The sequence below is a fragment of the Cyprinus carpio genome, chromosome B11 (assembly GCF_018340385.1).
Source record: "Cyprinus carpio isolate SPL01 chromosome B11, ASM1834038v1, whole genome shotgun sequence".
NCBI classification, from domain to species: domain Eukaryota; kingdom Metazoa; phylum Chordata; class Actinopteri; order Cypriniformes; family Cyprinidae; genus Cyprinus; species Cyprinus carpio.
In genome coordinates this window covers 23,195,350-23,314,937 of record NC_056607.1, presented here as the reverse complement: position 1 = coordinate 23,314,937, position 119,588 = coordinate 23,195,350, and the positions used below count along the sequence as shown (strand labels likewise).

Here is a 119,588-nt window from a genome sequence, read left to right as displayed (position 1 = left end):
GGCTGAGCTGGATGCTGCATTGAAAGAGTGAGCCGTAACAATTGAAGGTAACTTCTGTTCAGTTGAAGCTCAATTTGTGTGATTTGTCTCCACATAACAGGATACAGATCGGCTTTTACTTTTTCTACATCCATTGTTGGTTATACACTTATTGTGAATGTTGTTTCTAGTGTTTGTGGCTGAGGTTTACTCATATCAGAGGAGAAAGTGCCACACCACCAGCACGATTTCACAGATGTTGCATGACCTTCTATAAATGGTTGATATTGCAGGTGAGTGCAAATTCATGAACACTTAACTACCTCCATCACGGTCTTCACTCTATATAAAATAAAGTTGGCCTGCTGGTTGAAACATTTTATTTTTATTTTTTGTGTACATGATGTCAAACCTGAAACGAGCACTGCAGGCTCTCCCAGTGTAAATGTGGTGAGGAGAACTGTTCTTCGGGACATTAAATGTACGTATTAACTTAATAGATTAATAGATTCTGAATTAGGAGTGAGGGTGAAACTATGAGAGTCAGAACTCGGAAGGGGAATTCGCCCCGGGTTCCTTTGAGGGTTTCCTATTGGGGTTTGTTCAATTTATGACTCAAATGAAAGCATGTGGTTAAACATAACTGGACGATTATTCTAAGAATTTTTTTACAATTTAAACGGCACACACTCACAGCCTAAACCTTCTTATTAAAAACATACGTTTTAAAAAAAATAAAATAACTTTGCTTCAAAATTTGTATTATGGGTATGGATGATGTTATGTTTTTATCCGAGGGAAAATCCATTTAACATCTAATGCACATTCCACATTTCTAATCAACAGCTGCAAGTCATTTGCCTTACCTCTGAGATGCGAGCACTCAAATCTGCTCAGCTGAGTTCAGACTTCTTGAGGCTCGAAAGAATATTTCAGTTCCCGAATAATATGTTACTCGTAAATAAATTACTCAGAGACTTACTTTGCTTATTAGTAGACAATAACTCATAAGTAATAAAAAATGAAAAACAGCGAGTAAGTCTTCACCATCGGCAGTGCGGCCCGACACAAAGCGCTCCTTGGCCTTTTATAGCCTTGCATAAAATTTGCATCTTCCTTATTTGGTAGTCTCCTATATTCATATACAGACAGAGGCATGACGTTTATCACAATTAATACAGAGTGTGTCAAAAGTACAAATAGAAGAAATTCTAAGGGGTATTAGTTAAAGCAGGCAACTTCTCATAAACCCATATCCATAACACCTCTAAAGCGTAGTTATAATTATACATAGTCTCAACCACAAAAGTCAAACTTGTATACACAAGTTTATGTGAGATGCATGGCCTTCCTCTCCAAAATCTAAAAAAACCAATGCCACATTGCAACTTAAACCTCAAAAAAATATACTTATAGAAATGGAAAACAGAAGGTTTGATCAAAACATACACTCTAAACCTTCTATCATTTTTTAGAGCTGGAGCTTGAAGTTTTAATGGAATCGAAGTCACTGTTAATGCTTGCAGCTCAAGGTAATCCGTATTATATTCAGCCATTCTCTTATCAGTTTCATTTTCTCTTATTCAAAGTTTTCTGTTTTTGCATCAGCTTTTTATTTACATTTCTTAACTTGAAATTTCATATTCTGGTATTCCAGGTTCTTTCTTTGTCGGGGACGCCTCTTCCACTTTCGCTTGCTTTTGGACTTTTCGGATTTCTTCCAATTGCAGTCACGTTAATGATGAGATCACCAAGTCAATATGTATTTTATTTGCGTCACAGTCTCTGTTCCCTATAGAAATTGGTCCAGTAGGGAATTGATCAGAAAATGGCTCTTCCATATGATTAACCGGATTTTCCTACACTGTGTATAATTTATGTTGTGCAACAAAACAGTTAAAGTATCGTCAAGTTATATTTTACCACAGGCTTATTTTAATTGAAAAACCCCCATTATAAAACCCTACAGGAAAATCTAGAAGGAAAAACCACGGCGAATTACTCTTCTGAGTTCTCATGTTATTGTTCCCCCACTCTATTAGCAGTAAATAGAAAATGTCTACTTTTAGTCTCTCTGAAGTTAAAGTTTTAACCCCTCTGTGCTTATTCCAGGAGGAACTGGGCGAGCCAGACATCACTGACACAAACACCTCTCCTGCTGATTTTTGTTATTCATGGACAACGAAACCACTACAAGTCCTGCAAGAAATGCAGTTGTGATGAGAGTGACCTTCCAGTGTTGAAATTCAGAAAATACATAGTTCATGCGGTCTAGAATAAAAAATCCTCATTTTATAGCCACAGTGTGTGTGTGTGTGTGGTGTGTGTGTGTGTGTTTTATACTTAAGTGTATTTTTTGAGTTAATATTTGTATTTAATAAAGCACCCACTGCCATCAAAATAATTGGCAAATGAAAAAAAATTACGAATGATAAACAATAATTTTAAGTACACTGCACTTAAATATTAAGCAAAAACAAAAAATTTAAGCTTCAAACAAATAATCATTAATTAAAATTTTTTAGATAAAAACAGTGTCCACAAAAAAAAAATATACTCAAAACACACCGTTTTACACACTCTCTCACAAAAAAAAATGCAAAAAAAATGTCACAATAGTGTAGTGAACAAGAAAATATGGAATACTGCATATGCCGAAGGGGGAAAGAAGATATAGATGGAAACAAAATAAGAGGGACAATTAAAAATACATTTGAAAAGAAACTGAAGCCATTGATATTGCCTTCAGGATTTAGGTGGAGCCAGTCAAGAGCTTCATACAAACATACAATGATGACTTCTATAAGGACATCTCAAAACAAACCTACATAAAGAATTGTGAGCAATGTTTAGAGGTTTTAAGTTGGTATCAGAATTGTTTTGCTTAATATCTGCATAGTTAATAATAGAGATTAGAGATTTAAAAAAAGATATTAATATTTTCTTTACTTGAATTGAAAAGCAATTAATTGAACCATAAAGAGAACTCAGACACCCATATGATTTTTTATTAACAGGGTTCCCACGGGTCCTTGAAAGTTGTGAATCTGAACAAAAATGTTCAAGGCCCTGGAAAGTTTTTGAAAATAAGCATACATTGACACAGCACACTAAAATTCCCCAACACTTTGTGGCCTGTGCATACTAGCTTGAAAAAAAAAAATATTATTCTATCTGGTCCGCTAATGTGTTATTTCCCAACACTTAGGCCTGTGCATACTAGCTTGCTTTGATTTACATTAGTTACACGAATTTACGCATTTCATTAAGTTTCCCACGTGGGGTACTTGTGTTTTGTTAGTTTCCATGATGTTAGAGTGACCATATTTCCTCTTTTTCCCGGACATGTCCTCTTTTTGGATCTAAAAAATTTATGTCAATGATGTGTGAGTTTTTGTTTTAGAGCGCCTTTTAAAGCTTTTTAGCTGTGTTTATGATCAATATGCATAACAATAAAATATGCGTAACTGTAAAAAAAAATTATTTTAGGTATGGAAATGACATATTTTTCACACTACTTTAAACCACCACCACCAAACCACACCCCAGCCCAGCCCACACCCACTGTCCTCTTTTTGGGAAAACTAAAATGTGGTCACCTTATATGACGTTCATGCATGCACAAAACTACTACAGTGGTACCTCAACGTTTCACCGACACACCGTGAAATTAATGTTGAATTACTTTGCTTGTTAATATAATATAAACCCATGAGGCAAGAAAAACTTAAGAGCATATTCATATATCTTAAAAACTTCTGGTTACATGAGCCTAAACTCTTTACAATAAAATCCATGCAAAAGTTAATATCAGATACTTTTAGAATACAGTATAGGATGTACTGAATATTCTTCAGTTTTATGCAAATCAGAAAAAACAACAAATAGAATATCAGATCTCTGTCATGGCCAAAAAATAAATGCAAATAAATAAATAAATAAATAAATAAATAAATAAAAGAAACTTTTTTGCATAGTTGTATTTTGAGACATGAAAACTGTAAACAATGTATCTTACAAGATAACACAATGTAACCTCGCTCTCACTTGAAATGTGTTCCCACATCAAGTCCCTAGAATTTGAGGGTATTTGACCTGGAATGTCCTTGAAAGGTCCTTGAATTTGAAGTTAATCAAGGTGTGGGAACCCTGTATTAATAGAATCAATGTGATGCTTAAAGGACAATTCAGGATCGAGTCAAAGACCAAGATATTTAAAAAGGTCAACTTTAGATAGGAGCGACCTAGTTGCTCAGCCTCAGATGTCATGACCACGGACCGTTGGCTAATAAACATCTGATGCATATGGGACACAAAAGTGGAAGCACTTTAGGAGTGTCGAAGTCGTCATCGGATTGGTTTAATTCTACAGGATTTCCGCAAGATGTGTGTGTCGCGTTCTTTAATGTTCCGCCTGGAAACAATGATGCTGTGATGCCAAACCCCCTCACCTAAAGAAGAAAAAAGCCATCATGTTTACATTATGTCTATCATGTAACTGTGACAACGAGCGACAATCAGGATCAACTAAACGCTGGGATTTCAAAAGTATGTGAAATATTTACAGTTTGCGGCATTGAATCTTTAAAATATGTCTGAGAGTTTTACGTACCTGTCTGTTATTGTGGTGACATTTCCACGCTTCGAAAATTGGTTGTATGGAAGCAGATTAGTCTCAAATATAATTTGAGCTTACCATTCAACCAAGCTTACCATTCAACCAATCATATCATAAGCCACTGAGAGTGGAGCACGATTCTGCGCACCTTTTGCGCAATATGGATTAATTAGAACGGAAATTAAGCCTTTACATCAGTAATCCCATAGACAGTAAAAGAAATGCGACACAGCGACCCAACTGGAACTCAGTTGAGACAAGTGAAAGCCCATTTTTAGCGATTTTTAGCACTTTCCGTTTCTGACGCGCAGACTCAAACAAAGGAAGCTTCTGCCATTATTGTGACTTCATCTGAACATGTGCAAACTCTACTCTCCTTGAATGCACTCTCAGTGGCTTATGATATGATTGTGTGAATGGTAAGCTCGCATCTGATTGGCTAAAGAGTACGACAGACCCACGTGGGAAGAGAGCTCTGCCAGGAAAGTCTCAAAAACACAACACACACAAATCCGAGTGGATTCGTAGTAAATGACGATTTGTACATTCAGACACTCGTACATTTTAAACATTCTAAGGGTTTTGTGCACAGTTGTATATCTACGTATTGTGTTTTGCATTTGTGAAATGTATTTTATGAATATATAATTTTATTTTGCGCATGTGAATTGTTTTTTGTGAATATATTTTTTTTTTCACGCACGTGAATTTTTTTTGTGTACACGTGAATTAGGTTTCATGCATGTGAAATTGTCTACGCATGTGTGAATCGTGTTTTTTGCGTGAATTATATTTGAGACTAATCTGCTTAAATAGGTTGTTTGAGGGGCTGTCGCGCTGTTTTGTGTTTATTTTATTATTAAAGTTTTATTTGAATGTTCCCCGGTTCCCGCCTCTTTCTTCCCGACTTACAAACAATGTTACAATTACATTAATAAATAAATAGAAAAGCAAAGGGCCAAGTCTTGATCCTTGGGGAACACCCTTATTAACAACCAGATAAACCAAATTCGAACCTTGAAATGAAACATATTGTCGTCTGTTATGAAGATAAGAATTAAACCAAAAAGAGAGTTTTGATCGAAGCCTATAGAGTGTAACTTATGAAGAAGAAGGTAATAGTCCACCATAACAAATGCATTAGAGAGATCAATAAAGATTGCACCAGTAGGTTGACATTTATCAAAAGAAATAAACATATCATTAGTGAATTTCATTAAAGCCGTGGTGGTGGAGAAATTGGGTCTAAAACCAGACTGAAATAAAGATGAAATATTAAACTGATTAATATAATTTGATATTTGATTGAAAATTTGTTTTCTCAAAAAACCTTTGCTACAGTACAAATAATAGAATTTGGATGGTAGTTATTCAAATCAGATGTGTCACCACTTTTAAAAAGTGGAATAATCCTGAGCACATTTCCATATGGAAGGTACTGAACAAGTAAACAAAAGACAAATAAAATAGATCAGTCAGAGGATAAACTGAAAAATATGAACATGGCATTTTTGAATTTACAAAAATGAAACATGTATGTACAACACAATTTATGTTTCGGTTGTGAAAATGCTTTAATCAAGTAGATTTCACTTGTTCATACTGAGAGTTGTATGTTACAGTACACATTTCTCTCAAAGTGACATGACATACAGCCAAGTATGGTGACCCATACTCAGAACACACACCCAGAGCAGTGGGCAGCCATTTATGCTGCAGCTCAAGGGATTTGGTGCCTTGCTCAAGGGCACCTCAGTCATGGTATTGCCGGCCCGAGACTCAAACCCACAACCTTAGGGTTAGGAGTCAAACTCTCTAACCATTAGGCCACGACTTCCCCGACAAGTCAATTGAAAGTGATTGAATCTAAAACTGAAATCAAGCTAATTGAGTTTTGACACAACCGGGGCACTCCGGAGCAGATGGTGGCGGTATTGCATCGTTAAGAGGGATGACAAACTAGCGTAAAAGGAGAAATTGAATCAAGCGCCAAAAATTTTGAAGATTCAGCAGCTTAGCCAGCAGTCGCCTCATCTCAGATGACAACGATTTAATGCAAAGTCCATCAAATTGTTTTATATTTGTTTTCAAATAGGCGATATTTCCTCTAGATAACAGTTTTCGTAGTGTATAAAAATTACAATGGTCAATTACCAACACTTTAACACTCTGCTAGTTTATCATTAATCGTCAACAACCGGTGGCCAGTCTGTAACATTAGGCCTTTTTAAAACAAAGTAACGTATTTTTCAAAAAAGTAAATGTTGTGTTGATATTCTACAGTTTGTCTGTACATTGAAACTTTGCCGACAGTGTGAATTGCCCTTCCACATGGGACGTGCCAGTCACGAGTATCTAACGTTAGCTCATTTTTTTTAGCTAATTTCTAATGAGATATACAGGTGCATCTCAATAAATTAGAATGTCGTGGAAAAGTTCATTTATTTCAGTAATTCAACTCAAATTGTGAAATTCGTGTATTAAATAAATGCAGTGCACACAGACTGAAGTAGTTTAAGTCTCTAGTTCTTTTAATTGTGATGATTTTGGCTCACATTTGACAAAAACCCACCAATTCACGATCTCAGAAAATTAGAATATGGTGACATGCCAATCAGCTAATAAACTCAAAACACCTGCAAAGGTTTCCTGAGCCTTCAAAATGGTTTCTCAGTTTGGTTCACTAGGCTTCACAATCATGGGAACGACTGCTGATCTGACAGTTGTCCAGAAGACAATTATTGACACCCTTCACAAGGAGGGTAAGCCACAAACATTCATTCATTGCCAGAGAAGCTGGCTGTTCACAGAGTGCTGTATCCAAGCATGTTAACAGAAAGTGTAGTGCAAGGGAAAAAGTGTGGAATAAAAGATGCACAACCAACCGAGAGAACCGCAGCCTTATGAGGATTGTCAAGCAAAATCGATTCAAGAATTTGAGTGAACTTCACAAGGAATGGACTGAGGCTGGGGTCAAGGCATACAGATGTGTCAAGGAATTTGGCTACAGTTGTCATATTCCTCTTGTTAAGCCACTCCTGAACCACAGAAAACGTCAGAGGCATCTTACCTGGGCTAAGGGGAAGAAGAACTGGACTGTTGCCCAGTGGTTCAAAGTCCCCTTTTCAGATGAGAGCAAGTTTTGTATTTCATTTGGAAACCAAGGTCCTAGAGTCTGGAGGAAGGGTGGAGAAGCTCATAGCCCAAATTTCTTGAAGTCCAGAGTTAAGTTTTCCACAGTCTGGGATGATTTGGGGTGCAATGTAATCTGCTGGTGTTGATCCATTGCGTTTTTTGAAAACCAAAGTCACTGCACCCGTTTACCAAGAAATTTTGGAGCACTTCATGCTTCCTTCTGCTAACCAGTTTTTTGAAGATGCCAATTTCATTTTCCAGCAGGATTTGGCACCTGCCCACACTGCCAAAAGCACCAAAAGCTGGTTAAATGAGCATGGTGTTGGTGTGCTTGACTGGCCAGCAAACTCACCAGACCTGAACCCCATTGAATCTATGGAGTATTGTCAAGAGGAAAATGAAAAACAAGAGACCAAACAATGCAGCTGAGCTGAAGGCCACGGTCAAAGTAACCTGGGCTTCCATACCACCTCAGCAGTGCCACAAACTGATCACCTCCATGCCACGCCGAATTAAGGCAGTAAATAAAGCAAAAGGTGCCCCTACCAAGTATTGAGTACATGTACACTAAATGAACATACTTTCCAGAAGGCCAACAATTCACTAAAAATGTTTTTTTTTTTTTTTTATTGGTCTTATTAAGTATTCTAATTTGTTGAGATAGTGAATTGGTCGGTTTTTGTTAAATGTGAGCCAAAATTCATCATAGAGACCGGTGTGCCCGTCTTTCACAATCTCTTCACGGATGAAATATTTATAATATATGTGAAAATAAATATAATATTAAATACTTAATTTACAATATACTCTTTCTGTTAGTGGCAGTCACGTCGGTTTCAACTTTTTATTGAACCGATTATTAACAACCAGTCAGACTCGAATGCTCAAAACGCTGCTGCTACGAGAGAAAGCTGCAGCCGCAAGCCGCTTCCACCGTCTGTAACTTCCAGGGTGGGTAATTAATGACAGAATTTTAATTTCCCTTTAAGATGCATGGTTAACCATCACAGTGAACTGTTACAAGGTATTGCTCTATTTTACTTTTCCACTTTGTGCCATGTTTTGATTACTTAAAAGTGTTTTCTTTTTCTTCAGAATGCACTGTTTGTTCTAACAGTTTACTTTTTTGTATATGCGCTTTTAAGTCTACTGTAATAGTTCATATTTTTACAAATGTCTTGTTGTTCTTCATCCAATTTGACAATACATTATGTATTTTTGTTTGAAAATGCTATTGATGCATTAAACAGTTTTTTTTCTGTTCTCAATCCTCCATTTGTAATTTTGTAAAGTTAACATTTCAATACAAAAAATAAAATAAATAAGTACCAACTCTTGCTTTTTGCTTTTATTGTCAATGCCAGATGTAGGACAATCTACCGTTTCATAACTGCATTAAAAAAAGTTATGACCAGTCTTGAAGAAAAAAAATAGATGACTAACTTTTTAAGACTAGTCTAAACAGTTTATGCAGCCGGCCACAGGAGTCATGTATGACTTTCATTCTGGTCCTCCATTTTTCACAGCAACACACCAACTCTTACGCGCAGTTTATTCATTGTTTATCTGTTAATTATTACAATTTTTAATTATGTAAAATAAAAATACAATTATAAATGTAGCCTATAAAATGTTAAATATTATAAAATGTATTAAACTATACATAAAATCATTTTTTATATTTTATATTCAGTTTTGCTGTATTGTATTAATGATGGCGTGTTTGTAATTTAAATCTGTTTCCTTTTACCTCTAAGCAATGAAATAAGGAATGTAAAAAAGTAAATATTTTTTCTTGAACAATCCTATATAAGAGGCCTGCAATTCCTCTCTTTACTAGCAGATGTCAGTGTGAGATAACTCTCAGTTAAAGTGAGATTAAGATCAAATGATGAAAGAAGATCAAATTAGTCTCTCACCTCTCAACTCTTTAAGTATACTTCTTTGTATACTTCAATTTCTGTGTGAATGTTATTGTCATTTTAGACATACCTTTTTTCTGTGGAAAACATTTCCTGTCCCTAGCCTTTACAGAAATATTAGACTTGAAAAACACTTTAGGATTACAATTTCTTTATATTTTCAAATGAAACATGTTATTTGAACAATTACAACTTCTTGAGCCATCACTTAATAACTCACAAATATCAGCTTATTAAAATAACCAGGTTTCCCCGTTTACATGCACAACAGTAACCTGACAATGCAAGTAAGCTGCGTTTACATGACTTTGTTAATAAATCAGATTAATTCCCTTTAGTGACGTCAAAATGTAATCATTTGCTTATCTGACTGTGAGTATTCCTTGTTTGTCAGTTGTGATGAGCTTAAATGCACTTAAATCTGCACAAGTGTGTGTTCCTGTCACATATAACACATGCGCTCTTTAATAAGCCGACAGAAAGAGGGTTATTGCATTCCCTTTCAAACTTTCACTTCACGTTGTGTATGGGGTAAACTCCTGTTTGCTCTGTTACTGAAGCCTGATTTGTTCACGTTTGTGTAGCTGCACAAACCAATGGTGCTTTAGCCCACCAGAAAAGGGTTTTATAGGTCAGCTGTTATGTGTACCTGTGTGACATTTATCTTATGAGTCTGTAGGTGGCGTTGTGGAGGAATTCTTACTACACGAGAATCATGTGACGTCATCGGGGATTCCAGATAAAAGGCTCCAAGACGGCAATGGCTTTCTCTCTCTCTGATGCTCCACCTTCCATTGTTCTCGCATGCGTCCCTCTCATCGCCTCTTTGAGGCTGTTTTGTTTGTTTTATGTTATGCTTTGGTTTAATGTGTAAATTTGTGTTTTGATATGTGTTATATTTCTTACTTATCAGTAATGGGTAGTGTATAAGTTCACGTTTTGTTTATTAAGTAAGAACTGAGCGAGGGAAGCAGGTGTCCAGAAGACTCACCTGTTTTAATTTTTATTTCGGGAGTCAGGTAAGAACTTTATTCCGAGAACAGGTGTAGTTAGGAGTCTGTTTTCTTAGCTTCCCCTACCAGTGAGCTGATTATTATTTTCTTTATCATCCATTAGATTGTGTTCATAAATATTATTTGTGAATTGTTGCCCATTATTTTCTGAATGTTTGAATTCTGTAAATTAAATAAAGGCGTTTTGAAATTCACATCAGGGGTTGTGATTCTTTTAATATGTTCGGCCTGTGTCCTTTTATTTAATTGTTTGAATTAAGAAGCCTTATAATGGTTATGGGCCGTAACACGGCTCACAGCACCATTTCATCAGAATCTTCTCGTTCAGCGATGAGGATCATCTCTTCGCTGACTCTGCAAGAAGCTGAAGTAAAAAGATTGAAAGAAGCTCAACCCCCTACGAAACCCGCCGCCTTCGAAGAACCCCAGCAGAGAACAAGTTTCCCCTGCAGCCATCCGGTGCTTTCTAAAAGAGCAAATTAGAATAAAATTTCCAGTGCGCGTTGTTGCAAATGTTATGCCACGAGTGCGGCACAACAAGTGTGTCGCCTACCTGGGCAGCACCCACGCAGAGGCTGCACTCGCTGAAGGCTCATGTTCTCATCGCAAGAAGTCAGTACTTCCGGCTCCGCCCTCCAATTGTCTTTCTCCCCTAAGAGAAAAAAACAGCGGAGCAGTGGCTCTCTCTCAATGGGTGTTAGCGGTGTCACTGCGGCCCAGCGCCCACATGCCCCACTTTCTCCACTCCGCCATATCGTGCCTCACATGACATGGTTAACACCCCTCCTCTGCAGTGAGTGGCTTAGTTTCCTTTGGCGCTTCCGAGGAAGAGATTGCCATTGACGACCTGATGTCCTTGACGACGTCAGGTGCTGAAGGATGGTGGGCTTCCTTGATTCTCCAGTCTCGCTGAAGGGCCTCTTTTGCCCCGCAGAAGCCATCCTGACCCATCAGAAAGGAAGAGAAAAGGGTCAGTTCAGGCCTCGGTTAGAACTCCCTCAAAAACAGCTCACTTTCACCCTCCATCCCTCCAAACACCACTGAGCGATGGAGTTTTGTTTCCCACGGGTCATGCCCTGCCGCTGCAGTAGGTACCCGAATATTTTATCACTGTGATAGTGGACCCAAATACACAAAAGAGCGAATTTCCTATTCCCACATTTACACACGTGGATATCAGTTCCCTGCCCCCTCGAGGCGAACTTTCATTCGCAAAATTAGATCCATTTTCATCCCAGTTCAAGGCTTGGGCAGCCATACTTATGCGCCAGCCAAGATGTTAACTATCAAACACATCCTTGTGCACATTTACTCCGAGGACTGGTTCTTATCAGTGGACCTGAAAGATGCTTACTTTCACATCCACATAGCCCCCCCATCACAGGACATTCTTGAGATTCGTGTTCGAGGGAGTAGCCTACCAATAAACAGTCCCACCATTTAGACTGTCTATGGCCCTCGCACTTTTACGAAGTTCATAGATGTGGGTCTTTCCCCTCTGAGGCTACTCAACTACCTCAACGACTGGCTGATCCTGGCCAAATCAGAATGGGAATTAGTCGCTCACAGAGTGCTGTTACTCAGCCACTTTGTGCGCCTCTGGTTGAACATCAACTTTCTGAAGAGTCATTTGTCACCCAGACAGCGAGTGGTCTTTCTGGGGATGATTTTGGACTCTGCCTAGATGCGGGTTTGGGGCACGCTGGAATGGTCATTGACTATTCAGCGACTGGCAGCATCCCTAAAACTAGGAACGTCTGTTCCCCTTAAGGTTTTTCAGAGGCTGCTCAGCCTCAGGATGGCCGCCTCCTCTGCGATTCCCTTGGACCTGCTGTGCCCCCTGGACAACTTCACGCCTGTTTCAATCAGACGTACGGTTGGGACTGACCTCCAAGAGGAAGGTGGTTACGACAGAAGCTTCCAACTCAGGTTGAGGAGCTATGTTAGAGGGCAAGCCGGTGTCCGGTTCCTAGTCAGCCCCGGATTGGTGCTTGCATATAAACTGTCTAGAGCTCCTAGCAGTTTTTCTGGCCATGAAAACCTTCCTGCCAGCCTTACACAGGCACCATGTCCTGGTCCATTTGGACAACATGACATTGGTAGACTACATCAATCACCAAGGGGGTTTGAGGTCTCACTACCTTTACAGGTTGGCTCGATGCCTCCTTTTCTGGGCACAGAACAACTTCCTTTCTCTAAAAGCGGTTCACATGCCAGGCAGTCTGAACCATGGTGCAGACATGCTGTCCAGAGGCAATGTGGCTCCAGGAGAATGGACCCTACATCCTCATATGGTTCAAGAAACCTGGTCTGTCTTTGGGAAGGCAGAGGTAGACCTCTTCACCTCAAATGACAGCTCTCATTGCCCAAATTATTTCTCAATACAGCAAGTTTTCAGTTCTCTTGGTGACCCCACTCTGGAGGAACCAGACTCTGTTCAGAGCCCAGCTAATTACCCTTCTGGCGCTCCCTGCTGCAGATGGTGAGCAGGGTCCTAATGTTCTCTGTCCCATCAGGGCCCAGAATATATCTTGAAGGCTCCAGCCTGTTCAGACAGTCGGAGCAGCTTTTTCGTTTGCTTTGGAGGCCGCTCTAAGGGGCTTCTGGTTACAAAGCAAAGACTATCCCTTCAGGATAATTGATGCTATAGCCTTGGCTTATGCCTCAGAGGGTTTGCAATGCCCCATAGGTGTGAGGGCCCACTCCACTAAAGGAATGGCCCCCCCGGGCTTGGTCCAGTGAAATCTCTATTGGTGAGATATGTGCAGCTGCCGGCTGGTCATCGCCATCCACATTTGCCAGATTTTACAGTCTAGATGTCCCTGCTCTCCAGGCATGGATTTTGTTGGCTTAAACTGCAACTATATATCTCAGAACTATATATCAGAATCTCTTGGACTGCAATTTGCAACTAGACGGATGTACTTTTACTTCCTCTACAGTCAAAAATCTATATATTATTAATATATTAATCTATTATATTAGACAGCAGCTTGTAGTTTGAAAATCATATTTCCCATGTTACAAAAACAACATTCTTCCATTTTAGAAACATTGCCAAGCTACGAAATGTTATCTGTTTCTGATGCAAAAAAACTAGTTTATGCATTCAAGACCTCTAGACTGGACTATTGTAATGCACTCAGTCTTAAACCGAGAGACACTTTCTCTGTTTAAATCTAGATTAAAGACACATCTCTTTGGCCAAGCATTCAAATAATGCATCTCACAATCTTGTACTGCAGTTATATCTGATCAAATACACATTGTTATTCCTTAGCTTGGGTTGAACAAATCATTTTTGCTTGGTTGGAACAGCAGCTACGCTAATTATGTCTCTATTTGTTTCTCTGTTTTTGCAACTAAGATTTACACAAGCTTCAGTCTGGATCCAGAACACATGAGAAGAGATGATGCCAACCCCTCAGAGGACCTCAGATGATGCCAAACCTGAAACAACATACAGAACTACCAAATTTTGCTATAAGTTCAATTGCAACATATAATAATTGCTGTTATTAGTGTTCATTGTCTGTTTGATAACGTCTTTAATTGATTTTTCCATGCATTTCTGCCATGTACATTAACTGACAGTCACCACTGATAAGCTACTACTAAATATATTGTAGAAACTTAATTTTCTGTAAAGTTTCTTTGGAGCGATTTGTATCATGAAAAGCACTATACAAATAAACTTGAATTGAATTGAATTATTTCTCCCTATGGTGGAAATAGCTATGTCCAAAGTCCTTAGCTACGCTCAGTACTCAGTTGGCTTATGTTCTCTAGGGGCCCTTAACATAAGTACTCCAGAACTCGGCTCGCAGAGCGGCTTAGTCTGCTTCTGCTCATAGCATGGCATGATTGAATTCTTTCCTTATAAATATAAACAATAAACACAATAAATAAATAAAATTTATGAATGTTGCAGTGCTAATTGAAATATCATTTATTACTATAAAGTATATTTTTTACCTTATTCTGTGCAGAAAATTTAAATAATTGTTTGTAGTATATAAAACAATCATAAAAATGCCACTGGGGAAAAAAAAAACATATAGATCAAAAATAATTGATTAATGTCCAGCAGTGATAAGAAAAGTAAGAGATAAGAAAATAATAAATTAAAAATAATAATAAAATACATACATAAAATTATTGTATTTGACATTTCTGTCGCTTCTGAAATGATGGCTACACCCCTGGTGTGACTAAATGTTAGCCTATACACAATACTTTTAAAGCTCTCATTTAAAATCTTGGCTTACATAAATTTCTACATACTGTACATGTATGCCATGTCATGCCATAGCATCATTAAAATGGCATCTAACAATGGACAAAAGTGTTTGGTTTGTTTTTTTTTCCGCCCCCCGTAACCTATGGTTCTCTAACCATAAAGGCTGCTGTGTAATTTGCCCCCAACTAAGCATTTAAATAATGCTGTGAATGCACTTAAAGAATGCTGAATCGAATCGTTAATCGAATCGAATCGAATCGAATTATTGATATAATTGAATAATTGTGAATCTTTCTGAATTTGCAAATATCTTTCTTGAATCGATTCGAAAACATATGAATCGTGAATCGAATCAATTCGCTGTCTACCCAAAGATTCACAGACCTAGTTATTATTACACTTTAAAATAATTTCTTTATGTTGTTATTACACGGATAGCCTAGATATCTAACTCCGTGCTGCGTGTTTATGTTCACATCACTTTTGTATAAAGACATCTACATTGGCAAAAGTCAATTACACAAATTTTAAATCATATATATTACGAAATAACTGCTTAACTACATACTGGTAGTGCAACCATTTTTTCTCTGGTTCTGCATGAGGTGCAGCGGTCAAGCCGTAGCTCTCAGAAAATGTGTTAACACCCATATTAAATAATGGCGATATCTACAGATTTCAGTTAAACTAGCAAGCTATTTTTATTGTTAACATTTTATTAAATTTGTATATTTAAATGTTAGTGAAAAGAATAAAAATAAACAACTTTTAGATATCAATCCTTATACAGTATGTGATGGACATTGGTTATGATCATTTATTTGCTTGTACTTTTGAATGAATCTTGAGTAAAACAACTTCATATTTAATGATGCATATGCAAAACGCTTGAACCTGAAGCGGTGAGACCTGTTTAAAAGAATACAGAAGTCATTGCAATTATCCCCTATTTAATTCCCCCAAACGGAGATCCTAGAACAATAAGTTTGACGCCAAAAAGTGAGAGTTTTTCCGCCAATAGTTCTAGGAACTATGAAAAGGTTCCTCCAGTGTGAAAGCCCCTATAGATGACCAGAACAATTAATGTTTTTAGTGCAGTGCTGTATTTTAATGTGTAATTTACCAAAAAAAAAAAAAAAAAAAAAAGGATTAAGTGAAAAGCAGTAAATCAAACCGACTGCTAATCAAACAGATCAGTCTGCCAGCATTAAATACAAAAAGAAATAAAACATAAGCGTACATTAGATCATTCCCTTCAGAGGGTCTGGAAAATATTTTTCATTTCTTCCACAAAATCATTGATTTGAGTTGACGGTATCATTGACAGTATAAGTAGATGCATTTGAAGCAGAATAAAACATCTGTTCAACGATGTTGTTCAAAGAACTGTAAAACGAATGATAATGACCACTGTTATGACTGTGAGGCCGATACCGAGAGCCACATTGTTCAGGATAAATGCAATTCTGGAGTGGCTCATCGCTAACTCTCGCTGTCCAGACAAGTTAGCATCTCGAGTCTGTGAAAAAAACAAATGTCAAGCATTTTAAAGTGATTTTGAAAAGACCCTGGAGAAAAACAAAACCTCCTATCCAGAAGCTGGTTTAATAGATTTCATTCCATGCAATTGTAGCCCAATAGCTTAATAGTTGCATATGAGTTGAGATGGATCTCAAAATCATTCAGTCATTGTTGGAAAGGGTTCAAACACTAAAAAAAATGCTGTAAAACCACAGAATTTGTGGGACATGAAGGATTTTTCTGAAGAACAACAGGCAAGGGACACAAAAAAAACCTTCACAAAACAAAAAAAAAACACAGCTGTGGGTCATTCATGTAACAACAGAGTATTAAGAATCAAGTGTATGTACACTTTTGAAAGGGGTCATTTTTATAAATTCAACTATTTTCTCTTGTGGACTATATGTACACATAAATCTTTTATGTGAAAATAACACATTTTGTATGATCCCCCTTTTTAGGTAAAATAATTAATATTTTGCAGATTCTGCAAGGTGTAAACTTTTAACCACAATTTTATATAAATATATGTGTGTGTGTGTGTGTGTGTGTGTGTGTATATATATATATATATATATATATATATATATATATATATATATACACACACAGTACAGACCAAAAGTTTGGAAACATTACAATATTTAATGTTTTTGAAAGAAGTCTCTTCTGCTCATCAAGCCTGCATTTATTTGATCAAAAAATACAGAAAAAACAGTAATATTGTGAAATATTATTACAACTTAAAATAATAGTTTTCTATTTGAATATACTTTAAAAAAAATAATTTATTCCTGTGATGCAAAGCTGAATTTTCAGCATCATTACTCCAGCCTTCAGTGTCACATGTAACATCCAGTCTATCACATGATCATTTAGAAATCATTCTAATAGTCTGATTTATTATGAGTGTTGGAAACAGTTCTGCTGTCTAATATATTTGATGAATAAAAGGTTAAAAAGAACGTCTCAGGTTACGAATGTAACCATGGTTCCCTGAGTAGGGAACGAGACACTGCGTCCTCTAGGGGTCGCTATGGGGGAACACCTCGTCGTGACCCGTGTCTGAAGCATACAAATGAAAAAACACCAACGAGTTGGCCGGCGACAGCCTCTGATGTCACTACCGGTGCGACTATAAAACAGGCACCGGGAAACACGTCATTCACTTCTTCGTCTGAAGCTTGCGTCCGAAGCATGGCAGGGAGCTAGAGGACGCAGTGTCTCGTTCCCTACTCAGGGAACCATGGTTACATTCGTAACCTGAGACGTTCCCTTTCAAGGGAACTTCGAACTGCGTCCTCTAGGGGTCGCTATGGGGAACAGTATACCCACGCCGCCATGCTGAGGGGAGTGCAGGCCAGAATCATGGCGAACACTAAGTACCAACTCTACCATTTCAATGGGAGTTGCCCCCGGGACGTTTAGACGGCTGTCTGTGACAATACCCCTAACGGCCAAAGGCCTAAGCTACATACCCCACTTAATTGTTAGGGCCTCGGCCCGGTGGTAGAGCTAAAGGCTTGGAATCAGGAAAGATTCCTTTAAAGGGATACAGCTAGGAACCTAGCATTTAATACTAAGTCTAGCCTGTCACACAGGGGCTACAGCTTGCTTCCACAAAAGCTTGCTGAAGGAGCTGTCTCAACAGTTCTCCAGTAGCAACACCCTGTTTAGATAGGTATCCGAGGATACAAGGGTTGGAGTGGCGCCCAAGATGAACGGGGCTTTTACCAGCTCAAGAAAGGGCACGAAGCAACCGCGCGAAGCCCTCACCATATAGGATTTTATAAAGAACGCAGAGTACTAGCGTGCGAACTTACCACAGTGTGGATTTCAGAAAGTGTGCAAAAACTTCACGTGCACACTTACCATATCATGGATTTTCAAATACTGTTCTAAGGAAGGGCTCTAGTGGCACTCTGATAGAGCAGCTCATAGATGGAATGGTGCATCTAAAAAAAGTATGTTTGAGAGTCATCAACTCGATCTGTGGAAATAATGCTGGAGTGCTCTGGGAAAAACAGTGAACTCAGTCTCACATGAGAGGAGAACTCCTGAATCCAGAGTAGCACGCTCATAGGCGACCCTTCTTGGAAAAGGGGAGCGCTGCTAAACTACCACGAGAATCGCTTAGCGTGTGTACCTAAAGGTTCCTAAGCATCGCAGAGGCGCTGAACCGCACGGGAGAGGCAAGCTCGAATTTTATAAACCTCTAGCGAGGGGAGCATCACCTGAGGCAGCATATACAAGAAGACTTCTGTAACTGCCACCTTCACTTCCCGCTGGATGCGACAGCACCTAAGCGGCCAGGAGACCCCTCAGGGTGACCTGGCCGGACATCCATGAAATTCCCTGCAGTGCTGAGCCAGGCCTGATGATCAAGGAGGCTCCCGCAGAAACCTGTGATCTCAGCCGCCTAATACCGGAACATGAAGCCGGATGGCTGGTGCTGACGAGTGTTTAGTAAACACTGTAACTGAGCACTGCAAAGGAAACTCACAGAGTTTATTAGTAAGACACATAACCACCAGCAATATACACATAAGTATATACAGAAAGGGTTATTTTTATACTCCCACCCTCCTGCACTGGAGCCCCGCTCAAGGGGCGCCTCCTTTTAGTCCGGACCATCAGTAAGGTGGTTGCTATGAACATAGAACCAGCCAAAAACATTATAGGTCCAGCATAGGAGACTGTTATGCGTTAGAGGTTTCCACCTAACCACGATCAGGTGGAGAGCTGGTGGTTACAGGGGAATTAGGAAGGGGAGGATAAAAGCCGAAGTTAAAAATCCCTAAAGGGAACGAGTAGATACCTCAGTATCACTCTGACTCAGACGAGAACGCTGCCTCGTCTGGATCACATCCCTTAGGTTCTGCTTACCCCCTTGTGACCCACAATTCCTCTTACCCCTGCCCGCAGGTGGGGGAGGAGCGTGAGTCGCGACACTAGCCTTCTGTGCCCGTCTTTGATCCTCAGATCGAGACAGGCCAGGACCCCTATGTTGTTCGGGCTCAGACCTGGACCTTCGTGGAACGAAGGATCTGAAAGCAGCGGAGTGCGCCTTCGTCTCCCCGAACTTCTCGATCACCGTCTCAACGGAAATACCGAAAAGTTCAGAAGGCGAAACCTGAGCATCGAGAAGAAAGCCTTTTCTTTCTTCCCGATGTCTGCCAGGTTCATCCACAGATGTCTCTCCGCCACCACCATGGCCGCCATAGTCCTCCGCTTGGCAGAGGTGGCCTGCTTGGTAGCCCGGAGAGAGGCCTGTGGTGCGGCGCAGCTCGGCTACCTGATCACGAAAAAGGCCTTCGCCTCTATCCAGGTCTCTCAGCAGATCAGTCTGATATGCTTGAAGCATTTATTTTGTAATAAAGCCACAGCCTGATCTGCTGCTGCATATGCCTTGCCATTTAAGCAAGATGCATTGCTTGAAGGGGCTTAGATGGCAAGGAGAGAGATTAAGAGAGGATGTCTCCCCCACAGAATGAAAGCTCTTTCTGCAGGGGGCATCCTCTCATAGCCGTTTTCGCGCATCGCCTCGATGTCGGCAAATTTTATTTTTTTTACTCTTATGCTGAAACCGATGGATGCGAGAAGAAAACGGCCTCTTTCATTTCCTTTCGATCTCTGTATGGAGATCAGGCAGAAATGGAAGGCTCACCTGAGCTGGAGGGCTATGGTCGGAAAGATAACGCTCATCAAGGCGCGATCCATAAACTCCAACAGCTTTACATACGCAGGGCAGGAGAATTGAGAAGGCTCAGCCTCAGCTTCTTCACCATCCTCAAATATCTCCTGCTTTTCCTGGGTAAAAACCCAGCAGAACACTTACTTCAGTATCAGAAAGTGTTAAAGATATAACATCATCTTCCCGAGGCTCTCTCTCGTTCGCCGCCATTTTGAGCGCGAAAGGGAAAGTCCCTCTTTAAACCATTCAGACAGATCCACCTGAAATTCTCACGAGCTCATTCTCCTCCGTGCCTCAGCAGTGGCGGGTCCTGAACCGCGGGAAGCAGATGGCTGCCTTTTTTTTTTTCGGAAAGAGAGACGAATGAGAGCGGAGCTTTTTCCTTGAAAAAATGCTCGCAATGCACGCAGATTGCCTCCTCAAAGACATCGCGTGCGTGCTCTTTACCCAAACAAATCACGTAAAGATCGTGTGTGTCATCAGGTGTCAAATAACGCCGACACGGATGCATACATTGTCTAAACGCTTGCTAGTAGTCGCCATGATAGACAGAGAAAGAGCGCTCTTACCGGTTCTTTCAGATGCACGCTTCAAACAAAACAGTCAGTGAAGACGAAGAAGATAATGATGTGTTTCCCGGTGCCTGTTTTATAGTCGCACCGGTAGTGACGTCAGAGGCTGTCGCCGGCCAACTCGTTGGTGTTTTTTCATTTGTATGCTTCAGACACGGGTCACGACGAGGTGTTCCCCCATAGCGACCCCTAGAGGACGCAGTTCGAAGTTCCCTTGAAAGGGAACTGCATTTATTCAAAATAAAAAAAATTCTAATAATATATATTCTAATAATATATTTTCTTTACTATCACTTTTTATCAATTTAACACATCCTTGCTGAATAAAAGTATTGATTTTATTTAAAAAAAAGAAAGAAAAAAAATTACTGACCCCAAATTAATGACCAGTAGTGTATATTGTTATCACAAAATATTTATATTTTAAAAACATAGCTTCATTTTTTTTTTTTTTTTTTTTTACTTTTTATTCATCAAAGTATCCTAAAAAAGTATTACATGTTCTGAAAAAAATATTAAGCAGCAGAACTGTTTCCAACTTTGATAATGAATCATCATATTAGAATGATTTCTAAAGGATCATGTGATAATGATCCTAAAAATTCAGCTTTGCATCACAGAAATAAATGATAATTTAAAGTATAATAAATTTAAAAACAATTATTTTAAATTGTAATAATACATCACAATATTACATTTTTTTCTGTATTTTTGATCAAATAAATGCAGGCTTGATGAGCAGAAGAAACTTCTTTCAAAAACATTAAAAATAGTAATGTTTCCAAACTTTTGACCTGTACTGTATAATAAAAGACAGTACAGTATATATATATATATATATATAGCGGGTGAAATAAGTATTGAACACGTCACCATTTTTCTCAGTAAATATATTTCTAAAGGTGCTGTTGATGTGAAATATTTACCAGATGTCAATAACAACCCCAGTAATACATACATAGAAAGAAAACAAAACAAATAGAAATTAAGAAGTTAAGTAATGTGTAATAAAATGGAATGACACAAGGCAAAAGTATTGAACTAATGAAATTTAATACAACATACAAAAGCCTTTGTTGGTAATGACAGCTTCAAGACGCCTCCTGTATGGAGAAACTAGTCACATGCATTGCTCAGGTTTGATTTTGGCCCATTCATCCACAGTCTTCAAATCTTGAAGGTTCTGTGGGCCTCTTCTATGAACTCTGATCTGTAGTTCTTATTTTCTATTGGATTCAAGTCAGGTGACTGGCTGGCCATTCTAGCAGCTTTATTTTCTTTTTCTGAATCCAATTGAGAGTTTTCTTGGCTGTGTTTGGGATCATTGTCTTGCTGAAATGTCCACCCGTGTATCATCTTCTTCATCCTGGTACTGTACAGTAGGTGTTGGGACTAAACCAGCTAATATTAATTTCCACTGACAAGGGGCAATATTGCTTTCTAATTACTGATAGATTTCTGCTTGTGTCTTGGGTTTCCATGCCTTTTTTGCACCTCCCTTTCTTCATGTGTTCAATACTTTTTCACTGGGTCATTCCATTTTATTACACACGACAATTTCTGAACTTATTTGTTTTGTTTTCTTTGCATATACTGACATCTGGTGAAAATTTCAAGTCAACAGCTCCTTTAGAAATATATTTACTCAGAAAAATGATGATGTGCTCAATACTTATTTTACCCGCTGTATATATATATATATAGTCAGAAAAGAAACTTAATGAAAATATAAAATTGCATCAGGGTTTTAGACCAAATGCATGTTGCCAATTCAATAAATCTCGTAATTATTTCATGCAACAGTGGACAGTTGAATTGCTTGATTTATGGGATTGTTTGAATGAGATACACAGATATGAAGCAGAAAAAGTCCTACCAGAATGAAGACTTACGTTGCATGAGAAGATGGTAGCAACGATGCCCAGAGGTAAACAGCAGCACAGCATGGTAAAGATGGAGTAGCCCAAGTAATCTGGTACTGCAGCAACCACTGGCATTGGACTCATGACCACAGCAGGCTGAACCACCGATACTGCGGGCTGAACAAACGTTACAGCGGGCTGAACCACCGATACAGCAGGCTGAACGGAGACCCCAGTCACTGCTACTGCTGGTGTTGGTATTTGTATGTTCATTTCTTCTTGTTCTACTGTAAGTGTACTAAATGATCTTGATGGTTTTCTTTTTCATTTTGTGCTCAACTGAGATGCTCCTCGCTGGACACTGGTTCCTCTGCAGTGAGTCTTGTGCTTGTATGAATTTTGTCTTCTGATGGAGATGTATAGATGCAGGAATCTAATGGGAAGTGGTTTTGTAATTTTGTTTATGGTTTTTAAGTATAAGGATGTCACGCAGCCTGTCTGTTTTTACATTTGCATGAGCTTCTACTAGGGTTACAATCGAGCAGAAAATTTCCTGGAAACTTTCCATGGGAACTTCGTCTGGGGAATTTTGCATTTGAATATGAATTTTATTAAAGGGACAACCCCTTGAGATGCTCCTTATCTCATTTGGATGAAAATCCAAATATGCAAACACCCTAATAGATAAATAAATAATAAATATAAGTAATTTATTAAAATATAATAGAAAAATAATAGAAATAATAATAAAGTTGATATAACCTAAAGGCAATTCTAAACCTAAATGAAAAAACAAAAGCAAGTTATTTTCAAGTGAGATAATAACTTTATCTTGAAGAGACAAATAATGTAATTGATCTAAAATAAAGAAGGGAGATTGTTCCAGTCAAAAGGAGCTTTATATTGAAATGATCTATAGCCGACTTCAGTGAAGATTCTAGGAACAAGAAAATATGAATATGGATAAGGGGGAAAGAAGATATAGATGGAACCAAAAACTGTTTTAAATAAGAGGGACAATTAAAATAAATGCATTTGAAAAGAAACTGAAGCCATTGATATTTCCTTAGTTCAGAGTTCAGAGAATCTTTATTGTCTATCAGCAATGATTGAAATTTTTCTTCAGTTAAAAGGCTCTCACACAATACAACATAACAATACAATCCACAATACACAGTTCATTTTAAAACAAACATCTTAGAATTAAAAAACAACCCACACACAATCACTTAACCTTGTTTAAAATAGTTACTGCATTGCGCACAAAAGAATTCCTGTAAGCCTTCTTCCTAGCCAAAGGAGTTCTAAACCGGCAACCTGATGGAAGTAGCTGAAAAACATCATAAAGAGGATGTGTACAGTCTGTAATAACAGAAGTTGCTTTCCTCTTAACTGCCACATAATAAAGATTTGAAAGCTGAAGCTGCGAGACCCCAGTAATCTTTGATGCCTGCTTAATAATTCTTTATAATTTTTCCTTATTTCCAGCTGAAAGTAGACTATACCAAGAAACAATATTAAATGTCATGACTGATTCCACAAGTGACCGATACACTGTAGTCATGATATCCCGTTTAACATTAAATCTTTTCAGCTGTCTCAGAAGAAATAAACGCTGAGTAGCTTTCTTACAGACGCCATTCCATGTTGTGCAAAGGACAGTTGGCTATCAATCACAGTGCCCAAATACGTAAAGGATTCAACCTGTTCCACTTCCTGCCCCCCTGACCTAAGTGGTTCATAAAGTGAAGAATACATTTTGAGTGGACGAACCCCCCCACAACACAACCCTTTGGTCTTGTTTATGTTCAGTTTTAGGGAACTGTCATGGAACCAACCAACCATGGATTCAACAAATTGCCTGTATATGACCAGGGACTGTCATCTGCGTATTTCAAGAGTGGCATACCCTTAATTCCACACATGATTTCATTTGTGTATATAGAAAATAAAATGGGTGATAAGACACAACCTTCTGGAACTCCCGTATTTATAATAATACTACTAGATTTGTGGTCATACATTATAACATATTGGGGTCTATTCGTTAAAAAATCCTTAATCCATTGCACAAGAGTCAGATTAACTTGCAATTTTTGAAGGCGGTCCAACAATAAATTAATATTAACTGTGTTAAAAGCAGATATAAAATCCATAAATAAAATCCTAACAAGCGAGTTGGGAGCATCCAAATGTCTAGTAACAGTATCTAAAAGAGTTAGACAGGCATCTTAAACTCCCCGTTTCGACTGGTAGGCAAACTGACAGAGGTGGGTAGAGTACCCAAAAACTGTACTCAAGTAAAAGTAAAAGTACTTATAGAAATATTTACTCAAGTAAAAGTAATGTGACACACAGCAGCCACAACAGCATATTGGCAAATTATTATTAAGCATTATTATTATTATTATTTTTTATTTTTTCATTTTTATTAGAAACATTCCCAGACGCATGAACTATATCATGAAATATCTCGATTCTCACCTTCATAGATTATGTTTGATAATATGCGATGGTCAAAGTAGCCTAATAATGCAATCTATTAACTATGCATAAAAACCTGTCTGTTTACTTAAGTAACAGATATGGGTGTCATGCCATAACATATTTTTAATACGACTGACTTTATATTAAATGTGAATTTAACATTGAAAGTTAATGTGATATAAAAACGGCTACTAATCTTTCATTGTACAGAAAGAGAGCAAATAACATTTGCATTATCAAAGAACATTTTCACTGCCAGTCTAGAGTTCAATCTCTCTCAAAAACTCCCATTAAAATCACTGAAACTGTTAACACTGTGAAATCAATCTTATTTACAGATTCGTACAGACATCTGCACTTTGTTGTTTCTGACGAGAGTATTCTCCAGAAAGAGGTATTCAGTCAGCGAGCGAGTGAAGGAAGCACCAGCATTTTAGAAATTACTCATCGGAACACCTCTGATTGGCCACTGCATTCATAAACTCAACAGAATCTTGTGTGATTGGTTATAATGCGCAGCGCTGTAAAAACGCGTCTGTGTCTGGCTCAGCGCCAGCCAGCGAACGCAGATCTGAATTTAGCAGCTGATGATAGACTCGCTGAACCTTCTCACGCCGGTGTGATTGTATCAAAATTAGAAAATATTAATCGGCTATTTTTTGTCTTTTGGAAGCTGCATTCAACTTAGCTCCCCTCTGTTATAAGTTACACGTACAACAAACTAATGTCATAGTGGTATCGTGTATTGTAATCGAATGCAGCCTATAAGTTATACCTGTTGAACCGTAGACAGCACACGCGGTGTTCACCTAATAAAGATCTCCATCGCAAGCAAACAATAGCCTTTGCAGATTTGCTTTCAATTCAATGCAGAACCAAAGCCACCTCTTCAACTCCCTTGATATTCTAAAACTTTCTGTTACAACTCTGAGTGAACCGCTTCAGACGCTCAGCGCATGAATCATTCAAACTGATTCATGAACCAATTCACTGGTTTGCCAACTGGTTTGAGCAAGCCTTTGAACAGAATTGACTAAAAAGAATGAATCATTCGCGAATGGGCATCGCTTATTGCCAAGAGAGAAGTAGACAGCGTGTTTGGAATAAACTGAAGCATTTATAACATTTATTGCATTAAGATAAAGTAAGGAGAGGAGCGTCGCCCACAGTAACGAAGTAAAAAAATTACTTAAGTAAGAGTAAAAGTACCCATCTTTAAATATACTCCAAAAGTATTAGTTACCCAAAAATTTACTCAAGTAAATGTAACGAAGTAAATGTAACTCGTTACTACCCACCTCTGCAAACCGGAATGGTCTTTGTTTGAATCTTATGTGATTTCAATCGCTGTCTGTATTTTGGCAACAGTAATATTACATTATGATCTGAGATGCCAAAGGAAGGAAGGGATTTAGAAACGTATGCACCAGGTATATTACCAAAACACAAATCCAGCATTCTGTTCAAGTGTGTTGCAACTGTAACATATTGTTCTAGCTGTGGAAGAAATGATCCGACATCACAGCTATTAAAATCTCCAAGCAAAAAGATAGGCTGATCAGCTGCTCTGGACACAGCGTTGTCAACACAGTCTCACTCCCTACTCGTCAAATGTCTGACGCATGGTCAAGGGACCCTGGCGTCACTTTTTAACGCACTGGGTATACCTTTGGCGTCATTTTTCAACGTGCAGGGTAGTCCGATAGACTTCTATAGAACTCAACAGTGTTGAAATTTGACGTCTTGGGTCAGCACACCGCAACCCGTTGTCTGCCTTGTATGGGTGGAGACTACAATAAATAAAAATAAAAAGGAATAGGCTACAAAAAAGGATCTATGCCAGGGCGAGCAAATGGCGGCCCCCAGATCATTTTTATCTGGCCCTCCAACTGGTTTTTGATGTTTAAAAACCCTCTCAATCTGATATCAAAGTGCCCTCTGCGCAAAGGTTTAGCGCGTTCATCAGCGGTGAGTTTAACAACACTCAACTGCAGGTAAAACGGCATTCAGAGGTGAGTTTGACCAAAGCAACGCTCAACTGCAGGTAAAAGCATTAAAATGTGAGTTTAACAACGCTCCAAGGCGCGTGCAAGTAAGCAGTTTAAGCGTTTTATTACAACCCATTCTCACTCCTAAAGCGCCAAAAACTGACGCCTCTAGCGTCACTATGAAGACGCCAAAGGCGCCCCTCGGGCGTCGCTATATCGACGCACTAGGACCTACATTGCTTTAAGTGGGAAACTTTTGGCGTCAGTACTCAGACGCGAAGGGCATGAGATGTTTATCGCTATGAAATCACGTTCAAGAAGTCTCATTCAGCGCACATCGCGATATTTGCAATCAGTTTACATGTGCCACAGGTTGGGTGAGTAGTCGTAAATACGCTGATTTAATGCCTGTTATAAAATGTATTCCGTCTTCTTTATTAATCAGAATAGCGCTGTATGTTTCCTCGCTGTATTATATCGGTCATCCGAGGCTGTCTTTGAGTTTCATTGCGTTTAACTAAATGAAGACAGCTGCTAACTAGAGTGATTAAACTCTATCTGTCACGTGACGTGCCATAGACCTTCGATCCGTTTTATATTCATATCAGGTTCAAAGATGTAAGTTGTATTTGTAGTAAAATCATGGTAACCACGACACGTACAATAGTAACAAATGAAATTTGAAGTTAAAACCCAGGAACGGGACATTTACCATGTTTTTACCACAGTAACTGTAGTTTTACTATGGTATAGTAATAGCACAATAATCACCAAACTAACTATGGTTGTACAACTGTAATGGTAGTGTTTTGATGTGCTTTTAATATGACAGATATCACAGTAATCACATTTAATGCACCATGTTTTAATACCTTTTTATGTAAATAAAAAAAAGTAAATAAATAAAGGACACATATTTTTTCCCATCTTGCAGTTCATTCATATCAGTTTATATCTTAAATATTTATATTTAAAATTCTGTCCCCCCCCCCCCCTTTTTTATTCTTTTTATTTATTTTTTTTTAGCTGAAAAGACATGAAGGAAGCAGTCAGCCCAGTCGTGTTTGTGGAGAGGTATTCCTTCAGAAATGGAGAAGATAGAAAGCTGCGGGAGGCAGACATTTGCAGCAGTAATTCTGTGTTAGTTTTACCTTTTTATCAAACTGCTGTTATAATTTGCACAGCATTTGTTGTTTCTTAAACTTTTGCACTGTCCAAATACCCACACTTGCCATCTTTGCACTTGACCACTTGATTACTTATCTGACATATTTCCTGTATTTGGCCCAAGTGTTCGAGTGAGCATGAAGACCACAAGTGTGTGTCGAACTTTTCATGACCTGATGGCAGTGTTTCCCAATCCTGGTCCTGGAGAACCCCAACACTGCATGGTTTTGGTGTCTCTCTTGTCTGACACACACTTTTGAGGTCTTGGAGTCTTCACTGATGAGCTGATGAGTTGAATCAGGTGTGTTTGAAGAGGGAGACATCTCAAATGTGCAGTGTTGGGGTTCTCCAGGACCAGGATTGGGAACCACTGCCTTATGGGACACATTTAAGTGTTTACAGAGATTTTTTTTATTTATTTTTTTTAGTTTCAACTTTGCATTTTAAAATAAACTTCTAAATGTCTTTTCAATAGTTCCTATTAAAGATGACAATTTAATTTGTGGTGCTTCTAATTAAGTGATAAAAAAGCAATTGCAAATGATGTACAAAATAAATATACTTTTCTGTGCACCAAGAAACCGTGCAACACTTTGTTTTACTACCAAATTATTTTCAATATCTAATTATTTTTAATTATTAATATTTCACATACATTGGAAAGGTTTCCGTGACCAGATCAATTACACTACTGATAACAGTCCTTTCAGCATGTAATCATTTTTAAAATAATTCGTATGAATATAGCTTGCTATTACTGACTTGCTTTTAATAATAGATGCATTTAACATTTAATTATACAGCATCTTTACAGAGGCTGCTTTTATGGTCTAAAAGAAAAAGTTGCATGTAATGTAATAATATTTCCTTCCTTTCTGTCTTACAGGATTGTTTGCAGATAACGCTGTACTCCATCATGCACAAGGACTCACCTCTTTAACTCTTTATCCCCCACACACACAGAAATGGTCCCTGGATCAGTGTTTAGACTTTGCAGTGGTTTGATTTTTGCAGAAAATGCAACTTTGTTTTAATTATAAGCTTATAATGAATACATTTTGACCTTCCAGCAGCCCATATACTGTATACAGAACCAGTGATGAAAACAATAGTTGAAAATAGTATTTTCGTATTGATAAAGCATTGTGTTCTCTTTTTCAAGCTTCATACAGTAAACTTTACTTCTGGTGCTTTTATCATAAAAAAGCATCAGTTCTCACCAGGAGTTTTAGTAAAGGACATATTCATGCACAGCCATCCCCTAGTTCCAGTCATGAAGCGAATGATGTTATTGTCAGATTTATATTTCTGCATTTTTATGTAGCAGGTGTTTGTTTTCCTGAACACTTTATTTTTCTTCCATTGTTCGGACAATCAATGTTTATTTGATGCTGTGCTGATAGAGTTTTATAGATAATATTGCACACTTGACATGCATGTCTTCATGGTGTTATTTTCTGAGTTTGAAACAGTGTGTTGTATCACTTTTTGGTCAATTTAACTTTTAAGAAAATTGATTTTTCCAGTGTTCTCTGAAAGACTGTATCTGTATATACTGTATTTACTGTTTTGTTTTTTAATAAAAGTATTTGCATAATGAAAATAGTTAACGTTTACAACATAACTGCCTTTTTATTCTTCATAGTGGCAAAAACGAGCTTGGTGACAGAGGATGCAGTGCAGTAATTTGGGCATTTTGTCTTTGAATTAGTTTTTTCTTTCTGTTGTTTTTATTGCTAGAGTTCAAATGTTAGAGCATGGCAAATCACAGAAACACAAAAGTGAATAATTTTATAACTTTAAAACACAACGTAACATACAATGTAAATGTTAGAAGCTCATCATTTGATTAGTTAATGCACTTGTCTTTGGACAAAAAAAAAAAATGATATTTAACGAGAGGAATCGGTTAGATGGGATCCAACTGCGACTGCTGGGCATGTGCACATCAATATTGGCCAATTTTTGTCAAGCTGAACAACAATAATTAGAGCATTTGCATTATTGTTGGAGGAAGGTGTAGACGTTAATAAAACACAAATCTAATAGGTAGCAAATTTGATTGATTGTTAACCAATCTATCCCTTCAGCCGAAAAACGGAAGACATTTGTTATAAATGACCATAAATGGTTAAGGAAGTGTGACGCCGCTGTTCAGCTTTGATATCATTGGCTGTGAATTTCTCTTGTCACCGCACGACTGTCTGTGGTTTGGACTATCTTTTAACCCATATTAAACAGCGCATCATGTTACAAAAGTATGTTTTGCTGCTATTATCACATTAGTAATAGATCAAGTCAACAATTAAGGGTTGCTATGTTGAGAAAAATTACCTCTTTAGCGAGATCCTAACCCTAACCCTAAGCATAACTTCAATGAACTACAAAGAAAAGCGCCAAGTTTTCCCTTTCCATAGATAGAACGACAGAGGCTTGTGGGTAATGTAGTTTAAAAACTTATTATTAACGAAATGAAATAAATAAATAATTTTTTCATGGAAAACTGGATATCTAAATATTTTCATTGTGTAAACCTCTATGATATAATTGAAAGACAGAGTGAAATTTGGTATTTTACAGTGAGCAATATTTAAAACGCCTTTATGACCCCTTTCCATTTATTTCTGCAAACTGTGCCCAACATTATTTTATCAGCATAGCATAAATAGTAATCCTGCCTATTTTCTCTTTGATTCGTTAATTGGACTCTGATTTACAGCCATTTGAAATGTACAGTTTTTGGCTCTTCCGGGGGGTGCTACTGGGCCCCTGGGGGTAGAAGGACAGTAAAACCTACATATATGTATTCTCTTCATCATGGACAACAAACTGAGCTGAGTCACATTTATATCTGACAGTTTTCATAGTCCACCCTTTTCTATTCTTACATCATGGCTAGTATAGCTTTTGACAGGACATTGTGAGGCCATCTGATGAAACATGGAAAAATTAGAAAGAAATTATTTAATAATAAAAATAATAGATTTTTTTTTTATTTTTGAAGTAAACGGCAATAAATATAATGGATGAACCTGCAACAACTTGCCGTTATCTATTCCCCGCTGTTAAGCAGTAATCAAGGACAATTTATACACATTGTGATACTTCACTATTACATAAGGACAAATTCATGCAGTACTAAGAATACTATATATATATATATATATAAACTAATTAGCAAAAACCAGTGTAAAAAATGTCGTCCTCACCCCCTTATCTTGCTCCTCAGGTGCTGGACATCAGTAATGTGAATGCTCTTGGTTTTAATGCAGTACAAGGTCCACGTTGATTATTCCTGCTACATTCTCAGTTATCCCTCAAGTGTTTGTAACAATAAAGCAAATGGCACCATCTTTTAATGCAAAATAATTCATCTTGTAACTCCCTTTATTTCACCAAAAAATGGCATATTTGTTACTAAATATATACAATAATAACTTTCTGGTGTATTGTTGTTCCAGATGTCATTAATCTGATCAAAAATGTTTATGTCTTAAGTAAAAAAATAATTCCGGTAATTAATAACGTAGTTTTTTCCAAGTATAAAAATAAACACATATGAGACCACCTAGTAAAATTATGTATTTACCAAGAATTTTCAATACACAATATTCATCATATTAATTTTATTGAAGCATAGACTATAAAGTTGATAAAGTAGCATCAAGACAAATAAGATTCAAGGAAAATAATAATGGATCATCAAAAATTCATTAATATCATAAATTAATCAGTTCACACAGATGAGTAATGAAATGTCCTTAAAAGTCACACAATCCCATCCAGGCAACTGTGATACAGATCATGTGATACATATAAGACATGTGATACTGTTTCAGAAAATAATGATTCCTTATCATCACATCTAAACTGGTTTCATTTCCCCATCATGATCTTCTTCTCTCGTGTCTGTAAACAGTTTGTGGTTGATATCCAGCACTGATCTGGTGTAGCTTTTTCTCAGCCAGAGGATCTCTCATTCCTAACATCCCATTTTCAGACAGTTCCCAGACCTGGTCAAAGTAAAACAAAAAACACAAACAATTCAGATGAAGTTGTTTAATGGACAGTCAGACAGTTTAATGTTCTGTGTGATTTTAGCAGGGTGAGAACAACTATGACCCTTGAAGTACTGGACACATACCATTCTTCAAGCTGTTTTTAAGACCTTTTGAGAAGCTTTTTCTTTGAAGACAATTTACCACATCCTCTTCTTTCATTCCTTTCAAGACCATCACTTGGTCCAAACCCCCTCATTTGGCTGATGAAATCATCTGTACAAAGTAAAAATTGTTAAAATACTGCAATAAACAATTTCATTATTCAAGAATTAAGAAAAAGTTACAGAGGCAAAGGACTTGCTCTTGAGACACCCCTTAGCATGTGACTGAAGTTTTTGCCTCTAGAATTCATCTTTTGTTGCAGTAAATGTGTCTTTTTCCTCTGAATCTTTCTCCAAAGTTCATGACTTCTCTCACAAATGTGCTTTAGTCTGTGCAGTGTAAGGCCTGGCTTCAAACCAATCAACTATCAATCCACAATTTATAACACAACATTTACAAAACAATGAAATAATGTAAACCACTTTTATAAAACTTGTATGCTTTTATTTAAGAAAAACAGGTGGTGTTTTTTTTAAAAACTTAAGATTAAAAATGTTCCAGTCACACTTTGCTAACGTGCTATAATTGTAATAGTTGTATCAAAAAAAAAAAAAAAAAAAAAAAACCTATTAGAAAGAATAATCAAGGCTGACATGAACAGTCATGTGAGAGATCATCATAAGGTGCTGTAACACATAACACAGCATTGCTTCAATACACACATACCAGTGGACAGCTTTCTGTCTTCGTTTGGGCAAAAGATGGCCGTCTTCATTCCTCATCCTGAACAAATAATTTCCTTGATCTTCTCTTCTGTAAAACAAGATAATCTCTACTTACTCTGTGTGCAATTAATATTGCTCATTAAACATATCATTAAATTCATTTAAAATAAGATTCAGACTAGAGCATTTGATGAGTAAATGTTGATTCAAAAATATTCGAAACAAATGTACCTGGAAAGGGCTGATCATGGCAAGATTCGCTGAGAGCAAGGTTTGTGAGGGTTGGCTCTTAAAAGATCTGTTGAGCTCGATGTTGTAGACCTGAAAAAGAAGAACAGCATTATCTGCAAGCAATCCTGTAAGACAGAAAGGAAGGAAATATTATTACATTACATGCAACTTATATACATTACAGTGGGGGGGGTTTTAGACCATGAAAGCAGCCTCTGCAAAGATGCTGTATAATTAAATGTTAAATGCATCCATTATTAAAAGCAAGTTCATATGAATTCTTTTAAAAATTATTACATGCTTTCAGGACTGTTATCAGTAGTGTAATTGATCTGGTTCTGACAAATTAATCAATCAAAGATTTGATATATCACGTGACACATCAAACTAGCATTTCCACTTGTGGAAACATAAATGACGAGGTGCAGAGAGATATCATGTATAGTTGGAACATGAACTGATGGGGCTTATTTGAAGTACCGGTAAATTTATTAAGAAGCCAATGGACAATAAAAACTTTCTGACTGTTTGGGGCATTTGAGCTGCTTTCCAAGAAGAGCGCAACTGATTTAGCAATATTGTGATAGTGTCAGATGAGATTGTCCTGGGGCTTGTACAATATCATACAAGTGTTAAACTGAATTACTGAATTATTAAGACTTTGATGTGTGACTATGTTTAGAGTTCTTACTAATGGGGCATTTTTAATACTTTTACCCTGTCCAAATACCCACACTTGCGGTCTTGGCCACTTGAGAGCGTGTGTACGTGACAGTGTGTGCACAAGTCTTAATAATGCCAAAGCGCAGTGCACTTAACCCACACTATCTCCAATACTGCTCCGAAACGCTATACCAGGCTTAGTGTATCCCATCATGCTTTGGAATAAATTGTGAGACTTTTTGCAGAGATCTCACGAGGGGTCACGGAAACCTTTCCAATGTATGTGAAATATTAATAATAAAAATAATTAGATATTGAAAATAATTTGGTAGTAAAACAAAGTGTTGCACAGTTTCTTGGTGCACAGAAAAGTATATTTATTTTGTACATCATTTGCAATTGCTTTTTTATCACTTAATTAGAAGCACCACAAATTAAATTGTCATCTTTAATAGGAACTATTGAAAAGACATTTAGAAGTTTATTTTAAAATGCAAAGTTGAAACTAAAAAAATAAATAAAAAAAATCTCTGTAAACACTTAAATGTGTCCCATAAGGCAGTGGTTCCCAATCCTGGTCCTGGAGAACCCCAACACTGCACATTTGAGATGTCTCCCTCTTCAAACACACCTGATTCAACTCATCAGCTCATCAGTGAAGACTCCAAGACCTCAAAAGTGTGTGTCAGACAAGAGAGACACCAAAACCATGCAGTGTTGGGGTTCTCCAGGACCAGGATAGGGAAACACTGCCATCAGGTCATGAAAAGTTCGACACACACTTGTGGTCTTCATGCTCACTCGAACACTTGGGCCAAATACAGCAAATATGTCAGATAAGTAATCAAGTGGTCAAGTGCAAAGATGGCAAGTGTGGGTATTTGGACAGTGCAAAAGTTTAAGAAACAACAAATGCTGTGCAAATTATAACAGCAGTTTGATAAAAAGGTAAAACTAACACAGACTTACTGCTGCAAATGTCTGCCTCCGCAGCTTTCTATCTTCTCCATTTTCTGAAGGAATACCTCTCCACAAACACGACTGGGCTGACTGCTTCCTTCATGTCTTTTCAGCTAAAAAAAAATAAATAAAAAGAATAAAAAAAGGGGGGGAGGGGACAGAATTTTAAATATAAATATTTAAGATATAAACTGATATGAATGAACTGCAAGATGGGAAAAAATATGTGTCCTTTATTTATTTACTTTTTTTTATTTACATAAAAAGGTATTAAAACATGGTGCAGTAAATGTGATTACTGTGATATCTGTCATATAAAAGCACATCAAAACACTACCATTACAGTTGTACAACCATAGTTAGTTTGGTGATTATTGTGCTATTACTATACCATAGTAAAACTACAGTTACTGTGGTAAAAACATGGTAAATGTCCCGTTCCTGGGTTTTAACTTCAAATTTCATTTGTTACTATTGTACGTGTCGTGGTTACCATGATTTTACTACAAATACAACTTACATCTTTGAACCTGATATGAATATAAAACGGATCGAAGGTCTATGGCACGTCACGTGACAGATAGAGTTTAATCACTCTAGTTAGCAGCTGTCTTCATTTAGTTAAACGCAATGAAACTCAAAGACAGCCTCGGATGACCGATATAATACAGCGAGGAAACATACAGCGCTATTCTGATTAATAAAGAAGACGGAATACAATTTTATAACAGGCATTAAATCAGCGTATTTACGACTACTCACCCAACCTGTGGCACATGTAAACTGATGGCAAATATCGCGATGTGCGCTGAATGAGACTTCTTGAACGTGATTTCATAGCGATAAACATCTCATGCCCTTCGCGTCTGAGTACTGACGCCAAAAGTTTCCCACTAAAAGCAATGTAGGTCCTAGTGCGTCGATATAGCGACGCCGAGGGGCGCCTTTGGCGTCTTCATAGTGACGCTAGAGGCGTCAGTTTTTGGCGCTTTAGGAGTGAGAATGGGTTGTAATAAAACGCTTAAACTGCTTACTTGCACGCGCCTTGGAGCGTTGTTAAACTCACATTTTAATGCTTTTACCTGCAGTTGAGCGTTGCTTTGGTCAAACTCACCTCTGAATGCCGTTTTACCTGCAGTTGAGTGTTGTTAAACTCACCGCTGATGAACGCGCTAAACCTTTGCGCAGAGGGCACTTTGATATCAGATTGAGAGGGTTTTTAAACATCAAAAAACCAGTTGGAGGGCCAGATAAAAATGATCTGGGGGCCGCCATTTGCTCGCCCTGGCATAGATCCTTTTTTGTAGCCTATTCCTTTTTATTTTTATTTATTGTAGTCTCCACCCATACAAGGCAGACAACGGGTTGCGGTGTGCTGACCCAAGACGTCAAATTTCAACACTGTTGAGTTCTATAGAAGTCTATCGGACTACCCTGCACGTTGAAAAATGACGCCAAAGGTATACCCAGTGCGTTAAAAAGTGACGCCAGGGTCCCTTGACCATGCGTCAGACATTTGACGAGTAGGGAGTGAGACTGTGTTGGTAACATGGACCATCTCTATGTTATAGTCTATATATTTTTCTTTTTCAGTCTATGTATAGGTAAACATTTATATATAGTATATTTATATTCAAAATCTGTCAGTAGGTTAGTTGTGTATAGGTACAGTGTTTATGTGTAGCGTTTGTATTTTTTAGTTTATGTATAGGTAAACATTTATATATAGTATATTTAAAGTCAAAATCAGTCAGTAGGTTAGTTGTGTATAGATTTATACTGTTTTACTTCATTGTTGTATGTCTGTATTTTTGTCTGTGAGTCACAACATTTCGTTCCACTGTATGTCCACACATGTAGCAAAATAACAATAAAGCTCAACTTGACTTTAATTGATTGGTGCCATGACCCAGATGGGAGTGAGGTTTAGGTGGGTGAGTGTAACGGAGGCCAGTGAGTAGGTGCTGTGCAGGTAAAACCTCACTCGTCTGATCTCAAGGGACATGGCAATGGCTGCAGTCATTTATCCTCCTTGTTAGTGTGTCCGCCTCCCATGCCGGAGACCAGGGTTCGAGGCCCACTCTGAACAAGAATAAGGTGTGGCGATGAGGACCTGGTAGAGAGGGGTTACATAAATAAAGAATTGTGAGCAATGTTTAGAGGTTTCAAGTTGTTATCAGAAGTATTTTGATAAATAATATCCATGTAGTCAATAATAGGAAGAATTAATTGTGAGATTAATCTTTTCCTTGCTTGAAATGAAAAGCAATGACCTTGATGACAAAGAGAACTCAGACACCCATATGATTTTTTTAATAATAGAATCAATTTGATGCTTAAAGGACAATTCAGGATCGAGCCAAAGATCCTTGTTGAACACCCTTATTGACAACCAGATAGTCTGAATTTGAGCCTTGAAATGAAACATCGTCTGTTATGAAGATAAGAATTAAACCAAAAAGAGAGTTTTGATCGAAGCCTATAGAGTGTAACTTATCAAGAAGAAGGTAATGGTCCACCATAACAAATGCTTTGGAGAGATCAATAAAGATTGCACCAGTAGGTTGACATTTATCAAAAGAAATAAACACATCATTAGTAATTTTCATTAAGGCCGTAGTGGTGGAGAAATTGGGTCTAAAATCAGACTGAAAAGGAGACAAAAAAATAAACTGATTAATATAATTTGATATTTGATTGAAAATTAATTTCTCAAAAACCTTTGCTACAGAACAAATAATAGAAATTGGACGGTAGTTATTCAAATCAGACAGGTCACCACCCTTAAAAAGAGGAATAATCTTAGCACATTTCCATATGGAAAGTATTAAACTAATAGACAAAAACAAGTCAAGTCAAGTCAAGTCAAGTCTGCTTTATTGTCAGTTCTTCCACATGTACAGTTCATACATACAGAGAATTGAAATTGCGTTACTCTCAGACCCATGGTGCAATCAGATAACACTAACAGTAGAGCCTAAAAATCTAGATCAAATATAAAATATAAAATACAACTATACAATACAACTATACAATACACTGTACAATAAGGGCATGTAAAAAATAAATAAATAAATAAATAAATAAAAATAAAGTTAAATAAAGCAGCGCAAGGCACATGGCAGATAGAGTGCAAACCAGTGAAGTGAACAAACAGTGCAGATAAAAAGATTGCAGTGCAAAAAAAGTCTTTAGAGTATTTCATCACAGATGGATTTATCTGTCATTTGGCAGAAGCTCATGTGAGCGTGGACAGGTGGTGTAACATGTTCATCTATAAAAACTATATAAAAAACAACAAAAGGTCAAAGAATATATGACCCGTGGCATTTGTGACATTCATCTGATACAGCATTTCATCCACATGATTTTATATATATATATATATATATATATATATATATATATATATATATATATATATATATATATATATATATACAGCATACCTTATCTAATGAACATGCAGCTCAATAATTGTCTGTTTTTTATATTCAATTATAAAAATATATATATTTTATATTTTAATTATACTGTGTAATTAATTATGTAGTTTATTAGTATTAAAATAAATAATTTTTACTAGAACAATTAGCAGCCTGCAATTCCTCTCTTCAGTAGCAGATGTCAGTATGAGAACACATTTCTGTTAAACATGAGATTAGTTTGAGAATGATCAGATGATTTCTTGTCTTGCCTTTCAACTCTCAAAAACCACGAACTTGAAAATAAAATTGTCTGTTAATTAATGAAGATCCTACAGTATTTCAGGTCGGAGACACATATTCACGTATTTTACTTTGTATGATAAATTTAATCCCTGTGTCAATGTTAATGAAACAACAACGTTTTAGGATATATTTTTATTTATTTTATTTTATTTATTTATTTATTTATTTGTGGCTGTCAGGCTCCTGAAAAGATATTAAAGAGATATTAAAGAACGGAAATTTCGTGTTTTGATGCAAAATAATTTGTTTACTAAGTCCGAATCACACTCTGTCGTTGAAACTACCATTTATAAAAAAATATATATTTTATATTTTAATTATACTGTGCAATTAATTATGAAGTTTATTATTATTAAAAGAAATAATTTTACTGGAACAATTAGCAGCCTGCAATTCCTCTCTTCAGTGGCAGATGTCAGTATGAGAACACATTTCTGTTAAACATGAGATTAGTTCACGTACAGCGCTTTTTACAGCAAAAAGCGCTGCACGTGAATTAATTTTAATTGAATAACAAATTATATTAAAAATTGATTGATTGTTAGATATAATATTAAAAAATAAAACTATTTAGGGCTTTTAATTCCAATTGCCCTGTCTCTTCAGCGAACCATCAGGACTTTTACGCTGAAAGGTATCCACGCGGGCCCCCATTTTTAAAACAGTTCCTCACCCCCCGCCGCTTCACAGCTGAATATATTAAGCCTCCAAATAAGCGGTATTTATATTCGTGGGGCGTCCTCGGTCCGTGCGCGCTTTCTCCTAAAGAAAACAAGCACGGCCCGCACCTGTGTCAAAAGAGCAGTTTCCGACCAATTAAAGCCCAGACAACAAGTGCGTGTGTTTTTATTCCGATGAGGATATTATTAAATGGGGTTCTAGAGCTCATTTCTGCCGCGGTGGATTTGGAAGCGGATTTATTCTATTTGGGATCTTGTCATTTAGAGCAAAGGAATACAGCAGAGACAGCAAATCCCATCGGATTGACAGGTAACACACGTCTTTATTTCTGTTCCGTTCATCTGTGAATATCTGGCGCAGTGCTGTTGTAATTCACTCGCGCGACGCGCTACGCGCTACATTGTATCCGCGGTTTGTTACAGTGTTTGTCTTTATTATCGGAGCAGTTCAACAAAGCGGCTCTCAGCGCATCTTTATCGTGTAACGCACATTCCCACCAGCCTGTGCTCCTGCCGAGGACAATTTCTCTTTTGTTTAATCGCGTTCCTCTTTCTGAGAATAATATATTTAGTTCGGTGTTCATCGAATCTTTCAGTTTGAATCGTTCAGAAACGCCCAGTCACACAATGTTAACAAGTGCGTGTATTCATAGCTTTATCATGCATTTTCAATCTTCTAAAAGCATTTAAAACCACTCTGTATATTCAGATAGTGTGGGTTATTTCAGTTTAATTCAACTTAATTTATTGGCGTGATTATTTAACCTAACATAGCCTATCTGCACGCACACAAGTGCTCAAACTTTAATTGTTTCTTTAATAGTTATTAAGTGAAAGCTAAATAAAAATTTGAAACCAATAGAATAAATGAATATAAGTTTTTACATGTATTATTTTGTTGAATAATTTCTTTAACTGCATTTATAAACTTTGTAAATATTAATTCAAAAGTATATTATAACATTGTCATTATATTTGTCAGTTTTGACATTTTTATTTTTTTTAGGTTTGACATTTTTGTTTGTATGCTAAATTGCACTCCAGTTCTTCTGTGCTTTGTTTCATAATGCAAGGCTATATTTATATCCTGGGAAACAAATTAATACATTTCTGTATGTTTTTATAAAATGTATTAGTTTGGTACATTTTAACTTCATTTTTAAACAAGCTTTATTAAATATAAATGCAAAAACAAAATGCAAAAATATTATAAAACAAATATGCCTTTATATTGGAAATAAAATAATCACTTTTAAAAATTAGCATTTTTATTTGTAGATATTTAATTGCACTCTTAGTCTTCCATGGTTTGCTACTATATTATTTTAGACAATGTTTCAGTCTCTTTTTTTTATTCATGGATGAATACGGTCAGTTCTAGAGGTTTTATTCATTTAGTTATTATTATTATTATTATTAATATTATTATTATTGAAGAAGTTGATGGAATTGGTGGCCAGTAGTGATTTCTACATTGATTTCTCTTATATCTCTAGAGTTTTGAGTGTAATGAGCTCATCAGGTGGACACATAGGGATCATTTTTCAAATTTGGATCTCCCTTACTGGGTTTCCTTATTATCAAGGATTTTTAAGTGATTTGAACACAAGCTTGATCGAGCAATAATGTTAAAATTTAGCAGGTTTTATGTTACTGTCATTAGTTTGAAAGCATAAGCCACACATGTGTCTGGACCGTTTCTTTATGTTACTGCTGTGATGATGATGATGTAATGAGAGTGCTGTCAATCAAAAGAGCATGTAAATTAGCCAGACTGTTAGTTTGTGCATCTTTAACTCATGAAGAGAAAAAAGTGCCTTGTGCTTAATATTTGGTCTCCGGTTTGACCTGAGGTGTGTAAACGTGTAGAACATGCTGGTTTCCATTCACAGCCGACTGTAAATCAGGTTTGGATAATATGATTACAGGCTTTAATACTGTCTGCTCTCTCTGTCTCAGGCGTTGGTTTGAAAACAGGTTATGAAAGTGTCATGTTCGATCATCTTCAGCAACTGTCTGAACGCAGACTGTGAAAAGAACCCATTTTTTAAAAAGATTTCCTGATAAGTCTTCTGAGAAACATGTTTATGTTCTGCTAGTGGTGTCAAACTGAATTGCAATCTGTTTTGTTTAAGCGATCCGACTAAACATGACCTGCCAAAATTGACTAAACCAATGGTGTTTTTGCAATTTTGTGCTGCTAGTGTTGCACAAATTGCATAATAATAACTTATTCCTGGAAACCCAACAGTTTGACTGTCCCATGGGCTCAGTTTGAGTATCAGACCTCTGACCCACAACTTATTTAATGACTAACTTTATTTATTTATCAATCATTGTATAAAGGATATAATGTTTATATTATATATATACATATATATATATATTTTTTATAAATGTTTATTTAAAGAACAGTACTTGTATTTATATAAATTATTGTTATATTATATTAGATTTGTAAACAAATTCAAAATATTAACATAATTTTTGGTGCTTAAAATATAAAGTTATAAATTATAAACCGTAATTATAAGTAACTGAAATATATGTATTTTGAAATATTTAAAAGGAAATGCTCTCACATTTTTCCTCACAATGTTAATAGCCAATTTATTTAAAATGTTATTTTTATATAAAGAATAAAATATACATTTAATTTATATAAATATTTTATATTTTTATATATAATATTTAATATGAATTATGTACAGCATATTTTCTGTTTTCTCACTTTTTTTCCTCACACTGTATTATGTGTGTATATATATATATATATATATATATATATATATATATATATATATATTATTTATAAAATATCTTTTAAAATCCCTTTTTGGAGTAATATTTTGTTTCTCCTGCTGTTTAGAGTCAATTTAATGCCTGACTGCGTTTCACTGGTGGCCAGAAGTAAAGTTTGAATTGAATGTTGTGATCTGTGGCTAGAGGTTCAGTCTGAAGCAGCTAATGAGGAACTGGAGGAACATTTCTAGAGGAGAGACACGTGCTTCAGCGTCAGTGTGAGTGGATCGTCTCTCAGCAGCTGCTCATAATGACAGATGACCCTGTGCTGGAAAAACCCTGTGGGCCCATTTGCATTATTATTAACTTCAGCACAGGAAACCCTCCTGAGCTTCATCCTGCAGATTTGTGTTCACATGCTTCTCACAGATTTAGCCAAAGTCATATCAACTGATACAATTAGTGTTCTGTTAAATCAACATCCATGTCCTCTAAAGAATTTAATGACAATATTACTGTAAAATTTAAATTAATGAATGATTTAGTTTGAAGGTTGTTGCCAAGGTTGCATTTAATTTCAGGCTTTGCTAAATATAAATACATTAACTAAATTTTTGTAACTTAAAAAAAAAAACATAAAAAATGTCAAAATATTATATATATATATATATATGTGTGTGTGTGTGTGTGTGTGTGTGTGCGTGCGTGCGTGCATGTACGACAAACCAAAAATATGAAAATAAAAAACTAGTTCAAAATATTAATTAGAACCATAGCCAACTATTATAGTTTTAACTATAAAAACGACAGCATGCCTTCAGAAGTTTATCTGTAGGTGTCATCATACTAGATTGTTCTGAGGGGTTTTTAGTACATTCATATGTGGTTGCTAGGGTATTCTCTGTGGTTACCAGGGCATTGCTACTGGGTCAAGTTAAAGGAGTGCATCCCTGAGTCTCTAATTTTCTAGATCTGGCTCAGGATCCTCTAAAAGTTGGCCCACAAATCACTTGAGACTTGAACAGTTTGATTTGAGACTTTGTGCATCCAAAGCTGCTCCCAAGGACAAACCCCTAATGAAATCACAAATACAATCACAGTTCAGAAACGTCACGTTTTGCCAGCAGAGGGTCTGTCCGTGTGAGATAAGCGTGTGTGGTCACATGACGGCCCATGTGTCTGTCTACAGCCAGCCAGCGGCGATCCTCACTGCTGCGTCATGCTGCATGCATGTTGTTTACCGCCAGCCGTTCTCAACTGGTGTGTCATGACCCAAAAAATGTATTTCTATTGTGATGGAGAGACGAAGGCCTATTGCAAATAACAAAAAGGATAATATAAATGGAATATGCAAATATGCTGAGCAAAACAAAGCCACATGCACAAGTGACCCATTGATTTGTGTTTTGGCTTCTGATGTTGTTTTTATTAGTGAATTTTCAATGTCATTTTATGTTTGCATATTGTTAGGCCCGTTGTTTGTTTCAGATAAAAATGTTGTCAGTTCTAATGCTGTGTGGAGTTGGATATACACTAGTATTTTCACCAGCTAAAAATGGTTTTAACTTAAGTCAGTTATTTCTATCCTTTGCTGTAGTGTGTCAGTAGGAAAACATTCATTTTGTCATTAATCGTCGTTGACGTTGCCACAGTTCTTCTGGCTTTAGTCTGTCTCAGTTTGTTCTGTTTCTTCATGTCATTCCAGACAGACTGATGATGATCAGATCACATCTCTTTGTGGAGCAAACAAACATCTCACTGCATTATAACAATTAATGGCAGAATGAATGTTTAGAAATGTAAACTGATATTTCTTTCTGACACACTACAGCAAAAGATAGAAATAACTGACTTAAAAACGTTTCTTACCTGCTGAAAATACTAGTCTTCTAATAATTTTGGCCACCACTGTATTTTATAGTTATTGGATCCAGTTAGTTTGACATTTAGATTGCATTTAGACTTCCCTGTAGTTCAGACAGTTCAGAATGGCTATCAACACCATGGGTTTGATTCCCAGGAAATGCATGAACTGAGTAAATGTAAACACTGAAGTCACTTTGGATAACAGTGTCTGCTAAAAGCATAAATGTTAATGTCATTAATGGCTTTCATTAAGCTCAAATAGTAGATTTGGTACAAGCAATACCAAGATCATGGGGTCGATTCCCAGGCAAAAACTGACTAAATGTAAATGTGTACAATAAATTTAATGTAAGTTGCGTTAAAAGCTTGTAGCTCAAACAGTAGTGTTCCTGTGGCTCAGTGGTAGAGCATTGCATTAGCAGCGCATTCCCAGGGGAGCACATGTTAGGTAAAAAAAACATATAGCCTGAATGCGCTGTAAGTTGCTTTGGATAAAAGCACCTGCTAAATGCATAAATGTAAATGTAAAGCAAATTATAGCAATGCCAAGGTCATGGGTTCAATTCTCAAGGAATGCATGAATTGATTAAATGTAAACACTGATTGAATGCAACATAAGACGCTTTGGATAAAAGCACCTGCTAAATGCATAAATGTAAATGTAATTGGAGCTTACAGCAGGTTTGGCGCTAGGTTATGGGTTTGATTCCCAGGGAATGTAACTAGTGGTGGTTGAGGAGAGACCCCCTCATGATTGTAAAGCACTTTGGGTGTACTATATAAATGCCTCATTCATTCAACTGATCAGCTGTATGCATTGAATACAGTGTATGTTGCTTTGAATAAAACTGTCTACTAAAAGCATAAATCTAGATGTCATTGGGCTTTCCTGTAACTTAAACAGTAGATCTTGTGCTAGGAAGACCAAGGTCATGGGGTTTTTTTCCCAGGGAAACAAGAACTGATAAAATGTACCTTGAATGCAATAAATCACTTTGGATAAAAGCATCTGCTAAAAAGTGTACATTCAATCAGTTAATTTATTCCCTGGGAATCCAACCTGTGACCTTGATGTTGTTAAATGCATGCTTTTCTGTTTGAGCTCCTGGAACATCGAGATCTAATCATCTAATTACAGTTTGTTAATATAATAACAGTGATTTTTCTGGAGTCTTGAGCACATTTGAGCAATTTGAGCAATTAGGTGATTCCTCCTCTGGGAGACATTTGGTTCTTTGCCTAAAACATTCTTAAGTTAATAGAAAAGCAAACCTATTAATAGTGTTTTTTCTTTCTTTTTTTTTTTACTCAAACTTAATATTTTTAAATGTAATTTGCATCAGTGCAGCAAGTTTTGCATGACAAGTTCTGCATGCATTTACTTTAGAAAATGTAAAAATGTAGTTCTGGGCTATTTTAATTACTATTTAATTACTTTTAGTTTTGTCGTTCATTTTCACATAATGTGAAAGTTATGACACATCAACTAGCGCTTCTGGTTTTTTGCTAAGATTTGTAAAGTTACAGTGTTTTTTAGAATGGAAGTAAATTTATTGGTTTTTGTGTTTGGATTAATGCATTTGGCACATGCTTTTATCCAATGAAACTTAAAGGGATAGTTCACCTTCAGTTGCTGATCCCCATTGACTTCCATAGTATGGGGAAAAAGCACTATTTAACTCAAGGTGAACTATCCCTTTGAATTGCTTTCACAATATGCATTTTATCACTTCATGCATTCTCTAGAATCGAACCCATGACCTTGACGTTGCTAAATGTATGCTCATATAAATGAGTTACTCCACTAATTGTCTCATTACAGTATGCTAATGTAGAAGAGGTGATCTTCTGGTGTCTCGTGCACGTTATGCAATTTGGTGCTTTCTCCTCTGAGAGCCCTTTGGTTGTTTGCCTAAAACATTCTTGAGTAAATAGAATAAAATCAAACCTGTAATTAGTAGTGTTTGTTAAATCAACCACATTGCTCAAAGTTAGTTTGAATCGTGATTGGCAAGTTTTGCATTATTGCATGCATTCATTTTAATATAAAAATCCAGTTCTTGTTTTTGTCTTGGCCATTTTAATCACTCTTTATTTTAGGCTTAGTGCATTTTATCGCTTCATGCATTTCATGGAGATTGAACCTATGATCTTGATATTGCAAAATGCACGCACTTCTATAATATAAGCTACAAGATCTAATCATCTCATTACTTTGTTTGCATAATAATAGAGGTGACTTTTGCGCACTTCAATTTGAGCAATTTGGTGCTTCCTCTAAACTGTTCTTGAGCTAATAGAAAAAACCTGTAATTAGTGTTAGTTAAATCAACCCCGTTGCTCAAAGTTAGTAGTTTGAACTGTAATTTGCATCTGTGCAAGTTTTGCATGACAAACACTGCATGCATTCCCTTAAGAAAATGTGAAAATCTAGTTGCTGTTTTTGGCTGGGCTATTTTAATCACTCATTTCCATTTTCACATGATGAGAGAGTTATGAAACATCGACTTGCGCTCTGGGAAGTTTGATAAGATAAGTGACGTGACATTTAAAATTGCATTATTTAATTCTTCTAGTCCTGTCGCAGAGATGCGTTTAATCAAAGTAAACTCAAATCTTATTGCATAACTACTTTTCATTAAAACACGAAGCTAATTAAAAGTGTCAGTCAATTTTAAATTATGAAGTATTTTTTTTAAGTCTGAATCACTTTTGAACACATCTGCGTGATTGTTTATTAAATATTTATTAAATATTTGGCTTTTAATAAGAGTGTTGTGCTCTCACGCTCAATTTGGCATGTATTTTTTTTCATGCATTTATATTTATTTAGCAGATGCTTTTATCCAAGGGACAAGGTCCCTGAGAACTGAACCCATGACGCTGATGTTTCCAGCGTCATGCTAGACTTCAAAAGCTTCTCCTGACTTTGTGACAGAAATATAGCGATCAGCAGATCAGGATGAGGAATTGCATCTCAAGCCTCCAGAGGAAAATCCTCTCGCTCCAGACGTCTGCTGAGGTCATGGCCATCACCAAGACAGATATTTAACTTGATGTCTGTCCGCACCCCTCTGATAAACAACCAGCAGCGAGCAGCTTCAAGATATTGATAATCCAATAAAAGCAGATGCTATCAAATGGTTTGGCAGGTCGTGGGGAAAGTGTTTCCTGTTTGCAGAAGGAAGACGTGCCATTTAATGCACAAGAGTAAGCCCTTAATGAAATGCTTAAAGTTTTAATTTGATTGCTTCAATGCATCAGCACAAGAGCCAGGAGACGTTTTAGATTTCATATGGGGCATGTGATGCTGTGTAGATAACTTGATTGAACGTGTTTTTAATAAGCGCAGTGGTGCAGGACATTACTAAACAGATCAAATTATCTCAACAGAGAGCAGTATAACAGTCAGGTTTCAGAAGTAGAATCCTATTCGTTGTTTTTCATAGAGAAATTTATTTTTAGCAACAATGTATCCGCTCTAAAAATGTTTATGTGCATTTGGGATGCATCTATCTTGTATTGAGAAGTGCGTATCAACAATAGCGAAGCTTAAAGTTTTTTTTTTTTATCAAAATAAGTTATGAATACACAAACGTTAGAACTGTATTTTTACAGTTGTAAAGTAAAATAATTATTTATTTTATTTTATTCATTTTTTTTTACTGTGAAATATTACAGTATTACTATTATTTTCTATTTATTTCAATTTTTTTTTTACAAATATTTGTATTATTAAATATCAGTATCATTTTATTTAGTAGTCATAATAGTTTTTTGTAATGTTTACTTTTAATAATGATAATAATAATAATAAATATAATTTTGAACAAAATGTGCAGCCCAACAAACAAACACAGCAAACCTGGATTTTTTTACATTTTCATTTTAAATTACAATCTTTCACAAGTAGTCAACTCTCTTTTTTGTATTCATTTATTCTTGTTTTGTCTCACTCTACGACTGTGAAATACTGTTTTCTGGCGTTTGTCTTATAACCCAAAACATGCCAACATTATTCACTGAGAGCAAAATCATGATTAAGGCCTCTTTATGTATATACAGTGGTGCTTATTCTTATACTCAGAAGTCGCTCTCTGGTGACTTCTGCTGATTTTCGCTTGAAGAATGTGATTGTCACTCAAATGTGATTGAACACAACTATGTTAAACCATATTTGGCTGCTATGTGAATGTCTCTCATCATTTAGTTGTCTTATTTTGGTAATTTTATCAGACTTTGGCCCAAATGTATCCAGTCATCCAGAGTCTTATCAAATCACGGCACAATGATGTTCAATCCGTTGTGATGATTCGGTCTCATTGGCTTACAATGAACTGAAAGCACATAATCTGAGTTTGATGAAGCCACTGCACTGATGGCTCTTTAATGATCTCAGTGGTCTCTGGACTGATTCTCAAACGCAGATTGTAGACTGTAGAAACCACTGCCACTAATGGCTCTTTATGATCTAGGCTTATGATGCTTTTGAGAAACACTGTCCTGGTTTCCCTTTCTCCTCTGCTTCTCCTTCTCTGGAAATCCCTTCCTCTCTTTCTGACTGAGGACAGATTCAGCTCACACTAAATGCTCTTTTGTCCAGTTGTCCTCAGAGAGAGTTTTCCTCTGAATTAGCAAATGCTGGTGAAGAGCTTATGAACAGGAAACACGTGGATGTTAATGAAGTTATTTTTCCTCGCTCCTCTGTTGGAGTTTAACATGGTTAATGTAATTGTGCTTTATTCTGGGCTGTTAAAACTCACACAAAAACACAATGATTTTCTGAAAGCTGTGGTGAAACATTTTCTTCTTTTCTTCTCTTTGTTCTTATTCTCCTTTTCTTCTGCTCTTCCTCACTGAGCTTTCTTTCTTTCTCCCTCCTTGTTCTTCATCTTCTTTTTCTCGTTCTTTTCCTTCTCATTGTTCTTCTTTTTCTTGTTTTTCTTATTTGTTCCTCCTGTTTTCTAAATGTTGTTGTCCTCCTCCTTTTTCTCATTGATCTTCTCCTCGTCTCGTCTTTCTTATTGTAACTCCTCTCATTCTTCTTTCTTCTGCCTCTTTGCATTGTTCTAATTCTTGATGTTCTTGCTCTTCTCGTCATTCTCTTCCTCCTCCTTGTTCTACCCGTTTTTCTTCCTCTTGTTGTTGTTGTTCTTCTCAACGTTTTTCTCCTTCTCCCTTTTCTCATTGTCCTTCTCCTTGATGTTCTTGTTCATTTTTGTTGTTCTTCTCCTCCTTCATCTTTTTTCCCCTTCTTCTTTTCATGGTTTTCTCCTTTAATTGTTCTTTTGTTGTCGTTGTCTTGATCTTCTCTTCCTTCTCTCCCTTTGTTCTGTTGTAATTGTGTTTTTCATGGACGGTTAGAACAGATTGAATCTGAGATCATATGACGGACTACAAACTCTTTGTTAGTGTTTCACGACTCTGATTGAACTTCACAGAGGATGTTGAGACCAGTATTAATAATATAGGGCATGAAACGCAATTAAAATAATGCAATCTTCAAATGTGCTGGACTGGAAAACACAATTACATCATTAACCTGTTCCTCCGCTTGATAACTTGACTTTTTGTTCCCTCCCTCTCTTTTGTGTGTCAACAAGATGCAGGAAAATTCAATGCTTTATTGATTTTTAAGTCAGTTCTAATTACTTGGTGCATTATACATGCACATTGTGTTTTTGTCCCTTTTTCAGTGGTAAAAATACCAAATTGAGATCTGGATTGTTATGAGACGGTTAGAGATCTCTCTCTTTTTTCTAATTCCAAACTCCTCTCTCTTTCCCCTATTCCTCTTTTTGGCACAAAATTGGGAGAAAATAGAAACATCCTTTTTCTTTTTATAACTGTAAGTAGGTTAGTGTGTTCAACGTAAATAAATAAACATAAAAAGAGTATGAATAAAAAAGTGCAGCCAAGCTTGGGCTATATATTCTTAAGGGAACGCTTCACACCAACGCTGCCTTTATATTTAATGCCGAGCTCTTGGCTGTTTTTCAACACACTGGATTCAGATTAATCACATCTCGGCCAAACACATCCAGAAAGTCCAGCTGAACTCTGGATGAGACCGGGATCGCGGATCAGACTCCTCAGACCATGCTGGCTGTCAAAAACCATCATCTTGACAGGTTATTGTTAACAGGATAAAGATGGATATCGGGATTCCCTATGAAGACCTGATCTGGTTTAACCTGATTCAACAACTGGCCTGTTTCTGGAGGTTTTTTTTTTCCCAAAGGCTTTTCAGAGAAGTCATCATTTACTCTCACTCTTGTCTTTCCACTGAACATAAATGAGAATTTTGAAGACTTGCTTGAAACGCTTCAGTCCCAGTTCATTGTAAGTGCATGAAACACCTTCAGATTACTTCCTTTTGTGCTCTGAGGGAGAAGGAAAGCCAGTGTGAGTATTTATTTTAGAGAAAACTCACTGTTATTTTTAATCAAGTTTTCAAAGCTTTGAACCAAACTGATCAGCTCAGGGATGAATCATAACGTTACAACATCTGATTTCTTAGCAGAAAGATTGAACAAGGTGAAGATGATCGAGTCGGACGAGTAAATCTAGCCTCTGCCTACAAAACACAAAACAGCCCTTCTCCTGTTTCCATGGTAACAGGGACATCTCCCATTGGCTGATCTTGGCTTTACAGTTTTAAACAAACCATTAAAAAATTAAATGCTGGAACCAGATTTTTTTATTTATTTTTTTTGGAACCAGATTAAAAAAAAAAATAAATTAAATAAATAAATAAAAATAAATAAATATGTATTTTTTTTTTGTTTGTTTGTTTATTTGAACAGAACTGACTAGTTTTTAAGATATTAAAAAATATTATATTATGTGTTATATAACATTTTTAGTATATAATATTTGTAATAACTTTTTTATATATTTTATTATTTAAAAAAAAAATTATTTGTTTTATTTTTTATGTATTTTTAATTTAATTTAATTTAAATTTATGTTCAGAACTGAAAGTTTTTTACATTTGGCTTTGTTAGCTTTTATAATACAAAAGCTATAAATAGACAACATCTCTTTATATTAAGACAGAAGATTGATATCTTGATATTAGGGATTTAATGATTAACCGTGAGCCGGCTGAAAATCGATTCAAATATGTGACGATTCAAATCATGATGCTAGATGCTAAACAGAAATCACGATGTATTTAGGGCTAGGAGTTTATATGAATGAGGGGAACTTACTGTCTTTAGAAAAGTTTAGATGGTATTTATTCTTTTCATCTTGCCTCTGTATAATGCATATTAAAGTTCATAAGTGCAGCACTGCTTTGTTAACAGCGGAAACCGAGGAAATGCTTTAAGCTCCACCTGCTGGCAGAGATTGAATCTGCATCTCGTTCGGCTTGTGTGCTGTTTCTGTTTCATGCAGATATTTTTATTTATAGTTCCACAAAACTATTCTGTTTTTGCGTCAAATTTAGAAATTATACAATCTAATTTAGATTAAAAACTGCTCGTTGCATGTATGCAGCATCTTTGTTTGGATCATGCTTCTAATTTTTAATGGAAAGAGCACAGACAAAGCCTTATTTTGTTTATATGAAGAGATTTCTTTTTATTTGTGTTACTTATTTATTTGATTTGGGTTTTGAATGACTCACTGAATCATTTGGAGATGTTCTTGAATTACCAGCTGACTCACTCACTGATCATCATCATTTTCAGTCCTATCTGACTCGACCTGAGAATGGTTGATGAGTTGTACCTGCACAACCGGTCAGTAATTAACTCTCTCAAGTCTTATGTAATCATGTGTAGTTAAAGATACGCATTTAAGTACCTCAGAGCATCTGTCTTGAGGAGTTTATTTGTAATCAACCCCTAAATAACCATTTTCATCTTGAATAATCTTTTTATTTCTAGAATCTCTTTGAGCTATATTGCATATGGAATATGAATCGTGATATTCAGAATTTGTGATGCTTTTGAATGAATCAAAATGATTGCACTGCCATCTGGATTGAGAACCGCATTAGTTTCACTCACACAGTTTTGCTCTGTTTGTTTTCCTTTGATGAATGGAGAATATTAATGACCATGTCTTGCTGTAAAGATGATGAGCCGCGAGTCTGTTGAACATTTTTGTTTTCCCGGAAGTTCAGGATGTTATTGGACCAGCCTGACGGGCTGCTTTGACTTTCTGTCAGGATGTTCTCTTGCATCTTTAGATTACCTGAGCAATGTCTGACCTCAACAGGTTGTCTGTTTCTTCAATATACAGTAGCTGTGCCAAAACTCCATTATTAGGTGTCTGTGCTGTGCTTTGCCTCAAATTTGGTTCAGTATCTCTGTGTCTGTGATTATTTTGATTGCATTTTTACAAGCTGCATGTTTGTTCTGAATTCATGAGTAATGCTGCTTCAGGATGGAGACAGAAGAGTTGTGCAAGTGCTGTTCCACAATCGTCAGTCTACATAGCTTCCTACTAAGGGGACGTTCACACAGGCTTTCTGTCTGTCAGATTTAAAAAATAAAATTTCACAAACCAAAAATTTCAGTAGTTGATACCAACACTATAGACTAAAGTTTCCACAAGCACTTCATCGTACATTAAAAATATTAGATTTTATTTTTTATTTTTTTAAATGTTCTATTTTCTGTATTTCCTTCTGCTTTGGCTGTGTACTAAGTTTATGCTGTAATATACTGTATATACTAAGCCTAATTATATTGTTATCTCCTATTGAACTCATTTATGTAAAAAGTTAAATGTAAATGATAACATGTAGTCTTCAAGTAAACATGGTGGTTTTCTTTTATTCTTGTCAGTATTGTTTTTCAGTATTAAGTGGCAGGTTCGTTAGGCACATTTCTTATTGCAAAATAAAAACAACTGCTTGCATTTAATATCTTACTAAGATGGATATTTTGACCAAGAACATGTGACTCTGCACAAGTGATTTACAATTAGATGCAAATTTACATATGAGCATTTAACAGCAGTCTATTTTTTTTTCAGACAGTCAGTGGATTTAGTTCATTTATAGTATTTGGCACTACAGAAATTGTAGAAATACGTATATTTTTGCATTTAATTTTATTTTATGTTTTACTTGCTATTAATTTTCATATGTAATTGTTTCATTTATGTTTTTATTAGTGTATTTTATTATTTTTATTTATATATTTTCTTTGTTTTTTTTAAATTTTGTATTAATGTTCATATTATATATATATATATTATATATTTATGTAATTTATTAAAAAAGCTAATACATTTGATGCATTTAGATTTATCTGCTAAAATGGATAAATGTAAAATTTTGTTGAAATAACAGCACACACACACACACACACACACATAGTATAAGTAAAAAAAGTATAATATAATATAGTAAGTTTGTTTTTCATGGTTATATGTACATGATACAGCAATACAAGCACTGCAGTAAAGTGTGTCTGTGATGCTGTCTATGTAGGCAGCACATTAGGTGTTTGGAAAGGCTCCTGTGGCTGAAGGAGAGTTGGGGCCAGTGTAGCAGAACAATCTACCGCAGTGCTGCTGCAGCCAAATCTCACCTTCTCATCCTCTCTCTCTCTCTCTCTCTCTCTCTCTCTCTCTCATCTCTCTCTCTCTCTCTCTCTCTCTCTCTCTCTCTCTCTCTCTCTCTCTCTCTCTCTCTCTCTCTCTGTGTCTGTGTCTGTGCTAAGCCTGAGTCTCACTGAGTCTCAGCTGGCGGATCGAGCCCATTAGCCGCTCGTGTGCAGTGTTTGGACAGTGCCAGGGGTTGGATCATGTCTCTTCAGCGCTGATCCAGTCATCCTCAGCCGTTACTGGCACCAACACTGTGATGTAACACAATCTGTTTCACATACAGAAGGGTCACAGCACTGAGGCCAAGGATTTAGGATTAGTGCTCATGCATTATCAGTGTTTCTCCTCCAGACTGAAGGAACACAGTTTAAATACTCTTTCCATTGAATGTGCAACCCTTTGGCTCCATATGCTAGATATAATCCCACTTTTACCACTTTGCAGCAGAAATAGATAACCCAAACTGTTTATGTGGTACCAAACCCCAAAATGAGAATTTTGAATTTATCCACTCTTTATATAAAAGTACAGTCTTTTGGTCTTAAAAGTAAAGCTCTCTCATCTGGTGCAGATTGAATCCAATAGAATCGATCTATGAAAATGATTAATCAATTTATCATCAAGTATTACGGTACATGAGCAGTACTCATGCAAAACTATAAAATTTTATCATTTATCAGTCTTATATTTTGAATTAAGTCTTATGCCTTGTGGGAGACAATGCAGAATTACATTTATTAGGTTGAATTATTTTTAGAAACACATTTGTGCCTTTTTCAGTTTCACATTTGAAATAATCATTTCATTTTTTAAGGATGTGGATTTTTCTTCCTCTTCCATTGTATATTATATATTTTATAGTATTATGTTGTGTGCTGTATTTGATTGTTGTATTTAAATATATTATGTATTTATTTAAATGTATTATTATTATTTAATAGTATAGTATGTTGTATTTTAATTTATTTAAATAATTATTAATTTGATTATTCTACTTTATATTATGTATTTTACAGTATTATTAATTATTATTACTCACAAAATGCATTTTAATAATAATAATGATAATAATCATAATAATATTATTAATGTTTATTGTTGTTGTTATTAGATATTCTAAAAGTCACATCTTGACCCAAATTGAAGTCATCATTTACTGCAAATCTTCCTTTTTCCTCTGATTTACTGCTATAAATCTGCATAGACACTGGTCAGTCACGTTTTAATTTGTGATTGCAGCAACTGGTAGAACTGTGGCTGTATCGTCTGATACTGCAACTAGATAGTTACTATAGGTAAAACATTCATCCATCTCAGCAACATTGCATTAAATCTACCTGCCTGTGTTCAAACCTACAACCTCAAGCCACTAACAGTTAGATATCCGTTTTTCTTTCAGTCAGAAAACTCCCACACAGACATCTGTCACCGGTGTGGCACAAACACTCAACTCCCCTGTGCTCGACTGAAATCAGTTTTTAGATGTAGCTGAAATGATCCTTCCTGTTTTTAGTGCCGTGGATCTGTGTGGGCTGTTTAGATATACCCATGGTTCCTGCCGAGGTGTTGGCGGCAGTGGGCCGCAGAGGGAATGGCTGTTGCTGTGGAGCGTTTGAGAGCAGGTGAGCTCTGGGACGAGTGGGCTGATTCAGACGGAGGAGAGGAGTTGGACGCTCATCAAAAGAGTGTCTAGTGTTCCATTGCGTCAGAACAATCTGTATTATATAATCACACTCAGTATGAGGGCGAGGAGACTATCAGATGATGCCGACTGCTTTCATATCTGCTTTTTGTCTTAGTGTTGATGAGAGAGTGATTATTGTCCATTTGAATACTCTAAATGTTGAGGGAGATGTTGAAGAAAAGCCAGAGACTGTGCATTTGTACAGCTTTACTGCTGTAATAATAATACTAAATTAAATAATTATATTTTATAATTATTTTTATTATTAGTGGTCAAATGATATGGCTTTTTTGATGGGTGATACCGATACCTTAAAGAGGAGAGTGACTGATTGCACATATGTAAATATGTGATAAATATGATGAGATGCAGTAGATGTAAAAAATATATGTAATTAAAGTAACATGAGTACCAATTGCTGCAATGAAATTTAGATGTATTTTACATATTTACTGACATTTATCAGCCGATACTGATAATTCAAAAATGTCAAATATTGGCCGTGGCTATATATTTACTAAATTAGAAATCAAAATTAATCAATATGAAAAAATTTAACTGAGCTTGGTAAAAAAAAAATTGCTAGTATTTTTCACAAAGAAATAATTAAAATTAATAATAGTTTGCATAGCTTGAAATCAAGGATTTAAAGATTATGCCCACATCTACGCTCAGGTGCACTGTCAAAATAAAAGTCTCTTCCTGTCGCTGTCAAAAAGTTCTATCCAACACATATCGGCGATAACGATAATTTATTGTAAAATATTGGCCCATATATTAGCCTTGGCAGTATATTGGTTACCCAGTAATTACCATTATTATTTAATAATAAATATGTAAATTTTCCTATTTTTTTTTAAAATGTTAAATAGTTAAAACATGAATAGTTTGCATAGTCAAAATTAAGGATTTTAAGGTTAGGCTTGCATGTGCACTCAGGAATTGCCGTTCTTAGCACGGTCAAAATGAAAAACATTATTGACACTTATCGGCCAATACCGATAATTAAAAATTTTTAAAATATCGGCAGATGTATGGCAATATATTGGCCAACCAATAAGTATTATTATTGTTTAATTATAAATATTATTTTCTTTAAAAAATAGTCTTGTCTTATTGCTGTCAAAATAAAAGCTGTTTTTGACGCTTATTGACCAATACCAATAATAAAAAAAAAAAATAATAAAAAAAAATGGCCGATACGCCTATATGGTAATATATTGATTAACCAATAATTACTATTGTTATTGAAGTATAAATATACAATTTTCTTTTCTTTAATATACAATTTATTAATTTAAAAATGACAAATATCAGCCAATATACGGTAATATATCAGTCAACCAATAATTACTATTAGTATTTAAGTATAAATTTACCATTTTTTTTTTCTTTAAAAAAAAAAAACCTTGGATCTAGAATGTTATATTTTTGTGTAGTTTGAATGAGTATAAATAATCTTATCTGTTTCATCTTCTCCTCAGGTTCTTCATCAGGATGTTGCAGTGATTGAGGTGAAACATCTGGTCATGATGATGTGGCGTTTTGGGAACCCGACCTGTATGAGTCAGGCCAACTGTTACAGCAATGCTTCCAAAGACTACTGCTACTCAGCCCGGATCCGCAGTACCGTGCTGCAGGGCCTGCCCTTCGGAGGGGTTCCCACTGTCCTCGCGCTGGACTTTATGTGCTTCCTGGTAAGTGTCCTGTATGGAAAAATTTATGTCTTTGAGCTCTGCCTGTAGAAGAAGGCAAGAATAGTTTGTTATTAGCTGTAAAATACCCCGAAACAGCAAAATGATTATTAAAATGTACAGCTACGTTATACATCTAGTGGTGAGAATTGGCATTTCATGATGATCTGGCAAAGAGATAACAAACTCAGCCTTTTCCTGTCTACATGCAGTCAATTTAATCCATCTATTAATCATGCCGTTTTTTTTTTTAATCATTTAGACAGATCTAAATTTACACTGTAGTATTGTGCTATACTAATGGAACATAATTTCAGAATGTTGACCTTGGCACCAGTGGATTGACCTGGTTATCTGGTCAGAGTTATATTTACATGATCTCTTCATATGGAAAAATCAAGCAACCTTGCATTTTGAATGTAGACAGGCAGACACAGCTGAAGCGAATGGCTGTCAGAGCTACATAACAACAGTTGTTTTACCTACTAACTCAGCACTTTGGCTGCCCTCTTGACCTACATTTCTCACTGATGTCTTTAGTTGCGAGCTGCACATTAGTGTAAATGGCACACGAGTTCTTCATCTCATCTCTGCTCTGTTCTTCATCAATATAAACCTGATTAAAAGCCCCAAACCGCAGCAGCAGAAAAATAAAGCCTTGATTTGTCCACAAATTTATTAATTGCATTTTTATTTTCTTCAATCTGGTAACTGTTGTCATCATCAGGGTCTAAATGGATGACCACAACTGGGTAGAACAGAATTATTGTTGTCAAGTGCTGAACTTCCTTGATCAAAACAGCAGATTTGATTTTCTAGTTATAGTGCCCCCTATGGACGGAATTGGATGAAAGTTGGTGTGTTCCCTTAAATTGTCCTGATGTTCTTATGTACCAGATGTCATTAAGTTTGAGCATTGTGTTCAGAAGAAATATTCATTAGTAGAAGTAGGTCATGGCCAAACATTTAATTGGCTTGTGTTTGTGTGCTGAATGAATTAATAAATAAAAATGCCCTAAATTATGTTCTTTCAAGAGTGTTTTTTCACTTAAGAAGTATTACTTTTTTACATTATTGGATAGACAATTTCATGTCACAGTAAAGCTGGGCGATCTTCCCGATATTATCGATTTATTCAATTTTTTTTTTTTGCCACGATTTTATTTTTTAGAAATCGAGGAATCGAAGAAATATGACCAAATGTTAGAATTAGACACTTTGACAATATGCCGGTGATAACAGCCGCATGTCGGCGCACGTGATTAACCACTTACGTGTGACACGCTCTGTGAAGGACCATAAATATAGGCGTCATTCACACAGCCCTTTTGTTTTGACAAAGATGCGACGCGGGCAGAGGAATAGGAAAAACATGCAAGTAGATGGGAGTGAATTTCTTTTCACTTGAGCGCAGTGTTTTTAGAATGGCATTTCATACATGTGACACTGCAAGAGAGGCGAGCGCAAATCAAACACATCCATGTTTACACAAAAACAATGGAAAAGCAGCGCAATCGAATAAAAACCTGTAAAGAACTACTGCTGTTTGTATGACATTTCATGTTTGCATCATGGTGACAGGCTGAAAGCTGCTGTTGTTTTTAAAGAACATTTATAGTTAATAAGTCTACTGGTGTTATACCTTCGGTCATTTTGAATTTGAATTACCTTGACTTTTGAGATTTTCTAAAATAATTTTACTCTTTTTATTTCTGAACACATAATATGTTTAAGTCAAGTTTGTACAATATGTAGTTGTAGTTTTTGGATCTTTTCTGCAAAGATATTTAACAAGTGATTTGTTTAACATTTACATCATGTTGACAACTTCATGTGTGGTGCACTTGGAATAGAATTAGAGCGTTAATAAAGAAAAGGTAACTTGAATCATGTTGTAGTTACATTTTCAAGTTGGCTAGTTAAAAATCATTAAAAAAAAAAAAATAGAGAATCGGTCAAACATTCTGGAAAAATTGAGATTTAAATTTTTTTGCAAAATCGGCCAGCCCTATGTCACAGTAATGATTTATTGTATGATATGCTTGTAAACAGTTGGCCTTGAGCACATTTCTTTTAACTGAATTTGTGTATTAGCTTGACTTCTCTCTTTATCACATGGCTGATTTGTCTCTGTATCTCCATCTCTCAGGTTCTTCTTTTTGTCTTCTCCATCTTGCGGAAAGTGGCATGGGATTACGGCCGTCTGGCCCTGGTGACCGACGCTGACAGGTAAGAACACGTTGCTGTCAAACCTGACTGATTAATGGGTGTCATTTGGATGTCAAATTGAATGAATTTTCATTGGTGTGCAATCTATAGTTCTTATTTATATTCTTTGTACAAGGTGTGTATGGTGTTTTACTCGGAAAAATGCCAAGCAAAATAATTTTTTATCCTGCCGTTTTTTGAATCCCATGTACACAGTCTGAAAAATGACAGGTGTGGAGAAAATCCCAAGAATCCCTGTTACACACTGTGAACTGAAATGACCAGCATCTGTGGACATCATCTCATCCAATCAATGAAGTCCTCTCACAGAGTACCACCTATGGTGGCCAGAAATGGCCAATAATGGCCACGAACCTGATGTTTGAGTAGAATCAATGAGATTAACCATCACTTTCTGCTAACCACAGGTCTTAAGAACACATCTGTGGAAACAGAAAGACCAACACCTCTGGTTACTGATGAAAAGGTCTTTCTGTATCTCATGGGATGAAATTTAGGTCTGTTTTTTGAGAAATGATAGTCTTACAAAAAAGTAACATCCTTGGTTTTCAGACCCATGCCCACTGCTCTATTTATACCAAATAAAGACAAACACAGCTCAACAACAACTCAAATTATAGCCAAATTTTGCCGTCTTGCGGGTCTAAATACAGTAAATGGCGCAAGTTCAGAAAATGACCACAGTTTGGTAATCAATAAAAATTGTTGTCCGAGAACTGAACTGAGCTTAATCAAAGTTGCAGATTCATAAGGATTTCAACACGAGTTGTAGCGCCCCCTATGGACGGAATTGGATGAAAATTGGTGCGTGTCCTCAAATTGTCCTGATGTTCATATTTACCAAGTTTCATTAAGTTTGAGCATTGCTTTCAGAATGTACGTCTTTTAGTAGAAACAGGCCATGGCCAAACATTTAATTGACTCCTGTGTGCCGAATGAATTAATGAATCACGATCCTCTAAATGATGTTCTTTCAGGAGTGTCTCTTGATGACGCTAGTAGTTTTGGATCGTTATAAATCAGGTTCTGCCTCATATAGATAGTCTTCGTTCATCTGTACACCCCTCGTGTGCTTTCGCCCAGTCTCACAGCTTGAATATCCAGGTGCAACTAAACACACCCAATAAACCTTCATGATCCGCTGACATTTCTTTAGCAGGGAAGGAAGTGAATTAAAAACCACTCACACAAGCCCTCTGCTTCATGAGACAGTGCTTTTCATTATCACTGAGCATATTTGCTGTTTCTGCTGTTGTTGGTGCACATCATCACTGTGTTTCTATTTTCACTCTGCTCTTCCTCCTCTTGCTTTTCTTTGTTTAGTGTTTTTTCCCTTCCCTCACTGGTGCGGAATAGAGCCAGAAATGTTCCCACATATCATTTCCATTGGATCGATCATGTATTATTTGCTGCTTATTAAGGTTGCTGGAAATAGACAGAGCCGCTGGCGTTGTCTTTTTTTTTTTTTTTTAACTTCGTTACATAAGTGCCACATAGGCTACATCATTTTAAAGACTGAGCTTGTAAGAGCTGCAGTTTAATCTGGTAATCACTACCCAGTGACCTACCCTGGTACTATCTTGATTTTTTCGGGTATTATTGAGGGGTACCATTTGCATATTTGTGATTCTGAAGGCTTTGAAGGCTGTTGTATAAATTGATTTCTTGTTAAAAGTCTGTTTGATGCTTTGCTTCTTCCTGTAGTAGAGTGGAAACATGAAATAGAGCTTTGATGAGCTTCCTACTGGGTTTGTAGGGCAATTTTGCTTCTCCAACTCCCTTCTTGCTGTCTTCCGCTGTGTACATTAATCCATCCTCTCACTCAATTTCACAATTGAAAAATTCCTTTGACTTTTGTATATCGATGTGGTTTGTAGATTACAGTGTTTCTGGACCACTGCATGCTGCTGACTGAACAGCATCCGTCTGTAATTACAGCGACACACTCCAAAGGAAAGACCCTTCAATTCGCTGATTCTGTGTTTCCTATGTGGACTGTACATTTAACACGAGACTGCAGTTTACGCTCTTGTGACTGTACAGTTCATAATGAACAGATTTACATGCCAGTGCTGAAGTGAAAGCACTGCTGTAATGTGGTGTAATTGAGCTGCTTTAAGCAGCTGTTGGCATTAAATGAGTATCCTGGACTCATTGAAACATCACAGAAATGTATGTGCATTGCAGCTTTTGACTGTGCACACTAGGATGGAGTCATCATTATATTTTGGGATTTTCCTGTACTGCACCTAATGTTATTTTACATTTTATTTTGTTTTTCTTTAATATATTTTAATTTAGTTATATATGTGTATATAATTGTTTTCTTTATTTATTTATTTTTTTAATCCTTTTTTATTCATTTTTTATCTTTATATATTATTTTAATTTTTATATTTCATTTTGTATATTTTATATTTACTTTTTTATTACTTTTTATTTTTTATAGATTTTATATATTTTTCTATTTTTATATTTATTCCTTTGCAATAAAATATTGTAATTGCACATGTTGTCGTCTTTAAAGTACATTGGGAGATACTGATATGTTCTCAGATATATCATGTATCTCAACTTCTCACCTAACGCCACTCTATTTCCACAGCTGAAGCTCTGACAGCTGTAGTCTTCAGAGATTTATTGATCTGAATGAATTCAAGCTTATTTTTCCTTCCTCTTTTTTTTTTCTTTCATTCCCAAGCAGAAGAGAAGATTCAGCGGTCTGGAGGAGCGGGAGTAGTATGTTCAGTTATTGTTCCTCTGCTTTATTCTGCTCAATGAAGAACTAACCTCTCACTTCTTCTGATAAACTAGTGTGTGTGTGTGTAATTATGGGGGTTCCTCACCTTTGACCTTTTTCTAACACACAAGATGTTGCTTTAAAGATCTGTGTGTGATTTCTCACTGCTCACCACTTATTAATATTCCTCTGCTGTGTGTGTGTAATGTTTGACTCATGTGTGTAAATTTGGCTTTCCAAAGGGGCTCTAACACACGAGTGTCAATAACCGCCTGCCCTTCATGTCTCTTTTTGTGACGTTTGTTATTTGGCTACAGTAGGAGGAAGGAACGGAGTAACTATGAGCCTGTACGCAGGTAAAAGAGCTTTAGCGTGTCTTTCTGACCCGTTGTGACCCCAAAAGGATCCAGAGAGACCCCTGAGTATTGTGAGTCTTCCTGCCCTTGTGAATGTGTATCTTCTCATGTAGAATGATTTGGTGATCATAGTTGGATATGATCTTCACAACGGAGCCACTGAGGTTATTTTAGCTGTACATGACGGTGTCCTTGTTCTCCCAGAGTTGCCCTAATGGTCTGAAACAGCAAATTAGTCAGTTTCAAATGGATTTAAAGGAATATCTCACCCCCCAAAAATTAATTTCTGTTAGAACTGTATTCACCCTCATGTCACAAAAGGTGAATAGTCAACCAGCAAATGAGATATCAGGCTGTTTATCTGTTTTCTTTTTGTTTTTCTTAGTGTGCATATAAGAATTTATGTAAGTAAAAAGGAAATGTAAGAAATACTATATAATATAATATTATACAGTAATTTCGATATTTTATTTCATTTTTATATTTTTGATTTATTTTGTAATGCATTTATGCGGTTTAAGGTTAAAAAACACATTATTTTCTACATAATGTATATTATTGTTTCTCTTCTATGCCCCGCCTTTCTGAAACACGTTGATTATTACAAAGGTCAGCGCTCTGAAAAGCGAGGTGTGCTCTGATTGGCCAGCTATCCAGTACGTTTTGATTGGCCGAATGCCTCAAGTGTGTGACGGAAATGTTACACCGCTTAACATACTATGCTGTCTCCCAGGCCAGCAGCACGAGACTCAGTCCAGCTGCTCCACTCGTGCACATCCCATCATCGGTTCTCTTTTAGCAGTTCAGTCAATGTACTGTTAGGAGTAACTGAATAACTCGGGATATTGGTTTATTTCGCATTACAGGGAGTGTAAGGCACGTTTATAAACCGAATAACTTAAGTTATTTGTGGATTGTGGAAATGACAAACAACAAGCTCTACTCTACACTGCTCAAAACCCGCATTTGAATCATCATTGACAAATTATTTAAATATAAAAAAAACGTACTTACAGGCTGTGAGTCAGAAGCGCCAGACTGTCCTTGCAAAGTTTAAACTGCCCAACTTTATAGAAACAGCCGTTGTGCCACAGACGCATTGCAGGCTACTGGTTCAGGAAACAGTCCTCATCCTCCATAAAATGTGCAGCACATATCTGAATATTTGGGTTGGACTGTTCTGGAATAGTGTGTAAATACAACTTAACCACTGATTTCTAGCCATGTCCTCTTTTGAAAGAACAAACAAAGTAGTTCAGCTTTCACAACGAAACACACAGTGACTCCACGACATGGCGGCGGCGGCAACAGAGGGAATAAAAGTTACGCCTTCTTTCTTTGTGTGAACATTTGGGCGTTGTTATGCAAATCTTTCCACATCGTGGTGTAGAGATGTGGGGCATGTTAGAACGAGCCGTTTTAGGTGGTGGTGGTTGACTGTTAACTTTTATAAAGAATATCTCTTTGGATTTGAGACTTTAGTCTTTGCAACTTTACAGATCTTCTTTATACACTAAGAGCTTGTAACACTCCAAAGAGAAAGGAGAATTAAAATCGCATCATATGACACCTTTAAATTTTATTTTGCTTTAATTGTATTTTTTTATTTGTATTCATGTTATTTTATTTGCACATTGCATCTTTTATTCTTTTACTGCCCAAAAAGGACCAAAAAAACCCACAAAAACAACAACTATAAAGCATCATTGAAGTAGTCCAGACAGAATATTAAAGTAGTCCAGTGACTACTGCGCTGTCCCTATAAATGCAGTATAAATCACAAGCTGTATAGAATTTAATTCGCTTTAGCTCTAAACCAGCAGAGTCTGTTCATGGCATCAGCAGAGTTTTTTGCCGCACAAACACTGCTGTCTTATTGATTTGATTTGATTGACAGGTGATGTGTTGACGAATGAAAACAAGTATAGAAACCGAGCTTGGACTCAGTTCAGTGTGTTACTCAAGTGCTGAGGTCAGGAAACGCTCTACTCAGGGATTTTTACTCATTTGTTAAATGTTCATTCTGACCCAGTTACCTTTTGAACCGCTGTTCTTATCACTGCATTTGAGATGCAGCAGTGCACGTGTTTCAGAGAGGACGATTCTGTTAGTCTAATGAGTCTGTCAGTCATCCAGACCTGCAGCAGAGGAACCACGGTAATAATGCGTTTGACAGGATCATTTTTCAAACTGTGTCAGTGCTGTTCTGGAATTGGTTTTCACAAAGAAAAAGAGGATCCGGCCCTTTAAACCTGCTGTTTTTCAAGTAGGAACTAGTAATGTCCGAGATAATGTCCTCAACAAGTACAGTTTTTAAAACAGCTCAGTATGAAACTTTCATTATTGCTAGTGGGGAATGCTTTAAAACGCATAAATAAATGACTTTAGGTGCCAAAATGTTCATACATGAGTAATCCGGTTGATAAGCTTATCTATATAAAAAATTATATAAAAAAAAACTATAATAGTTTAATCTGAATCTTTAATTGCTGTTTAAAGCAAGTGCTGTTTATTTTTAAGTGCATAAATAAGTTGCTAAAATGTATTAGTAAAAAGTAATAAATTTTATTTTTGTCTTATAATAATTAGACAGTAAAAAAAAAAATGTATATATCAGCCTAACTGTATCAGACTTTATTTTATTTTTATTTCATTTTTTATTTTGAAGCACATAAATGACTTTGGATTTAAATGTTTACTATGTTTGTAGCCTCTAAACACTCAAAACTGAGTCTTAGGAGCATGAGCATCTTCCTGTCAGGGTGTGTTGATCTGTGTTTGTGCTGCGGTGTGTTTTGGGAGATTAGGCTTCATCTCAACTGTGGATTAATATCTTTTAGCATACGAAGGGAAACGTGCATTACAGATGTATCTACTGTTCCTCAAGCCCGTAAATACTTAATATCCCATCTACCCTGAGATGAGACTGACCTATATTTGCCTGAGTGGACCTGAACGTTTAGGCTTTCTGACTGTCTGGCTCCGCTCAGCCTTCAGAATAACCAAAGACATCCACTTGAACTCTTCAGAAGACTTGAGCCAGTGTTTCTGACTTTATTCTTTCTCTTTTCCTTCTGCTTTCTGTCTCTTGTTTGTGTTTGTGTACAGTGTGGCTACAGCTCTTCATTCTGAAACTCCAGACCGATATGAACGTCTCACCTCCGTCTCCAGCTCGGTGGATTTCGAACAGCGAGATAATGTGAGACACCTGTCAATCACTCCTTTGGCCCCGCCCCCTCCTCCCATCTGCATCCACACATCCATAAATTAATACATTTATTCAGCAAGGATGCACTAAATTGATCAAAAGTGACAGTAAAGACATTTATAATGCTACAAAAGATTTTTCATTTCAAATAAATGGTGTTCTTTTGAACTTTCTACTCTTTAACCCTGAAAACCCTGAACCCTGAAAAAATAAAATGTATCACGGTTTCCACTAAAATACTGGGCAGCACAACTGTTTAACATTGATAATAATCAGAAATGTTTCTTGAGCAGCAAATCAGCACATTAGAATGATTTCTGAAGATCATGTGACACTGAAGACTGGAGTAATGATGCTGAAAATTCAGCTTTGATCACAGAAATAAATTACATTTTACCATATATTCAAATAGAAAACAGCTATTTTAAATTGTAATTATATTTCACAATAATTATAATTGTACAATAATTATATTGTAATTATATTTTTGACCAAATGAATGCAGCACTGAAGAGCAGAAGAATTTTTTTTTTTTTTTTTTTTTTTTTTTTTTTTTTTAGTAAATGTATCTAAAAAAAAAGCCAAGTTAAAGGGATGTTACAGTAATTCATTTCGTGAAACAATTTATTTTCAATACTAGTTGGCGATTTGACTTTGACTTTGGATCAAACTCAATGTCTTTATTACCCATTTCCCAAAGCGTGTCTCCCAGCCCCTCTTGCTCCACATGGACTCTATTGATTTTTCCATGCAACACTGACCTCACATCAGTGTTATATATGTTCAGAAAGAACCGAAGGCCTTTATAGAGGGTGAGAACTTCCTCCCTCCATCATTTCATTTTAAATCACAGTCATGATGAACCAGCGTTTCTGCGCTCATTTTGGACCACGTCCTTGAAAGTCCCCAGAAGCCTTCAGGAGAGAAACTGACTCAACAAAACCTCCAAATAAACTCCCTCAAACTGAAACCTCAGGATCCCTTGAAGTGATTTAGAGTAGTGGTTGACTAAAATAGATTTTTTTTTTAATGGTCAACATAAAGCTGATGTATATGATATCACAATATTTAATTTATAGAATGTGAAAAAAAACGACAACAACAACAAAAAAACATAATTACTGAAATAAAATTTATATTTATTTACATAATATTTATATATTCACATAATAATTTGAAACTAAATAAATGTCCAAATTATTTGAATGATTAAAAAAAAAAAACAGAAGTGCCCAAATTTTTTAATACGAAGAGCCCAAAATTACACTTGATTGAGACGTGCAGGCTAAACGTAAATGTTGCATCCTATATAATCCAACTATAATGCTGTATATTAAAATGTATTAAATTAAAAATAATAGTTGTTTTTACTTTTATAATACTTATTGCTTTTAATTGTTCATTAAAATAATATATTGACACATCGGTCATACAGCAATGTTGATATTGACACAGAAAAACTGACTGGCCAATAGCTGAAAAAAATGGCAAATATTGGCCATGGCAATATTGACACATTGGCCAAACCCCCCGTATCAAAAACGTACAGAACCATGGCACCACTGTGTCATATCGAACCGAACCGTGAATTTTGTGAACCATTACACCCCTATACAAGGCCGATATATCAGGGTAATCGGTTACGTCGCAATGTTGGAAATATTTCTATTTCGTTCGGTTTGTAATACGTACCGAACCGAAAGCTTCGTACCGATCAGTTCAGTACGAATATGTGTATCGTTACACCCCTACTTGTTAATATCAACACATCGGCAAAATAGAAAAAACTGATTGTCCAATACCGATAGTTGAAAAATGCCATACAGTATATTGGCCTTGGTAATGTCAACACATCTGCCAAACACACAAATTGATTGGCTAGTAGTTTAAAAACTGTCAAATATCGGCCGATATATCAGACATGGCAATATCGACACATCGGCCAAACACAAAAACTGTCCAGTGTTGATAATTGGAAAATGTCAAATATTAGATGATTTATTGTCTTTGGGAACACATTGGGCACAGAAAAAAATAGATTGTCCGATACCAATAGTTGAAAAGTGCCAAATATTGGTCAATATATCGGTCTTGGCAATATATCGGTGAACCACTAATTTAGAGGGGAATGTGTGATTTAGCTTCACTCACAGACGACATCAAAAACCTGTATAGGATGAGATTTTAGCAGGAAAATTTAACAGGTGACATCACCCATCAAAATCAGCCCTTGGGATGTCATCTTAAGCCTGTTTTCCAGCCTCTTAAGAGATCAGTACAGGACTTCAGCATCCCCTGTCTGTCTTCACCTGTGTTCACCTCTAATCCTGCCGGAGAAATCAGCCGGCATCCCCACATACTCTCACAGAGAGCCTTTTATAGGCCTGGCCGGACATGTCGAAGCCATAAAACCCCAAAGAAGTATTAATATATGCAGTAATTAGTCTGTGTGTGTGTGTCTGCACTCATCACACATTCATAGTTTGATGTGCTTTCATTGCAGGGCTTCTGTTCCTGGTTGACGGCCATATTTAGAATAAAGTAAGTGGTTCTTGGGCTTTAATGTGAGGTTGTTAATATCAATAGCACAGCACAACAGAACACACAGTGCTATACCTGTACTGCATGTTCTGTACAAAAGTGTTTCTCGAATGGATTTTGTCATCTGAGCCCCTTTAACGTAAAAGTGCCCCTAAAATTTTAAGTTATGATTTTAATAATTTCATGTTCACCATTCTTTCAGTCACGTGTCATAGAGGTAAATGGAATATTTCATTTTTTTAACAAGGTTTTTTTTTTTATTGTTTTCATTTAATTGTACATGTATATGATTTAATTAGTTTTTATAAAGTTTTTAGATTTTTATTTTTAATTGTATATTTTTAATGGTTTTATTATTTTTGTAGTGTTTTATTTTAAATGTGTTTATCTTTGTACAATTGTATGTTATTTTTTAAACTTGTATATTTTTGATTTCATTAATTAAATGATTTCATTTTTTTGTTTTAAAATTTATTTTATTTGTACTTTTTATGATTTTATGCATTTTTACTAGTGCTCTCAAATGATTAATTGTGATTAATCACATCCAAAATAAGTTTTTGTTTACATAATATAAAAACCTAACACTAGGTTCTTTGTGTGTGTGTGTGTGTGTGTGTGTGTGTATATTATTTATTTATTAGGGGTGCACAATATTATCGGAATCGGCCGATGATGGCTTTAAATTTAAATATCGGCAGCACGATATGAAAAATTATTGCTCAGGGCGTGCTAGCAATTAGATCACATCAGCATTGTGGCTCATTCTTGAAGCAAAGTTTTGCCTGAATGGTGATTCGATTCACTGTTTTGGATTGCTGCATTTAAACGTTGACACGTTTGGTGTATTAAAGAGTAAACCGTAATAACATGTGCAGCAGCGACAGGGTCCTAATGCCCCTTCGGTAAGGAGTTTTAATTCCATAGGGGGCGCTGTTGGACTAATTCTATTAAATGAAAGCAGAATACACAAATAATATTTAGACGGTTTCTGATTAAATAAAGCAGTAATTGATGCCATAAAATCATGAGTATGTTTTGATTTAAAGGTCAGAAGTCAAAATCTCACAAACAACACATAAATTAAATAATTTTATATATACTGATTTATTAATGAATGTATAATATGTTAGAGTTTTTAAACAAATTATAAGCTTTAAAAGAATTTCATTTTACCTACTCTTTTGCTTTAGACCATCTTCAAATGTTAAATCTTAAAATAAAATGTTAAGGTTACCACTGCATCTTTCTGAGAAAAAAAATGCAGTGATTAATATATAGTTTATTTATGGTTATTTTCAAATCTTCAAAGTACTGTCATTATAAAAGAATTTTGTTATTGTTTATTTAATTCTAACAAATGGGTTCTTGTTAAAAAATAACAAAAATTCCAAATAATTTTATATCGGCATCGGCTATTGGCCAAAATGAGTTAAAAATTATCAGTATATCGGATAGCAGCAAAAATCTGTGCTTCTATTTTCCTTATTTGTAAGCCGCTTTGGATAAAAGCGTCTGCTAAATAACTAAATGTCAATGTAAATGTAGTCTGCATGCTGCCATCCATACTATGTACTTACAATTCGGTACCTAAAACTATTATTCCATTCTTTATTTCCATTCGACTGTAGTCCATACTCTGTAATCAAGCATTCTCTCTCTATATGTTCTCTCAATCATGAAGTATGAGGGGTGGCTAATGCAAGTCTCATTCCCCGCAGGGACGAGGAGATCCGGGAGAAGTGTGGAGAAGATGCCGTTCATTACCTGTCGTTCCAGCGGCACATCATCGGTCTGCTGGTTGTGGTGGGCGTGCTGTCGGTGGGCATCGTTCTGCCAGTCAACTTCTCAGGCAACCTACTGGGTGAGTCCTGCACCAGAGAGGTCAGGGGATAGCTCTGTGATTGTAGGTCCATTAGAGGTGGTGAAAAAAGTGATAGAATGTATTATATTCACTTAAAGTAGATATTTCACTTGAAAGTAGTGATGCATGATATATCAATGACCAATGTATTCGATGCTGATTATTCATCTTGGCTTGTTTTAATCAGTATTGTCTGTTGTAGGAAAATATGCCATTTCTGTTCTTTTTGTAAGGATTAATTAATCCTGTAAAGTAGGGATGCACCAATAGGATTTTTTATTTTTTTGGCCGATAACGATACCGATATTGGTCAGTTGCATAAAGCAGGGCTTAAAAACAAGAGGAAAAAAAGATTGGTTCACCCCTAGCAGAATCGGTTTGATCTTTTCTGTTCCTGCGTTCCTCTGTGAAATCAGTTTGAGTAGAAAACATACCAGTTAATAATGTTATTTTTTTTCTATGCCAATAATATTAATAATAAAGTACAGCATTTAATTTACTCAAAGTTGTTTTTATTTTTAGCGTTTTAAAATGATTTTAATAATTATAAGTATATTATTTAAAAAAATATTTTTTTTCAATTTTAAAAAGCATCTGTATATGTGGGCTGTTTACATGTTCACACATTGAATCATGAGTTATTGTATCGGCCACAAAGAGCTGGTGATTATTGCTGATGTTCATCGGCCGAAGATAAAGTCAGAAGATATACGACTCCCATTATCGTCCGGTTATGTTTTTCTGAGCACAGAACTCTCCATCATTAAACGCTCTCGCGTGGCATGCTGTAGATTATCATCAGAGTGGGTTAATCCACGGCGCTCCGCTCCAGTAATGAGATTGAACTTCTATCTGCTCGCTGGGTAATTGGATGCCTGTTGCAAGGAAAAAGGACACAGAGAGCGGCCCAAAGACACAAAAACTAATTGGAAGAGGTCAAACATATGAAGACACTTTGCACAAGTCCTTAGAGACAGGAACAATGTGGACAGAGTCCCAGAGGACAGAGAGTTCGGTCAGAAACAGGCTTGATGCAAATGTTTGGGCAGGAAGAGCTCGTCTGAGCAGCATGTAAAGAGACATATTATAGTTTGTTGTTTTATTAGCCATTTAGGCATGCAAAGTAAAAATAGAAATTGTCCGCTTCTCAGATGCAACACATTGTATCAAAAGATGAAATTTTAGATCTATAGTTCTTATGTATGTTTGAGACCTTAGAAGGTACGGGCCAGTGTTACAATCATTGATGTACTATTATTGTAATATTTTGAATTAGTTTCTATTTTCTGTTTTCATTTGAATTTTAAAATAATTGTATTTATCTTTTTTATAATCTGTATAGTTTTTATAATTTAGTTATAGTTTATTTAGTACTATCGGTTAATTTAGTTTAGTTTCTATTTTAGTTTAATTTTCTTACTGTCCCCATATCTCCTCGTTTGCTTTATTTAATAATGTAATTTAAAAAATATTACTTAATATTATGCACACTTTTTTTTTGTTTCATGTGTCCAATTCTTTTATTTGATTCTATTGATTTGCATCTCTTAATCATTTCAGTTTTTTTTTTTTTTTTTACATTTTGTCTTATTTTAATTAATTAATTACTTTATTGGATTTTCTATTTTAATTTTTCATTTTATATTTTAAGTTTGTATAATTTCTTTAGTTGTTTTTATGCAATTATGTCTTTAATTATTAATTTATTTATTTTCAGTTTTTTTTTTATTTAACAATTTATTTAAAAAATGTCTTTCTTTTGCATTCTGTGACTGTGTTCAGCGCAGAGAAGGACAGTGACATTTGTTAGCTTTCAAAAGCACAAATGAAGTTGTTGTTTTAATTTTTTTTTCCTCAGAAAATAACGCATACAACATCTTTACACACAAAAAAATCCAAAACTAAAACTCTGTGAGACACATTATACACATCACAAAAATATCACACCCCCACGCACTCAAACTAAATAAATATCACATGATGCATTGTGAGTATTCTGGGTAAAGTGGACATGTTTCTTTCTCTCTGTTATTTAGAAATAACCTTTTATGGCTGCACACATCATTTGCCTTCATGTACCTGCTCCTCACCGTCTACAGCATGAGACGCCACACGTCCAAGATGCACTACAAAGAAGATGATCTGGTATGTGAACTGCATCCATTTAAAGGAACAGTTCCTTTTTAACCCTCATAATGCATTTGGGTCCGCTTTGACCTGGAAGAGTTGCATTAAAAAAAATTCAAAAAAAAGGGAGCAAAACTTTGCAAATGCTTTAAAACCCTCAGAATACACAATCATTTGTATTTTTTAGATGTCATTCAATTATTATTTAAGAGATTATAACCATTTAAAAAAATAGTGTTACATGTTGCATGTTTGGGTCATTTAGGACCTGGGTACCATTAGGTGTCAGAAATACTTTTTGTAATCTATGAAGTTATATTAGTCAGAAACCTTTGGTAAAATAATTGATATTTTTCCCCGTATATCACACACTTTTGGGACTGAATTGTGTTAAATAAACATGTATGCCTGTTGATTAACCATTGCAGCATGAAAAATGGAAATCCTTTTTTCTTTTTTTCATCTGAAAGTGAAAGTTTGTGCAAGTAAAAATGTAATTTATTTTGTTTGAAACTTTTTTTTTTTTTCATGATTCATGTACAATTTGAAATTTCAAAGTATTTCTCAAAATTGTAATTAATAAAAGCATTCAAAACTTTATAATGTTTTCACATGCACTCAATTATTAAGAAGTTGCTAATCAGATACAGTTAGGTTTTACATGACAAATATTATGACTGTTTTATGAAATAACGACTCTTCGGGTCCAAACGGACTCTTAATGTTGAATTAGTATGCAGATTTTAAATGCATTATGTGGGTTAAATGGAGAAAGTGCAGCATGGATATTTTGCTAAACATCTGTGTATGGGTTATACTGGTTTGCAATGTGATTAAATGATTTTTGGCTGAGGGTTTTCTTTATTTTGTACACAGTAATAACAAAAAAAAAATCCATCTGGAGGAGTCTTGTGACGTGTGCAGCTCATCGCAGCTGCAGCGACGCATGCTGTAACGCTGATGAAATATTCATGAAGTCCGTCTATAGCGCTGACCTATATTTCAGAGCCGAGCGTTTAACCTCGATCCGCACTGCAACGTCCTCCAGCGTCTGTGCATGTGTAAATAACCCAAATATCATGTTTTCCCTTCTCTCCAAAGGTCAAACGCACTTTATTTATCAACGGCATCTCCAAATATGCAGAAGAAAGCCATATAAAGCAGCACTTTGAGTAAGACGACTCTTTTTCTCCTCTTTATGCTTCACACACAATTTTTCCCTTTACATTTACATCCTAAATGGGTCACTGTAAATCATGTAAAATATTAAAATCACGTGTTGTTTTTTGCGTTAGCGGGCGTCAGGGATGTCTACGTTCTCTCTGGAGCTCTGCTTCTGCAAGCATCTGCCGTAATTGTCTGAATGAGTGTTTTAAATTCGAGTCATGCGGCCGATCAGCCGAGCCTGCGCTTGCCAAAAATGAGTGTGATGAGGCGCTGGGGAGGAGCTATGAATAGACTCGAGTGTCTAATGTCATTTTACCTGAGACTGAAAAGTGCTGAAATCAGAGGAAAACATCAGAGGCTGGTGTTCACTGTAATAATGAACAGCGGAAGTGTATAGAGACTTTCAGATGTTTAGCTGAAGGTACAGTACTGTTCAAATGTTTGAAAGAAGTCTCTTCTGCTCACCAAGGCTGCATTTTTTTGATCAAAAAATACAGTCAAAAATATTTTTTACAAAATATTTGGAAATATTTTTAGAATTTAAGACAACTTATCTATTTTAATATCTGTGTGAATATCTGTTGAAATGTAATTTATTCCTGTAATCAAAGCTGTATTTTCAGCATCATTACTCCGGTCTTCAGTGTCACATGATCTTCAGAAATCATTCTAATATGATGATTTGCTGCTCAAGAAACATTTCTGATTATTATCAATGTTAAAATCATTTTTTTGTGTGTGGAAAAATACAATATTTTTGTGGAAGCAGAGATACAGGATTTTTTCAGGATCCTTTGATGAATAGAAAGATCAAACGAACAACATTTATTTGAAATCTTTTGTAACATTATAATGCATCCATGATCAATAAAAGTATTAATTTCTAATTAAAAATGTATTAAATGTTCCTTGGAATATTTGATTTCGATTGGATTCTGATTATAATTATTTTATTGTCAATTAATCAATTAAGATCAATTATTTTACATTTATTTTATAATGTTACTTTTAAATTGTATTTTAAAGAGGAATTTGCTAGTAACGTTCATTTATTCAGTAACAATCATGCAAACATGAAAATTGTACACATTGTTTACATAAAGCAAATAAATAAAACCAATAAATGTTGATTATATTGTACTTCAGTTGATATTTAAACATCAAATAAGTCAGTTTTTATTATTTATATTCATAGTGATTATTCTTTTTTTTTTACACAATTTTTTACATGAAAGCAACCAATAAATGTTAACTATATTATACCTCAGTAGATATTTAAACATTAGTTAAAAAATTAAAAAAAAATAATAAAATGGTGGTACATTTTTATTTTCCAGGATTCGTTAATGAAAAAAGAAGTTTAAAAGAAAAGCATTTATTTGAAATAGAAATCTTTTGTGGCATTATAAATGTCTTTACTGACACTTTTGATCAATTTAACGCATCCTTGCCGAATAAAAGTATTAATTTCTAAAGCAAAACTTACTGACTGCAAACTTTTGAACAGTGTTTATACATGATAAACTTCAGTCATAGCAAATGACTTGAGATGTAGTTCTTGCATTTCCAAAATAAAAATTCACACAGTTCTCTTTTAACACAAGTAACACTGTTAACTGTTTGTCTGATATCATAATGATATCTGAAATATCTTAAAGTTGGTGTGAGATTTGATTTCTTCATTTGTGTCTCACAGACAGGTGTACGAGAACTGTGTCGTTCTGGAAGCGCGTGTTTGTTACAATGTGGCCAAACTGATGTCCCTCAACGCCGAGAGGTAAAATTCTAGTTTTTAATGAATCTCTCAGGATAGGAAGCTCTTTCTCTTTTAGGTTCAGAAATGAGTCTATCCACTGATCTGACCTCGTATTGATCTGTTAAACGGGCTGAGGTTTCCTCTGAGCTTGTGTGTGTGTGTGTGTGTGTGTGTGTGTCCTGCAGGAAGAAGACTGAACGCAGTAAGAAGTTTTTCACAGATCTGATGGCTAAGGAGCACATTCCTGCTATGATCAACCCCAAACCCTGCGGTCACCTGTGCTGCTGCGCCATTACAGGCTGTGAAGAGGTATGAACACATTACCCACAATGCCTCTGTGCTGTCAATGCACAGTGGAAAGCGTTATTTCTGGAGGAAAAACTCATCACTGACCAATAAAAGAAAACGTTCTCCTTTTGGCTTCTGAATATGTTTGCCACCTACAGTATCATTACTACTTATTACATTAATATTCAGATAAGTAAACAACTTTGTGAACTGAGTAGTTTAATATTTATTGTAATAAACAATTTTAAATATTATAGGATAAATACATTATTTAATTTTTAAATATCAATATAGTCAATGCGTTCATATAAACGAATATGAATAATTGAATAAAAATGAATTAATAAATTGACTTAAATTTGACTTAAACAATTGACTTAAAATTGTTTATTATACCTAGATAATTAATTAAATAGTTAACATCATACTGTTAAAAATAATGCTAAGTAAAAACATAAAAAATTAGGACTAATAAAAAAACATTAATTAAAAATTAAATATGTACTGAGAAATAATAACAGAGGTATAATATAGTCAACATTTATTTGTTGCTTTCATGTAAACCATTAAAAAAAAGACTTAAAATAAATTGACTTAATTGAAATGGTTTATGTTATACCTCAGTAGGTATTTAAATGTTAATTAAATAGACATTTATTGGTTGCTTTCATGTAAACAGCTGTATAAAATATAAATAAATCACTTAATAAAATGACACATTTATAATTATTTAATGTTTAGATATCTACTGAAGCATATTACAGTCATTATTTAGTGGTTGCTTTTAATTAAACAAGTGTCTAAAAATATGAATACTTCATAATTGACTTAAAATATATTATACCGCAGTAAATATTGAAACATTTAATAAATATTCAACATTTAATGGTTGCTATTTAAAATGTAATCAATATCTACTGAGGTATAATATCATCAATATTTATTGGTGGCTTTCATGTAAACATTTTTTTTTTTTTCATGATTGGATAACTAATTCTTTAATAAATAAAAGTAACAACTCAAAATTCTCATTTAAATAAATATATTATTTTGTTACATTAATAATAAGTCAGAACATATTCGGATAAAATAAAATAATAAGAATAAGTAAAAAAAAAAAAAACAAGAATCACAAAAAAATCAAAATCAATAATTCCAAAAAACTATTTAATAATTCTTAATATAACATAAAATGAAAATTCATTTTAATCAATAATAGCATTTTTTTAATATAAATCCAAACTAAAATAATTTAATCAATAATAGCCTTTTTTTTTTTTTTTTTTTTTTTAAGCCACACTAGTTCTCTCGGTTTGATGAACTCCTATAGCGTGTCCTTGAATAAAAGCATGTGTGGCTTGTCTGAGAGTCATTCAGAGGAACTGAAAGCTCTTCTGGGAGGATGTAATAAATAGATGTTTCCTGGAGGCTGGTGTCTGCTGATGTTGGGTGATGTTCTGGGATGCAGTCGAGCTGTAAGTCTGTGTGGTGTTGCAGGAGGAGGCCGTGAGTTATTACACCAAACTGGAGGCCAAACTGAAAGAGGAGTACAGGAAGGAGAAGGAGAAAGTCAACACCAAACCTCTGGGCATGGCGTTCGTCACCTTCCAGAACGAGGCCATGACGGCAATGTGAGCATGACACATGAGCTTTACAAAACAAACCGCTCTAGCTACAGATATTGTGTAAAATGTTGTAAAATATATCTAAAAATAACAAGTATTTTTACTAAATGAAGTACTTTAACACTTTACAAAAAAAAAAAAAAGTTTAAAAATGAAAAAAAAATACTACAAAAAACTTCAATAAAAACAAAAAAAAAAAATTAAATACATAAAGAATCCAATCAGAATCAAGTATTCCAAAGAGATGTTTATTTATTGACACGCTAGATTTTTAAATGAAATTATTTTATTATTTCAGTCAGTAATGGATGAAATGACAGTAAAATATTGTGTAAAATATTGTGTAAAAAAAAATATTTTTATAATATTTTAATAATACTTAATATTTGTATTAATATTTTTTAATTGTTTATTTAAAAAATAAAACTGATCATTTCAGTCAGAGGTTTAAAAATGGATTAAAAAGGTTCAATGAAATTAAGAATAAAGCTTAAAAATAATATTTTACATACATGCATGTGTGTGTGTGTGTGTGTGTGTGTGTGTGTGTGTGTGTGTGTGTGTGTGTGTGTGTGTGTGTGTGTGTGAAGTTATTAAAATAATGAAAAAATCCCTTTCATGGCCCCTTTAAATGTAATATTAAAATAATTAGATTTAGAATCCAGTCAAAATCAATTATTTCAAAAAGCCATTTAATAAGTCAATTTAAGTATATTCTGTCAATTTATTAATTAATTTATTACATTTATTTATGTATGTGTGTATATGTGTGTGTATATATATATATATATATATAATATGTGTATATGTATGTGTGTATTTGTGTGTATATATATATATATATATAATAATATGCTACTTCTTTTAGGTATTAAATGAATGTGCCTTGGTTAAAATTTCTGATGCGTTTAAATGTATTGATGTTCTGGTTTTGAATCTGTTGCTGATGCGGTGTGTGTGTGTGTGTGTGTGTGCAGCATCCTGAAGGACTTTAACGCGTGTCAGTGTCAGGGCTGTAAGTGTCGTCAGGAGCCGCGCTCCTCTCAGTTCAGTGACAGTCTTCATGTCTATGACTGGAATGTCAGCTACGCGCCGGACCCCCAGAACGTGCGCTGGTGAGGAATACACTCCTTCATTCTCTCATTCCTTCTCTTTTGCTCATATGTTTTCTGCATGCATGGAAGATGAGCCATTACAACCAGAGCCCACGGTGAAGAACCAGTGCCTGTGAAATCCATTTGATATTTTTTTATGCTTTTTTATGCAAAGCACTTTATTTGACCTTCTGTTTCTTGAGCTCTTTTTTTAATGGGTCTGCAAATAAATATTGATTCATAATGTGTACTGAAGAGCACTATGAAATCAGCGATGCAGAAAACATAGACAAAATCACAGAATCCAGTCATGAAGATTTTTGAGTATAATGCGTAATTTCATAAAAATTTATTGATAAACTTTTAATGGTTTGTGCTTTTATTATAACCACCATACAATACATTTATATTAAATCATAAATCCAGAAAAATTAGAAGACAACAGAAGAATTTCTGAAAAGATAAAATTTCATTAGGCACTATTATTGTAAAATTAAAATTAGTTAGTTATTCTATTGTTAACGTTTTATTAATTAAACTAGTCAGACATGCTGTTTATTAGTAAAATTGAATTTTAAAAAAAAAAAAAAAAAACAGAATTTGTGAAAAATAAATAATTCAGTTTTTAGTTTTGGAATTCATTGCACCCTAAACTTTTAATTTTTATTCAACTTAAATTGTTGTTAATTCAATCATAAAAATAGGATTTATGGTACAATGCAAAATTTCATAACGATTAATTCATTAATTAAATTGTTAATGTTTTACGCATTCATTTGAAAACTGGCATTTTTGCTATGAAATTTGTATTAAATTGTAAATCACAGATTTTCTGAAAAGATGAAATATTTCATAGAGCCCTATTATTGTAAAATATATTCAATTATAAGAAGTTTTATTAATTAAATTGACCAGGTAAGCTGTTTATTGTTAAAATTTAATAAAACCATTATTAAATCAGAAAAAGAAAAAAAAAAAAAAAACATAAAAAAACACAAAATTTGTGAAAAATAAAACAGAGTTTGAGGGAAAAACTGACTTCATACAGCCCTAAAAATTCAATAATTACAAAAAAAAAAAAAAAAAATTAAAAAAGGAATCCAGAAAAATCATAAAAAAATTCTTAATCTGATTTCATAGCCTCTAATACTGTTTCACATACAGCACTAATGTAAACACACAGCATACAGTGAGCAGTGCACTGTTAATGGATTCCCAGCAGCCTCTGCTTCTCTTTATCTGCCAGCCGTTTCTTTGATGACTTCATTATGTGCAGGAATCACCCATGAGCAGTCGATAGCTTAACAAGAGCTGAGTGTGTGTGTGTGTGTGTGTGTTTGTGTGTGTGTGTGTGTGTGTGTGTGTGTGTGTGTTTGTGTGTGTGTGTGTGTGTGTGTGTGTGTGTGTCTGTGTGTGTGTGTTTCTTGATCACAGGGAGAATCTGTCTCTGGGAGGAGTTTCCTGGTGGCTTCGCTGCTTCATCATTAACTGCATCCTCTTCCTCCTCCTCTTCTTCCTCACCACTCCGGCCATCATCATCTCCACTATGGACAAGTTCAACGTCACCAAGCCTGTGGAGTATCTGAACGTAAGAGTGCCACAAACTCCTTGGCCTTGTCTAGCGTCAAGTCCATTTTCTTCAGTGAAAGTGAAAATGGTGCCAAAGAAGTGGTTCAGAACATTTTTGATGTTCATATAGACCGAGCAATGACAGTACAAAAAAAACTGCTCCACAAATTAGATTTCATCTCTCATATTGTGAAAGACAAGAACATGGCGTTGTCATATTTCAAAATAATACAAAAAAAGATAGAAAATACGTTTTTATTAGCAAACAGTCATTTTTGCATTGTAACATATTGATTTGCATTATTTCCATGACAGTCTTTTCTCTACAATAATAATCATCATAATAAATAATAAATTAAATTAATAAGAACAATAACATTTTATTTAATATTATTTTAAAGTACGTTTATTTTATTATTAATAATAATTATATATAATGACAATAAGTTGTGTTATAATAATGATGATAATGAATAAGAAGAAAAATAACAAATTTAATAAATTGTACATTTAAGAATGTATTATATAAATAATAATAATAATAATATTAGTCATTTTATATATATATATAGATATATATATATATATATATATATTAGTTAAATTACTATAATAACTGAGTAATTATAAATCAAAATTAGTATTTTTTTATTCATTTATTTATTTTTGATACTCTACTTAAGGTTTAAACTGCAAGAAATCTCAATGGTCCTGTAAACAGGTTTTATTTATTTTTGCAAGAATATTTTTGTATTATTTGCTTAGGATTTTGGGGTGAACTATGACCTGGACGTCAAGTTCTTCAAGAAATTCACCCAAACAGTCTCCATTTTTTATTATTATTATTATTATTTTGCTGATGTACTGAGACCGAGGAGTGATGAAAGTGTAAACACATGCTGATGTGTCTGTGTTTGTCTGTGCGTCTAGAACCCGATCATCACTCAGTTTTTCCCCACACTGCTCCTGTGGGCCTTCTCCGCCCTGCTGCCCACCATCGTCTACTACTCCGCCTTCTTCGAAGCCCACTGGACCAGGTACAATCCCACAATCCCACACGACAAACCAGATTTGTGACCCTGCAGCACAAGAGCAGTCTTAAGCAGCACATGTATATTTGTAGCAATAGACAACAATACACTGTATGGGTCAAAATTATACATTTCTCTTTTATGCCAAAAATCATTAGGATATTAAGTAAAGATCATGTTCCATGAAGATATTTTGTAAATTTTATTGGGTCACGAATCATCTCAAAATACATTTTGCATAAAGAAAATAAAACATTTTTTTTAGGAAATGTTTTAGGACCATTAAATTGTCTTTGCATTGTGACGTTATTTTCATGAATATTACACCCATTTTAGCCAAAATACACTTTACCCTATTTTATTCAAACATTCATCTATTTATTCATTCAGTCATTCTTTTTTTAATTGCATTTCATTCATTCATTCATTCATATATTAATTGTATTTTATTTTATTTTTGGTTTTTTGTTTTGTTTTGTTTAAAAGAGAGACTGACAAATATTACCATAATGTAGAAATACTTTACAATTTAAATGTCTTTATTTAATAGTGTTTTTATTAATTCATTCATTTATATATTTATTAATTAATCTCATTTTAATTTTATCTAATCATTTATTCATTTATATATATAAGTAATAATAAATAAACAATAATTTTTTAAATATTATTTATTTGTTTGTTTATTTAATTTTTGCATTGCAGTAATGATGTAAAATGTGCTCATTTGTCATGAAAATGTCACGATGGTTAATAAATCTTAATGGTCCTTAAAATTTTGTCAATTTCCTACCATAAATATATCAAAACTTAATTTTTGATTAGTAATATGCATTGCTAAGAACTTCATTTGAACAACATTAAAGGTGATTTTCTCAGTATTTTGATTTTTATTGCACCCTCAGATTCCAGATTTTCCAATAGTTGTATCTCAGACAAATATTGTCCTCCTAACAAACCACACATCAACAGAAACCATGTATAAATCTCAATTTAAAAAAACTGACCCTTATGACTGGTTTTGTGGTCGAGGGTCACACATCAGGTGTTTTATCCGTGTGTTCTCAGGTCGGGTGAGAACAGGACCACCATGCACAAGTGCTACACTTTCCTGATCTTCATGGTTCTCTTGCTGCCGTCTCTGGGTCTCAGCAGGTACGTTTGTGATGAGGGCGAGAGACTCTGTGGATGTGGGAGCTTTATTTGAATCTGTAATTGCATATTTAATGCATTATTTATATCTGTCCTGGGACTCGTCTGAGTATCTGCCTGAAGCTCTGATGATCTGCTCAGTATTTGTGTGCATGATTTTACTATAATTAGTTTTTCAGTATATTAAACATTACTCGTTTTCTAGGCTTGTTGAAATCACAAAATCCGAGTGTTAAGCTTCAGATGACAGTTTCATAACACTAAATGTTCTTCTCTGTGCTAGTTTGGACGTTTTCTTCCGCTGGCTGTTTGACAAAAAATTCCTGGCCGAAGCCACCGTCAGATTTGAGTAAGTTTATTTCATTTCATTCTTTATTCTATTTTATTTTGAAATGCTTGACCTTTATAGTCCGTTGTATAATTCTATTAATTTAAATATTTAGATTTATGGATTGAACTTCTGAATATTTAATTTTATTATTTTTTAAAAACTGAAACTTTGCCAATTGTAGCATTTCATTTAAATATTATTAAAACAGAACTTTTGAATCTTTTTAATTGTTTATTTTATTTTAATATTTATATATCACTTAACTGAAATTCTGAATGTTTACAATTTTATTTTTGATTTGATTTGATTCTTTTGAATTGCTTAATTTTTTTTGACAATTGCAGCATTTTTATTTAAACACTCATATATTAATGAACTAAACCTCAATATTTTAATTATTTTATTTTAATTTTTTAAACGCTTAACAGACGTTCTTGCCGCTTCACACGTGCTTCATGCTTTCTTGTAGCATTTTTTTATTTTAATATTCCTATATTAATTAAATGAAATTTCTGAATGTTCACAGACCTGCTTTTAGTTTGTGTAGTTTTGATTTAGTGCATGTATTGAGGTGCTGAGTAACTGATTTCATCTGTAATCTCAGGTGTGTCTTCCTCCCTGATAACGGAGCGTTTTTTGTGAATTACGTCATCGCGTCGGCGTTCATCGGAAACGCCATGGATCTGCTGCGGATTCCAGGTCTGCTCATGTACATGATCCGGCTGTGTTTGGCTCGCTCGGCCGCGGAGAGACGCAACGTCAAACGGGTACGAAGAGACCTTTTAAACCATTCACATGATCTTGGTCCTTAATTTCACTCTGATATCATCAATGCTCAGGTGAATCCAGCAAAACTAGACAGGAACACACTGGGTCACGCATCATCTCAGAATACATTTTGCATAAAGAAAATAAATCATTTTTAGGAAATGTTTTAGGGCCATTAAATTGTTTTTGCATTGTGACGTTATTTTCTTGAATATTACACCCATTTTAGCCAAAATACACTTTACCTTACTTTATTCAAACATTCATTCAATTGTATTTTATATATGGATTTATTTATTCAGTCATTCATTTTTTTAATTGCATTGTATTCATTCATTCATATATTAATTAATTTATTCAATTAATTGTATTTTATCCAACCATTCATTCATTTTATTTTGTTTTGTTTTGTTTAAACCAGCATCAAAGGCAGACCAACAAATATTACCATGTATAAATACTTTACAATTTAAATATCTTTAAGTGTTTTTATGCATTCATTCATTCACTCATATAATTAAATATAATTTTATCTTATCATTTATTAAATTATATATTTAATTAATTGTGTGTATTTATTTTAACCAGCATTAATTAGAGACAGACCAACAAATATTACCATGATGTAGAATCAATTATTAAATTACTTTATTTATTCGATTGTTTTAAATATTATTTATTTATGTATTTATTTATTTTTTCATTGCAGTAATGATGTAAAATGTGCTCATTTGTCATGAAAATGTCACGATGGTTAAAAAATGTTAATTATTTTTTAGTATTATAAAGTATTTAAAATATTAATTAATTTTAATAAATGAAAATTTATGCAAATTAATTTCCTTTAAGCATAAAAAAAATAAAAATACATTTTATATATATATATATATATATATATATATATATATATATATATATATATATATATATATATATATTTTTTTATTTCAAAATTTATTCTTTATTCCTTTTATTTTTTTGCTTTTGATGGAGGGATGTATATTTTGTTTTTGACAAGATTTTTGAGATTCATCCACCCACAGTGAGTTATTTTTACCTGCTGTTCACCTGGATGTGATGCGTTTAGTTGTGTAACGTGTGTGTGTGTGTGTGTGTGTGTGTGTGTGTGTGTGCAGCATCAAGCCTATGAGTTTCAGTTTGGAGCCGCCTACGCCTGGATGATGTGCGTTTTCACCGTCGTTATGACGTACAGCATCACCTGCCCAATCATCGTCCCCTTCGGTGAGTCAGGCCACACCCACATCAGCCCATTCACGAAACCACAGAGCGACAGCCAATCAGAGAGAGGGAGACAGACGAACAACAGGGATGAAAGGGAGAGGATACAGGGAGAAATGCTGTGAATGACACCACCAAAAGAGTGTGTGTGTGTGTGTGTGTGTGTGTGTGTGTGTGTGTGTGTAGAGCGCCTCCTGCTGGCTGCATGGTTGCATGCATCTTCAACAATGGAAAACGCAAGCTGCGCCAGCAGAACCACCTGCCTATGCTGTGTGTGTGTGTGTGTGTGATATAATATAGATCCTCTGCCTGTGTATTCTCTGCAAAAGCACACAAACAGAGAAGACTTGCTGCATTTGAGCAGTGATCTCTTTGTTTTCTGTCGCTGAGCTTTTGTATGCTCACATTATTTCTAGAAGTCTCTCAGAAACACACACACACACACACACACACAAGTGTTCGTCGAGCTGGCGGTGTGTGACTCATCGCTGTTCTGCGGAGGAAACTTTATTTACGTCTCTCAGCCCACACTGTAAACGCAGACAGACACAGCGCTTCACATCTGACACGCACGTCTGCACACATGTTGATCTCACATGTTGCTCTGAAATGAGAACACACTACAGGCTGATGTTTTGTCACTTGAAAGATGCTAAGACAGACCTCATGAGATTACGATATTGATTTTGTGGCCTTTGGTTCATATTTGTTACTCTGACCTCATCTATACACCAGTGCGCTACTACAAGCTGGTGAAATATACCTTTAGTATATTTTAGGTCCATTTTCCAAATTTTAATATCACTTCTTGTTTGCTGGTGTGTAGGTCTGTATGATTTTTTTGGAAAAATCTAATTATGATCAAGGTTATTATCATTTAATAAACATTAAAAAAAAAAAGTTACTTAAACATTAACTGAAATAAGATACTTTTAAAATCATTTTTTTATTTTAGCTAATTACCGAGGCAACATTTCTAATTTTTGATGTACTAAAATAACTAATTTAATATAGAATAATGCTATGATATATAATAAATATGCAGACATATTATTTAAAAAAACTAATAAGAATTACAAAAACACACAACTAAAACTTTAAAACTTTACTGGACCTTATAATCTATACAATCTAACCTATAATCATATTTTTTATCAGAAAAAATGGCAATCAGTATTATTTTAGCAATCAAAAATCGAAATTATTATTTTTATTATATATCTTAAAACCCTAAACCTACAATCATATATAATAATAATAAATCTCAATAAATCAAAACAATAATAATAATTATTATTCTTATTGAATCAAAATTTTAAACATAAGAAATGTTACATAATATTTTTTAATATAGTTACAAATATATAAAATTGTGTGTGTGCGTGTATTTAAAATTATATATATATATAACAGTGTGTGTGTGTGTGTGTGTGTGTGTGTGTGTGTGTGTTTATGTGTGTGTATATATATATATATATAATATAATTTTTTTTTACAGTGTAGATTTGTGCTACTAATATTTTTTGGTCGTCTTAATTTCTTCCAATTTCAAATGTTAAACCATCAAGCTTTTATTTTGGCTCAAAGCTGCAGGGGGTCTTAAAACTTCTTTTTTGACAACAGTTGGTTTGTAAGCGCTTTTTATTAAAAGTTTAGGAGAATGGTTTGAAATGGATGTTATAGGAGACACAAACTCAGAGTGAGTTCATATGGAGCAGAACTAAGACACTGGATGGAAATGTAATATAATTGAATATAATCTGTCACCTGCAGGACTGATGTACATGCTCCTGAAGCACCTGGTGGACCGCTACAACATGTATTACGCTTACCTGCCCTCCAAACTCGACAAGAAGATCCACTCTGGAGCCGTCAATCAGGTGGTGGCTGCGCCGATCCTGTGCCTCTTCTGGCTGCTGTTCTTCTCCACCATGAGGACAGGTGCGTTCACTCAGAGTGACCCTGCAGCACAGAAGCAGTCATAAGCAGCACAGCTATATTTGGAGCAATAGCCAACAATACACTGTATGGTTCAAAATGATCCATTTCTCTTTTATGCCAAAAATCATTAGGATATTAAGTATAGATCATGTTCCATGAAGATATTTAATAAATTTCCTAGCATAAATATATCTAAACTTGATTTTTGATTAGTAATATGCATTGCTAAGAACTTCATTTTTCATTTTAAAGGTGATTTTTTTTAATATTTAGATTCAGATTCCAGATTTTCAAATTGCATCTCGGCCAAATATTTTCCTGTCCTAACAAACCATACATCAATGGAAAGCTTATTTCTATAAATCTCAATTTTAAAAACTTTACCTTTATGACTGGGTTTGTGGTCCAGGGTCACAAATATCCTTCTTTTAAAGTAAGACACTACAGTGAATAGGATAAAAATAGAGTACCATCCAAATGCGGCTCACTTCCTCTGGTTTCTCAGGGTTTTTGACCCCGACGTCCATGTTTACCTTCGTGGTGCTCATCATCACCATCGTGGTCTGCCTGTCGCACGTGTGCTTCGGTCACTTCAAGTACCTCAGCGCGCACAACTACAAGGTACGGGTTGCGGTTCTGCAGGTATGAGCGCAGGGTACAGTCCACCGGGCGGCACGGGTAGCTCAGGTCGACTGTCACCTGCCCCGGGGCAGAAACACTCACCAGCGCCTCTGTCTCGTTACAGATCGACACCAAGGACACGGAGATCGACGGAGTGGAGAACGGACGTCCTGCTAGATCCTCACCCTCCAACAAATCTCAGGTACTTTCCTAATGTGAAGTTAGTCGAGATTCTTCAAACGAAAACGCTCAGAATTTAGTCATTTTTCACCCTCTCTGTGATCATTAGAGTTAAACAGGCTGGTTTTCTTTTATACTAGTTAACTAATTATAATTTTATTCTTTTTTACTTTCTATTTTAACATCATCAAGATCTCCAAAACTGTATTTTGTATATTTTCATGAAAATTAAGCACATTTACCCCCTCTCTCCTCCAGTTCTCAGTACTTATTAATAATAATACATTTAAACGATCTTTAATTTACATTGTTTTTAATTTGTATATTGTAAGTACTATTGATATATGGGTAGTATTTTTTGTATAAAATAAAATTGATTTGAATAATAAGTGATTTTAACAATATAGTAATTTATTTAAAAAAAAACAATATAATTCTATTGTTGTTTAAAATTAAAAATATATATAATTTATAATTAAATGTGTTGTTTTTATAGTACAAGTGAAAGTTTACATAGTAGTAATTGTTGAACATAATTAAATTACTGATTTTAAGACATGTATTGTTGTTGTTGTTGTTATTCATTTTGCTAAATTCTAAAGACCTAATTAATAATAATAATAATATTTAAGCTACATTTTAATTGATCGTATTTTTAATACTATAAACTGAAACATAATAGTAGTATTTGTTGTACAGAATCAAATTGCTGATTTAAATAATAAAAACATTATGTATGTATTGTTGCTATTATTATTATAAATAATTATAATGATTATAACAATATTTAAATTACATTTAAATTTATATTGTTTTTAAAATACAAGTGATACATTATGGTAGTATTTGTTATACAGAATTAAATTGCTGATTTTAATAATACAAAAAAAAGTGTTATAAATAAATTATAATTATTGTCTTTATTATTATTGTTATTAATGTGTTATTTGTGCATAACACTAATGAAAATTTGGGTGAAAATGTGCTTTATTGTAACTGAAATATTGGCACAATGCAAATGATCTTAATGGTCCTAAAAAAGGCTTGAATATATGCAAAATATAATTTTATTTTCAATATTTTTTATCATTATTTCATATTTATTCTTATTCTTGTTGATGTTGGGGGTGAAATATGATCTCTGTGAGACTGAAATCAAATCAAACGGTCAAAGACCATCCTGTTTTCCATTTCACACATATTTTAAACAGATGGATGTTTTTATATGACCTGTGATTGACTCTTGTGCGTCTGTTTTGAGCAGCAGATGTACATCGCCCAGGTCCTGCAGGACCCAAACTCTGACGAGACCGGAGCAGGCAGCGGAGAGTCCTCGCAGGACGAGGAGATGATCAACGGCGGGAACAGCCTAAACGAAGCCGACTTCCAGTCCGGAGAGGACAGTCTCATCGCCAACGAGGTCCACCAGTAACCACAGCCGAGAGAACCACAAAGACCCGATCGCAAGGCCTTCATCCGCACATGTCTGTTTGTCTCCGTCGAACGCTGTGACATCAGCACCTTAGAAACCCACGTCTGCCAAAACACTCAGACTGTACATACGCTTACAAACCATTTCGCACATGTGCATGAACACACTCGTTTGGAAGCTCAAAGACTTCCCGGATTGCCCTTTTCGAAAAAATTCCAAGTTTGGATTAAAAAAAAAAACGCCTCAGGAAATGGAATAACGGATGGGAAAATGTCCTGTTTTCGTCGCGCTCTTTCTCCCTTGGTTCGCCTTAACATCGATAGTATTCCTAGTCGCCGGCTTTATTTGCTAGCTTTTTCTTGTTCGTTGCCTAAGCGATTGGATCTGGCATTCCAAAGGAAACGTGCAATAGTGAGAGCGTGTCATCAGAATTCGGCTTTAGACTGCGTTCACTGTACAGAACACTAACAGACTACGGCGATGGCATTCTTGAGTTCCTCGCGCTCCGATTTGAACTTCTCCCCGATGTACAGTATTTCCAGAGACGCGCTGTGTGTTAGTGTTGTCACTGAATGACCCATAATCTTACGTTTTTGTTTTGTTTTGGTATTTTTAACGCTATTTTTGCCTTTAACGGATGTGTTTGTATGCCTGCAACGGAGTACTGACGTTCCCGTCTTTGTAGCGCAGTAGAAACCGCTCGCAGCTCATAACGTGACCTTACGGACTAGATGCAAAACAGCGATGGATAAGATTCATAGTTAACCAAATACGTTTGATCGGGAACCTGCAAATTGAGATCTTAGTTTAGAAACGGAATCCCTGTAGTTTGGATCGTGTAAACGAGGACGGGCTCTTGTTTGGTGCCTGCTTTTGTACAAATTGTTTTGGGAGAAATCTGGCATCGCAAATGCATTTAATTACAAACGACTGACTGAGTTTATTTTTTTACTTTTTTTTTTTCTAGTTGTATAGTTAAACCTGTTGAGATTGATTTAATCCAAATACTAATATTAAGAGAAATGTAGCCGTCACATGAAGCATCTGACCGTCGATACGCAGCAGCAACAAACGACGTCGCTTCAGTTTTAGTGAGCTACTTGAGAAATAAGAACGGCTTGTAGCGAAAAACCACCAGTGAAGACTCATCGCTAGAGATCTGATCCGGTTGCGATGAACCCCAAGCTGAGATAAACCTTAATTCTGATTCATAAAAGAAAATGATCAAGTGACGAATTATCATGCTTAGGGTTTTGTTACAACAGGTCTCCATTATGTCTGTCTTAAAGAAACAGTTCACCCAAAAATGAAAATTTGCTTACCAAGTCCTCACCCTCAGGCCATCCAAGATTAGAATGAGTTTGTTTCTTCATCAGATTTGGAAAAATATGTCATTGCATCAGTGTCTCAGCAATGGATGCTCTGCAGTGAATGGGTGCCGTCAGAATGAGAGTCCAAACATCTGATAAAAACATCACAATAATCCACAAGTAATACACAAAAATACATTCCATCAAAAAAAACCTGGAGAAGACAAACGCTGCTTGTTCGTAAGAAACAAATCCAATATTAAGACTTTTTTAACAAACATATGACTTTATACTGTGAAGGACAACAGGAGATGGACTTTTTCATTGGAGGAAGTGCTATTATGGATCATAGACTTGTATTTGAGTTTAAAACGTCTTAATGCTGGATGTGTTTCAGCTTTTGTCTTCTCCAGATGTTAACTGATGGACTGGAGTGCTGTGGATTACTTGTGATGTTTTTATCAGCTGTTTAGACTCTCATTCTGACGGCACCCATTCACTGCAGAGCATCCATTGCTGAAACACTGATGCAGTGCTACATTTCTACAAACCTGATGAACAAACAAACTCATCTTGGATAGCCTGAGTACATTTTCAGTCAATCGGGTGAACTATTCCTTGAATCCATCAAGAACTGATGGAAATCCCAGTCTGAAAGGTTTCTACTGGAGCCAATCATGTTTTAGAGTGGCATATTGTCAATATAAAACAGGAACCAGTTTGTTTTCTTACATGCGTGTCAACAACATGAACAGATCTGTATGACAGTAATGTCATTTTGCAGTACATTACAGACCTCGGTCGGGTGAAGGAACGTATAAATATGCCTAATTCATTCAACACACGCAGAACAAATGAGTGTTAATCATTTCAATCTAATAACGATCAGTTTAGAGATCCCCTGCTGGTGTTTCGAGGATTCATTTGTTCTTGAGTGAAATTAAACACAACATCTACCCCGACTAAAGTCTGGAATTATTATTATTATGACAGTGTTTCATGTTTTCATACCTGCTGCTGCACACGATTCCTCAAGATTGATGTGCCAGATAGTTTTCTTTTATTTATCAGGCTAAAATCACATTTTCCAGTTAGTTTATTGTGAGCCAAAAGGTTCGACCGACACTCCTGAAAGTGTTTCATCATGTCTGAAAATGATCTTGATGGCAGATCTAGTCTGATGTCTGTTTACTGTGAGTTTTTCACTGATGGTTTGTATTTTTGTTTTGGTTTCTGTTACTGTATCCTCAAAGTTTTTGTGAAAAAGCTGGTGATGAAGATGAATCTTAAGGAGGATCCGTTACTGGTTTACATCATGAACACGCAATACACTGGATTCAGCAAATAACTGGTACTAAAATGGCACAAAGTGACTTGAGAATTGAAATAGAAAAGCCTCAGGTGTTCTTTTATTTTCCAAACGATAAAAATGTTTACATCTGTGTGTTTCCTTGTTCGTCATCTGTCATTTTTACTTGTTTTCCTTCGGGATTCCACATTTCTCTTCGATGAAGACACAGATGGTAACCTATGAAAGCTGTAGCTGTGTGCGTAGTTTGGTTTTTGAGGAAGAAGCTACACGCTGGAGATACTGACGTATATTTGTGTCTTGGAGATCGTCGATGACGAGCGGTGTGTGTGAATATTCTGTGAAGAACGTGAGCACAAGATACTGAAAAGCACGCTTTGTATATTCAAAGGAAGGTAATTTCTTCGCTTCTGGTTCTGTCCTGTTTTTAGGGCTCCCTCGCCGGCTTCTTATTGAGTTAATGAAGTGAAGTCTCTTCAGCATTTGGCAGTGAAGTAAAGAGCGGTGCGGGTATTTTTGTATAATTGTGTGTACAAGAAACCGTTTGGAGATGCAAATGTTCAACCTGTCGAAGTATTTGATACCAGTCATGTATTAAAGATGTGTCAAAGCTCGCTGTAACAATGCTGTCACTCACTGGATTTTTAATAAATCATGACTTTTTGTTTTGTTTTATAAGCTAACCGTTTAAGTTATGAAGTGCACAATGTCTTTTAGAATGGAAACACTGGAGATGAAATTTTGCGCAGAAGACTACAAGCTGTGCGTTATGCAAGAATGAATCGCAGTTTGTTTGTACAAAAGTTGTGATGCCAATGTACAGTATATCTGAAAGGGGCCGAACTTTAACAAAATGTGTACTAAACCTGTTTCTGTTCCTCTAGTCTGCTCACATGCGGCTGCTTCACTTTAGGAGACGTAGACGGACTGCTCTAGAACCTGTGTGAGATTTGTTTTGACTCTTTTTCTGTCTGAAGGTCGTCCTTATGGTGAAGCATTTGTCATCTTCAGTTTCTTGATCAATAAAAGTTGGTATTCATTCTGTGCACTTGAGCTGTTGTTGCTTTCGGTCACAACGGGGGCGCTGCAGCCTCACAAAAAACAACTAAAGCAACTTAGACGTGACACTTTCTGTATACTTTGTGTGTGTCTGTCTGTACTTGCAGTACTAGTGTAAACAATTATCTCACCATGCTTTCCCCAGTAATTTTAATTATTAATCCTAGCACATTAAGATAGATTGGTCTGTATTACACGTTTTCAGAAATGTTGTTTAAATATGCAAAATATATTCAACATTATTGAATTCAACAAGTTATAGCAAAAGTTTGGAGTGAGATTAGGGGAGGACCCATTCAAATATTTGCAGCATCTATTCTCTGTTTTCGCTAGCAGTTCAATTTTATCTATTGTTCATAATAGACCTGAACAAATCGAAATGATAACTGGTAAATCTGATTAAAAAAAAAAATCATCCAAATAAAATAAACAGGTTTATGTATTTCAAAAATACAAGTGTATCTAAAAAAGAAATTTAGCCACAAACACACACACAGCTTGACATACATCTGCAGGGCAAGTTCTGCAATCCTACTGTATGTGTACAGTATGTACTGTACATTGAGCACTGCTCTTCAGTTGGCTCGTTTGCAGCCAAATTTCTTTTTATTTTTGATACTTTTTAAAAATAAATATCTAATAAAAGTCACCACCTGAATTTAACTAAGCAAATATTTAAGATCCTCCCATTGGATAATTACTGCATGATGATTATGTTATGTGCCCAAAGAATGAGGTCAGCTGACTACCTGAATATACCGAATGGGTTATTCCATCAATTCATTTTTTCTTCCCTGATGGCACGGGCATATTCCAAGATGACAATGCCAGGATTCATCGGGCTCAAATTGTGAAAGAGTGGTTCAGTGAGCATGCAACATCATTTTCACACATGGATTGGCCACCACAGAGTCCAGAGTCAGACCTTTACCTCGATGAGAATCTTTGGGATGTGCTGGAGAAGACTTTGCGCAGCAGTCTGACTCTTCATCAATACAAGATCCTGGCGAAAAATTAATGCAACTCTGGACGGGAATAAATGTTGTGACATTGCAGAAGCTTATCAAAGTAATGTCACAGCGAATGCGTGCCATAATCAAAGCTAAAGGCAGTCTAACACAATATTAGAGTGTGTGACTTTTTTTTTTTTTAGACGGGCAGTGTATAATTAAATATGTGTTAATGGTCCATTTGAGAGATAGGTGGCGGTATTGCACTTATAAGTCTGCGATCCGCCGTAAAGCAAGAAGAAGAAGATGTGAACTGCTCAGGACAGTTCAGATATTGTGGTGAAAATCAGAGGTAAAAAACGATATAAATACTTTTCAGTTTCTTGCACAGACCAATCGTTTTGTGTCTTTACACATCAATGTATCATCACGAGCCGCAGGGTTTAATTTGGTTTTGTTTGTGTATGTTTTACGATTCTCAAAGACGTGATTCCCATCCACTTCCATTATAAGACTGATGGACTGCAACGGCTTGAGTTAAAAAATCTTTGTGTTCTACTGAAGAAACAAAGTCACCTACATCTTGGATGCCCTGGGGGTAAGCAGATAAACATCAAATTTTCATATTTTGGTGAACTATCCCTTTAACACTGGATGAAGGTTAAAAATTGTTAAAATTTAGAATTAATGTAACTTTGTTCCTCGTTTTACCTTAAAAAAAAAAAAAAAATCAGGTTTGGTAAAACAAACTTTTTTTTCGAAACCTTTGTGAATCATTTGTTTCGGGGTTCGGAGCGCATATCAAACTCCCAGAGTCACATAATTTCAGTAAACTAATTAAACTAAACTAAAATAATTCAAATAAAATATCTAGACATGAAATATTTATGTAATTTTATCTGTGCTGAAAGTAAAATGAGTGTTACCATGGCTTTATTTGAAAAATATGATTCCCAATGCAAACAAACTTCCCAGAATACTGAGTGCCCTGTTGGTTACAGTGTTTACTTCCTTTTTAATTATATTTTTTTAAAATATTTATTTATTTCTGAAAAATACTTTGTCATCTAAAGTATAAGTATGTTTATTTTACAAATTATTTTTTTAATCCATTGTCAAATTATTTCAAAGTTCTTAAAAAAAAAAAAAAAAAAAAAAAAAAAAAAAAAAAATTGCTATATTGGCTATCGGCCATCCTGCTTTCCAAGATATCGGCATCGGTTGTCAAAAAACCAATATCGGTAGACCACTAATGGAAACGTGTGTTATTGTGTTTTTAGCTTAATTCACTATATTTAAAATAGTTTGAGCACTGCAGTTCAGTTCAATAAGAAATCAATTAAAAGCATCCAGTCATCTCATACCATTGAAGTGAATGTGAAATTTACCAGTATATAGCCTGTTGTAATAAATATTTGAGAAGTTATTGTATCTGATTTTACTTTACATAAGTATGATCTTCCAATTTTTATGATACCATTCATGTCAGATATTCAGGAGTCTGATCAATGACTTGAATGGTTTTTACTGCAGACATCTGCAGTTTAATTCTCAGGTCAACAGGAAATTTATATACATATAATGCAATTTTATGTTCAATTAATGATGGTCAGTTCAATTAATATTTACCTGTTCCAGATATTTTTTTCTATAGTCTCTCTGAAGAACAGTTTGTCGGATTTTACCACATTGTCAATAGGCGTATGAAGCCGTCAGTGACACCGTCGGTAGATCCACAGAGAGGCTGACGACAAAATCTACAGACAAAAACACCATTTCCCTGTAACTACACTCTCAGAAAAAAAGGTACAAAAGTTGTCACCGGGGCAGTACCTTTGTACCTAAAGAGTCCATATTGGTACCTTAAAGGTACATATTAGTACCTAAAGTGAACATATTAGTACCTAAGAGGTACAAAAGTGTACCTTTTGAAAAGGTACCGCCCCAGTGACAGCTTTTGTACCTTTTTTTCTGAGAGTGTACAGAAGCTTGTCGAAGTCTTCAGTCCAGTGAATGAGAAGATCACTATTACCCGGAGAAAATGAACGTGATCATCTGTGTATGAAACCTGCTTCAGCTCAGCATCTCTCCTCTTCAGCTCATTGATCTCATGATCCAGGCGCTCCAAAAGTCCTTCAGATCGACTCACTGCAGCTCTTTCCTGATCTCTGATCAGCTGTTTCACTTCTCAGTGAAGTGAATGAGTTCAGTAAAGATCCTCTCACTGTCCTCCACTGCTGTCGTTGCAGAGCGCTGAAAGACAGTCAGCTCATTCACTCATGGACTTCTCACTGACTGATAGGAGGAGAGTCTTAAAGTAACAGTTTACCAACTGTCTTTATTTATTCAGCATAATTTGTCTTTCACTCACCATTTGTCTTTTATTTCTTCTGGAACACAAAGATGTTTGGTTGAACGTCCAAGCTGTTTTTCCATACAATGAAAGTGTTTTTTTTTTTTTTTTTTGTCAAGCTCCAAATACCATAAAATGGACTATATGGCAATAAATTCCAGGTTTTCTAAAGCCACAATAGTTTTGTGTGGAAAAACTACCTAGGGATCCCTTTATGCTCCTTGAAGAATGGATTTCAAACAACACTAAAGTAAAGAAATCACAGCAGGATTTTCCATCCTTTTCCAGCTCTCTGCAGTTGCTCCTTCTCACCTTTTAAGACTCCACCACCTCTCTCAGCTCCTAAAGATCTTTCTCTCTCTTCTGGACTCTCTGATGAATTTTCTTCTTGGTCTGTTCCAGATGTGCCAGTGTGAAACACAAACACTGATGAAACTGACAAAAGATGAGATGCACAAGGCTCTTCGATGTTAATGGAAGTTGATGTCCTAACAAGCCTAACTCTATTGTGTTTGTTTTATATATCTTATTGGTTAATTTATGCACAAAACTGTTTGGATATCAACTGTTTCAGAGACTCCAAACTTAGCGAGATGCTCTCAAGCACTGTAATAGGCTAAATTACGTTTATGCTTGTAATTCAGGGTCATAATTTGTTGATTAACTTAGACTGTAATATTCATATGTATATTTGCATTTTCTGTAAAACCTATTTTCCCAACATTTTTGTGTAATGTCCAATTTGAATGAGTTGTTTGTGACATGGTGTGTTCCTTTTAATGGGCATTTCTATCCGAAGATGAGGAGACTGGCCATAAGGAGATGGACACGAACATGCTCTATTGTAATGTAAAAAAAAAAAAAAAGAAAAAAAAAAGTTTTTTTGAAGGATCTTTACACTTAATAACAGTTCTACTTAGAACCATAATGTCCCTTTGTGTTAAGAGTTTAGAGCTTTTTTCCCCACTTTTTTTATTTATTTTTTTGTTACAGATAAAAAAAAAAATCAAAGCCTACAAATAGTTTATTTTCTGAAGCTAAACCATCCAGTTCCACAGATTGTCAACAGGCTTTTGTTATTTCTTTTGTTTGTTTACTGCACTTAAGTGGTGAACTGTCCTGCAGTAGTTTCGATTTGAGCCATTCGCATGCTGTAGCCTTTTGGTGTGCTAATTGGCCAGTCGTCTACAGCTGTATTCAATCAAGAGTCAATAAGCTGCGTATTTATTTTGTTTCTATTCGAAAAAAGGCATTCAGCCCTCCTGTTCAGCTTCCCTGTGTGAAACCCAAGTAAAGACCTGCAAGTCTATCTGCACTACTTCCACTGAGCAAGGACACTGACGAGGCAGAGTTTTTTTCTTTTTTGCTCCTTTCTGCTCACAGTTTCTTTACACCCTCTCTTTCCCACATTTATCATGTCTCTCCAATACATTCCTGTGTATGTTTGTGCCAGTAAAAACACACACCTCAGTTTTACAATTATTATTATGTAGCTGTCATGACAACATCAAGATTAACTGTAAAAGTTGTTGTTTTGTGTTCATCATAACACATCATACAGATACATTGTTGGTCAGTACGGCAATACATTTCCAGCATTTTATCGTGCTGAGACCAGATCATCTCCTGAAGTCGTCCAGTGGCGTCCATCAGATTGTGTTTTTTACTTCTGAAGAGATTCTCGTGCTGTTCAAGATGATTTTGACAGTAAGAACTCTGACACTCCAGACACGATTTAACAGCTTTCTGTTTAATTCCAGTGCAGGAGTCGCACTGAACATCTCCAGATTCAGTGTGATGAACTGCAGGACCAGCAGCTCGGAGTCTTGTCTTGGTCAGTTTCTCCACCATTTCAGCAATCACCACATTTTTACCTAAAACAGGTCTTGGACTGAAGGTCTGTTTACACAAAGGACATTTGTAGATTCCTCTTGATCCCAGACATCTGAGATGCAGCTAATACAGTAACTGTCCACAGGGAATCGTCACTGGAACATTCAGCAGATCCAGACACACTGGACAGCAGAACTGATCCTCAGCACATGAGATACTGGCTTCTGCCATTTCACTGTATGAACACAGACAGAAAGACAGTACGCACTGCAACTTGACAGTCAAGTTCCTTTTTCTATACTGGATAGTTGCTTCCTGATATCTTCTTGATGACATGCTTGTAAAACAGGGTTTTCTGTGGGGAGTGACTTACTCTAACTTGTTTGTTTCAGGGGTTGTTTCAATGACTAAATTTTTTTTTTAGATGACTGAATGATTCCAGTTTGGTTGCCTGAAATATTAAAATACTCTGAAATCACCATGATCATCTCTTAGTAGAATGCACCCTAACTGATTTCCATACTTTTGCCAACTACCTTGTGGCACAATACAAATCACTACAATATCATAACTGGATCATGTTTGAAACTTCATTGAAATGTAAACTTTTCCCATAGAAAACCATTAAAAAGAAAATGCTTAAAGTGCAATTTAGTGCATTGCATGTATATCCTAGACTCATCTGTATGGAAGGATATTCTCACAATTTTCAAAAGTCCTTACACAGAAAACCTGTCAATCAGTGTCAGGGGCGGTACTATACTATAGGGCATGTTTGTATTTAGAAGTGACACCACGCACAGATGATTGTGCCGAATGCCTTACACAATGGAGGTAATCAGTAAATATACCACTAAAGGGAGCTGTCAATCCAATAGATATTTAATGGATTAAATATTTGTGGTTTACAGCAGTTCAAAATGGATGTTTCCCCTTCAGGTCTACGTGCCAGTCACATGAATGACCGATTTTTTTTTATACTATTATCATTATTATTATTGATTATGGCTTAAACTTTTCTAACACAAACAAGCACCATGTGGAGAGATGATTAGCTGTCAAGTTAAATCAAACAAATTAATTTTTACTAGTTTTGTCAGAAAATTACCATACAATCGTAAATTTGAATGGAATAAATATACAAACAAAAAAAAATGTAACAATCAATAAATTAAAATCAAAATACAGACAAAAACCTAAGACAAACCAAGCTTACAAACAGATGGGCAAATCTGTGCAAACAACGAATAATGTAAACATTTTTAACTGTCAAACATTTTACTTTAGTAAATTGTGATTATTCAAAATTAACAGTTTATGTAAATCATAGGGTTGGTAGGTGTTGGAATAGTTTGGGCACCCTCAGCTCAAATAAGTAAGGGGAGGGAGGTGTGTGGTTGTTTGGACTCCATCAGCTCAAGTAGGTTTATGGGGTGGGGGTTTGGAATTCCACCCCTCGAACGGGCTTGCGGAGGTGGATGCCGGGGGTTGGGACTTCTACCCGGCGAACGGGCTTGCGGAGGTGGTGGCCGGGGGTTTGGACTTCCACCCGGCGAACGGGCTTGCGGAGGTGGAGGCCGGGGGTTTTAAATTACACCCCTCGAACGGGCTTGCGGAGGTGGAGGCTGGGGGTTAGGAATTCCACCCCGCGAACGGGCTTGCGGAGGTGAAGGCCGGGGGTTTTAAATTACACCCCTCGAACGGGCTTGCGGAGGTGGAGGCCGGGGGTTTTAAATTACACCCCTCGAACGGGCTTGCGGAGGTGGAGGCCGGGGGTTTTAAATTACACCCCTCGAACGGGCTTGCGGAGGTGAAGGCCGGGGGTTTTAAATTACACCCCTCGAACGGGCTTGCGGAGGTGGAGGCCGGGGGTTTTAAATTACACCCCTCAGGTGGGCTTGCGGAGGTGGAGGCCGGGGGTTTTAAATTACACCCCTCGAACGGGCTTGCGGAGGTGGAGGCCGGGGGGTTTTAAATTACACCCCTCGAACGGGCTTGCGGAGGTGGAGGCCGGGGGTTTTAAATTACACCCCTCGAACGGGCTTGCGGAGGTGAAGGCCGGGGGTTTTAAAATTACACCCCTCGAACGGGCTTGCGGAGGTGAAGGCCGGGGGTTTGGAATTCCACCCCTTGAACGGGCTTGCGGAGGTGGAGGCCGGGGGTTTGGAATTCCACCCCTTGAACGGGCTTGCGGAGGTGGAGGCCGGGGGGTTTTCCCTCAGCCCCGTGAACGGGCTTGCGGAGGTGGAGGCTGGGGGGTTGGTATTCCACCCCGTGAACGGGCTTGCGGAGGTGGAGGCTGGGGGGTGGTATTCCACCTCGTGAACGGGCTTGCGGAGGTGGAGGCTGGGGGGTTGGAACTCGGCCCCGTGAACGGGCTTGCGGAGGTGGAGGCCGGGGGGTTGGAACTCAGCCCCGTGAACGGGCTTGCGGAGGTGGAGGCTGGGGGGGTTGGAATTCCACCTCGTGAACGGGCTTGCGGAGGTGGAGGCTGGGGGGTTGGAACTCGGCCCCGTGAACGGGCTTGCGGAGGTGGAGGCTGGGGGGTTGGTATTCCACCTCGTGAACGGGCTTGCGGAGGTGGAGGCTGGGGGGTTGGAACTCAGCCCCGTGAACGGGCTTGCGGAGGTGGAGGCTGGGGGGTTGGTATTCCACCTCGTGAACGGGCTTGCGGAGGTGGAGGCCGGGGGGTTGGAACTCAGCCCCGTGAACGGGCTTGCGGAGGTGGAGGCTGGGGGGTTGGTATTCCACCTCGTGAAACGGGCTTGCGGAGGTGGAGGCCGGGGGGTTGGAACTCAGCCCCGTGAACGGGCTTGCGGAGGTGGAGGCTGGGGGGTTGGAATTCCACCCCGTGAACGGGCTTGCGGAGGTGGAGGCCGGGGGGTTGGAACTTTGCCCCGTGAACGGGCTTGCGGAGGTGGAGGCTGGGGGGTTGGTATTCCACCCCGTGAACGGGCTTGCGGAGGTGGAGGCCAGGGGGTTGGAACTTTGCCCCGTGAACGGGCTTGCGGAGGTGGAGGCTGGGGGGTTGGTATTCCACCTCGTGAACGGGCTTGCGGAGGTGGAGGCGGGGGGGTTGGAACTCAGCCCCGTGAACGGGCTTGCGGAGGTGGAGGCTGGGGGGTTGGAATTCCACCCCGTGAACGGGCTTGCGGAGGTGGAGGCCAGGGGGTTGGAACTTTGCCCCGTGAACGGGCTTGCGGAGGTGGAGGCTGGGGGGTTGGTATTCCACCTCGTGAACGGGCTTGCGGAGGTGGAGGCTGGGGGGTTGGTATTCCACCTCGTGAACGGGCTTGCGGAGGTGGAGGCTGGGGGGTTGGTATTCCACCTCGTGAATGGGGTTGCGGAGGTGGAGCCCGGGGGTTTGGTCTCCTTGGCTGTGAAATCCATTGGATGAGAATCTGTTGGAGATAAACACATAATTATTCATGACAGGTTATGGTGTTTCACCTCATATGAATGAACCATTTACAGTTACTTGTTCATGATAAAATAACATTACAAGCATCAAATATGATTTATGTAAAATTAAGGGTGTAACAGTTCACAAAATTCACATTTCTGTTCGATACGGGGCTAATTGGTTATGTCGCAATGTTGGAAATATTTCTGTTCAAGGCGAGCCAATGGATATCACACACATGTATCGTTACACCCCTATGTAAAATGTAAATTCATTGTAGACCTTAAAAGACTGTTTTTAAAAACATATTAATTGAGGAGTAGGCTAAATATCTTTTGTTATCCGTGCACCGCATCAGTTATGCGGTAATTATTGCGGGGCAAATTAATTGTAATTTTAATTAAATAATAAAAGTAACTTCATAATAATAATAGGCTTAATAAAAATAAGAATGTTACAGGCCTACATTAATTGGAAATGCAAAATCCTCTTAATATTGCCAATAATTGATGTTTTTGACAATATCTCTAGCTATCGTTGATACAAGATCATCATCTTTTGACAAACACCAGCAAGGGGAGGTTGTCGTGGGGCAGACAGCATGTTGCCTGTTACGTTATTTGGGCTGTCTTGTTGAGCGCAGTGGCACTGAGAACATTATATTTCACACTTTAAGCTCTTTTATTTTCCAAATGTAATAGAATCGATTAGTCCAACGAATCGTTCAGTTTGTAATGTGTACGGTTCAATACGAATACATGTACCATTACACCCGTATGTAAAATGTAAACCTGAATTTCTTGTCAATCCACATGTAATGGATTGTCTGTGTATTGCGTTTGTGTTTGGTTTGGTTTGGAGTTTTCACTGTTCCCTATTGATTCTTCACTCATACTGCATCGCTAGATACGATGGGAAAACTCCTTTTCTATGATTACTGAAGCCTTTTTATTAACACAGTGTAACTGCAAAGCCATTGGTTCGTGCAGTACATAAAAAACTAACCAATGGCGAGGCTTTTTAATTAGCCTGACTGCTCCCATTTCTGTCTGCTGATTGTCGTATAAGAGGCTTGTGTTAAAATAAGGTAAATACAACTCCAATCTCTTCCTGAAGATCCCGAAAAAGTCTGTTTGCACCTCAGTTCACTCAGAGAAGCCGTCAATCTCAGCTGTCAATCATGACGTTAACAAACCCATTTTTATAGCATCACATATCTAACTGAAACCAAACTTATTTAAAAAAAACACTCAGTTGTAAAAACAACATCAGTGTGATAAGAAACTACATAAAATGACAAAAGCCATATTTGGAAAAAATATTATTTGAAGTGAAATTTAATTATTTAGTTTGTCTCACATCCCATTAGATTACGTGGATAGGGTGGGGTTTATGACCTATACTGGGACCAGCCACCTGGGGGCGACTGAAACTTTCTGGCTTCACTTTTCAAGACTAGTGCGGCACACTTGTTCTAAGCTCCTTAGATGCTTGAGGCAAGTTCAGGTATCAGTTAGCACAGCGTGATTGTACTGGTTCCCCATTGTGTCTAGCGACGCAGTACGAGTGAAGTATCGATAGGGAACGTACTCGGTTACTAATGTAACCTCTGTTCCCTGAGATATGGGAATGAGTACTGCACGACTCAGTGTCGTTGCTTCAGTTTAATTAACCTAAGGATCCTATGCCAGAACGCCCACTTATATAGCCAGATGACCCCGCCCATTTTGGCGGGCTCTGGCAGGCTTTGTGGCCATAGGCTCGTGCAGCTCTGCTGCCTCACCATTGGTTTGTTTCTTATTTACTGCATGAACCAATTGCCTTGCTGTTACACTGCGTTATTAAAAAGGCTTCAGTAATCTGAGAAAAAGGAGTTTTCCCAGGGGAACCGAGGTTATGTTACTACTAAATCAGTTTCATTTGTCTGTATTTATTAGTTTTTATAGTTACTCATTGGTTTGATTAGTGTCTGCACTTGTTTGATTGGTTTGTGTCAGTGTATTTAAGCAAGGGTGTCCAAACACATCCTGAAGGGCCAGTGTCCTGCAGAGTTTAGCTCCAACCCTAATCAAACACACCTGAACCAACTAACCAAGCTCTTATTAGGCACACTAGAAACTTCCAGGCAGGTGTGTTGAGGCAAGTTGGAGCTAAACTCTGCAGGATACCAGCCCTCCAGGACTGAGTTTGGACACCTCTGATTTTAAGGTGCAGTAGGACATCTTGGAAAATGCTAACTTCAGCCTGATAGCACTGAAAGCGAACGTCAATATAATACAATATAATATAATACATATAAATATATTTAGACCACTTAACTTAATGATTGTAATCGGGATGTGAAGAGACTTTTAACCAGCATAACAAAACATGTTTCTGAAGACAATAACCTGCTGCACCTTTAAGCCCTCTGTTTTCTTCTCTTCTTTGTCAGTTCTTTTTGCATGTTTTGGTTGTTCTGTTCTTTTTTTTTTAATAATCACTACTTGCTCCGTTTAGATCCTGCACTTATCTTTATTTTGCAAAAAAGCTGACACCACATAGATTCTATCGAAATTATTTGTCTTAGTCAAAATTGTTATTGCATTAAGAGTTTGTACTGTAAAGTGACTAATGGATCCATCATTAATAGAGTTTTTCATTCAGTCTCACAGACGCAACTAATCCATAATTACATTTGTTTATGATCATTTTTCCTTTATTTGTTGCAGCCCATGTGTTTTAAAAATGACAAAGAAAACAAATCAGTATTGAAATTAATTAAATAATTAATTTTGTGAAAATGAAATACTGGATTTTATACTTGTGTGTTTTCATAGTGACTCACATTGTAGGCACTCCCCTCTGGCCTGATATTCAGGAGTCTGAATAACCTGGACGATTTTCACTACAGACACCAAAAAACATCTGCAGTTAAATTCTCACGTCACATAGAAATTAAAAGGTTGTTTTTATATGCTGTTATATATATATATATATATATATATATATATATATATATATATATATATATATATATATATATATATATATATATATATATTAACTTTTTTCTGAAAAGAAGTATTTACCTCTTTTAGATATATTTTCTGCCTCATCTATGGAGAACTGCTGCAGTTTGTCTCTGAGTTGAGAGACTGATTTCACTACATCATCAAAAGAATGATTAGTGAAGGTGAATCCGTCTGTAGATTCAGAGAAAGATACAGACGACAAACTCTACAGACACAAAAACAAAAACTCCCTGTTAGTAGAGAAACTTGGTAACATTACTCACCCTGTATGTCTGAGAAGATTGCTGTTATGACTGCTACATAACCAATTAGTGAATAAATATAAATACTTTGAGGAAATGAACATGATCCTTTGTTTCTGAAAGCTGCTTCAGCTCAGCATCTCTCCATATCAGATCATCGAGCTCCAGCTCCAGTTGCTCCAGTAGTTCTTCAGCTCGACTCACTGCAGCTCTTTCCTGATCTCTGATCAGCTGCTTCACCTCAGAGCGACATTTTTCAATGGAGTGAATGAGTTCAGTGAAGATCCTCTCACTGTCCTCCACTGCTGTCTGTGCAGAGTTCTGATAGACACATTTCAATCACACAGTGGGACTATAAGAGCTCCAGCACTGGAGGAAAGTCCAAATTAAGATTTAAACTTTTCTTGTTTTCCAAACTCACCTTATGAGACTTCACAGCCTCTCTCACCTCCTGAAGATCTTTTTCTTTCTGCTGGATTTTTTTCTGGATGTTTCTCTGTGTATCCTCAAAATATCTCTGCAGAAAAGAGATATATGATTAAATTAATAAGTTAATGTTTTTGTAAAGAAGTCTCTTCTGCTCACCAAGGCTGTATTTATATAATCAAAAATATAACAAAAACAGTAATATTGTGTAGTATTGAATTTTCAGCATAATTACTCTTCAGTGTCACATGATCTTCAGAAATCATTCTAATATACTGATATGCTGCTCAAGAAACATTTCTGATTATTATCAATGTTGACAACAGTGATTTTTTGATGAATAGGAAGGTTAAAATAACATTTAATTGAAATAGAAATCTTTTGTAACATTATGATTGTCTTTACTGTCATTTTTGATTAATTTAATGCATCCTTGATGAAAGCAAGTTTCTTTAAAAAAAAAATAGCTATCCCAAATAAATTTAACGTTTATTATATTTTAGAGCAAATCATTTAATGGCTGCATGAGTTCAAATACTGCACATCAAAACCCTATTAAAAATCACATAACAAATGAGGAGAGAAACAACATGAACTGTCATGAGATCATTAGGGACAAGTACCTGTTTCTCTTTCCGTTCTACTACAGTTGATACAGTGTCATGATTTTTGTGTTCATCCACCAAACACATCATACAGATACATTGTTGGTCAGTACGGCAATAAATTTCCAGCATTTTATCATGTTGAGAGCAGATCATCTCCTGCAGTCGTCCAGTGGCGTCCATCAGATTGTGTTTTTTACTTCTGAAGAGATTCTCGTGCTGTTCAAGATGATTTTGACAGTAAGAGCTCTGACACTCCAGACACGATTTAACAGCTTTCTGTTTAATTCCAGTGCAGGAGTCGCACTGAACATCTCCAGATTCAGTGTGATGAACTGCAGGACCAGCAGCTTGGAGTCTCGTCTTCATCAGTTTCTCCACCATTTCAGCAATCACCACATTTTTACCTAAAACAGGTCTTGGACTGAAGCTCTGTTTGCACAAAGGACATTTGTAGATTCCTTTCTGATCTTCTTGATCCCAGACGTCTGAGATGCAGCTCATACAGTAACTGTGTCCACAGGGAATCGTCACTGGAACATTCAGCAGATCCAGACACACTGGACAGCAGAACTGATCCTCAGCACATGAGATACTGGCTTCTGCCATTTCACTGTATGAACACAGACAGAAAGAGGACACATAAAAGTTAACAGTGTTGGGAAGGTTACTTTGAAAATGTAATAGGTTACAGATTACAAGTTAGCCTATTTAAAATGTAATAAGTACACTCTCAGAGAAAAAGGTACAAAATCAAAAACCTTTAAAATAACATAATGTAGACAGTCATGCAAACACAAAACATACCACAAAAATTACATCCATTGTAACCAATTTATGAGAGTGTAGTGTAACTATTTCACACTACATTAATCAATCACATTTGATTAATTTTCTAAATTTCTAATTTCTGTTTTCCATTGTCAGTCATTTTAAAATATTTGAAGCAGGCAAGGTTAACCTTACGATATGCTAGTACTCAACACTTGATTTCTGTCACTTTTTTTTTCTTGACTTTGAAAATCCTTCATCACTTGAATTAAGATTAAAATATTTTCATTTTAAAGCACAGCCACCACAAAATTAGGCTTTTTACTTTGAGATCTCTGAGGTTAAATACAGATTATAAATCATAGGAAATAGCTTAATAGCTATGTTTTTTAAATTAAATCCTTGCAATAATAAAGCAAAAATAAAATAAAGCATAAAGTACATAAACCCAAATAGGAAATAAAACAGTTATTAAATAAGCATGTGTCCTGTTCTGTGTCGTAAACTCCTAAAACACTGGTGTCTTATATTTTAGAGCAGTCAATGTAATTTGGGAAAGAAATCAATCATATACAGTATGTGTGTAAAAATATTCAGATGTAACCCCCTTTGTAATTGTAAACATTTTCATAAGTAGCTGTAACAGGTTACAGTTACATTTATTTTGTAATTAAATTACGTAATTTTGTTACATGTAACTTACTCCCCAACACTGACAGTTAATTAGTTTATGAGTGGGCTATTAGTGCTCCTTTGGTTTGGTCACTGTGTAGGATTAGACTATAGTGGGTCTCACATGTGTCAAAACTGTTATTTTGACTTGATTCAAATGAGCAAGTGACATGTACTGTATTATATTTTAGTTAACATGCTTTTTATGATAGGTCGCACACACATAAAATTATTCTGTTTATTATGACCATTTGAATACACAGATGCCACATTTAGCGCTAATTAAAGCGCTAATTATATGTATATCATTAAAAGATGGACGGATAAGTTTCATAAAATTGATTACGCTTAATCCTTAATATTCAGTATATACAATTTTCTTAAAAGCATATCGTATTTTTTTACGATATGCTTTTAATTCTTAAAACTGTCGTGAACTGAGGTTGATAACATTTGTTCCAACTCCCTGTTAATATGGGAAAACAACCTCTGGAGCAGAAACTCAGCTCGACGTGGTTTAAATAGTGAAAACAATAACCCCTGTTACAACGCAATGACAAAGACAAACGGACAAACGAAACATTTTAAACATTTATAGAATACTTACATTAAAAAATAAAACCCATTTTATGCATGCTTTCGTTTTGGAGGATTCAGCAAAACCGAAACTAAAACAAGCAAAGTCATAACATGGCACTAAACACTAAATAAAAGACCAAAAACAGTCACAAAATCACAGCTGTGAACCTATAGACTCAGTCAGACTGACCTGCAGCTGGTGAAATTTACCACTGCGTCTTTTATTTTCTTCCAGCAGATCAGTCCCAAGGGCTGTGCCAAGTGCCTCGCGCAAAAATAAAGTGACAGCTGACTTTATAATGTAAAGCCAATAGTAATATTAATAACTGAGAGAGAGAGAAAAAAAAAAAAAAAAAAAAAAAAATCACAAGACAAATGAGAAAAGTGAAAAGACAAACTGTCATGAGATCTTGTATGGAGCAGTGCCTCTCTGTTCTCTTTAAACATTCGCTCGGTATCTCACTATAGGAATCGCCTCGGGCGTGACCAATCCCGGAAGCACCAATTACACCACGTCTGTCGGTAGACAGACCAATCACGACAGTGATGTGGGAATCCCGCCTCCCTCATATAAATATACAGGTGCATTTCAATAAATTAGGAACTCGTGTATTAAATAAATTCAATGCACACAGACTGAAGTAGTTTAAGTCTTTGGTTCTTTTAATTGTGATGATTTTGGCTCACATTTAACAAAAACCCACCAATTCATTATCTTAACAAATTAGAATACTTCATAAGACCAATAAAAAACATATATATATATATATATATATATATATATATATATATATATATATATATATATATATATATATATATATATATTTTTAGTGAATTGTTGGCCTTTTGGAAAGTATGTTCATTTACTGTACATGTACTCAATACTTGGTAGGGACTCCTTTTACTTTAATTACTGCCTCAATTCGGCGTGGCATGGAGGTGATCAGTTTGTGGCACTGCTAAGGTGGTATGGAAGCCCAAGTTTCTTTGACAGTGGCCTTCAGCTCATCTGCATTTTTTGGTCTCTTGTTTCTCATTTTCCTCTTGACAATACTCCATAGATTCAATGGGGTTCAGGTCTGGTGAGTTTGCTGGCCAGTCAAGCACACCAACACCATGATCATTTAACCAACTTTTGGTGCTTTTGGCAGTGTAGGCAGGTGCCAAATCTTCCTGGAAAATGAAATAAGCATCTTCAAAAAGCTTGTCAGCTGAACGAAGCATGAAGTTCTCCAAAATGTCTTGGTAAACGGGTGCAGTGACTTTGGATTTCAAAAAACACAATGGACCAACACCAGAAGATGACATTGCACCCCAAATCATCACAGACTTATGATACTTCAAGCAACTTGGGCTATGAGCTTCTCCACCCTTCCTCCAGACTCTAGGACCTTGGTTTCCAAATGAAATACAAAACTTGCTCTCATCTGAAAAGAGGACTTTGGACCACTGGGAAACAGTCCAGTTCTTCTTCTCCTTAGCCCAGGTAAGACGCCTCTGACGTTGTCTGTGGTTCAGGAGTGTCTTAACAAGAGGAATACGACAACTGTAGCCAAATTCCTCGACACGTCTGTGTGTGGTGGCTCTTGATGCCTTGATCCCAGCCTCTGTCCATTCCTTGTGAAGTTCACTCAAATTCTTGAATCGATTTTGCTTGACAATCCTCATAAGGTTGCGGTTCTCTCGGTTGGTTGTGCATCTTTTTCTTCCACACTTTTTCCTTCCACTCAACTTTCTGTTAACATGCTTGGACACAGCACTCTGTGGACAGCCAGCTTCTCTGGCAATGAATGTTTGTGGCTTACCCTCCTTGTGAAGGATGTCAATAATTGTCTTCTGGACAACTGTCAGATCAGCAGTCTTCCTCATGATTGTGTAGCCTAGTGAACCAAACTGAGAGACCATTTTGAAGGCTCAGGAAACCTTTGCAGGTGTTTTGAGTTGATCAGCTGATTGGCATGTCACCATATTCTAATTTGTTGAGATTTGGTGGGTTTTTGTTAAATGTGAGCCAAAATCATCACAATTAAAAGAACCAAAGACTTAAACTACATCAGTCTGTGTGCACTGAATTTATTTAATACATGAGTTTCACAATTTGAGTTGAATTACTGAAATAAATGAACTTTTCCATGACATTCTAATTTAATGAGATGCACCTGTATATATTGCTGCTAGCGGTCCCTGCTTCATTCTTGTTCTCTTCCCCGTGAAGATCCTTGGAAGCTATCCTCAGCAGATCCTCTTTAGAGTGGCCGCCTAACTGTTCATGGACAAGCCGCATTTTATGTAAGTGTTCCCATTTGAAAGAAAAAAAAATGTTTCCTGTGCATCCAGGCAGTAAGCCAAGGGCACAGATTTGTGTGAAAATAAAAACAAAAATACACATAAATACTCCCAGATTAGAGCTGCAACCCCCAGGTCCGCCTCTAGATGGTGCCGCCACGCCATCAGTGAGCTAGAGCTACAGCAGTCCGCTCACGCATGCGCAGTACACCCTTGGGTATTATCCACAATTGAACAGTTGAACAGGGTTATCGTCTGCAGTTTGCTGTAAAACCTCCACTTTTCAACAGTGTGTTAATGTCAACACCAGAAGGGGAGTCAGCTCGGATTTTAGAGGAGGAAATAATCTCTTTATTGAGCAAAATGGTAATTTGGGTGGTGCCACGGGAGGACAGCCAGCATGACTTCCTCAGGTTTGCCTATCAGGGCACAGCCTACAACTTTTTTGACAGTTACATTCGGTTTGGCATTAGCCCCAAGAACTTTCACGAAATGTGTAGAGGCAGCTCTAACACCACTGAGAATAGTGGGTCTCAGAGTGTCAGCTTATTTGGACGATCTTCTCCTCTTTGCTCCGTCACGGCAGCAGGCGGAGATAGATACAAATCAGCTTGAGTCTCATTTAAAAGGCCTAGGCTTCAAAATAAACGAGACGACAAGCTGCATAATGCCAAAGCAGTAAATAATTTACCTGGGTCTCCATCTGAACTCAGACCTCAGCCAATTCTATCAGAGGAGTGTATCAGGTCAATTTGTGGTTGTCTCTCCCTTTTCCAGAGAGGGAAAAAAGTCACATTCAGACTATTTTTACATCTTCTAGGGCTGATGGCCTCAGCATTGTCTGTCATCCCATTGGGGCTGTTGCGAATGAGAGAGTTTCAGTGCTGGGTAGCATCACATCGCTTATATCCAAAGCTCCACCTCACCTCACCCAGGACTCCGCTGGGAGGGATTTCTCTGAGAAAAGTAGTAACGACGGATGCGTTGTTTACAGGTTGGGGTGCAATGTGCAACATATAAACTTCCTGAAACTGTTAACAGTGTTTCTAGCATTGAAATATTTCATGCAGTTCTTATGGAATCACCAACACAACAGCGGTGGCTTATATAAATCACCAGGGGGGAACACGTTCTCCTCAGCCTTACAGTCTAGCACGAAAACCCATGGTGTGGGGCATGAAGCATTTTCATTGATTACAGGCGACTCATGTCCCGGGAATGATGAATGCAGGGGCAGATCTCCTGTCCAGGGGGAATCATTTGTACGGGGAATGGACTCTCGATCCTCAGGTAGTGAACCAGTTGTGGGAGAGGTTCGTCCGAGCTGCCGTAGATCTCTTCAACTCACACGAAAATAATCATTGCCCTCTATTCTTTTCTCTGGCGAGAGATGGTGCACCCATGGGTGTGGTTGCTTTGGCTCACCCATGGTCAAGCGTACTGCTTTATGGATTTTCTCCACTGAGTCTGATCGTACCAACTCTAAAAAGAGTAAGAGAGTATGGTCACTCAGCAATACTGATCACCCTGAACTGGCCTGGGAAGTTGTGGCTGAAAGAGATAATCCAGCTCCTGCACGATCGGCCTTGGCCTCTCCTGTTGCGCAGATACCTTCTCTCACAAGCGAATGGAGAAATTTTTCACCCGGCACTGGACAAAGTGGCTCTTTGGGCCAGGCCCGTGAGAGGTTGGATTTAAGTGTTACAGGTTTGCCTCCGAGGGTGACTGAAGCGATTAAGAATGCGAGAGCGGCTTCAACACACTCTGCATATGATGGCAAATGAAATGTGTTCCAAAGGCACATTGTTATTTTTCACTGTTCGGTGGCAGAGGTGTTATGTTTTCTGCAAGAACTTTTAAATAAGGGCAGAGCCTTCTCTACTATTAAAGTTTTTTTTTGCGCCAATTTCTGCATGCCATGTAGGGATTGACAGAATTACAACAGGTCAGCAACTGCTTGTGTGCAGGTTTATGAGGGTTGCGCAGCGTCTGAACAGGGTTTCAAAGCCACTGATTCCACTGTGCGAGCTGACGGTGGTCATTAACGCACACTCTCAGCCTTCTTAAGAGCCAATAGACAATATTGATTTAAATTGAATTAAATTAAATTTATGCATTTAGCAGACGCTTTTATCCAAAAGCGACTTGCAGTGCATTCAGGCTATCAATTTTTACCTGTTCATATGATTTAAGGCTCCTTTCGCTAAAGGTTGCTTGTTATTGGTTCTTTCGACCGTGAATCGAGTAGTGAACTTTATGCTTTGTCGGTTCGTAACTCCTGTATCCTGTTTGCTATGGATTTCTCGCGAGTAACTCTCAAGATGAATCCAGCATTTGTGCCTAAAGAGAGCAAGTCCGCTTTTGCCTGCAGACAGGTGGATTTACTGGCTTTTCATCTGCTGTTTTCTTTCCTCATCGGAAGAAGAGCGGCATCATTGTTTGTGCCCTGTCCATGCATTGCGTCATTATGTGAACAGGATGAAGGGATTAAGAAGGAGAAATCGGTTATTTGTTTCATGGGCTGATTCTCAGAAGGGTAAACCTAATTTTCGTCAGCGCCTGTCCCACTGGGTGGTGGAAGCTATTAAAGTATGACGTGTGACGTGTGACGTGTGACGTGACTTGACATACAGCCAAGTATGGTGACCCATACTTTGAATTCGTGCTCTGCATTTAACCCATCCAAAGTGCACACACACAGCAGTGAACAAACACACAACGTGAACACACACCCGGAGCAGTGGGCAGCCATTTATGCTGCGGTGCCTGGCGAGCAGTTGGGGGTTCGGTGCCTTGCTCCAAGGTTTCATAGTACCTGAGGGTTAACCACCTCATGGCCGTGGTTTAAGGGTGTTTCAATTCAAGACATTTGTGCGGCGGCGAGCTGGGCTTCGCCACACACTTTTGTCAGATTTTATAGGTTGGATGTTACGGAGCCTTTGTTGGCGCATCCCATCCTAAGTGTGTAAAAAGAAAAACATACAGAGGTTGTTTTTATTTTTCACTTGTGTCCGTTCTATTCTGGGCATAGTGGAGGGCTTGTGTTATTATTATCACACATCACTGAGTTTGTTGTCGTGCCTGCTTCAGACAGCATATCTGCAATATGGGAGTTGTCTATATCCCATATTGAGATACCAAACGAATGGTCTGTCATCCGACAGACGTGGTGTAATTGGTGCTTCCAGGATTGGTCATGCCCGAGGCGATTCCCATAGTGAGATACCTCACTCATGTTATCAGAGAACTGGGGTTACGTGAGTAACCTAAAGTTCTCGCTGTTCCAATTGATAAAATGTCAAACACATCATACAGATACATCACTGATCTGAAAATTTCCCGCATTTTATAATGATGAGAGCAGATCATCTCTTGCAGTCATCCAGTGGCATCCATCAGATTGAGTTTTTATCTCTGTAGTGATTTTCATACGGTTCACTGTATGAACACACAGATAGAGAAAATCTACACAACAGTTTATTAGTTTATAAGTACGTTATTTTAAAGCAGTGGTTCCCAACCACATTGCTGGAGCCCCCGCAACACTGCACATTTTGCATCTCTCATTTGTCTTACACACCTTTACATTTAGTCATTTAGCAGACGCTTTTATCCAAAGCGACTTACAAATGAGGAGAACAACAAAAGCAATCAGAGCAACAAGAGAACAACAGTATACAAGTGCTGTGACAAGTCTCGAATAGAATAGAATAGAATAGAATAGAATAGAATAGAATAGAATAGTGCTAGTATTAATTGGTAAGGCGCTGGTGAAAAAGATGTGCCTTTAGATGTTTTTTGAAAATGGCTAAAGACTCAGCTGATCGAATTGAGGCAGGTCGTTCCACCAGCTGGGACCCATCCAGGAAAAGGTCCATGAGAGTGATTTTTTTCTTCTTCTTTTTTTGTCTCTTTGACACCACAAGGCATTGTTCACTTGCAGAACACAAGCTTCTGGAGGGCACATAAGTCTAAATTAGGGAGTTTTGGTATAATGGTGCAGTGCCAACGGTATTCTTGTGGGCAAACACCAGTACCTTGAGTTTGATGTGAGTGGCTATTGGCAGCCAGTGCAAACTGATAAAGGGAGGTGTGACGTGGGCTTTCTTCGGCTCGTTGAAGATCACTGTCCATCACATCATCTGGTTGGAATGAGAAGCAGAGTTGAGTGTCATCAGCATAGCAGTGAATGGAAAAGCCATGCTTCTGAATGACAGATCCTAATGAAGACTGTGCGTGTGTGCATCTCTACCCTGTCTCCACCCCGAAATAACCATATATGGAGCTTACAACGCCTAGTTTTCTGATGCATAACCTCATCTGCATATTATTGCTGATATTCCCATCCACGTGGCACAACGTCTGAGGTACAGGACATTAAGGAAATATGAAATACGGGCTAAATGCCATTTGTGCCACATTAATTTTTATTGCCAAAATCATCCAAAATGTTTTAGAATTTATCAAAATATCTATAAAAAACAAAACTGTTTAGTTCTCAGATAAATAGCCTATTTTAGAATTTACTTGACCTCATTCTTTTCCATTGGCCAAATAGTATTTCAATTGTTTTAATCAATTTAAATCAAATCCAATTTATGCAGTTTTGCTAAAAGAACATCTTTTAGCTATTTTTAGTGGAAACAGATAAGCCTATATTTATTGCAGTGTAAATACAATTGTTTGACTCTGTGCATCACTGACAAAGTATTTTAAAAAGTAATCATGCAAATCGTACCTTTTTTTTTCCCAAGTTGTATCAGATACAATGGTATTTTTCATAGTGTTGTGGAGATGCTTTCACATGACATCAACCTTCCAGTAAGCTATTATTCATACCGGACAACAGACTGTTCGACCACCGAATCCAGCAGTGTCTGCCATAATACTGAAGCAAGTGTGCATCATTGATCATTGTTCTCACTAAAAAAAAAAAAAAATTCTCATAACATGACATCTGCAGTTTAGTTTAAATATGAATTATTATAGCACTCCTCGCTGTCATTATATCATTGCATACCACAAGAAAAGTGATTAAGAGCATCAACTACAAATAGGCCTGTGTCTAAATTCATATAATTTTGGTTTAACTTCTGCGTAATGACTTTATGTAATTTCAGTGCTTATCTCCATTAATGAGTGAAAAATTTTATGTAAATGTGTATATAAAAATAAAAACAGTTTAAAATCCTTGTTTACTTGATTGCTTTTCTCACTCCAGGAAAAAGAGTGCATACAGTCAAGAGCTTCTGTACGGTGCGCACATATTTACATCAAGTTAATTTTTTTTATAAATCTATGTACGTGCGTGGAAAACAGCGTATGCACATTTCTATGCCCATTTTGTGTGTACGCAATGTTTATACATGAGGCCCCTGGTGGTTAACAGTGTCAAAAGCAGCAGACAGATTCAGAAAAATTAGTGTTGAGGATTTAAAAACTGCTCTTGCCAGTCTCAGAGCTTCAGTAACCGAGAGCAGGGCAGTCTCAGTTGAGTGGGCGCTTTTATAGAAGAAGGGATACCGGTCTTAGTTTTCTAAAAGTGCAGGATTTAGAGAGGGTTTCTAAACGAGCCTGCTTAAATGCTGTGGGAAATGTACCAGTGTGAAGAGAGTTATTGATAATGTCAGTGAGCGCAGGTATCAGTGAAGAAGAAACGGCTTGAAAAAGGTGAGTGGGGATAGAATCAAGCGGACAGGTAGTAGGCAATGTTCCCTCTAAGCTGCACGCGCGGCCGCGCAGAAGAAATAATGTGCCATGCACACGCAAAAAAGATGAGTTGGGAAAGCCATTTGACTGAATTCTAGTAAAAGCGAAAGAATCGCAATGCTCTGGCAAACTGCTATAGAGTTGAAGACGCTATAGAGTTAGAACTGGTCAATCCGGTTTACAAGTTTCATAGAAAGAGAATGATATGCGCCAAATGAGTCGCTGTAGAAACCGAATACTTCAATGGATGCAGTGCACTCAAAACGAGAGCCAATGCAAATGCAATGACGTGTCATCATGTATTAAAGAAGAGTGGCTTGATTAAGTGCTGGGAATAACGGAGGATGGGGACAGAACGGTAACAAAATTCCGAGACATTTAGCTACAGTCACACATAGGTGTATTACGCAAACTACTTAATAGTGATGTTTAGACAGCTATAGAAGAATTCATATGTTCACGTTTTACAACTTACAGATCTCAGCTTTAGTTTTGCTTCAGTTTGTTTTCTTTTATATTCTATTCTATCAGTTTAAATAGTTTGTTTTGATATTATATTATATTATGTTAGGCCTATATTATAAACCTAATAAATAATTTACCTTGTTTTTAATGGAGTCTCTTTCTCATCTAGGATGTATTTATTTCAAAAATACAGAAAAAAAACAGTGATATTGTGAAATATTATTGCAATTTCTAATATTGGTTTCCTATTTCAATACCTATACTTTAAAATATAATTTATTCCTGTGAAGCAAGGCTGAACATTTTAGGTCTTGGAGTTTAGCTACAGTCACACATAAATGGCAGTAAAGCAACATAACTGACGCTGGTAGGTCTCATGACAATGATAATGCCAACATGGCGGATTCATAGGTTTTTTTTTAAATGGTCGCAGCAAGTTTCAGACCAATAAGTGCCTATTTGGTTTCAGATTTTCCCCTGTAATTAGGACAATGAATTCCAAAGTCAAAATACACAAAATTACATACATTTGCAGAATTGATTTAAAGGTTTTTACTGATTTTCTCTCATAGACATAGGCTACTTCGGAGCAGTTCTCATTTTAATACTTATAAGATTAATATACGGCTTTTGCGTTAGTAATTTTGACAATGACACATTTGTATTTGGCAGTTGTGCAGTTTCACTTTAACTTCCCTGCATCTGTCATCTGGTTTTCAGACAGACCACATGAGTGTCAGGTTTCACTGCAACATTTGGTTTCAACCTCAGACAGCATGTGCAGACTGTCTGATTACACACACTATTGCAAGTACCCTAGTATATAGTATTTAATCTGATCCCCTGAATCATTACCCAAATGAGTTCGAAGGCACATTCGTATCAGTCAATCTGGAGACAAAATCATGTTTACAAAGTAGGTTACCAGACAGCTACACAAAGCACTTTTAAGGATTAAATAAAGACTGAATTTGGCAGGTTCATGGCTTCCCTTTTTCAAAATATACTCTGAATGTAAGCATTAGAAGCTTAAAAGTGAGTAATGTGTGAAATCTGTATTAATTACATTTGGAAAGACAAATTGTGGCCGCAAACTCTCACATAACAAATAAGAACGTCATGTAAAGCTACTATATAAAGTGCATCATACTTCATTACAAATTAAGTGATAAGTAACAAGCCTTCTTCACATATATTTGAAATGAATAGTTTTTTTTGTTTTTTTTAAAACAAACGTGTACTGTATATGAAATGGCCATTCTGTGTTTGATCTGATGAAGTTCTTTTGATATCTTAACCTTATATGATATAAAACTGTGCAATTTGGAGGTCAGTAAATGAATGCAAAAAACACCTCAAGTTAAGAAAAACTTCACTTTTTTATCATTATGAGTTTTCTTCATTTAAGGGTGTTTGTAACCACAACAAACACACATATGGAGATCAAGTGCAGACATAAACGGTTTTTATTGATAACAAAGCATATAATATTTGGCACTTTGGTGTCTTGTAATGTAGTGTTGAAGAAAAAAAGTTGTTCAGTATGGTACGAGGTAGAGTGGGTTTGTTCCTTGCGCTTAAAGCTTAAAAACTTGACGTTGATGTTTTTTATATAAGTTAAATATAACATCAGAATGCACGTCACCTTCATATAAAGCGCTATGGTTGTCCATCTGGTTATTTAAAAAAAAGACTCTAATACAATATTTACTTTATATAAACGTCTAAAAAAACTAAAGAGGTTTGAATATTATACAAATAACATGCTGTTCTGTGCTCTCGTGAAAAATACCTTTAAAGGAAGCTATTATAAAAATCTCACAATTAATCTGAAGAAATGGTTCACATCCAAAAACTGTCATAGTGAGTAAATGATGATTTTGAGTGAACTAATAATTCAAAATATGTTAAAACAAGTATTCCTTAAACAATAATAATGGTTGTATGTCTCTTCTGCTCAACAAGTGTGCATTTATTTGATCAAAATACTGTTAAAACAGTGAAATATTACAATTTAAAATGAATATATAGTAAAATGTAATTTACTTCTGTGATCAAAGCTGTATTTTCAGCATCATTACCCCAGTCTTCAGTGTCACATGATCTTCAGAAATCATTCTAATATGATGATTTGCTGCTCAAGAAACATTTCTGATTATTATTAATGTTGAAAACATTATGTGAAAACCGTGATACATTTTATGTTTCAGGATTCTTTGATGAATAGAAAGTTTAAAAGAACAGCATTTATTTAAAATAGAAATCTTTTTGTATCATTATAAATGAGTTCACTGTCACTTTTGATCAAGTTCATGCATCCTTGATGAATAAAAAGTATTACGTTCTTTTAGAAAAAAAAAAACTAAATCTTACTGAGCCCAAAACTTTTGAGCAATACAATATGTGTCCCTGGACCACAAAACCATTATTAAGTGTCAATTTTTCCAAACTGAGATTTATACATCATCTGAAAGCTGAATAAATAATCTCTCCATTGATGTATGGTTTGTTAGGAGGACAATATTTGTCTGAGATACAACTATTTGAAAATCTGGAATCTGAGCGTGCAAAAAAATCTAAATATTGAGAAAATCACCTTTAAAGTTGTCCAAATGAAGTTCTTAGCAATGCATATTACTAATCAAAAATTAAGTTTTGATATATTTAAGGAAGGAAATTTACTAAATATCTTCATGGAACATGATCTTAATATCCTAATGATTTTTGGCATAAAAGAAAAATCGATAATTTTGCCCCATACAATTTTTTTTTGTTGTGTTTTTTTTTTTTTTTTTTTTTGGCTAATGCTACAAAATATACCCCAGAGCCTTAAGACTGGTTTTGTACTCCAGGGTCACATATAAATATTTGAGGCTTAAAGCATCCAGCATCAAAGTGAATCTGTGTACTATGGGCTCAAGATCAGGTCTTGTTTTGAGTTTGTCCTGTATGGAGGGCCGCTCTGGACCTTCCTATGACTGTATTCAGTCTCATCTCTGTCCAGAATGCTGGGTGTGTGTCCACGGAGGTTTCAGACGAGCGCTCGAAACATAAACGACAGACACGCGCCGAGAGCCAGACCGAGAGACAGGAAGAAGGCCATGATGGCTCCAGCCGTCTCCGCCTCGCTCGCGTCCACCTTCCCGAAGACAAAAACAAGAGACCAGCGCTCAGAGGTGATTGAGTCTGGTTATAAGGGAGAATGTGTTCAACACAGTGCTTATCAACCAAATGTGACCCTGGAGCACAAAAGCAGTCTTAAGGTTGCTGGGGGTATATTTGTAGCAAGAGCCAAAAATACATTTTATGGGTCAAAATTATCAATTTTCTCTTTTGTTGTATGCCAAAAAATCATTAAGATATTAAGTTAAGCTCATGTTCCATGAAGATATTTAGTAAATTTCCTACTGTACATATAACAAAAATTAATTATTGTTTAGTAATATGCATTGCTAAGAACTTAATGAATTTTATTTTTAATATTATTATCTCAATATTCTTTTTTTTTCTTTTTTTTTTTGCACCCTCAGATTCCAGATTTTCTAATAGTAGTATCTCGGCCAAATATTGTCCTCCTAACAAACCATACATCAATGGAAAGATTATTTATTTCAGCTTTCAGATGATGTATACAGTAAATCTCAATTTCGAAAAAAAAATGACCTTTAAGACTAGTTTTGTGGTCCATGGTTACAAATGATTTCAAATAAGCTAAAACAACAACGTAATATCAAGACATTTCTTATTTTAATTCACCCCTCAACAATTTTACTTTAAACCTGGATTCACATTTAATAAAGAATGCACATTTCCACAATTAACACCAAAACAAAAAATAACTAAAAAAATAAAAATATATAAAAAAAAAAATAACCAAAAAATCTTACCCAAAAAAAATTGAAATAAAAAAAACAAAAAAAAAAAATATATATATATATATATATATATATATATATATATATATATATAATATATATATATATATATATATATATATATATAATTATATTATTAAGAAAGTTCTTAAGGCAACTAATATACAATACTTCTCCAGTTGATTAATCACTGTACATGAAGACAGTTGTTTATTTTGCAAGTTGCAAATATTGCTTTATCTAATTAAATGAGCACTTTTGCATATATTTCCAGAAAATGAATCTGACTTTTTGAATTAAGCCAGGTTCAAAAATTCTTGTTAATTTGGTTAACATTGTAGAGTTTTTACTGAGGGGATCACTCCATAAATCAGAAAATACTGTTATCAGCCAGAACAAATACATTTTTGTCATGTTTCAGTAATAAAAATTTTAAATATATATCAGACAAATGATGTACAGTATAAACAAACTCCTCAGTAAAAACCTTCAGAATACAGATAGGAACACAACTATGAAGTTTTGGTGTATGTAAGTACTGCAGAGTTGAAGGAGAAAACTTTTAAAGATATGTTTTGTAATTGAAATCTACAGCTGCAAATAGAAGAAGTGCATTAATTA

The 119,588-nt window shown here is 36.1% G+C and overlaps 2 protein-coding genes and 1 long non-coding RNA gene across 3 annotated transcripts; 1 reads left to right on the top strand and 2 right to left on the bottom strand.

Annotated features, from left to right (window-relative positions):
- Window positions 1–33,059: 33,059 nt before the first annotated feature.
- LOC122138952 lies at window positions 33,060–36,420 on the bottom strand. The gene is made up of 4 exons (XR_006155931.1): window positions 35,643–36,420; window positions 34,890–34,993; window positions 33,258–33,347; window positions 33,060–33,114 (listed from the first exon to the last, which is right to left on the bottom strand). It is a non-coding gene; the product is annotated as an uncharacterized LOC122138952 (long non-coding RNA).
- Window positions 36,421–39,298: 2,878 nt separating this feature from the next.
- Window positions 39,299–89,509, top strand: LOC109075631 (CSC1-like protein 2). Its single transcript, XM_042734650.1, is given in 23 exon segments — window positions 39,299–39,601; window positions 56,635–56,847; window positions 58,994–59,073; window positions 65,278–65,368; window positions 67,881–67,918; window positions 69,640–69,782; window positions 71,641–71,694; window positions 71,818–71,927; window positions 73,011–73,081; window positions 74,773–74,853; window positions 75,018–75,141; window positions 76,618–76,751; window positions 77,723–77,860; window positions 79,274–79,427; window positions 80,339–80,445; window positions 81,508–81,594; window positions 81,875–81,940; window positions 82,527–82,689; window positions 83,827–83,932; window positions 85,703–85,870; window positions 86,376–86,491; window positions 86,616–86,693; window positions 87,933–89,509. Coding segments are annotated over 22 exon segments (2,448 nt in total). The 5' UTR covers window positions 39,299–39,601; window positions 56,635–56,679; the 3' UTR covers window positions 88,104–89,509.
- Window positions 89,510–99,326: 9,817 nt separating this feature from the next.
- On the bottom strand, window positions 99,327–106,797 carry LOC109052572 (platelet binding protein GspB-like). The gene is made up of 7 exons (XM_042733461.1): window positions 106,658–106,797; window positions 104,626–105,220; window positions 103,998–104,093; window positions 103,664–103,897; window positions 103,392–103,539; window positions 103,148–103,207; window positions 99,327–100,318 (listed from the first exon to the last, which is right to left on the bottom strand). The coding sequence occupies exons 2-7, from the start codon at window positions 105,214–105,216 to the stop codon at window positions 99,327–99,329; spliced, it is 2,121 nt and encodes a 706-aa protein (XP_042589395.1). The 5' UTR covers window positions 105,217–105,220; window positions 106,658–106,797.
- Between the last annotated feature and the right edge of the window lie 12,791 nt (window positions 106,798–119,588).

Bases quoted from the DNA above. Each gene is read 5' to 3' on its own strand.
- LOC109052572 (XM_042733461.1), bottom strand. From the start codon at position 105,216: ATGGCAGAAGCCAGTATCTCATGTGCTGAGGATCAGTTCTGCTGTCCA. The intron at 104,094-104,625 runs GTACTTGTCCCT...TCTTTTCTGCAG, and splicing joins TAGAACGGAAAGAGAAACAG to AGATATTTTGAGGATACACA. The intron at 103,898-103,997 runs GTGAGTTTGGAA...TGTGTCTATCAG, and splicing joins AGGCTGTGAAGTCTCATAAG to AACTCTGCACAGACAGCAGT.